Consider the following 144,179-nt stretch of genomic DNA (forward strand, 5'->3'; position numbering starts at 1 on the left):
CAATCTCTTTTTTACCATAGCATGGGAACAAGGGAGCTGTGAAATGTAATTTTACCCTAAGGCCCAACAAATGATCGCATTAAAATGATTTAAAAAAAAGACTTTACATCTATTATATCTTAGAAGTGAATGTAGCATTAGATTTTTCTAAGGCTTCCTGTGAATAATAATGTTTAATAAAATCTGTAAAAAGTCACTTTACAGACGCCCATGTTTCCCACTAGCCCATAGGCAGGGCAGCTGGGCAATCACTACAGGCAGCCCCATGTGCGGTGTTGCAGGCATTGGGTGCTGTGCCCGGGAGCAGAGCAATGCCAGGAGCTGGTTTACTCTCCTCATGCAACGCCGTAGCCGCGGGGGCTCAAGTCAGACCCTGCCGCACCACCTCCCACTGCCATGTACCTCTGCTTGAAGTAGGTCTGTACAGGATGGGGTTTCCCAAAGTGGATGTGTTTAACGTGTCCCAGTATTCCCCAAACTAGAGGAGGCTGAGCTGATTTCGTGCAAGTGACAAGCAGCTGTGGTGGATAGGAGCCTTTTTTGCCTGGTACTGACAACTGAGAGTGCAATGTTTAAGGGAAAAAAAACCCTTCCACTTATGAAGTGGAAAATGGATATAAAGGAAATGCTCTTTGGATAAAGTTTGATTTACAGAAACCTATAGCAGTCTCATTCTTCAGATAAGTGCCTTTCTCCAACTGCTATTACTCAAGAAAACAGGCTCCTCAGAAATCTCTACAGCTGACATATTGCACTGTGACCTTGCAGAACTTGGCAATGCAACTGTGCGTGTTTTTATTGTATTTAAATAGGACCATTAGTTTTATTCATATGTGGACTTGAACTTAACCTTAGCATCATTCTTGCATTGCACATGCAATGTGCCCATGTAGGCATGTGGTTTCTGCAAAGAAGAAGAGAGGAGGCATGTGTGAGGAGGGTGTGCGTTGTACATTTGTACGTTTGTGTACATACTTGCATTAATTTTTTCCACGGATGCATTCCTGTCCCTGTGATGCCTTCTGTCAAATCCTGCCAGCACGATCCCAGTGTAGCCTCTGCAGATTTAGGTTTACCTACTGACTTCCACTGCTTGTACAAAAATGCTTCCCAAATGGAAGCTGACAAATTAATAAGAAATATAAACACATCCTGCTTTAAATGAGTGCAAAGCGGAGCAGCCACTGTCTGACTGATTAAGATGATTGACTGTGGAGAGCTGTGTTGAGTTTCTTTGGTGGGGAAAGTGGTCAAAACATGACGACCAGCCCAAATAATCTCATTCTATCCCCACACCACTTTTTTTTAGGGTACAGTAACTTTCCCAAGAGATATAATGAATTGTCAGGAAAAAATAGAAAACTGGCATGATGAGTGATAGGCATCTCAAAGTTGCCATGTGATGTCTCACCAGCAAACACTTTGACCACCTTATTGTGGGAACACTCTGAGTGCCCCTGCAAGTTCCCAGAAGTATAAAAAGTTATGAGTCCCTGATGCTACATAGTTTCCTAAGTCAGCTTTAAACTAACATGCTGTTGCATTATTAAACAGGCAAAAATGAAAAGAGTAACACAAGCCAGTAAAAAAAAAAAACAACAAACCAAAAACCCCGAAAACCTTAGAAATATGCCTATTTTTTACATACATATATTTTTTATTTGTCTTAAATTATTCTTTACCCCACAACACAGGTGACTAATCTTTCATCATTTGCCTCTTATCTGCATTTTATTTTAAGGACACAGGAAGTCCCACTTGATGAATTTGGTGTCAGTAGACTCAGCAGCCTTGAGGGCTGGGAGGAAACTGGTGACCTTTTGTCTGAGAGTAGGGCAAAATGAAAAGTGAATGTCACTGCGTGGCAATGACAGAATATGTGGAGGCACCTGAAGGAGATGTCACAAGAGGTCCAGAGACGGTAAAACAAAACTGTGTGAAGATTCCTCTGTATCAAAACGTAAACTAAACTAAAACCCCATCTCACCAGGTTCTTTTGCCCATGATGAATAAATTTCCAGTTTCAAATAACAAAACTGTGTCATGGCTTTTCACAGCCCTGATTAGGAGGGATATCTTCCTACAAATATGGAGGAAGTCCTTCCTCCTTACCTTTTTCATTATCTGATTTAAGAGAATTTTAAAGTATGTATCTAGCACTTTTGTTGCAGGTAATCATATTTCTTTATGATCATTATACACTCTCATTTTTTTCTATCACCTTTTACTCTATTAAAATGAAATACTCATATGCCATGAAACTAATTGGAGGAGGGGTGAGGGTGGGTGAATTACCTAAAAGCTCTGGAATCTTACAATAGCCAGAGCCACATATGTCCACAAGGATTCCAGAATTCCTTAGAAAGGAAAGCAATTTTAAGGGACTGATTTTATTTCTTTTTCTGATAGAAAAAGAAGAAAAACTGCAAAGAGCCATTGAAAGACAATTTTCACTGTAAATCAGTACAAACAGATTCAAGAACTGCTGTACTTGGATCAAGACTGTATCTAACCCTTAGTCAACCCAACAATTTAATTTTCAAAACTTGGCTTCCAGTATTGGAAGCATGAGATCAAGCCAAGATACATTGCCAGCAAAAGGCTGGAGCTCAAAACCAGTGTTGAATTACAGAGCCCAGAAGGTTTACGGAAGTGTTTAGTGAAAATTGTTTGCAAATGGGTTTAGAAAAGTTTTCTGCCTCTTGCTGGCTGCTTCAGGATCTGGCCCTGTCAGAAGACAGTCTCTTTTCTGATCAGCCTGGCAGGGATATGGAGGATCTGCATGTGCGCAGGCAGCGTGCTCCGTGCCCAAACCGAAGTCCTCAAATTAAGCTTGAGAATCATTCTGGAAGACATGCTGTAGCCAAGGCAAGTGTCCTGCCAAAGAGGCTACTGGACCCCATCCAGGCATAGCTGGATGAAATGTAAAGCGCTCTGATAGACAAAAGTGAGGTTGCATGGTTTAATGGTCCCTTCTGGACTCAAATATTCCACCAAAACTGGCATATTTAGTGCCTTTTTCTTTTCTTCTTCCCCTCTTTATCAGATGCACTGTTAAAGTGGAATAATTCTGTAAGGAATAGAAGTAAACTATGAACACAGGATTTTGCCCTGAGCAAAGCAGATTTGTGTTTGATTTCTCAGCTTTGTTCTTGCATCTGACATCCATTTAAAGGAATTTCGTGGGGCCTGTAGGAATTGTGCTAATCAATGGGTAGTAAACTTATGCTTTTAAACAGCTTTGTTGTCCCCATACCCAGTGCAGTCTTCACTTACGTCAGGACTTGCACAGGAGTGGTTTTGGCTATACCTCTGTTTCAGGAAAGCCCTGGAAATAGGTTGACATAGTTAAACGTATTGTCCCAGTTCATTCAGAGCAGAACAGAGACCGGAGATACCCATCAGGATAAGCAGCTCCTAGAGGCCACAAGGAAACATATTTGCATGTCATTGAGATACATTTATTTCTATGCCTTCACACAGCAATACAGACAAGCGCTTTTTAGTGGAACTGATTATGTTCCTCTTGTAACAGCACCTACCAATTTGTGATTATGGCTTTCTAGGTTTTTTACTTAAAAATTTACTTATTTTTTTCACTTGGAATCTTTTTGAGATTTCTTGCTTCTTTCCGTACTCACTGAGCTTATGCATTTAGCTTAAGTCGGGGGAAACGTACTTTTCAAAACCTACTCGTCCCTTCTAATGAAAGCCCCAGTTTTGGTGCTGTGTCTAACGTTTGTAAGAGCACATTCACCATGTCGTGAAGATAGAGAGCTTATTAACTGTGGATGAAGTACCTTCTGCCAAAAGTCACTAGGGAATCTCTCAGAAGTGCTGACATTGCTCAGATCAAGGGTTTTTTATATGAATTTCTTAAAATAACTCTGGGGACAAATCATTCAGAGCTATTGTATCATCAGGTATTATTGTGGATGGCTTCTTTCTCTCCTCTGCACTTGTTCTGCTAGGCCTGTTCAGCACCCTCTTCAGCACCCATTTGTTTCCCAACATTATGTTCCTAGAATGTAAAGTAGTAGAGGGAGACCTTGCTGTACTGAGAACAATGCAATAGGATTTCTAGGGGTTTTCCTACTGAAAGACTGAACATTGCACTCATAAAAGGTGGGTGCTGGTCCCAGCCATGCAAAATGAAGTCTATTTGTATGTATCCTCGGATGTATGTAGGGAGATGTGTGCAAGCATCCTCCCAGTATGAGTTACCACAGTCTTATTCCATTTTTTTCTCATTTTTTTCCTGAAATTCTCCACATGGCACCAAACCAGCAAGGAGAGTCTAAAGTACAGGTATCTGTAAACCATGTGCAGATATTCATACCTCTTAAACTAGGCAAAATGCCACCTAGGTTGGTAGCATAGGACAAACAGCCTGGCATCTGTCCTCAGCCTGGCCTGCATTACTGTGGGGGATGTGAACCACTGAATGTGTAGTTTCATGCTCAGCTTGGTGGGCAAAACAAGTTCCGTAGAGGATACAGTTTTCACCCAGTGTGTCACCAAAGTATCTCAGGCTTTTCCCACTGACCTTAGTCTAAAGAAGCCTTCTAGGAACTTGGACAAGCATCTGTGGGGGGATGAGACATTTGCACTCCAGCTACAGACTTCTGCTACAGTACAAGAAAAAGACATTAACCACTCGACCTCTGCTTCTCTCTCAGAAAAAGCTTACCCTCCTCTGACCCTGCACGGGATGTGAAAATACAGCAGACAGGAGCTGTGCACTGTCAGCACAAGGCAAGTAGCGGGCTCTGAAAATGAAACGCCAGCTGGAGCCAGGTGCATACCGGAGATCGCTGTGTGGTGGCACTGGTCTTGCTGCATCCCTCAGCTTGCCCATGTGATGCTCAGCATTGTTTTGACAGCAGGGTCAGCCCCTGTGCTCGAGATTTTAAGGAGAAGATGCAACAAAGTCAAAACTAATTATTTCCCTGCACAGCAAATAGCTGCTCACCGAGGAGGGAAAACCCAAGGCAGGAGAACCTTTCCCTGTGAGGAATCAATATTGAGCCATGCCTGGCCATTTCTTAAAGCTGAATCCTTTTAGCCAAACAAAGAATAAATGAGACTGTCCCAGAAACACTCTGTATGTTTAAAGCCAGCTGTGCACGTAAGTGCTTTCCTAAATAACTGGTCTTAAGGAAGCTGATAGTGGTTGAAAGATCCACTCACTGATCACAAGTGTGTTCTGCTAACACAGTGTTGCTTTTGTCCTTGAAAAAAGGCATGTTTGATGTTACATGAAAGTTAGGTTTAAACTTTAGCGATGGGCTGATTGGCTGCCTGCTATTTTATATTGAAAAACACATTGCCTGCTTACCTGCAGCACTGTTCTCTCTAACTGATTCTTTCCTAAAGGTATTTCCCACTCTTCTACCTCTTTCCTTCACTCTGATTAACAATCATAGCATGATCTCATCAGGCCTCGACAAGTATTGATGTGCTACAGTATCATGAGGCTAATGAAGTGTATTATCCAGTATTTTCTGGTGACACATAAAAACTCCCTTATGAAAGACGCGGGAGACAGAATATAATATAAATGCCTTCCTGGTAACAGCAGAGCACTCTGGGCCCCGCTGTGCTGGTGTGAGTGCACTATTTAATGGAGCTCTGTGGGGCAGCGTGGTGGGGGAAGGCAAAGGACAGGGAGAGGGGGGTCTGGGTCTGGAGACCCTGCTGTGCTGTGACTGCAGAGGAGGGGACAGGGTCAGGCAGGACCTGGAGCACTTTGTGGGAGAGCAAAACCCCCAGGCACTCTCCCCGGGTGCTGCCCCAGCACCTCAGCAAAGCCCTCTGAGACCAGCAGACCTCTGTGAGACTCTGCAGGCTGGCTCCACTTGCTGCTGCAGTTTTCTTTTCCCTGTTACCTCCCCACTGCCCTGTTAATGCGAGAACGTTATTAGAGTATAATATTAAACATTCACTGCGTAAGTCCATTCCTTTAAAAAGGATGGGTGTAAACATACATCAGGTATTTTGTTCAATTAACCTTCCTCCTTATTTACAATTATTCCCTGAGCGCATGTCAAACATTAAACAATAAGGGTAAAAAGGCTGAATTACTTTCTTGTCTCTGCCATGTCATGACACAAGCGTCAAACCCAGCAAAGCCACATGCCCATGAGGACAGCAGTGCTGTTCAAGGCCATGAGCAAAGCCACGGCTCCAGCTCTGCAATTCTCTGCTAAGCCCTCTGGACCCTCAGCCGCACCAAGGCTGGTAGAGGCTGGTCTGTGCCTAGGGCAGGGTGATGGGGCAGCCCCACAAAAACTGGGTGAGCATCCAGCCACTCAGCAGGTGCCCTGCTTGCACCAAGCCTCCCTGGGGAGGCGTGCTTCAGGTGATGTGCTCAGAGCCCCAGGGTGAAGCTGCGCTGAGCTGGTTTCCCCACACCTCCACTTCAGGGGGAGCCTTGCAGCCTCCTTTTGCAGGTGACCCCGAGCCTCTCCCCAACCTTCCCCTTCATTTGCCAGTGAACTGATTGCTCCTTCATTTTAAAAAGTGCAGATCCTGAAATTCCCATTCTTGAGTGGAAGGCAGAGGAGATTCACAAGGTTAAAAACCCTCAGCCTCCCTGGGGCCACTCTTGTGAGGGAAGAAAAGAGAGAGAGAGAGAAAAAAAAAATTCAATAAGAGGTGCAGCAACAAAGAAAACCCCTTTCCTATCAAGCCCTCTTTCCCCAGCATCTGTGAACGCCTCACCTCCTGCACAGTCTCCCAGTATAAACTTTGTTCAGCACACTCAGGGTAATCTTTTCACATCATAAAACTTATAATCCTCCTAAAGTGGTTTCCTAGGGTTTGAGGTATGATGCACTTATCAAATAACTGAAACAAATAAATCAGCTTATTTAGGCTGTGATCAGTGTGTGTGTAGCTCTGTGTACGCAGGGAGGAAGCCAGCGCCATACCAGCATTTGTATACATTAGCAACAAAGCTGTCTGTGACAAGCTGTCCTCTGCACAACTAAATATTTAGTTGCATATCATAAGTAACTTCTTAAGTGATTAAAGCGAGAGGGTGCTCTCTGTCTGTGCCTGCGTGGGGAGCCAGGGTGTCGGGGCGAGCAGAAAGATGTGGAAAGGGAGGATGCCCATTGCTGTAAAGCCCCAGGACCCTGTAGTGCAGCTACTCACTTCAGGATAGGCCTGGCTCCATCCAGGGTTGAGTGGCCTGGGGCATGCTCTGCTGTCACCCGTCTCTGCCGAAGTGCTGGCTTCAAGTAGGGTCCACCTGGCTCTCGTGCATATTTGAACAGAGTTCAAGCTTTCAAATATTTGTTGCTATGTTTTATTGGTGTTATAGCAAGGTTTATTTTTAACCAGGACTGTAGTTATGGATTACCATGGTGGCATATTTTTTGCATGTGCAAAATTTAACTAATAAAGTGATTTCATATTGAAGAATTATAGAATACATGCTCCCTATTCAATATAAACACTTTGTTAATAAACTCGAAGCCTATTAGCTTGTAAAAACTGACTTTGAACAACAACAGGCTAGAAAAGCTATCTTCTAGAACTTGCTCCCTGTATGTTTTCCTGCATGTATATTAAAGACTTTCTTCAGTGTTCAAGAATCGTTACAACAGTGCTCACTTAAAATGTTGGTATTGTTGGCATATAGATACATGCTTAAGAGTATCTCTTGAATATGATATTTCAGCTAGGGAAAAAGAGAATGTATCAAGCCTGCCTTAGGAATATGGGCCCAGTTTTTTGATGTAGGGGCCTGTCATCCTCCTGCTGCCTCCTGCCCCTTCCCCCTGGCTTTTGCTCTCCAGAAGATGTTTCAGTCCCTCCGTATTCTGAGGGGGAACTCCAGAGGCAATTTAAACTGTTTTCAAGATTCCTGACGTTGTTTCTGCTTCTGATGTCGTTTCTACTTCTGCCATGTACAGGCGAAGGGCAGACCAGACCCAGGCCGTTGCCCTGCACAGATGAACCACCCCTGGAAAAGGGTTGTCGGAGTCTGATGGTGGCAGTGCTTGGGGAGCAGGGATGTGGCTCTGTCGCACTCCCAGGTGACTGACACATCATCCTGCCTCCCCACCAGCCTCAGGGGGCAGCCCCTTCCCTCCCACCCCTCGCTCAGGTGCCTCAGCTGACAGGGAAGCTCCAGCTGTGCTGGGCCTATCTGGGCATCTGGAGTATATTTTGAGGAGGCCAGTGTGGGATTTGAGCAGCAGCTTCGATGGGGACAACAAAAACCCAGCCCTCCCTATTCCTTGTAGAGGTGTTTGTTTAAACCCAGAGGCCAAACTGACAAAACGGTTTCAGCTACCAAGAAAAATGCCTACAGTTTGCTCTGGTGTCCAAGGCATGGAAAAACGTTAAAGACTTTGCGTCCATGAAATGCTTCTCACAGACTGTGTAACTTGCATCCTGGAGAGCAGCATGAGGAAGACAGTAGCACGCATCATTTTCTTTTCTAGAACGTACTGGGTTAATAATAAAACTAAAGCTAAAATAAGTATTCACTAGAAAATAATTTCAGTCTGTCATTGAAATAATCTACAACTTATCTAAAGTAAAGTGAGCTGTACTAGACTCTAGCAGCTCTGAAACCATTATGAATTATTGAATAAGTAATATTTTTTTTATTATTATTGACATAATAAATATATTTGCTTGAAAACATCCAGAGCTGCATAGGCATGGAAGTATTTATGAGCCTGGGCTCTTTATAGCACTGTTTTACAGGGTGCTGTCAGCTGTGGAGGGGAAACAGAAAGAGAGAGAAGAAGGTTTCACCTCTGATGTTCTTGTTAACAGATACAGTGCTTCAGTCAGCCCCATCTCTACAAGACCTTGTCTTCATGGCAAATAATAAAATAAAAAAATAAAATAAAAAATAAAATAAAATAAAATAAAATAAAATAAAATAAAATAAAATAGCAAAGTGGTGTGGCTGGATTTCCTATCTTTTTAACTATTAGTTCTTGAACCACCATCAAATCTGAGTTCCTGCAAACTGAAATAATACCGGTTTTGGTAAGGCAGGGCATCTCAGGCGTTAAGTTGCCACCAGATCAGCTCTGGAAATCATGAAACCTAAATATATGGTCAAAATAATGGTATACTTGTCAAGCACTGTTGAAAATCTTTGCATGCAGCAGCTATGGAGGTGCCTGCAGACACAGCAGAAGCTGCCACTGCTGAAGAGACTTTTCCAGCTTGGGTGTGATCTCCTGTTCCACAGCATGCATTTTCCCAGAGGATGATCAGCCTGAGAAACACTGAAATGCCAGGTAAAAAATACCGTGGTGGGAATTGCTGTGAGCAAGACAGTGTCCACACACAATGAAATCAGTGCTGGCTGAGCACCTTTGCAATCGGTACATCATGGCTTAACCTAGCCACAGCACCTGATGGGTGCTTGGGTGCTGCTGGGGCCAAATGCTGACTACCTTCTGCATGACTTCAGAGTCCCCTCTGGTACAGGGTGCAAAGTACCTGGGGGGAAAATTCTCCTTCTGCAGCAAAAGCTGCATCTTATTTTTTTGCCTGTCTCCTTAGGTAGCAAATATATCATCAGTGGCTCTTCAATTTCCCTAAGTAAAGAAATGAGCAATCACTACCTATGAATTCACAGGAGTGCTTGCTATAAGAAAAAAAAACAACGCAGCATATTTTAAAGAGCTCTCCTCCCAGGAATGCAAGCCCAGACAAAGATTTAACCTGTTTTTTAATTTAAGTCTGGTGGAGCAACATGTCATACCTCAGACATTGACAACAAATCAGCCTTTATTCAAGTGTGAAAATTAAGACATAAATTGTTGGCTGCTTAGCTCTCAAAACAAAGTCAAGCTACAAAAAATGTGATATTTTGAAGAGAAACAGGAAAAAATTTATCAATGTTTTTGTTATTATTGCATTAGCCTTCCTCTTGATCTTACTAGCTATAGATACTTGATGTCGGCTTAAGTGCTTTCCATTCTTCCCATAAGCAAATTCTGGTTGAATACTATATATCATTTTACTCTTGATCGCTGCTAGTCTCAGTACCTCATTACAGCAGAGCACTTTTTGAAACTGAGCTATAGCCTAGATACATGATTGTATAAAGTTTTAAATAAACATACAACATTTACGTTATGTTGTTTCACAGGGATGATTTATAGTCATTTTCTTCTTCCAGTCCTGAGCTCTGGACATAAAAGACACTGAGCTCTCTGCTGTTTATCCAAGCTAAATCCTCTGTTTGTTCTGCATAAGCGTTCTTGATTCCTTAATATATTGCAGGCTTTAGCTTCAGGTTTATTCCCTCTGGGATGGTGGAATTAGATGCATTAACTGACAAAGATAAGGTACGGACATTGCAGCTTAATAGCCATTAAAATAGATACTGTGATAACAAAAATGGAGCTAGAAAAGGGAGTTGAGGTTGTGATGTTTTAAAAATATGTATTTACAAGACTTAGATCAATAAATTAAGATTTCAGAAATCTCCATAATGAAACCTCCAAATGACATTGGGATTTTGGTTGGTTTTTACTTCGTAAGGGTAAGAGAATCAGAAATGGAAGATATTGTGAACTAGGTTACACATTGCCTCTCGTGTTTCCAAAGACAGCATTGTTTCTTCTTACCAAAATGACATTATGTAATCTGAATGCAGAACCACCAAAATACTGCTCTGTACTACAGGAGAAAATTAAGAAAGTTCTGTAAGATAATGCAAGTCTCTCAGGCTTAGGAAAACCTGGGTGGATTCTATTTACCATGATCCTTCTTTCATCAGCGTATTTAAATACATACATATATATATGTTCAAACCACATAGGGGTAGGCTGTTTACTTCATACTGCTATTCTTCATTGTAGCCCTTGTTCTTCTATTACAAAAGCAGATAACACTAAATGCCTGTTTTCTTCTGTGATCTTAAATATTACAAATTTTGAGCGAAGCCCACTTAAAGGTTTTTTTTTATTCCAACTCAGTATTCATTCTTAAATTTTTGTGTAAAAACAGTGTTAGCATTTAAAGACCTAATGTTTGACACAGAAGAAAGATTTAAAGAATTATAGTTTTTAATGTGACATGCCCTAAATCATCTCTTGCCACAGTATAAAAGTTAAGCTCAGATTTTAGAAGCCCTAAATGGACTTTTACTTTTTTTCTAAGTCAGGATTAACTGGCATATAAGTAACAGCCTAGCCACTTTCTCTGCCAAAAATTATCTAACTAAAAGTTTGAATCTGGCAGTGTAAACAGCAGCCCTGCTTGTACTCATACAAGCTTGTTATTTTGTGGTACACAAGCTGGTATGTTCTCCATGCTCTGTAATAGATTGCATTCCATAAAGCATGAAATGCATTTTTATCTGAAACTTGAGTGGTAAAATAAACAGCAAGGAAAACAAAGACATGGGCAGTCTTTTTTTTTTTTTTTTTTTTTTTTTTTAATTCCACAAGCAGTTGTTTTAACTCAGATGCTTTCCTTTTATAGTGGTGGGATATTTCCAGGAGTAATGGGCAGATGTTGTGAATTATTTATTCAGTGAGCATGAAAGGAAGGGCAAAAAAGAAAAAACTCTCAGCTCTTTGTGAACAACTGCTTGAGTATGCACAAAAGTTATCTTTTCAGAAAAACCCACAAAACTAACTTTCTGTAGATGCTGATCAAGATTGTTTTCATTATGAGGTATATAAGGTAACATATAATTTCTCTGCATATTTGTCTTTTTTTTATTATTCTTAGTTGTAAAGAAATCATCCAATTTGTTTATTTGGAAATCTTCAGTTCTCTTCATTAGGTGTACATGTGATAACAAGAAAAGTCAAAAAAAAGGGGGAAAGGAGGTAAGAGTTCACTCCGGCAAAAAACTGGGAATTTGATGGTATACAGGGAGAGGTTTAGCTTTTGTGAGTGGCAGCAAGTGTGTTTCTTCCCTGTGACGGCAAGTGCAATGGAGCAAAACCACTGCTTCCTCCTCCTTCTCCTCCCTGCTGTCCTTTGTGGCCCGCCAACCCCTGGGTTTTTTACTGAGCTCCAAACCTGGATGGAGAACTTGTGATCACCTCATGGGCACAATCACATCTGGCATGGGGGCATGGGTAATCTGCTCAGTTTCTGTCACATTTGTTAGGATAATAAAGATTTGCTTTTATAAGTATTTCAATACTAATAAGTTATGAAATGATTTTTCTATAAAAAGTTTTTGCTAAAACCCTTGCAGTTACTTATTTGCTCAATAGACAGGATATGGCAAGCAATGCTTTACTTTTTCTTTTCCAAACTGTAACAACCAAGCATTAGCTAATGTCCTGGGTTCAGGACACAGGCCTAAACCACAACAGCTAGCTATTCATCAAAACATCTGCATAATGAGGAATCACCTTTATTTTACTACCAGAGAGACAAAAGTAAACAGTACTACCCCATACCATATATTTTGCCTTTTTTCTTTTTTTTTTTCTGTTATTTAATGAATATCAACAAGATTAACCTAGCCTTTATTGGAAAATGGTATGCTTAGACTCCCTTAATTCCCATGTAAATTTGAGAGTTATACATAAGAATTGAAATATTTTCAATTTTTTCTTACAGCAATCACAGGAATTGGTAATTAGCCAGAAGAAAGAAAGAAGATACTGATTTATCTACTAAAAAAGAGCAAAATAAATAGGTTGTACTCATTTACTGAAAAGAAGAAGCTATAAATACCCCTTTTAGGGCATTAAGACGACTGCATTCAATACAGGCAGTCTGAGTTTAAAGCCATTTGTGAACCACTTGGACAGAAAAGCTTTTCCCACATTATTCCCATTTTGCTGATAGGAAGTGGAGGCCCAGATCCTTGTCTGAGATCATTCAACACCCCTATAACCAAGATGGGCAGAGAAACCACAGACTTTGTGCCCAACTCTCTGCCTACCAGCGAGAGCTTTTTCATGAGCAATTCAGGAAAGATTTTGCCATGCTGCACCACATACTGCAACACAAGTTTTTGATCAGGATGGCAAAGCATTGCTTTTCTCTTACAGTTGCAGAGAGACAATGTCTTTGAAGATGTCCTCTTGCAAAGCCTGCCTATTTCTGCTGAGGCTACTACAAGCCACCTGCATTCATCACGATGATATATGTAAATGAAATAGGAATCAGTAGCATAAAAATGTTTATTCTCAGGTAAAACTTTAAGACCATTTTAACGATTTGCTGCATATATGCAGTAAAAAGATACAGTCATGGAGTTTAAAAAAAAAGACCCCCAACCAACCATCGGTTCTGCAAGCTGTGGTGTGATGAGACAGGTAGAACTCCCTCTAGAGGCGCACAAGCGTGTTGCTGAGGTGTGCAGTTTTTCCACAAATAGCAGTGCCCTCTCATGGAGATATAACTATAGACATATATACCTACCACCTCCCTGTGGAAGTGGCGTGCTCTTGCTTTTTGACATCTTGGCTTATGTTTTCATTTATTTTGGGTTATTAGCACAACTTCTTCAGTGCAATAACTGGATTATTATTAGAAAAGTCAGGATAAATCAAAAAGCAAGACCACTTAAAACATTATGTGACTCCACATTCAGAAAAACTGTCATAAAAAAGTCATTGCTCTACAAGTATCAAAAATGTTACATGATTCAAACAGCACATCCTCTACACCACGGTTCCTGGAGAAGGCAGGATCTGGGGTTTACACCAAATATGCACTAATATTCATGAAAGCACAACCATAGCATTGGCTCAAAGTGCTGGCTCAAAGAACAAACTATTAAGCTGTCTTATTTATTTGGATAATATGCATCATGTCAACTTCATGCATGGTATGAATAGGACTCAACCTTCACAGGGTGTGTCCAATTATAAAGCTCATGGTGCCTTTCAGCCCTGATCTGGGTGAGCTATTGTACCACAGTATTAGTCTTGTTGCCAGACTGCCTTTTCAGGTGAACATTATCAATGGTCCAGTGTCCAGTACAACCACCATCTCAAAATGTGATCAATAAAATTATTTTCTGTATCTCCAGAGGTGAAAAACCAAACCAAACCAAACCAAACCAACCCAACCAAACCTCTCACTTATGCTAAGCTGTTAAGCAAATACCTCCAAAACCTAAACTCTACAAAACATTCAGCCTGGAGAAGGCCACGTAATGGTCTTGTGGCAGCCTTCCAGTTTGTGAAGGGGCCTACAAGGGTACTAGAGAGAGACTCTTCATCAGGGACTGTAACGACAGGACAAGGGGTAATGGGTTGAAACTTAAACACGGGAAGTTTAGGTTAGATATAAGAAGTTCTTTACTGTGAGGGTGATGAGGCACTGGAAGCTGGTGCTCAAGGAAGTGGTAAATGCTCCATCCCTGGCAGTGACCAGTACCAGTATGGACAGAGTCTTGGGTGACACAGTCTAGAGTGTGTGGTGTCCCTGCCCATTGTCCTCTGACAATTTTTACAGGTCTTTTCATAACACAGTTGAAGCTCTGTGCATATACAATAATTGTGGAACTTCATCTTCTCCAGTAAACCCACTCTAAATTTCGATGCCATATTATTTTGTCAATGCAGTTATGTCTTGGTAACTGCATCAAAACCCCCTGGTCAAACATTCAGTAACACTACACTTTTATAATCATCTGCTCTCTATGTATATTGTTAGAACAGAACTTTTTGTAGTAATACATAAATTGTTTAAAATGCTGTCAAACTACTACAGGTATTTCACTTGGAAAAAAAATAAAATACTGGACTACAAAGACGTGGGTGCCACTTTTCCAGAAGCATTATTAATGGTGACTATTTTAGACTTCAGTGATGGGGAATGATAGGCTGTAGCATTTCTTCAAGTTAAGAATAGAAAAGAATTGTACTTCCAAGAATTCAACTACTCTGCATTAAAGCCACCATGGGGTTACTGTACATTTATACATCAGAAAGTCAGTAAATTATTTTTCTATATATTAGTCTCTCTTTTTTTTCTTTCTGTTCTGAATGCCAAACTCCTGACTGCTTCTCTACCACAGAGACTTCATATCTGGATAGTCGACATCTGTAAAAACATTTCTAATGAAAACACTACTAATAAAACCCCCTGGAGAAACAAATGAAATGAGATCTAAGTATGCAGCCGCCTTTCTTCAGTTCTGTTTTTAACAATAGCTGGGCTAGTGCTTCGCATCCAAGCCTTGACACCGGTCACGATCATTTAGGCACAGTAGTAGCAAAATAAATAATTGTGTAAATATGTAATAACTGGTATAAATACTTCAGTAGCACTTAGAATATATGATAAAGGACTTTGGTCTTTAGTTGTGCATTAAGGTTTATCTCAGTGGCTGGAATGGAGGAGCATTCAAGCTGCATGAAGGAGACCTATGGATTGAATACTCGAAAGCTCAGTGCCAGACATAAGACTGCTTTCTTTTCCACAACAGCAGTTTTGAAAGTGTATTAGTGTTGAAAGTATTGAATACCTGCTAAAGTATTGTAGAAACAGTGATTATACCTGTTATCCCAAAAGCCAATATACTAGAAAGATCAGTAGCGTACTGAAATAAACCAGTTTCAAAGCAAACCAGTGCCAACTGCTTGCTAAAATAATTTGTCATATTTTTTCGATAATGCATTCCACTGCCTAAGAATTTAGAGAAATTTTTTCTGATAAACACACTAACAATTAACAGGCAAAAAAGGTCTATTTATTTGTAACAGTTCTGAAAATCTTAGCTAATGCTCCATATCAAGGTGTATAAACATATTGCTTTCAGATTCTCTGCCTCAATTTTCAACCTGTACTAAACAATTTGATGCAACTCTTCTGATAGTAAAGATTGGTAATAACAAATCCCCTCCCAGCGTAAGAACCATTAGGAGGGGATATGCTGCCTGAAAATTATCATAAAAAAGAACAGTGTTTCTAACTGTTCTCACTTTTATAGGGGTAACGCTTCTCCTCTTTTAAAAGACTAGATTGGAGAAATACAGGATATAACTGAAGTTTCCTTAGCCAAAGCCAACTGCCAGTTCTGGCCCTGAACTTTAAAGCAGATGGAACTGATTTCGCACAGAACACCCTTCACCCCACCCCACACCTCCCATTTAGTAATTTTTGTGGGCATTTGTTTTCACAGAAACATATTGGTAAGAGTACTTGTTTTGAAATAATTCCATCAACTTCCTTCGCGAAATCTGGGTGCACTATAATCAACAGCAGGAGTTTGCCAGAATGCCACAAGGGCTGAAATGTTGCTCCTCTTCCCGCCCGCTTTTCGAACCAGGAGTGAACCCATAACATGGGCTTCATCTCCAGCAGTCTTTTTACGCTGGGTGAGTTATGAGTTCAGTCCTGGTTCCATGCATCTGTTTTAAATGGCATTCCTTATTGCCATTAAGAGAGGTGAAGATAAAAATTCTAAGAGATTTTTTATTAAAAAATTGTATTTGTTTCTTTCACTTGAATAGCTACAACCTTTACTATTGTTTTGAAGCAATAAAAAGGCAAACAGAACCCAACATAAAAAAATATATTTTTAAAAAATAATACTATCAAGCTTATCTGTGCTATAGATATCTACTACAAATATAGATTTTGTTTCTTGAGTGCATCAAGAAGCACAGAAAAATAGTGCTGGAAAAAATTAAATATCAATCTTAAAGTATCATTCTTTTTCTTATTCTGATACAAACAAGATCACATAGTAATAACTATATTACAAATCAGAACTGCTAAATAAGTTTTTTTAATAATCACTAAATTCATGCTTCTTACCTTGTAAGTAGTGATCTTCCAAATAACAAAATGGACCCAAATAGCTTTAATTAGGCTTATAGATCAGGTTTATAAAGTGTTCTACCTTTTATTTTACTCAATACTTTGATTTACTACAAAGAAAATTCCCCCAAGTAGTCTCTTTTTAAACCCCACAGCAACATGACTGCTGTTTTCTTCGCAAGCCATGGAAGAGACTCAATTAGGAATTAAAAAGTGAAATTAACATTGAAAGTAAACTTGTAAATATCATTAATTCAAGTACTAAAGTCTGTTACATTACCAGAAACAGGAAACAAAACCTTCTGTTCAAATACAGTCACAAACCAGACACAAACTCCTTAATATTTATTAAAATTTTCAATTTTATTTAATAAAGTAACACACCTGAAAAGTCCTAGGATACCATTTCGTAAAATCACCAATTACAAAAATTCAGTCAACACAATGTGTGATCTTCAAGTCTAAGGCACCCTCCAGCGTTTGAAGAAGAAACTACACTTCCAGCAAGTGAGCAAGCATTTGAAGAAAAACAGAAAAAAAGAAGTCTCCTGTCAAAATAGAAGCTCCCCAATTAATCTGCAGTAATAGCGTATGAACATGCATCAGTGATATGACAAAGCCATGATGCTAGAAAAGTTGCAAAATTATTTTTAAGGATTTGTATTGGATTTATGGAAGTGTAATTTGCTTTGCTAGTGGAGAGGGATCTCTTTAAGCACACTAATTTGAAAAATACATGAGCATGCGAAGTATTAGAAAAGCACTTCGTACGAAATCTGGTATTGAAAAGTGATAATTCCTCGCAGAATAGGATCTCTGTGTTTATACGGCTTCTTTAAAACTTCTCTAAAGGAATAAATAGTTTATTTAACAGGAGATATGCCCATGGTAAGGAGGAGGAAAACCAATATACCTAGAGGCAAAACCAGATACAATATTAAAAAAATAATTTATAATTAATACCATACAAAACAGAAAGGTCACATGAATACAGCCACATCTATGGAAGCTCACTCATTTTTTGTAAAATATAAAGAGATTTTTTTCCATTGGTATCTTGCTTCATTCTCAAAGTAACAAATCCTAAGATGTTTTCAGTACTTGGCATTCTAATAGAGAAACATTTGTGCCTACAGAACAGGCAAAAATGCCTTTTGAAAGCACAATATTGTAAGGTAATGATATCCACACGAATTATTTTAAAATTACTGAAATAGAACAAAAGCTGGAAACCAAAATGTTTTCAATTGTGATTATGCTAACAAACTAACCTTTTTTGCAGAATTGAGCACCTTGAGACTGCTCTCTGTTCATACTTCCATAATCAAACAAAACCTTACATACAAGTTAAGTGGTAATGAAATAATATGCTTTGAAATATATGTTAAGTAAGGGCAAAGTGGTTAGATCTTGATTAAGGAAAACATCCTTACTTAGGAAAGCTCTTGTGTGTGTGTGTGTGTGTGTGTGTGTGTGTGTGTGTGTGTGTGTGTGTGTGTGTTCAGAATTTAAAGTGTATAAATTCACTGAAGTAGTGCCTCAAGTATCTTTCCTCATTAGGGATGGATGTAAGAACGCATGCATATTTTTGAACTCCTGGGTTCACTCATATAGGTCTAAGCACAAAACTGCTAGGATTTTCTACCTTGTACAAGCAACCTAGTTACTTAGTAATTGATTCTGTTTCAGTTTCATAAAGTTTCAGAGACATGCCCCCAGCCTTGTCTCTTACTTACTACAAAACTTAGTCATGTTAGTTCGTTACAGTTAGAGAAGCCAAAATTGATTATTTTGTGATTTAGTAAAAAAGTGACATTTGGCTGGTGCTGCACTTTGCTTCAGAATTAAGAGTTCTGTCATGGAAAACAGCTGATGTCACTTTCCCTAGTACAGCTGAAGAAATCTTTTCAAAAATTGAATGAAATTATGACAATATGGACCAACAATCTTAGAATGCATACTAAAAATATTATAAATAAATATAGCCATGGTGATGCAAAAAGAGGTAGAAAACATTTCAGAAGAAACCACAAAAGATATTTACATCTGTATACGTATGAGTATAAAAACATTAAAAAACAGCTGTCACCACCATAAAACTTAAAACTGTGCTTAACTTCACATTTTGCAAATATTTACATTCACTTCAGAAAGACCTAACAATAATGTGCAAAATTAAGCATTACTTTATGTACTTGTAAGGTAATACAGATTTATAAAATCACTCTGCTCAAATTTTGGTTCTTTTTATCAACTTTTTGTTTGTTTTTATTTAGTGATGTTCCTTTTCGCAATAGCTTCTCTGATTTGACGATCAAGTTCACTCACAATATGGTCTTCATGATTATATACTCCTGTTCTCAACAGGGTGTCCCTTTCTTCTATTAGACGAGAGAGATAATCATCCATGTTCTCATTTAATTTTCTAGAATTAGAAACTCTACCAGCAGAATTAGCTCTAACATCTTGCAACTGCTTTCTTTCTTCTTCTTGTTGCTTTAGCCTGATGTTGATAAAATGGAAAGAATCAAAGGATGAGCTGTATTAAAAACCTGATTATGTTCATATTAAGTCTGTAGGTTATTTATCTACTTAGTAAAATAAAGAAATCTATAAAAGGCAAAAAAATTACCCTTTCACTTGGGAAAAACAACCATAAGTAAAAGAAATCATAATATAATACTTAAATTCTAACAATATGTTTTCATACTTACATTCTGACAATACCTTTTCTATATGTATATGTAACAAATACTTGCTATCAAGGCTCCCATTCTGATAATTCAAGCAGGGTTCAATGTACAAGAATTACTGCAGACAAGTTTTTGGAGGACAACATTAGGTAGATTTACAATTTTAATGTGTTTGAAATATGAACACTTTGTTTTCTTAATGCAGCAATTATCCATAGAACTGAAGGTTTAAAACAGAAAAAAGCCTGATGCTGTACAACTATGACTGTAACATAAAAAACAGGTACAGTGTCCTTAAGCATAGATTTTCTATATTGCAGTACTGTTACATTTTATAAATGTGAAATCTTTACCTAAGGGGCATTAAACTGTGTTCTTTCACTGGACTGACAGCCAATTATTATCCTGATTTCACAGAATCATAGTATAGTTAGGGTTGGAAAGGACCTAAAGTTCATCTAGTTCCAGCACCGCGGCCATAGGCAGGAACACCACACACTAGACTACGTCACCCAAAACTCCGTCAAGCCTGGCCTCAAACACTGCCAGGGATGGAGCATTTACCGCTTCGCTGGGCAACCTGTTCCAGTGCCTCACCACCCTCACAGTAAAGAACTACCTATCCTGAACTTCCCCTGTTTCAGTTTGAACCCATTATCTCTTGTCCTACCACTACAGTCCCTAATAAAGAGTCTGTCTCCAGCACTCTTGTAGCCCCCTTCAGATACTGGAAGGCTGCTACCAGGTGTCCACACAGCCTTCTCTTCTCCAGGCTGATCTGCCCAGATTTCTTAGCTTGTCTTCACAAAGAAGGTGCTCCAGTCCCCTTATCTTCATGGTCTTCCTCTAGACTTGTTCCAACAGCTCCATGTCCTTCTTATGTTAAAGAACAGCAGAACTGTACTGTAAGTGGGGTCTCATGAGATGAGAGTAGGGGGCAGGATCGCCTCCTTCAACTTGCTAATCACACTCCTTTTGATGCAGCAGAGTTGGTTTATGGGCCGCGAGTGCACACTGAAGTTGGCTCATATTTAGTTTCTCAACAACTAACACCCCAAGTCCTTCTCCGCAGGGCTACTCTGAATCTCTTCTCTGCCCAACTTGTAGCTGTGCTGATTGCTCTGACCCAGGTATAGGACCCTGCACTTGGCTTTGTTTAACTTCATGAGGCTGGCATTGGCCAACCTCTCAAGCATGTCAAGGTCCCTCTGGATCCCACCCCTTCCTTCCAGTGTACCAGCTGAACCACACAGCTTGGTGCCATTGGCAAACTTGCTGAAGGTGCATCAATCTCATTGTCCATGTCACCAACAAAGATGTTCAAGATCAGTCCCAATGCTGACCCTGAGGGACACCACTCGTTACTGATCTCCAATTGGACATTTGAGTCGTTGACCGCAACTCTCTGCATGCAGCCATTCAGCCAATTCCTTATCCACCAAGTGGTCCATCCATCAAATTGATGTCTCTCCAGTTTAGAGACAAGAATGTTGTGGAGGGCAGTGTCGAACGCTTTGCATTAAGTCCAGGCAGATGATGTCAGCTGCTCTGCCCCTGTCCATCATTTCTGTAGCCCCATCATAGAAGGCCACCAAATTGGTCAGGCAGGATTTCCCCTTAGTGAAGCCATGCTGGCTGTCACCAACCACCTCCTTGTTTGTCATGTGCCTTAGCATGCTTTCCAGGAGAATCTACTCCAAGATTTTGCCAGGCACAGAGGTGGGACTGACTGGTCTGTAGTTCCCTGGGCCTTCCATTTTCCCCTTCTTGAAAATGGGGTTATTTTCCCCTTTTTCCAGTCATCCAGAATTGCCATTTTTCAAATATGATGGGCAGTGGCTTAGCAACCTGATCCAACATTTCCTCCAGGACCTGTGGATGGATTTCATCGGGTCCCATGGACTTGTGCACATTCAGGTTCTTAAGATGATCTTGAACCTGATCCTCTCTTACAGCGGGTCTAAGGTCTTTGTTCTCACAGTCCCTGCATCTGCCTTCCAAGACTTGGGCAGCATGGTCAGAGCATCTGACGGTGAAGACTGAGGCAAAAAAGTCATTGAGAACCTCAACCTTCTCCAAATTCAAGGTAGTTCTCCTGGTTAGCTTCCATAGAGTCCACATTATCCCTAGTCTGTCTTTTGTTTGCAACATATCTATAGAACCCTTTCCTGTTATCTTCAACATCCCTTGCCAGACTCAGTTCTAACTGGGCCCTAGCTTTCCTGACCTGATCCCTAGCTTTCCTGACCTGATCCCTAGCTTCTGAAGCATCTCCCATTTCAAGGCACATGGCAAGAAAAGAGAAGTAAGGGGTCAAAAAGATGAAACCAAAACAAACTCCAACAAATCTCAAACCTTACAAATGCTTTTATACCTGTTAAGTTCATTTCTGATATCCTCTAACTCTTGACGGTCTGGTTTCCCCAGCTCTTTTTCCTCTGCTGCCAAGTAGCGCAACCTCATGTGCTCCAACTCCTGTTGCTGTTTTTTAAGGTGAGCCATTGCATTTTCTTGTTCACGCTAACAGAGAGGGTGAAGACATAACTCAGTTGACTATGTGATAGCGTATAGAAGTGCCAATTACAGCAACACGAGCAATACTTCAGCAGTATTAAAAACACAGGAGTTAAACAGAATCTCTCGCTGCACTATAGGCATCAAAAGCTAACACAAGTGACTACCACAATTGCAGTAAACATGTCCAGTCTGGATCAGCTAAGTCCAGTCACAGACACCTTCCCATTAAGAAACCATCAAAAATGTTACAAACACTTTTACACACTCTGGCTTAAACTACTAAACAAAGTTTATACTTGTGGAACTGCTCAAGGTGCTTAGATTTATTCCTTTATTAATCCTTAGATTAATTCCTAAAATTGCAATTTTAAATTACAATTTCAGAAATAAAAACCAGACAAATGCTAAATCACTGCAGGAAACTCCCATCATCAGTCCCACCAGTGCCTAGTGTCAAACCTTCAAGCACTACTTTTTGAAATTGCAATTTGCAGTTAAAAAAATAAGCCTTGAAAACAAAACTCTGGTGAGGATTCCTTTTATGTTTGTCTAGCTCTGTGTGAAACTTCAGGTAACTTATTCTGTGGATTAAATCCAATCAATCTATTAATTCTAAAAGTTTACTTGGATCTATATTTTCAAGCTCTATACAAACACTGTAACAAAACCAGGGTTTGAGTCCACTACCACTTCGTGACATTAAAGTGTCTTAGTAAGAAGTATGGTCCCCTCTCCACTTGTTTTCCTTTCGGTCATTTTCCTTATGACCTTGTGACAGTCTTACTCTGAATGAGACAGAAGACCTGAGGTGAAATGACATTTCTTCCTGTAGTTAAAAAATAAGGCAGGAGGTTATACAAACATCCTGGATCCAGACATGTTGTGAAGTAAAAGGTTACCTTTGTAATTTTGACACTGCTTTCATCTGAAATATTTGACAATACAATCAGTTTCATATTTATTGTAGGGCTAAAAAATTTATAATTCAATTTGATGTGTGAATATATTCATTATGCAGTCAATCTAATAATATTTGGAAGAGTCTAGTCAGGCAGTTCCTTGTATCTCAGTCCCCCAGCATCTTAAGCGCTCCCTGTTGATGATCATAGTGCTAAGAGAATTTTACAAGGAATTGGTATTAGCAAAGACTCTTAATTGTTAATGTCAGCAGGAGATAAAACAGAGAAGTACTTTACAAGAAATTGCAGCATGTACGTAACTCCAAATTACTAATACCAAATACAGTATAGTATATTTCTTATACTAAATCCAACAGACTAACCAAGCAAACTGGTAGAACTGCAGTGAGACAAGACAGAAAGCCAGAAAAACAACTTGTTAAATGGATACATACTAATAATATAACTAGAGGAAATCATGCCAAAATAGTCTACAGCTGATAGATGATAGAATCATAAAATAATCACACAGGGAAGATAAGGCCATAACCCTTCCTTCCTCATCAAGAGTTCACTGCAGAAGAACATTCCCCATTTGCGAGGCATCCTTTTTTATGTAGGAGAGGTTTTGAAGAACAGTCTCAGATTGAAGTAGAACAGGTATTAGAACAGGAATCTACAAATACATATAGCAAATATTAACAAGTCACTACAGAGACCTAATATTTATCCAAGATTTTTCTGTAATTCTAGTGAAATTCAAACACAAAGTCACAAGACTGTCTGGGGGCGTAATCTATCACTACAGTTGGTGTTGACACCACAGAAATAATTATTTCCCCAATTTCTATTTTATTCTTTTTTTAAACAGAGGTCTTAGGAATACCCAGAAACTACCAGCAGGATTTACTTCCACAGTGGCCAAGTTGAAACCATAAATAAACCAAAACTAACAGGATGTATGGGTACACCAGGAAGAATGAATTCAGCTTTTGTTGAAAAGTCACTTCCATCTGAAAAAAAACCCCAAAATAAACCCCCTGAAAACACCACACCAAAGAAATCACCTACAACCAAACACAAAACTAAGGTGTCACAGAGAAAATCCTCTCAGATTACTCACAGGGTTTAGAAGACCAGATAGCACTTAATCATTTCCACAACAGCAAGAAAGCAGAAGTAGACTCCACAAGAATGTATTCTTTGATATATTCATAAATGAGGAAGTCATTCTGGAATAAACAGTTGGCTGCCAATGCAAAATTATTCAGTGGGGTAAAGTGGATGTGAGAGTGGGTTACGATGAGGACATATGAATTAGCTTGAAAAATAAAAATAAATTACGAATATATTCACTGACATCTGTTTAACATGACAGCCTGAATGCAACTGCTGGCTCATGCTGTTCTTTATAAATTGATGGAGGGCAGCTGGAGGATATTCAAAGATATCCAAGCTAGATTTCTAGGTCTTGTGCATCTACTGCTGGCCTCTGTATGGGCTAGATTGATATTTCATATCATATTGGCTAGCTTGGTTTTTTTCCCACCCAATGAAAAGCACTAGCTGAAAGTCAAAACTAGGTAAATTCCCACTAGAGACATGATTCAAGTTATTAAACCAGTGGAAATTAATCACTTAAGCAATACAGCAAACATGTTACAGTCTCATAATCCCAAAATGTTTTGAATGAAGACAGATATTTGCATTTTAAAAAAATGCCATAGATCAAGCATTACTTTAACAAAGACAGAGAATGTTTGTAGGTTCTTTTTTAAATCCCAGCAAATACCATAACATTATTCTCTGGCTTCCAAGCACCTGGATAACCAAGACTACGCAGATAGTAAAGCCAAATTTCAAGTATGCAATGCGCTATGAAGATTAATGGAATTATCTTAACTGTTTTGATAGTTGTACTTATCTTGCATTGTTTGCTTTGCTAACTGTGGATAGTAAGATAAAATGCTGAGCATGATCTAGTTTTAAATAGGTTGGTATAAAACCAGTACAAATTCAGCTACAGTACAAGTAAATACATGGACAGCAAATCTGATTAGCTCAAATTATCCACAATCTAGAAGCAAACTGCCTCACCTGTAGGAAAAAAAAACCCCAAACATCTAAGAAAATAAAGCCAACATCTTCCTCTTAGATGATGTAAAAAAAAAAAAAAAATCTAAATCTTTTGCACATTTAGCTGCAATTATCTCTTATTTCTAGCCCTTCTACTTATGCTGATTTGTAGATTTGATTAGCTTCAGTCCAATGCATTGCTGCAGATAGTAAGGAAAGGATTAATTTCAGAAAAGAAAATCTTGCTCTGCAGTTCAGGTTATTTTAAACTAGGACTACTGTCATGAGCAGCAGGGGTATTAATGTAAGTCTGTCAAATTTCTGTATTAATTCTATAAGAGAACTGTTTTTGAAGGTACATTGGGCAAACATTACCTGAAAACTGAATACAGGAAAACTAACGCAAAACAGAGTAGCACTTGCTGCACAGCAAGACTTTTAACACGCCTGCAGAAAAGGACATCCCTGCCTACTGGTAAAACATTATGAGACACATAATACACACAGATCAAATAGTTGATTACACTAAAGAGAAGTCTTCTAATCCAGTCCTTCTGTTTGTGTAGTGTATTACTCAGATCTATAAAGAAAGACTTTGAGTGTTCCTACAATTGCAGCTTCAGAGGAAAGACATAACCGTGTGCTGAGCGTAAGAAGCATGGCAGACTACAAGTTTCATGACAAGTTGATAGGTTACTATTTGATTCAGATAGGTTACTCAGTGATCCAGAGGTTTCTGCTGTTTAGCCACATGCTAACAATGGCAATTCGATCACAAAAAGAGCATTTTAAACTCAAAGAAAGAGTATACATTTAGAAGTACATATACTGCAGGTTAACAGAATAAAGTCCAAAGCTCAAACAGACCAGGAAGAAGACACAATATTCCTAACACTTTCCTATTTATGAGAAGGGTTCTCGTTTAGTACTTTGGTCCTTCATGCCCTCACTGAAGTAGTTAGTTTCAGAACCATGAAGATGTCTGATAAGGAAACATCTTTAGTGATGCCCAGTAAAACCATGAAAAGGACAAAAGAGAGGATGATGCAAAAGCCAAGGAGAGATGTAGGAAAAGCAAAGCTTTCCTGAAGAACCCTTTGTTCATTTCCTGATCCTTTTCATGTTTTTCTGTGAGGAAAATGTCTGTGGGAAAAAAAAAAAAAAAAAAATCCAAACCCAACCAAACCAAAACCCAAACAAAAATGTATCGGTGTCACTAGTAAGCATGCTCATTGCTCAGAATAATACCCCTAGATCTTCAAGGAAGCAAGTTTGAATGTAAAGTGTTAAATTCTCTTTTTCTCTATATAGAAAAACTCTTTTCAGTACATTTTGTTTCCAACTTAACTCTGGGTAGGACTTCCTTTCAGATAAACATGATTAGAAATTTAACTTGATTTACTAATACAACTCTGATGTAAACAGGACAAATATCTGGCATTTCCTTATTTGGGAGGTGTGAGGGAAGAGACAAGATTAATTTTAGTCCTGTAATAGTGCACATCAAGAATTTCTGTCGCATGCCATGCCACATGCCCCTGAACAGTGACATTTAAGCCCAATAATATTAAATTCACTAATAGAAATTAACATTTTTCTGAGGCAAGATTTCCCTAGCATTCAGCTTAAGACAGTCCCACTTGGGGATGCGGGAGAAGACATGAAAGAAAGTGAGGAGGGATTTTGCAGATTTGTTTATGATGGATCCTCCATGTAATTTCAGTTGCACACTTTGTACTCGTATTCTCAAGTGTCTTTCCCAACATTAGTCTTTGACTCCTTTAAAAGTCTGTCATAACAGTAACGTGCTCCGTGTATACCATTCATAGCAGAACAACAGAAACCCATCTCCTAATAATCCATCAATACAAGAAGATGGCAAGCATTTACAAGAGTTGTTTGATCAGAAGTGATGAATGCTGATTATGAATTAATTTGTATACGGTTTTGTTATGATACAATTGAGGGACATTAAAAAGAATGAGTTTTGTTACAATGAGAGAGAAAGAAGGATTTCTTATTCATCACAGTGATGAAACTGGTGCCACCTTATCAGAGTACATTCAGATATTAAATCAATTTTTTCTAATCACAGTTAAAGTATTCACTTGGCCACAAGCACTTTCTGGGCAGTTTTTTGTTTGGTTTTGGGGTTTTTTTTTTTAAACCAGAGAAGGAACTGAACTCTGCTGTATAGTAGAAATACAGCAGAGTTTACTATGCCATCTTCCAAAACAAAAAAACAGTATTAACAAAACTTCTGTGCATTTACAGTACTAATACAGTCCGTTTTTACACCTACCTGTAACATCTTCATGTTATTCTGTGTATACTTAAAAACTAAGTAATAAAGTATTTAAGTGTACCTCAGTGCACAAATGTTAATACGTATATACTCATACGCTTAAAATTCTCAGTCAAGACTTACTAACACACTCTACATTTCCAGACAGAATATGACTCTACATTATTTCCTAAATGACAAACATTTAAGATTTATTTTCAGCTGCTTACTGTAGCCAGTCAGGTTGTTTTAAGCCTCAGTGAGAACTATCATAATTTTAAACTTTTAGAATTTTCTATTTGTAAATTTCAGGTAAGGGAACACTCGGAATAGTCAGCTGTTGAACTAAATGCAGCTTTGTAGGGATAAGACCCATTAGAAACTTTACTCTTGCATCACCACCTAATTATCATCAGCAGCTATCCCACTTTATTAATTTGATATTTGCCACCCTCCTCTTATATACCCATAAACAAAATAATCCAGTCCAAATGAAGCCACATACTAGTTATCATTTACTTCAATGTTTTACTAATTTTCTTCATTAGTTTGCATCTCTAATGTAGTGCTTGAGATGTACAGTAATATTTTAGGAGCTTGCACACTGGGAACTTTTGATGCCTACGGTACTACAGGAATACCAGCATTAAACAAAAATTAACCAGTAATTAAAAAAAAAATAAATTCAATTATAATTAGATGATAAAAGAATTCCTGTATGCTGCCAGGTGCTCTAGTTAAGAGGCTCTTCAATCAAGGAAGCACAATCGTTATTTTGCCATAGCTGCCTATAAATCCGAAAGGGAGATGTAAACATACATACACTAGACTAAACAATGGCTAAATAGCAGCCACTATTCACTCTCCCACTCACACATACCATACAAGTCTGTGGGAAAAACTTACGACTGAAGCTAAGGGACTCAAGTAAAGTTTTCTGAAAATAACCCAGAGCTGACAAGTCAGTAGGAGGGCCTGGATGGTTTCAAGACACAGTTTTTAACCAAGACTTGGACCTCCAAGATTTTTCGCACCCTCCCCCCACCACTTTTAAAAAAAAAAAAAAAAAAAAACAACAAACCCAAAACCAAAGATTTACATCCTATCCTTGGCTAAATTACTTATAAATTAATCAAATTAATTACTGAGTGGATAAGCAAGACACTGGACAAGACAGAGTGAATGTCAGCCAGCCAATATGGTCTATGTTGTTTTAAAACAAATGCATCAGTGCTAGTTTTTCAGATGTCTAGGGCACAAACATTAAAAGGCTTAAAAACAGTGTTTCTCCTATAACAGTGCATAATGCATGCATGTATACTTTGAGATTTTGGTTTTCTGCATTATAGCAGAGATGTCAACTGCTGAAAATGACATTTCTCCCAGCTTTTATTTTTCTTTTGTTACACTGTTTCTTGCACTTAGACAGGTACTGAATTTACAACTAAGATCTCTGTAAAGAGATACTATACAATTTTGTGTAAATGGTTTCATTCCTCAGAAGTAATGCTCACATGCATAAAAATTATGGAAGTCTCATTCGTGTAGCATTGAGATCTCCCAGTCAGCAAACTCTGAAAGAGTCTGGAAATGGTTAAGTCTACCTGAGTGATTACACAGCTAACTTTTCAATATTTTTCTCTTCCTAAACCTGAACAGAGTGTAACAATACAGACTTGCAATGAGTAACAGGGAGGGAAGAAAAATAAGATGGCTGAAGTCTATTTTCAATCAGCTATACAAACTTCATTCAAATTCAACTAGCTTCTGTATTTTGTTAAGCACAGGTGTATGTGTGTTCTCATGTATTTTAGATCTTTTTCTGGTTACCACTGGCCCTGTGTTTAGCATTCAAAATCCTGATGTGAAGAAGTTTAGAGCATTTTCTGTTACTGGTCCCATACTTTCCTAAGTTATGTACTGCATATCTCATATTCTGCAAAATATAAAACCATCACAGATATGTGCTAAGACCTAGTTTCAAAGTAAAAGGAAACTTTTTAATTAAGGAAACATTGACTTTTATGGTTGCAAATCAGAAGAGCATTTCACTGAATGCTTAGCCTGTAGATTATGCTGCTTTAATTCACAAATTGACTGTACTAGGTCACCTCTGAGTAATGGAAATCTCTGTTTAAACATTTTTTTGGCAATGGGCACAAAGCATTAGATCTCATTTCCAAGACTTACCAGCTGGGTTTTGTCATTAACATTTATTAACAATCTAAGATACGGCTTTCAACGTCTAATCCTCACTACACAAATGTTTTGTATAGTTCTCTAGAGAGCTTTGGTGTGACAAATTACTGGCACAGCTTACAGCCCTGTGGCTATTCACCAGAGGCAATGCAAAATTAACATGGTACTAATCCAATTTAAACAAGAAATTGGTCAAACAATTGCACAAATCATCTGAACTAAAGCAAATCTAGAATTCATGAAGCAACAGTTTCCAAATTTATATTTAAAACACAGTAAATGGTTTTTGATCAGCTCTGCTTCAAATTTATTTGGCTCTTTAAAGTCACTTAAATCCTTTATCAATAGACTAAGTATAAGACCAAGCAAAGGAGTATAAAAACCACAAGAAACTACTTTGAAAGGGTTTGTTCTGTAGTAGAAAAGTTTTAGGTAGTGTAGTTCACTGTACATGCCAACCTATTTTATGGTTCAGACTTTCAGCTAAAGGGTCACCTGAAACGTTCTAATATATTACTAAATTCAGATTGTCAGGTCAGTGGTGATGAAATTTATAATAAATAAAAACCTGATACAAATATACACTAGTGTTACTCTGGAAAGCAACATTTTTTTCTTTTATTCTATAGGAATTTATGAATATGGCAGTAAAAAACATAGTCTGGGCATTTCATGGGTGCAGAAAATAAAAAAAAATCTTAATCAGGACATAAGATTTATATTTTTCCTTCTATCATCTTGTCAAGCATGGATGTTTCAGAAATTGGAGATGAGAATTCATGACTTTTTATGACTACACAAAAAAGGACCAACTTGAAGACAGCAAATAAAGATGAGGTTTTAATTAGTAATTATACAACACATTCACTCTCTTCAAAGAGAAATACAGATTATAAAAGGTAATTACCAAATAGGAGAGTATGAGCTCAGAGTCTTACTATTCAAAAACTAAACAGCAGTAGGAATAATCCTTAAAAAAAGAAAAGAAAAAACAAAACCCAAACAACAAAACCAACCACCAAATAAAACCAAAACCCCCACTCAAAATCAACAACAACAAAAAACCCAAACAAAAAAACCCCGACAAAACCCCCAAAACCCTAGCTCAGAACAACCAACATTTCCTAAAGCAGAAGGTAGGTGTGAATAGAGGTTACAAAGACCTTTTTCTAAAACTTGATTTCTGAAGCTTTATGTCTGTGTCAAAGTTTGGTCATCAACTGGGATTAATGATTTACTAATTTGTTTGTCAAGGCCAAGTGTGCTTTGGCATGCTTGCCATTCTTACACATACTGTTTAGCTAATGTTTACTGCAATTTATGAAAGACAGGCAATGACAAAAAAAACTAGAGGTACATGGATTCAGTGAGGATGAAGTTGCTGTTCCTGGTTTGAACTGAGTATTTCAAGACATATGTATACACATACCCAAGCTCTGTTAAAACACAGCAGCAAAAACCATGCCACGTTTGTATGAGATTAGAATTTCCAAAAGCAGGAGGAAATTTCACTTCCAGTTTCATTTTACAGTATTCAGTAAGCCTTGAACCACTGTTTCTAAAAGTTCTGTTTCTCATCTTTACTCTTTATTCATTTTACAATTAAAACACAGAATAGTTAGAACTGTAACTGACCAAGATGGCTGGGACATGCTTGCTTCTTAGCTATGACAACCTTCTTTGCAGGTCTGAGGCTTGATCTTTCCTGAGTTCAACGTCAAACTAGAATCAATTTTTCTGTTCTCATTTTTGTAGAAAAGTGTAGCTCAGAGCTTCGATTTTGTAAAGACAAACACTAATAAAATGAAAACTGCCAGGAGTTAAGAGTAATTATAAGTTGCTTCAAATACTACATTTTGTGGTTGTCACACATTACAACCTTGGTAATTAACTTGGTTGTCCTGTATGACAAAAGAAAACCTGCATACCTGTTTTAACCTTGCAAGTTCTTTCAAAGCCCTTGTCCACTGTTGTTTGTAGTGGAGCTTTGACTTCGTAGCTGACTCTAACTTTCTTTCAAGTTCAACCTAAAAGCAATTAAAATCATATCAGCTGAAGCAATAACAGCAGTAACAATCACTGAAAGATGTATATATACAAAGGGTCTGGTTTAAGAAAAGTGTTTATGTAGTGCAACATACAACATCTTCTAAAGCTGTTATACAATATAACATAAATATTATGGCACACGAACATTTTCTTGTTTAAAATATAGCCTTATTTTTATTGGATAGCTGTCTATACAAAAAGAAAAAATTAGTTTTTAGCACTAAATCCGCTGATGTAAATTTTAAGTCTCTCAATTTAGCAAACCCCCCTCTTTTTTTTTTAAGGTAAGATTATGAACACTAATTTAGCAGAAACATTGATCGATAAATCTTGCCTTTAAAAGGTAGGTAGTTGTTTTTTTGTTTCCTGCAGCTGATGGAAGATATTTACTACATTCTTTCCTTTGAAACAGATATCTGTGTAAACTGTTCTTTAAAATCTACGCATCTGGTGTGAATCTTTGATCTTACTATCTAAATAAATCTTAAAAAAAATTTAAACACTAAAAAAAAAAGGGGAAAAAAAAAATCGATGCATTCCATGGAAAAAAAAAAACCCCGCATATTAAAGCAAACAAAACCAGTTATGAAGCACACAAAACAGTAACTCGAAGAATGAACCATTTTTAATTAACTCTGAGGCAGTGATATTTTCTTTTAATCAGAAAAAAATTATTCACCATTAAATTTGCGAAGAACTTAAAGCTTAACCTTTTTGAAAAGCTAACAAAAGTAGGGAATCTAAAAATATTTAAGCTAAGAGTTTAAAAGGTCTATGGAGACAAATACATTCTGAATCATTTGCCTGCATTATTAGAAGTTATTCAAGCATACAGTAACACACAAACTGTCCATATAACAAAGTGCATTTCGTGCGAAGAAGTCTGGTGCAACTTTTTCCAGCTTAATCAGTCAACAATTTTGCTCAAACTTTACAATAATTCTGAGCATAAAAACCCTGTGGTTCTAATTAAGCAAATATCATCTATTGAAGGCTTATGACAGTGACTCCATTCCACTGGTAGCTACAACCTTTTAAAAAATACTCAAAAAAACAATGCACATAATGGAATACCAGTCTAAATTAAGTCTCACAAGAAAATCTTCATTTTTATTTAGTTTTACAAACAGAATACTCAGAGTCCCCAGCATAAATCACGATAGCAGCAATTTAAATATTTAGGTTAGGTTTTTTTCTGCCTTAACCTCTCTCTCTACTGCTTCCTGTATAGAAATAAGGTCACTGTTGGCCTTATTTGTGTCTGAATATTTAAAGTCTGAAGAAATCGTTTGGAAAAATAAACCAAAATTAACAAATTAACCAGTGTATCATGCAAGATTTTTTTACGCGACCCATTGTGATAGTTTTAAAGACTAGAAAAATCAAAAATACCTTTTCTAAAGTGAGAAGATTTATTTCCGATTGTAGCTTAATTTCTGGTTTGCTACTTTGCTGTTCTTTGTATTGTTGGAACTCCTTCTCCAGAATTCTATGCTTATTTTCTGCTTCATTGAGCTACATTAAAGATATCAAGATATAAAGCAAGTTAGCAGAAAAACCCACTCACAAAGTATTAGGTTACAGAACTTAGTTACTTGTTAGTCCCTCAAACAAACATCTTGTTGTCAACTATCTGATATAAAACAGACAGGGAAAGCTACACATTCACAATTAATGCTTTCTTGATGAAGGCATGCAGCAACAGGAAGAATTTTAAAAGACGATCTTTGCTCAGTACTGGAAAGAAAAAACAAGTTGTCCTCATATACAGAAGATCAAAATTTATAAATGTGACTGTTCACATTTCTATAACATCTTGCCAAAGAAATACAGAAAACCTAACTACTCAGATTTACACACATCTCTTAAAGAAAGCTAGCAGTTAAGTTATCCACTATATGAAGTTTTATTACTCATTCAGTTTCACCAGCATAACTTTAGGAATGTCTGGAAGAGGAAATAAATAATACTTTATACAGCCAAATGATTTAGAAGAAAGGATGAAGCAGAAAGACTTCAGTGACTAATTACTTAATGCTATGTACCTCTGCCCTCACTGTGTACTTCCACAGTTTCATGAAGATTTTATAAAGAGAGTGGTTTGCTTTTCATCTTAAAATGGTTAACTTGATAAATAATGCCAAAACACAATTATTTTGCTAAAAAGAAATAAAGCAAATCAAATGTTTAACAGCTTTTTCCATTATACCATATTAAAACATGGTATAAATCTTTTATAAGATGTTTTGTAAGAGTAGCTTACACTCTTCTTCTGTTAAATCTTATTCAACTATGAATACCTTAAAACAGCTGATGGAAGTGGTGCACTACATCACAGAATATGGTCCCATATGCTGCCTTTGTATTTATGTTCAACTAAGTTAATTCAAGTATTTTTATGAACTGTATCCAAGAACTTCAAATACTGAGCAAAAATGTTTCAGAGAATTCATTTCTGTTGCAAAGCCTACTTCCATTAGCACACAAATATTTTGATTCTTTGGATCTCCTTACTGGGGTACTTCTTTTTTTTCTTCCAAAGTTTCACCCTTTGGATTTCTTATTCTTACAGAATTGATGTAAGAAAGATGCCTCCTAAGGAGAAATATAAAAACGTATGCCACAGCAGTTACTTTACACATATAACCAAAATAGCCAGCTTCAAAAGTATATTGTTCTTTGCCACCTTTCCATTTTTACCTACTGCTTTTTAAAGCAAACATACAGACATGATGCCCATCACAAAGACAATAACTAATTTTTTTAGCAATGAAAAATGCTGGCTTTCCCTAGAGCTTCTACCATAATGTTTAATTTCTTGTTTGGTTTTGAAAATACCCAAAAATTGTATTTCTTATGAGATCTCAGGACCCTTCCCACTAGGGAACTGCACAAATCACACAAAGAACAACTTCCTTATTCAGGAAGTAAGAGTGATGTTCAAGGTGGATGCCTCAAGGATCTCCTCCTGCATAGTAGAGTACTATGTGTATTACTTCCAAATAAATTAGACACTTAGGAAACTACAATTCAATCGTGAAAACTGTGTACTGACACATCTCCTTATACTGAAGCACGAAAGATATTCAAAATAACAGGAACAGCACAGAGGAAGACAAACATGATGATCAGCTGGAAGGAATGATCTCCATAAAAAAGCACAACACAGTGGGATCTCTGTTTGGAAGAGAGACAGCATGACAGGCACCTAAGCAATCAGGAACAGTATGTAGCACAAGCACTAAATGATTCTTAAGCAATGAGCTTAAAATGAACAAAAATAAGTTTAAATATACAACACATAATTAAATTTTAAAATTTTCTGGACAGGATGTTGCAATGCTAAAAATAGAAATACTTTTTAAAAGGGACTGCATGAGTTCATGAAGAATGCTTTCACTGACGGCTAGCAAATATGAAATGCTGCCACTGGCTGAAGGCACATGTAACTCTTGATGGTATTGCTGATATACCAAAACTCTATTTTCTCATTGTCCAATTTCTTATTTTCTTGCCCTCTAAATGTCATCATTGCTGCAACAGAGTGTTGAGCTAACTGCATCTTTGGTCTGATACAGTATGTCTGTTTTGAACAGCAAAATATAAAGTGATTGTGACTGTACTGCAACCTAGCTAAAACAAATAGAAGTCAAAAGAATGAATTTGAAAGATGACTCATAGGTGGTGGTATTTGGCCACTTCAGCCTGAAGAACTATTGACAATATAACTTGCCTGGACTGATACAGCATTGATGGCTGCCAACAAAACATCTATGATGCAGAAGTGATCCACTAATTACTTTGAAGAGGACTGCATTTTGCAGTTTGAAACTGCTCATCTCAGTTCAATGATTGTTCAGTAGCACAGCCAAGACTAGCAGCTTATATATCAGCAGCATTTTTGTATTAGCTGTATTTAAATAGTTCACTGTACTGTGGTTAACATATGCTGACATGAATAGTAGCAAGTTAGTATTCATGTTTAATAAACAGAACAAAACAAAACATCCCCCCAAAAAAACCCAAACAAAAACCACCAAAAAACCCAAAACCAAAACCAAAAAGCCAAACCCAATGAAAAGCCCCACAAAACCCCAGCACAACTCTTCTTAATACAAAAATACGCCTTCAGCTGATACAGTTCTTCAATTACTCAAAGTTGTTGGTGGGGTTATCACACTCATGTATCAGAAATGAAAAATCACCTAAGCAAGTAATTAATTTACATAAACTAAGTACTTTGAAAAATGTTTGTGCATTACTAAAACTTAATTTGCTTAACAACATTATTTAATTTCTAATATTAAAATCACTCAAAAAAAGCCTATACTGACTTTTAGAATTTTACAGTATGCTTTAACAGGCAAGAAAATCAGCTAGACTAGCCTCATAGTTAGTGTAAAAGCTAGTTTACAGGACAAAAGAATGTGGTCTGAAGTTCCCCAGTTTCATTAAACTACTAGTTTCAGAACAGAAGATCATAACAACAATGTAATTCCCACACACACCCCATCCCAATAAGTATAATAGAAATATTCCTTTGCAATGGAACAATAAAACTCCAAAGTCAAGCTACCTAGATGTTTTGCTATATGCTAATTGCTAACAATTTACTAAGTTACTGAAATGTAGAACCTGAACAGCAGTATACATGTAATGTATGCTTGTAATTCCTGTTTGATTTTCAGTTTTATAAAAAAATTATAACCACTGCATTGCAAACTGAGTAAGACTGACAAATATGGATCCCAGTACACAGCTCACCAAACAGACAAAATATTTATGTCAAAGTTGCCAGAAAACACTTGTCCCAAACCTACTGCTCAACTTTGTATGCTTATTTTAAAAAATGCTTATTTAAATAAGTAAATATTGAGGCAGAAATTCAAGCGTACTTACCTGCTGCTGTAAGCGAAGCTTGTCTTCTTCCAGCTGTTTGATTTTCAACCTTTCTAGCTCAACCTGGTGTGCACATTCTTCTCTGGCTCGCCGCACAGAATCCTGTAGCTCCTGTAGCTTTCGTTCATGCTCTGCTTGCAAGTCTTTCTTTACTGTTTGAAGCTTAAAATATTTTTATTAACCCATACCTGCATGAGCTTTATTTTAAGAGCCTTTCTTACAACTGTTACTACTATTCATGACAAAAAACTCCTGTCCCTTTTAGAAATTAAGCAACAGAAATTCCATTGTTATCTATATTTATCTATATCTATTGTTTGCTCTATATTCTTTTATTAGCTTTTGGTTTAACTAATGACCTGCAAATTACAATATAATTGCTTGACTATTGTAAAATGGAGCTATCTATATCTCTATCTACTTCCTACACAGGATTGCTAAAGGCAAGTTATACATCCACCTTTCTACAACAAACTAAAAAGCTAAATACACACCTTCATTGCAGAAGTGATAAAGTCACAACTACAACCAAGGTAACTTTAGGTCAGTAAGACTGCACTATTCAAACTGAGCGTATTGAGAGAATTCCTCACTGAGCTGAAATGGAAAACAGCCCTTGACATGTTCGAACTTTCTAGAACAATGTTACTGTACCAGATAACTGCTAGCTGATTAGAAACCTCTCCAAAAGACCCATTTTTCAAACTGTATAATTGCTGAATGAACCCTACATCATGCTGTCTAGATATTTTTTGGAATCCACTGATTTTTATTATCTCTAAACCCTCAGGTCAGAATTTCACTAAATTTAAAGCAAGTTTTGAGACAAACACATATGAGACTCAAAATAAATACTTTTACTCAGACTGAACTGCATTCAGCCAAACCTAATCACCAGATTTTTTGCATAGATGTTAAAAGAAATTAAGACACCATTTTACAGCAAAACTGTATCTTGAGGGGTACAGGAAACCTGAGTACTGAACACGACAAAGCTCAACAAGCCAGACCATGTGTTGAGAGCTTTCTTAACTTTGCTCACAAGCACAAGAAGGATGATCAAAAGATTAATCTGGGCTAAAGGAGGAGAGGGTTTGTTAGACTGCTAAATCACAGCAGTTTACTACTAGAACTGTGAGTTTGTTATGAAGTACAAAACCAGACAGGTTTATTTTCTTTCTTTCTCTTTTCATACAACTAGTTTCCCTGGGTACTTGCACCCCATTCCCACATTTTGGGGAAGTTCAGTGAGATCTAGAAACAATGGTGGCTATTGGTTTCTCCCACATCTTCTCTGGCCCTTCACTACAAAAAAAAGTAGTATAAAATAGGAACTCTATCAAACTGCTGGGTAATAAAACCTGGGCAATGTCAGTTTCTCCCAGGTCTCCTTGTCACCTTCTATTTCAATGGTTAATCTTAGCAAAAACTGTTTGAAGTAAAAAACTCTTGTACACATGTACAATGTTCACCTGACAGTACTAAACTTAAAATTGAGATATAGTAACATTATGTGTCTCCACTGACACTCTAGACCTGTTAAGAGGAGAAAATTTACAGTTCTGTAATTCTAGCAACCCATTTAAGTTCACTGAATTTCCATTTCAGTAAAAAAGTACAGTTGAAATAAAACTTGGCTTAAATTGTTAGTGCTGCTATGTGTATTGGCATGAATGTGTCTATTTCAGTTCTTATATACGGGTCACAACTGTCAATATGAAAATTCAACAAAACTTTCAGAAATAGCTCATGCGAATGCATTTTTAAAATGACAAAACACTTTTTACCTCTGATTCAGCACTAAAAAGCTTTCGTTCTCGCTTATCTAGATCTCTCAAGGTTTTCTGCAGTTGTTCTTCCAAACCAGTATATTCTGCTACCTAAAGGAAAACAGAAAAAAAAAAAAAGTGTTTTTTTCCTTGTGATATAAATAATGGTTTAGGCAGGCAAATATTTACTCTTGCTACAGTATAAAACACTGACAATTTGTTTACAAATTCACATGGCTTTTAATGAAGAAATCACAATGGAGAGCCTTTATACAATAAAGGTTAACCAGTTTCCATGCACAGCTAGGTTTAGAAGTGCTTTTTGACCACTCAAGTGAAAGACAAAGCTAAAAAGCCCCCAGTGAAAGCAGGCTAACTTAAAGGACTAAAAGGACAAGTACGATTAAGAGCTATTTGCAATTTTTTGCACTGTTGTGGACTAGATGCAAGCATACCAGCAGGTGTGAAGAGTAATCACAGACCCTTTGTTCTATGTTATAGTTAAGGAGCATCTTGTTAAATTTTATAGCAATGAGATATTTATAATGAGACATTCAGCAAGTATGAGTTTCCTTACCTTCTTCTTCACTAACGCTTCTCTCTCTCTCTCTCTTTTCTTCCATTCTTCTGCAAGTACTTGCATATGGACCATTTCCTTCTTTTTAAGCTTAACAAAAAAAAAAAAAAAAAAAAAAAAAGAGAGGGAGAACAAAGCCCCAAAACCAGAAAACCAAATCAGAACTGTTGGGTTTGCAACTTTAAAGGAAAGAGTACTAGCAGAAATAAGCCTTGAAGCAAAACAAATAAAAACAAAGTTTTGTATGCTTACTTACGTAACAAGGTAAGCTTTTGATACTGAAAGATGTATCTTACCTTTAAGTAAAAAGCCCAAGTTCAAGAAAAATACCCTACAAAATAGACACTAGATTCTCAATATCTTGTAAAAAAAGCATGTGGCTCTAAAAACACCTAGAGTGACTTCAAGAGGAGAAACGCAGCAATGGATTTAGACTGAGAATAAAGAAATGCAGCGTTAATATTTAACACCAATAATTTGAATCTGGAGCATCTACTGTAATTCATAAGGAGTAAGGGGAAATTGCAAAGGCTGTTCTGCATTTTAGTGCCTAGTACCTACTTCAATCACTTATACAGAAGAGAATTAACCTTCTGCATTAAACGTATGGAACATATTTGTGTACATCTGGAGTTTCAACATTCTGTATGAACAAAAGTTATTTCTTATTTGAAACAGTGGCAAAGTTTAAGAAATATTCCTCTCATCAATTCTGTTAAAGCTTCTGTGCAATCATGCAGTTTAGGAAATAAAGAATAAAAACCTCATTTTCAAAAATGTCCTCTTGCATTTCCTTCCACATTTCCAACTCTAGTGCAGCTTTGTATTCAAGAGTTTCTCGAGGTCCTGGAGGATTTTCTTGGGCATGAGGCTGAATGTGAGGGACATGCCATTGCTGACCAGCACCTACACACTGATACAGTAACACTGGATCTTTAACTGGAAACCCAATTTCTCAAACAAGCATTCAAGGGGGGGAAAAAAAATTTATGTAAAATTTACTTGAGAAGAATCCGATACCAGAACTTCTTGCATTTTCACAAGCCCGTGGTCTTCCAAAGTGATAGCATATGAAAGGTCTGCTATTCTGCTGCCTGACCTATAAATAGCGTTAGAGTGTTAATAAAAAATGCCTTAAAAATTCAGAAAATGACTTACAAGACAACACACAAACCCAAAAAGCTGAAGTGCTAAAAGGTTCCATGTAAGCTGAGAGACTCTAAATGTTTGCCTAAGTGACAGCACGAACATGCTCTCCCACGTATATTGTTTTAACTCAGGGACTGATTTATACATCTTCAGTAAGCGTTCTGACTTCAACAGATAACTTCTCATTGGAAACCTATTTAACTAACAGTTTACTATAATTGTGGATTATGTTGATGTCGATTACGTTGATTACATCCCTGTAACAGGTGAATGATCCTAAACTGTACCTGTAGTCTTAAGTCTAACAAATATAACCGCTGAATACAGGTATTGAGCTGACTTTGTTCAAGACACTCAGTGAATTCTTAAAATGTTATCAGTAACTTTCTACTATCCATAGTATAGTGAGTCATTTAGCATATGTGGTAAGCCATCCTCAGATTTACTAAAAAGCTCATTTCTGAAAGCTTCAGCACACAGAATGGACAATTTTGAATACACTTATAGTTTAAGTACTACCTGCTCCTGTACAGTGCAAAAATGTCTAGATAACAGGTATTTTTAATAAACTGATTTCAAATTAGTCACAGTTTCTGCTTAAGTAGAATAGTTTGTCTCTGGTTGTCTCATCTCTAATCACTGACAAAATGTAGTAACCAAAGGTATTTTTCCACACAGAATTATATTAAGAAAAGAAATACGCACAAATCATGTAACTGAAAGTTATCACTAGTCTAACATGAAAGTACACTGCAGTGCAGACCTCTACTTGGTCAGAAACAAAACTATCATTTCAGTTATAACTATGCAATGATGCAAAGGCAATTACACAGCCACCTAAATCGCAGAAGCTGCAGCATTACTTATGGAGCAATTTGCAACATGGTTGCAGGAATTAACCATAGCTGTAGTTTTCACATAAATTCTCTTCCAGCAAATACAGAAAAACAATACTAAAATATTTTTACAAAAAGTGCAGTCCTCTACATAGCTATTTGCAAGGAAAAAACCCACCAGAAACATTTGTATTTCACGTAATTTAACAAAAATTACTGCATGAGATTCTTACAACTTTCTGTCACTGTTTAAAAAAAAAAAAATAACATTCAACTTAGTGGACCTCAGAAATCTGAGTAATAGAGTCAGTTTAACATATCAGTATAAAAAGAACAATACATCAACAAGAGCAAAGCTGGCAGTGTATCAGCACACCAAAATGCAGACACCTAATGACATTCTGAGAATGCCATCTAGTGGTCATTAAGTTTTGTGCAAAACCAGATTTCATTTTAGCAAATTTTTTCGTGAAAGTGTAAGCCTTCATGTACAGTGAGATCATAAAGTAACTCTTCACAGAATCAGGTCATGCTGGCTTTCACACAGAAAAGTTAAAACAAAATCAGATATCAATTTTTTACCAATTGGGAGGGAGATGGTATATCAGTCTCTGTGTCAGTAACCTGAAGTTTCCTACGCATCAAATATGTTTAATTATCTGGAGGATAAGGGGTTTAAACCCGACCTCAGTCTTAACAGCAATTACATTTATTTCTAAAGGCATAATCAAGTTCCATTATTACACAGAAAAAGATTAGGTTTAGACTCTGAGTACTAGCACACTTCACATCTCCAATAAGGACACGGGGCAGAAGTAACTATCAATACGTTTCTTCAGACACATAAAAAGGATCAACACTCCTCTAGGTAAATGAACACTTATCTTCAGATAAGATATTAACAAATAGCACTGCTCCTTCTGATGTACACAGGCTCAAGCCCCTGCTACTATCACAGAGTATAACCCTGAAACAGAAAACCTCTTCTAATCTATGAATATACCTGTTCTTCTAACTTTCACTGAAGTCAGTAGCATCAGTAGCATCTAAAAGCAAACTATGGATAATTAGTCAACTATTTTCTGGGATATCAGCAGCGTTTTGCAATTGTTAAGTATTTAATTTCCTCAGCAGGGTGACTCAATAACATTTTTTCCAACTATTTTTTTTTGATCTGTAAATCTGACAGAAGATCATGATTATATAAAGGTCTTTTATGATGACTGTGGTAGTGGTTTGGGGTAGCACAATATGCCTGTGGCAATTTAACTTTTAATCACTTGGACGCCTGTTCCCACCCTGCACCCTATATTGCAGTTTACCCATATTCAAGTAAACACTAAGCAAACAATTCTTCAAGACTTGCTACAGAGTAAGAAGGGTTTCTTAAATAGTTATACCCTTGTGCTGCTGTGACACTGACTGTTTCATTGTAAGTCTGACGCCAGCACTGTTCACCATTACCACCCAAGAACCGGGTTTTTTCCGAAGCCAAAACATTTGAAAGCTGAAGTCTCGCCATCCCTAGAAGTAAGTCTTTAGCTGTTTTATCCTTGTGCCACAACTCGACCAACAGAGGTAATCTGAAAAACAGAAATCATTCTTAGTGTCAGGCATCAATGCAAAAGAGGAAACATTCCTATTAACTTGGAAAAGGACCTCATGTTCTAAAAGTAACTTACCAAATCAGTGATGGTCCAGTTAAGTTATACAAAAAAAAAAAAAAAAGGATGGATTTACTGTCCCTCATTCAGAGGAAAAAATGAGTGACTTTACCTTTTCTATCACTTACTTTCATCAGCTTATTATTTCTTTTTGCAATTATCAGACGAGACAATGATACAGTGAAAGTGATTGGCTCAATAATCTTCACAGATCTAGATCATCTTCATTTATAAATATATATTAGTCACTGTCACTCAGAATACATCTCCTCCACCTCTTCTTTTAAAATACCACTAATTCACTGATTCTTTATTCTGCATCTTAATCAGTTATCAAAAGTTGGCAGGACTACTGGGAAAATGGTACCACAGCCCTCAACACTGTACTCAGCTTCCTGGGTACCTGCTGCATTTTCAGGAACATTGGATAGTCATCATGTATTAAAAACAAAAATTAAAAAACCTTACCTATTCTATTTGAAGCAACACTTTGTTAAAACTACACTATCAGCATTTAATTTAACAATTACAGCACCTGTTTCTGTAAGCAATGATCCCTGCATAAGTACTCAAGAGATAAATGCAAGAATTTTAGTCCCTGACTTTAAGTGTAAGTAATTGAGAAACTGGAAGAGCAACATATTAAAATATTCATCTGCATTAGCACTTGGATTCCTTACTAAATTCTCAAATTTATGATCGGAAGTAAAACACTTGAACACGAATGTATTTACAACAAAAAATAGGATAAGCGTGATTAAGATAAAAAGAAACTAAGTTATCACCTCAAGAACGTATCTTGAAGCTGATGAGGTATAGTTGCAAAATCAAAAGCACAGTAGGATTGTGGAAGAAAGACTTCCATGTTTTTTCTAACTTCTACAGGTGGGCTTGTCATAATAGGCGCTGCACTGCCAAAAAATGGATATGAGTACCTAATAAAAACAATAACAAAAATAATAATAATTTACAATTTTTTTAATACCTTCCACAACAAGAAAACCAGTTTAGACATTTTACTAAAGCTCAATTTTTACAAAAGTTAGCAAAATTTACACAAACTTGTAACAACAAAATTTGGTTTTCAAATATTCACCTTTTCATTTACTTCAGCACTGATCCAGCTTCATCTATATTCATTGTTATTTTGACAAAAAAAGAGCTTTAATAACCTGTATGTTCACAACCATGTGAATTAATCTACTAAAATTCTGAAATTATTATATAAAGTGAGCAGAGAAAAATAAGAAAGGAATATTATTTTCATGTGTAGATTGCTACTTAAAATATCTGCAACTGTATTTACAGCTAAGACTGGTTTAACATGCAATAACTGATAACTGAATATGCACACACAGTTTCAGAACCATTTGAAAATGTCAGTAACATTTGAGGAATTAAGGTTTTAATTCTCAGTTTAAATCACTGAGGAAAGTCAAATCATTTTACGAATATTATTTACAATGTGGCCTGAAACTATTCTACAGGCACTATTTAGTCTATGATAAACTATTATGATAAAGGGGAGGCCAGGAACCTCTCAAACTTCACTTTGCTCAAATTGATCATGCCAGCTGTCAGCCAAGTTGCTAAAAAAATAAATGCTGCCACCTATAAAATTCCACACTTCAACCGTTTGTGCAGAACTGTTTAAAGAGCTAGTTTAGACCTGAATGAAATAATGCTCCCAATCTCCTGCAAAAATGTGGCTATTTACCCTGCAACTTTTCTTAGCATTTACATGTTTGAATGTTTCTCCTCCTTAGTTTCCTGCCACGTTCACCGCTGACTGTAAAAATTAAAGTACATGAAACAGCAGAATTTATTTGCTGTCACTCTTCAGAAACAAATTATTTTTTTTAATGTTACGTGACAAAATTCCCTCCATTGTACGTAGTTTTACACATACTATTTAATAATATAGCCTATACATAAAACCATTAATGTTTTTAGCCATTAAGATAAGTTGTTTTAAAATAGTACAACCCAACCTCACCATTTCACCCCAATTCAAACAAAACTTCAAGAATCATAAATATGAACAGATTTCCCGATAAACAGTTAAAACTGTATTGAACCAAACTCTTGCCAGAACAATAAATGCAAAGCAAATATAGATGCATAGCCAGAAATCCAACAATGTCGAACCAAATCACCACTTATAGATATGCTTCATGTACACCAAAAGGGTCCAAATGGAAACTGGAAGGCAAACTGTAAAAACTGCTGTGAGTCACTGAATTCACAAATGGTATCAATAAACTAATATTCCATGAATAGGAAATTTTTTTTTTTTAAGCTGCAAAACCACACCTATATCTACAAATTCCTTATCTTAAACTCTAAGAACAACCTAAACTAAGAATTAGGGTGTCCTTAGAGTTGGTAAAAGAAAGTTTCTATCTTTTCTAGCAATGTTAATAAACCAACCAAACCCCACCTGCATATAGATACTGGGTTCAATACTCTTGCTTTTAATTGGTTCTTCACCTTTTTAGTTCTTATTCATCCAACTTTGCATCCACCTCCCAGCTAACGTCTGCTTATTCTCTGAAAGTGCTCCCATACTTTTATCATGTTGACATCAGTAACAAATTAGTCTCTCTAAGCAGTTGTTCAAAACTAGCACTGGTAGTTTTCTGCTTTTGCTTCAGTCACAAAACTCATGTATCCCAAAAGCTTGTCTTTTTTGTAACTCCACAAATGAATGCAACAAAGATGCTACTTCTTGCTACTAAGATTTACTTCTACACAAAGACTATCAAAACTCCCCAATATTACATCTCAGAATGCTAATGCATTTATTTCACTGGTTCTTCACTTTAAGATTAGAATGTTCTTCCTTTAGATTCACTGTCACACACAAACCAGGTGATCTGTCTTTTACTACAATGAGTTCTTGGTGGAGCTATGGAAAGCTACTGAAATTAGTCCTTCAGCCACCTAGAAAGGCAGCCAGAAGGTGAAGACACAACTAATTATTATTTTTTTCCTCTAAGGACTGACTGATGATCTGTACTGTCTGAGCTCAGATATTCAAGTGAGATTTAATGCAAACTACACTGCAGGTGAAGTGTTACATACTATCTTTAATGCTGTAGAATTTAGTGATGAGTCAGATGACCATTCCAAGGAATCTGATACTGAAAATCAGCTACCTAAAGGTGAAAGGCATCAGGCAGCATACTCCAGCAATCATTCAGATTATGAAGGCTTTGTACTGAAAAATAAAGATACCGTTATTAAAAAGAATAAGATCAACAAAAATAAATCATACCTTAAAATGCAATTTATTGGAAAATCAACTTCCAGACCACGTATACTTCGCAGATCTATTGAAAAGCAAAAATGGTGAGACGCTGCTGGAATAACAATTTTCTGTGCTGAAGGCTCAGAAGAACTGGATGCACCCACAGGGATAGGCTGAGACGCAGCTACTGGACCATTATCAGCTGAAAACAAAGAGGAGAATTTGTGTGCATTTTTAATTATTTCTTCTGGCCAAAATAACAAGATATATTAAAGCTAGGTCTCACATTTTAAATGCAAGTACAGATAGGTTGCTTTTCCATCAGATTTCAATTCTTTGCAATATAAGCTAATACTATGAAAAATAGCCACTCTATTTGTAAGTTACTGCTTCCAAAGGAAAAAAAAAAAAAAAAAAAAACAACAAAACCCCAAAATCCCAATATATTTTAAGTCTTCTGAAAAGATTCCATAGTATTTTTTCTTGTTTTAATTTAACTTTTAAAGCTATGTAAGTCTACCACACTGAAGTTTAGCGTAATATCCAAGACATTAAATTCTTCAGGATGCCACAAGACTGGTTTTCAACATTTTACATAATTGCTCCTGGCCAACTTGAGGGCATGCAGAAGAAATTAGCTTATAAAAAAATCATTTGTTTTAACTTAGTTTGCTTTGGATTAATTAACCTCTTCAGTTTAGGACTGAAAAAGACAGAATTAGGTCAATTAGCAGTGCTCATGTAAGGCAGAATCAACTGTGGCTCTCAAGCTGAGGTTTAACTACTGAAATAAACTAAAATGTTCTAGCTTGGTCTGTAAAGCATATCTGCTTATGCCCTTTGATAAGAACCCACCCTCAGTGACATCTGTTTTCTAATTTAGGAAGTAGAAGCTATGGTTAGTGACTGTCCAATTGCATCCAGGCTTCTCAAGTCCGTACAGTGGCACCTGATACTGCTTTCAAAGGGTAAAAGACCAAACTACAAGTTTTACAAAGAGTCACCAAAGGTATCCTCCAAAGTTTTACAAAGAGTCGCCAAAGGTATCCTCCAAAAATGTTTCAATTAGTAAAGCAGAGAAAGAAAGGAAAAACATGTTAGAGCTCAGTTGGCATTTGTTAAGTGCTATTTGCTCCAAGAGTCTTTCTTCATAATTATTTAAAATGTTTCTATTTTTGCCATTTTAAAAGAAATACATTATCCCTAGCATTGACTTTATTTTTTCCCTGTGTGTTTACTTGCATTAGCAGTAACAACACAAAAAAGGAAAATGCAATAACACTTCAACATCAGCTAGGTAGCACAACAGAGGAATAAAATAATTTTCAGTGATTCAGGTAGTGCCACTAAACTGCTTGGCATAATGATATGGCTGAACAGGAGTTCAAGGCTGCCATATGACAACATACATAGGCTGCATACAAAAATTCATTTAAGTTGCTACTATATTAAAATTTCCTTCTATGTACTAAATGCAATAGATTTTGCATTACTGGGATTTTGCAGATCTGACAATAGAGGTGACTTTGGTCTGTTCAGTGATTTGAAAAATGGAAGCTCTTCAGTACACCATTTGTTAACCACTTGACAGGACTCAGCCACCAGCCCTGAAAGATAAATGTGAAATTACATGTTTTACACCTTACCAAAACAGACAGTTATAAAACGATTGCTATTCATAAAAAAGCACAATCCTGGATTTCTTAACTGCAAATTCAAACTAGCTGCTGGGTTCACAATACTTTTTCTTGATACATTCATGTAAAGGACTTGATTTTTGCCTAGGTAAGTTAGGATTAAAAGAAAATTTGGCTTAATCAGCAGACAAATCCTGAGAGCATGCTCTGGGACACAGATTTTCCTCTACAGAATTCGGTGTCTTTAGGATCAATCTCAAAAAAACCCCAGTAATGCAAGTATGATTAGAAAAATAGTAATTTGGCTTTATTCATAAACCATCTCTTAAGATGCACATTCAGTAACGTTTAGCAAACTAACATTCTTTCTCATGAGCTTTACTCTATCATGATAGTATTCTTTCTTCTGATTCTTTCTGACACCTCCTCAGACCAGTCCTCAAATCAAAAACAAAACAAGGGAAGTCTCAGAATGCTATGTGGGATACCAAGTCTCTACAAAAGGATAATGTAAAAACACACAAAAACCTCAGTTGCTTGGTTGTGTCCAAGAATCTGTGCAGTACGAATGCTTGTTTTCACAATTATCCACATAGTAAATTCCTCAGAAATCTTAAAAATAACACATTCCCCCTTCCTTTCTACTTATTAAATGTGAACATTAGGCTATTTCATCTCCCCATGCAAGTCAGTTTCTTCATGAGTATTGTACTGAACCTTCCCATTCTCAAATTCAGGGAATTCCAAGCATTTATGTTATTTTTTATGCTCATCACCTACATACCATCCAATCTCCAATCTGGCTCTTCCAAATGTTTTCAATTTCAATTTTCAAAACTGCCATATTCAAATTACAACGTTTATTTCCCTCCTGTTTGGGGGGGTGGGGGTGTGGGGTTGTGGTTTTTTTTGGTTTTGTTTTTTTTTTGGGGGGGGGGGATGTTGTTTGGGTTTGTTTTTTTTTTAATGCAAGTGGTTCTTATATGCCTGAAACTTATCACCACAAATGCATAGTACACGATCCAAGACCACACTTGACAACTGGGTAAAAAAAAAAGAAGTTGTATACTACATACCTTTTTTCTTTAATTTCATGCCTTTTTCACACTTTAGACTTTCCACTTCACTTTCTGTTGCTTCATCTTGTGTTGAAGAAGAGTGGCTAACCTGAGATGGGGCATTCTGGGATCTCTGTTGCAGGCCACCTGTTTTCCCTTTAACAGCTGCAAGTACTTTCTCCTGGGGCTGATTAGGTCCAGTTGGAGCATTTAAGGGAATCACAAGCTGAATGAAGTAATATAGTTTTCTTATTGATCATGGGTTCCACTGAAAAATTCCATCTACAACATTTTTACAGTTTGAGATTATTTTCCTGACACAGGAAAATGAAATAATGGAAGGAATATTCATATAAAGCAACTTACTCTTTCAGGTTCTTTTACATTCTTAACTGTCAAATATGACTTTAAATGCCAATTATTTTTTCTTAAACACGAAACTGTACAACACTGTCTAATCATAAAAAAAATGCTTAAGCTATACCTGGGCACTCAAGCTCTCCCTTTGCAGAATTACAGATACTCCAACAGTAGGAGCCATATCCAAAGGCAACTGTGGCAGTTTCTGTTTAGCTCTATTTGGTGGAACAAGGACAAATGCTCCTTCTATTGTCACAGGATGTTGATCGATCTCCGCATTTCCCTTCTTCAGTAATCCAGACAAGGGTATTTCAGTGTTTCCAAGAGACTGATCCCCGCAGCAAAGATGGATCTGCATACATACAAGGGTGTTTGAATGTAACTGCATGTCCCTTTCCACTTGAACTGTCTGCTCACCCTCTACTAAAGGTAGCAAAAGTGCAACACATTAAAATGAGTATCCCTAGTCCAGTCCCTGTATGCTGAAAACAAGTGTTTTGAGAAGTGCAGGAACAGCTATGGAAATTTCAGTATTGAGAAGGTAGGAACTGCCCAGTGCTAGCACAGTAGCAGATCACAGCATTGCCCTTCTAAGGCCCTGTCATACCATCTTTTTCGAAAAAGGAATTAAGTAGTCTGTGGCTTCTAAACACAGCACAGATTCTTGTCCCTGAAACAGTGACATTCAAAATGCATGACTGCAAAGCTCAGCCTTTGTGTATATATTTAGACACCACCTAAAGACCAAGGATTTTGAATAACTGTATTCTTAATCCCTAGTAAGAAGCATTACTCCTCTTTCAAAACTTGAGTCAACTTTTTTTTCCTTCCATGACTTAATATTTATACACATAAGTAGATGATCCTAAAAAACCCCCACAATCTAAGGTAATGTATTTTCCTCAGTGAAAGTTACTCTTTGACACTTACATATCAGTCCTGTTTTAGCAGATGAGAACACTGTAGTCTCATCCTTATATTACACTTAATGAAACTTTAATGCTAAAAGGTGTCAGCTGCCAATATACATACCTAGGTGGGTATACACACATACACATGTAGTATATACACCCACCCACCCTCCCTCACCCCGGCCAAGTCTGGCAGCCAGAACCTTTTACAAATAAGGTCTTCATTTTTGGAAAAAATATATTAAATATTAAGGATCAGAATACCGTGCTCTGTTCCTATATCCTAAATTTTAAAAAGCTGGGTGAGAAGTTGGGGAAAAAAAACCTGTAAATCAAAATGTGGATGTGACCTCATGACAACTTGTTTAAAAAGTCATTCTTTAATATGATGAAAACACACAGTTCTCTGTATGTGTACATTATGTGTATGTTACATTAAATGTTTTCTTTCAAGACCATAGACTAAGTTAAAATTCCAAACACATCAGTCCATGTTACTTCCAAAAACAGTAATTAGAAAAATATTTAAAGTTGAGGTAAAAAAAACCCCAACAACCTGAAACAAGATTTAAACACAAATATTCTTAAACTTGGATAATAAACTAGAATAGTCTGTACAAGTTTAAAGAAAAATAATTTTAAAAGGGTCCAGATCCAAGACTTACTTTGTATAACTAACACTGTCTTACTTCCCAGCTATGTTGTTAGAAACTATATTACCCTCAATCAAATAATATCATTTTGTAATGAGTTAAGTATGAGCCAGACACAAACTGCCATAAACACTCTCTATACTATCTAATATTATGCACCAGAATAATTTAGACTGTAAAATACTCGTAAGATCAATGAGTACAACTGTAAACCTTATACTGCCAACTCCACCACTAAACCATGTCCCCCATTTAAAGGCATAACTAAAGATAAGCAATATCCTGTAACAGCCCAAATATGGCTGTCGTGTATTTAAAAATAGTATTTGGCTAACGAGTGGGGAAAAAAAGCCCGATCTCCCTTGTTATTCACAAAGGGTGCTGAAGACACAGTGATTTTAGAGCTTAAAAAGAGTGACCTGAGCAACTGGTATGGGAGAGGTTATCACAGGCAGCACAAAGCAGGACTGCGGGCTGCAGGTGGTCTGACTGCAGAACAAGTCCCAGAGCTACGTGTTCTTGAGAACGCCACATTAACACTTTGGGAATATCATGTTTCAGCAATACCTTTCATCATATTGTATAACCCAGCTTAGTATGGCAACTGTACTGAAGAGACAGCACTCTGTCTAGGTGCTGCTAGGGTTTCCTTCATATCAGCAAGGGAATCAACTTACATTTGAGCAAAAATACTGTAATATCATCTAGTTCTGGAAAGAGAAATGTTTTCTGGTTCTAGCCTGAGCCATATTCTATTTTTATTATTTTCATTCCCGTTTGAGAAGAAACAGCTTACCTGCAATTTTGACTGTGCACAAAGATAAACTTGAAGGACATCAACAGTACTACGTATTCGAACTGAGGCTCTTTCTGGCTCAAAGTTTGGATTAATTAAATCAGTGAAAGGTTCATTTGTGACATCATTTCCCAGTAATGAATAGTAGAAAAAAAACTCAGGCTGTCGTTCTGGAAGCTTCATAGTAGTAGGAACTAACTAAAAAAAGATGCAGAAAAGTAGATACCACCTTCATTAGAATACAGTTACAGTAATCCTTAAGTATTAGCTTGGAAATTAAAGAGCTGAAAGTGATCTCAGCCTACCAAGTAGCTGAACTAAATCCTAGCTTGCACTACACACTCAAAATGAAAACATTAATAATCAAACTGAAGAGAAAAATATCTTACTGTAGAAGCATACCAGTAACTTGCAAAATGCCCCATTTTGAACTACCTTTAAGATTTATCAGCACCAAGGGCTGTAACTGACATATATTCAAATACTGTCAAGTACTGCACAAATATTCAGAAATCAGCAGTGCCTCCACAATATCTTTATAGTATAAATAAACAATGCACATTAGATACTGAGTTATGTAATAGCTTATGTGATTAAATAAAAGACTGGAAGAGCCAGAAATAGCTACTTCATCCTGTATCCACTGCACTTGTGAATTCAGTGCCTAGAAAGGAACAAGCTACCCCAGATTGATCACAGTAAGTTTACTTCACAAGGCCCTATAATTCTGCCATGGAAAAATATTTTCTATGTAAAAGTATGACAAGACTGAGGAGAGTTTTTCATATACTGTAAGTTACAGATCAATTAAAATCACAACGGCTTGGAGTCATGTCTTTCACAGTAATCTGGGCATACCTGTATTTAAATCAGACAATGTGTATCAGTGTGGTACAGTCCAGCATGAACACAGCAGCTGAAGCCTAAAGCTGAAATAATCACATCAGCATGGCCTTTAATTCTACCTAGTAAGTCCTTTCTTAGGCAACATATAAGCTCTACTGTTTCATATATTTTATGGATCTGAAAGGTACTTTGTCTTCATTGAACTTCAGCATGTGTGGGCACCACACTGAAGACCGATATTATCCATAAGAATACTTTAAATACTATATTGTAATATAAATGTATGCATTTCATCGAAGTTCATAATTTAAAGAAAATGCCATTTTAGTGCTCCAAAAGCATTCTGATCTTTTACCTGTAATTTCACATGCACTACATTAAAGTTTAAAAATCTAAACTCATGTATATTAATTCAATGTGGGACAAAGCTACTTAGTACAGGAAACTTAAAATATAAAAATTCTAACTAGAAATAAAGCATGTCAGGGCAAAAATACCAGCATGAGAGAGTGCTTCTTAAAAACTATGAAGCAAACTTAAAAGCAATGAAACAAACCTGTTCCAACTGTGTGGCAAACACAATGGTCACAGACAAGACAAAGTAGTCTCTGCAATATTCCGCTGGTCCAATTTGATGATAGCCCTCTTCTTCGTTCAAGACTGGTACAATACTTTTAGGGTCTAGTCCAGAAAGAAGGGCAGATGCTAAGAGAGAAGAAACAAATTAAGTAACTTGCTGCAGGAATCTTACCTATCATTTTATTTTTAGATATTGTACGTGTGAAAAGAAAAAATACAAATAGGTCTTCTTGATGCTTCCAAGGCATTTCAGCGCAAAGAAGTCCCTAAGTATACATAAGTATAGCTACAAAAAAAAAAAAAAAAAAAAATTCTATTCGGTGAGCACAGATGTTATTTCAAACACAGAATGTCCCTGCATATTTTCACTTACTGTTCCAGTGAATAACATTACAGTGACTACTTCACCGCGTTAGAGTCTACCATGCTGTTTCTTTATTTTACTCATGAAAGGGAATGAAGTAACTGCATATTGAACAACCCGTTCAATTGTTGAAAGTATGTCTCATTCCACACACCTGTAGAATGTTTAATTTAAAGATTTTTCAACTGAAGACTTCAGTGCATAAAATACTGATTGTATGCTTGTAAACTAGTTTATAGTGCTAGTAATTCAATACATTCAAGGCATTTCAGATTACACCAAACAGTAATAATCACACAGCACTTTTGATAGTTAACCTAAAGGCTCCATTTCAAACACTAGAAATTTCAGACTACTTAGGTCAGTGAAGCAAAAAAATAAAAGAAAATAATAAAAAAAAAAATAAAGGAAAACATCTCCTTAACTATCTGAGTACACTAGGACTGGGTAGTCTAGCTTTGCCACACCCAATGCTTGTAACATGTTTAAGCCTGTGAAAAATCTGCACATCAGTTTTCCTTCAATACCTAAATATGGCATTAAATAACCTTGAGATAGCAAAAGAAACAGAAAAGCTGGCAAACTTCCTTGAATCAATTATTCCACAGAAAGCATGAAGTAGAAGACAGTGGTGGATTTCTTGTATTTTCTGCCAGTGTCATAAGGAGAGATTGTGGGCAGGAAGATCACAAGGGAAGTGCGGATTAACACATAATTTATAATAGTTCCTTGCTCTTTTACAACCTTTACAGAATGCAAAATTCCCAGTGCTTTGATGTGAATCTGAAAGGAGGAAGTATGCTAAGTAAGGAAGTAAGGCCACTTTGTTTTTTTACAAAACCAGAGATCATGATAAGCAGATAATGAATTTAGCACTAGGAAAAACTTACCCTCAAGGCAAAAACACAAAGTAAGTAGTAGAAAACCCACTAGTTGCATCAGAGGCTCAAGCCTTTGGAAGCTGTATAGATAGGCTTTTGGACAGGGGATAAGGGGGAGATAAATCTGGTTTTAGTTGGTGCGGGTTTTTTTATCTTTTCTGCAGGTTTGGTTTTGGTTTTTTAAACTATTAACTTGCATGCAAAAAATCCCAGTTAAAAAATGGACTGAAAAGCACAGCACACCCTAAGGACACCTACTAGCATTAGTATCTGAGTTCTAATATATTTTTGACACATTTCACTAATTACCCAAGACGCATGTACAAGGGAATCCAGAAGCGAGGACATTTTTAATTCAAAGTGAGTGATACTCTTATTATGTTACTTACCTTTCCCTTCTCTAGGAGGTGCCTCCTTTGCTTTAAAACCATCAACCAGTGCTTTTGAATCAGTCTCCAACACAACACCTACTTGTATTTCAGATTTAAATTTAGTGTACTTGTTACTAAGCAGAGGATACCATTTGGGTGCCTACATGATTAAAAACAAAAAGTATTTTAAAAACATTAAAATAATATAGTACCGTTACAGGAAAAATTGCTCTAGTTTTTCTACCACTACATCACTACTTTATTTGCTGCAAACAGCACGGTGCATCAGCCTAGGCATGGTGTGACAGTCTGCACAGGAAGGTGTGCAGGGAGGACAACCTCTTTGGAGAAGGGACATTCAACCTGCCAACTGCAGAGACTTCAAGTCCACATAACCCAGCAACTAGGCACCAGTTGGTGACCATCTGCACAGCTCAAGGGCACTCATTTTACCTGCCCCTCAAGGCAGTAACGGTGGGCATCCATCACAGAGTGCACAGAACTGCAGCACCAGTTCAGGGGTCTGCACCATTTACTCTGGCAGTGGCTGATGCTTCCACCCAGCCAGAGGCTGCAGTGCAGACCCGGGGCTGCAGGAAGTTCCCTGCCCTTTCTTCTGGGGCAGGGACAGGCAGTAAACCTGCCTTCAGACAGTGTGCTGAGGTGGAGGACCTCCTCCAGCAGGTGGAGGCTGTGTAACATCAGGGAAGGGCAAGAAGGAACTGGATAGCTGATTCCAAGCACAGGCTGCAGTGGACCTACAGCGAAAAACTGCCCACCAGCACACACAGAAGGGAGAGGGGGGCAATAATGCAGAAGAACGGAAGCTTGCAATGGCAAGGACCTACAGGAGGACAAGACTTCTCCCAGTGCTTGAGGTGCCCTTGCAGAACCACTTTGTCATTCTGCAGACTGAAGATGTAAGACCCATCACATCATGAGATATGCTGGAGCTGAGTATGGCAGCTCGATCTGCTCCCTGTGTAACAGCCAGCACAACTAACGACAGGCAGTGCCTGACAGTAGTAGGTAACTTTCTCCTGAGAGATTCAGAGGCACCCACCTGCTGACCTGACATGCTCCTTAGAGAGATGTGCTGCTTACCAGGGGCTCATATCAGGGATGTAACCCACACTGCCAAGCCTCACATAGTAGACTGACCACTATCATAGAATTGTAGAATAGTTAGGGTTGGAAAGGACCTTATGATCATCTAGTTCCAACCCCACACCAAACCATGCCACCCAAGGCCTCATCCAACCTGGCCTTGAACAACACCAAGGATGGAGCATTCACAACTTCCCTGGGCAACCCATTCCAGTGCCTCACCAACCTCACAGTAAAGAATTTCTTCCTTAGATCCAAGCTAAACTTCTCCTATTTAAGTCTAAACCCGTTATCCCTTGTCCTCTCACTACAGTCCCTGATGAATAGTCCACCCCCAGCATTCCGGTAGGCCCCCTTCAGATACTGAAAGGCTGCTATGAGGTCTCCAAGCAGCCTTCCTTCTCCAGGCTGAACAGCCCCAACTTTCCCAGCCTATCTTCATACGGGAGGTGCTCCAGTCCCCTGATCATTCTCGTGGCCCTCCTCTGGACTTGCTCCATATCCTTTTTACATTGAGGGCACCAGAACTGTACACAATACTCCAAGTGAGGTCTCACGAGAGCAGAGTAGAGGGGCAGGATCACCTCCTTTGACCTGCTGGTCACGCTCCTCTTGATGCAGCCCAGGATACAGTTGGCTTTCTGGGCTGCGAGCACACACTGCCAGCTCATGTTCATTTTCTCATCGACCAGCACCCCCAAGTCCTTCTCTGCAGGGCTGCTCTGAATCTCTTCTCTGCCCAACCTGTTGCCGTGCCTGGGATTGCTCCGACCCGGGCGTAGAACCTTGCACTTGGCATGGTTAAATTTCATAAGGTTGGCATCACAAGCCTGTTGAGGTCTCTCTGGATGGCATCCCTTCCCTCCGGCATATCAACCGAACCACACAGCTTGGTGTCATTGGCAAACTTGCTGAGGGCGCACTCAATCCCACTGTCCATGTCACCAACAAAGATGTTGAACAAGACCGGTCCCAACACCGATCCCTGAGGGACACCACTCGTTACCGGTCTCCAGCTGGACATCGAGTCATTGACCACAACCCTTTGCCTGCAGCCATCCAGCCAGTTCTTTTATCCACTGAGGGGTCCACCCATCAAATTGATGTCTCTCCAATTTAGAGACAAGGATGTCATGTGGGACAGTGTCGAACGCTTTGCACAAATCCAGGTAGATGACATCAGCTGCTCTGCCCCTGTCCATCAGTTTCGTAGCCCCATCATAGAAGGCCACCAAATTGGTCAGGCAGGATTTCCCCTTAGTGAAGCCATGCTGGCTGTCACCAACCACCTCCTTGTTTTTCATGTGCCTTGGCATGCCTTCCAGGAGAATCTGCTCCAAGATCTTGCCAGGCACAGAGGTGAGACTGACTGGTCTGTAATTCCCTGGGTCATCCATTTTCCCTTTCTTGAAAATGGGGGTTATATTTCCCTTCTTCCAGTTCTCGGAAACTTCACCTGACTGCCATGATTTTTCAAATATGATGGCCAGTGGCTTAGCAACTTCATTCGCCAGCTCCTTCAGGACCCGCGGATGGATTTCGTCAGCTCCCATGGACTTGTGTATGTTTAGGTTCTTAAGATGGTCTCGAACCACATCCTTTCCTACAGTGGGCCTAGGGTCTTCATTCTCACAGTCCCTGCATCTGCCTTCCAAGACTTGGGTGGTGTGGTCAGAGACTTTGCCAGTGAAGACCAACACAAAGAAGTCATTAAGAACTTCAGCCTTCTCCAAATCCTGGGTAGCCAGTTCTCCTGATAGCTTCTGGAGGGGGCCTGCGTTGTCCCTAGTCTCTCTCTTAATCGCTACGTACCTATAGAATCCCTTCCTGTTATCCTTAACATCCCTAGCCAAGTTCAGTTCTAACTGGGCCTTAGCTTTCCTAACCTGGTCCCTAGCTTCCCGGACAACATCCCCAAATTCTTCCCAGGCTGCCTGTTCCTGCTTCCACCTTTTATAAGCCTCTTTTTTCCTTTGAATTTTCCTGAGCAGCTCCTTATCCATCCAAGGAGGTCTCCTGGCCCTCCTGCTGCACTTCCTTCTAGTTGGGATGCAACACTCCTGAGCTTGGAGCAGGTGATCCTTGAATATCAACCATGAGTCTTGGGCCCCCCTGCCCTTTAGGGCTGTATCCCATGGAACCTTACTAAGCAGGCTCCTGAAGAGGCCAAAGTCTGCTCTCTTGAAGTCCAGGACAGTGAGCTTGCTGCATGCTCTTCTCACTGTCCCGAGGATCTCGAGTTCAACCATCTCGTGGTCGCTGCAACCAAGGCTGCCCTGGAGCATCACATTTCCAACCAGCCCTTCCCTGTTGGTGAGCACGAGGTCAAGCATGGCACCTCTCCTTGTCCGCTCCTCTATTACTTGCAGAAGGAAGTTGTCTTCCACACAATCGAGGAACCTTCTGGGTTGCTTGTGCTGGGCCGTACCTTCACTCCAAAAGATGTCAGGGTGGTTGAAGTCTCCCATGAGAACAAGGGCCTGTGAGCGTGATTATCTGCTGCTGTTGTTTCATATGGACACCAGTGATATAACTAAGAGCAGTCTGAGGAGTATCAAGAAAGATTACAGCCCTGGGAACAGCGGTAAGGGACTCTGGAGCACAGGTAGTTCTTTCATCAATCCTCAGGTCAAAGGGAAAGGATTGGAAAGGGCCAGTCACAGCTGGCCAATCAACAAATTGTTACAGGACTGGGCTTAGCCATGGGCTTAGTTACTTAAGACCATGGATCCCTAGGAGTGGCTGGTGGGGCATGTGAAGCTCAAGGGCAGCCTCGGCTGCAGTGATCACGAAGCAGTGGAATTCAAGATCTTTACAGCAAGGAGGGTGTGCTTGCTAACCTGGACTTCAGGAGAACTGACTGTAGTCTCTTGAGGGATCTGCTTGGTGGAGTACCAGGGGATAAAACCCTGGTGGGAAAAGGGGCCCAAGAAAGCTGGTCAATATTCAAAGATCACCTTCTCCAAACTCAAGGAGAACTTTATTCAATATTCTAGAATCACCTTTCCAAGCTCAGGAGCAATGCATACTGACAAAGACGAAGCAAAGAGGCCTCTGTGGATGAACAAGAAAATCCTGTACAAACTCCAACACAAAAGGGAAGCCTACAGAGTACAGGTAAGCTAGAAGGAATAGAGAGAAATAGTCAGAGCAGCGAGGGATCAGGTTAGGAAAGTTAATGCCCTGACAGGATTAAATCTGGCTGGGAACATTAAGGACAACAGGAAAAGCTTCTATAGGTATCTTGGTGATTAAAAAAAAAACAACACCAAAAAAATAATACAACAACAACAACAAAACTAACAAGCAAAAAACCCCACACAAAAAAACCTCACCACAAAAAAAAACCCAAAAAAACCCAAACCAACAACAACCAAAAGAAAACACAAAAAAACCCCACCCCTCCAAAAAACCAAAACCAAAAAACTAGGGAAAATGTGGGCCTAGTGGGGGAAGACAGGCTGGGAGAGCTGGGCTTACTCAGCCTGGAGAGAAGGCTCAGGGGAGACCTTAGAACAGCCTTTCAGTACCTAAAGGGGCCTAAAAGAATTCTGGAAGAGAACTTTACGCAAGCGCATGTAGTGACAGGACAATGGGGAAAAGCTTAGATGGTAGATTTATATTAGATATTAGGAAGCTCTTCTCTGTGATGGCGGTGAGGCCCCGGCACAGATTACCCAGAGAAGCTGTGGGTATCCGAATCCCTGGCAGTGTTCAAGGCCAGGCTGGACAGAGCCTTGGGTGACATGGTCTAGTGGAAAGTGTCCCTGCCCATCGCAGGGGGGTTGGAACTAGATGATCTTTAAGGTCCCTCTCAAACCGTTCTATGATCTACAGAAATATGCCTTAGTTTTTATTTCCAAAAGTTTGGTCTATTTTGAGTACATTATTATACTAAAAGATTCTATAGAGCGATGCCTGGAAGACTAGATGACATACTTTTTGCACCAATTTGTACAGTAAACAAGCTAGCAAGAAAAGTATGCTATAAATTTTCAGGTTCTCAACTGAAAGTGCACAGTAATTCGTATGGATCACAAAGCCTTAAGGACACCAGGAACCTTACGAAGGACAAAATAAGACACTGCTATGACCTGTATCACAGTAATGTTTTGATCAAGCACAACAGAATTTTGATTGAACTTATATATATAACTACATTACGTTTATACTATGCTGTGCTAAGGGACTAGAACTTCTGATTGCTTAACACATCTTCCACTGAGGCCTATTGAAAAAAAAAAAACAAACCAAGAAGAGAAGTACATGATCACTTAGGAGTCATACTCCAAAATACAACTCAATTTTTGCCTGTGCCTTAATTGAAATGCTACTATCTGTAACAGTACCAGTGTCAAAACATAAGTTTTTAAAGCTTTAGACCCCATAACATACCTGTTTCTTTTCCTGTGCAGCCCTTAAATCAAGTACAACATAGCCTATGTTATCCTTAGATGAAGATACAGGATCCAACACACAACATTGGAGTTTGATAGGTGTACGCTGCAGCCTGAAACAACTCAGTTGAAATTCAAAATGTAAAAGTTACCCGTTCACAAATTTAAGTTTCAAGCATAGCAATGATACAAAATTTGTTAAATAGCTAGTTTCTGTAGGCCAGAAACTGAATTTATACCAAAGGTCTAAAATTCGTCATTAAGTGACAAAATGAAGTGGACTGATTTTGTAAGATGAGTGTAGTGGAGTCTCACCAAGCCCCAAGTGCTATTAAAGTCATTAGTGACAAATAAATGCAAGATCGTCCACATACAAAAAATAAGCACTGCACCTCACATGAAAGTGGGATTTTACTTGTACAGGTATCTTAAAAACAGGACTTACGCAAAAGATCTTTGTGACAGCACTAAACAATACTTAGAGACATAGATAAGGTATCTAGCACAAGGTACATTAGGCATATTTTTCTCAAAGATCACATGCCCTTTTTAAATTCTTTGAAAATACAAAGGTAATACTAAAATCTGTCAGTCTAAATAAGAGTTATAGAAACCTCATTCAATTTTTCACATTTTCAGAAGCATTTAACATAGGCATTTCAGGCTTGAAGTTAATCCTTTGTAACCATATACATAAGAAAGCTTGAACTATAGAATTATTAATTTGCTATAAGCTCTTGGCTTTTTTTTTTTCAGTAGTGTAAAAACATACCCTTATATCACTCATTTTGCTACATACTACTTTTGTTTCTTGTGGCAACATTATGGTAGGTCAGTGCACAGAAAAAAAAAAAAAAGAATTCAGATGACAGTAACAGAAAAACTGTATTTCAATAGCTGTAAAGAAAAGAAAATTAAATTTCATTTCCGAATTCGACTGAAGTTTCTAATATTACCTGTGCTGATGAAGCGCTTTCCTGTCAAGTTCCCAAGCCAGTTCTGTAGCAAATTCTGGCTGATCCGTGTGCTCTACAGGATCAGTAGCCAACTGTTCACCATCAAACTTTGCCTCAACTATAAGCAGGTGTTTGGGTCGTTTCGGAAAATAGCGGCCTGTAAGAGAGTAACTGCCATGTGCCATCACCAAAAAGGAAGTGAGAGCTGAGATTTATGCCATAAACCAATTACATAAAAACACATTTCCTTTATCATCTTCCCTGCCTTTACTCTAAAGCTCTGTTCTTTATATTAAAAAAATTAAAAAATAATAAAAAAAAAAATCTTCCTACTATGCAGGCACAAAAAAACAAAACAAAACAAACAAACAAAAGAAAAAAAAAAACCCAAACACACAAAAACCCACAAACCCGACACACTAGCACATGAAACATAATATTTGTGAAGCTTACAGAAACAGCAAGACCAGACATTAACAAAGTCAACTGGTATGACTTAATTTTGAGAAATTGTGACTGGATTTAGGCCAAGTGAACAGGTGAGAGACAGACCAAATGTTTTGCCTCTACTGCAGATTTTATCCCTGCCCCACGCTAACACAGCAAAATACAATCTAATGAAAGCAGTGAGAGGTGGTTTTCCAACTGTTGTGAAAAAGAATCACTACTAGATTAAGAAAGTGCCTGAAGTTGTGCAGGATTTGCCCTGTGCTTAGTATCCTCTCACATTCTGATTAATAATTTAAATGACAAAATGAATACTTAAAATTTACACATATCAGTGTGGCCTATGTATGTGTTTGAGAACAGTATCTTATTTTAAACCTGCCTTGGCAAACTATCTAAATGAACAGAGAGGATTTACTTGAAAAGGAAAAAGCACTCAGCCCCTAAAAAAACAAACAACCCAAAACATAGAGGGAAAAAATAAACTCCTCCAAAAAACCCACCAAACCCCACAGACTAGCACACTAATTACATGTTAGTAGTTAGAAATACAAGATGAAGCATGACTAGCTAGGCACTAAAAAAACTTACAGTAGACTGCTAATAGGAGATTAGAGACACCAGAGTACTACTCAGAAATAAATAAAAGGAGGACATGAACTGATTGGAATTACCACAACACATGGGCTGGACTCCATCGTTTTGACCCCGATGCTAAGCTGTCCTGACATGTGCTGCCTGACTGCATTGGCTTCCAGCCAGCCAGGGAGCACCAAGGCTGTGGTGCTGCTGCTGGCAGTTGGGGCAGGAGGACTGGCACAGCACAGGTGTCTCTCCCTGCACTTGGGCTCCATCCCAAAGGAATGGTGGGAGCAAATGCCCTCATCCACCAGGTCAAACGGCAACACGGGCCAGGTGAGTTTGGTAGTGGTGAGTTTAGTAGTACAGAAAAGGGAGGAGGCTTTCATAGAATCATAGAATCAGCTAGGTTGGAAAAGACCTTTCAGATCAAGCCCAACCATTACCCCAGCACTACCAAGATCACCACTAAACCATGTCACTATGGGCCTCATCTACACGGTTGTGAACACTTCCAGGGACAGTGACTCCACCCTAGGCAGCCTGTTCCAATACTGGATTACCCTTTCAGTGAAGAAATTTTTCCTAATACCCAGTCCAAGCCTCTCCTGGTGCAGCTTGAGGCCATTACCTCTTGTCCTGTCGCTTGTTACTCGGGAGAGGAGACCAACACCCACCTCACTACTACCTCCTTTCAAGGCAGTTGTAGAGAGCGATAAGGTCCTCCTAAGCCTTCTCTTCTCCAGACTAAATCCCATCAGTTCCTTCAGCTAATCCTCACCAGATTTTGCCCCAGACCCTGCACCAGCTCCGTTGCCCTTCTCTGGACCCTCTCCAGCACTTCAATGTCTCTCTTGTAGTGAGAGGCCCCCAGCTGAACACAGGACTCGAGGTGCGGACTCACGAGTGCAGTACAGGGGGATGATCACTGCCCCGGTCCTGCTGGCCACGTCGCTTATTTTAAATATTATTTTACATATGATTTTAAATAATGTTTTGGGTAAGTACCCCAGAAACAGACTGGGGGTAGTCTATCCTGCTTCAAGACATGCACATCCACAACGTTATTAATTGAGCAGTTCACTAAATCCAGCGAGGCTCAGCCCGCTCATTCCATAACATAAAACGCATCCTCGGGCACTGAGCCCCCCCCCCAATTCTCCGTCCAGGACGGAAGCACCGACAAGCAGCTCGGAGCCAGCGAACTCCCCCGGTTACCTCCCAGCACGGAGACGACAATCAGCAGCCGATCCATGGCCCTGGAAACCATCTCCCCGTTCCGCCCGGGGGCCGAGAAGCGCAGCCGCTCGCGAGGCGGAGACGAGACCCCAACGGGAGCTACACCAGCCCTGCCGCCACTCGTCTCCCGTTTACCGCCTCGGAACCTTTAAACGCCAACTGCCACTGGCCGCTACACTTCCGCTTTGCAACTGCGACACCGCCTGCCTCACAGCACGGCGCTTCCGGCGAGGCGCTACAAACCCCCGCCCCACCGCTCGCGGTTGTTCGTCTCATCAGCTGGTTTCTTTCGCGCTTCTGCCGTCGGCTGCTTCTTTTTGCATTGACCCGTCGGTCTGTTTTCTGGGTTAACAATGGGACGACTTGGGCAAGGCATCCTGTGTATTAAAACAGCGAAGTTTCCTTATGTTTGTCTCACTGTGATGCGTGGCAGGGGAGGATACTGCATCTGGCTGCTGTGAAATGCAGCTTTGTAGTGCTTAGATCATTTCTTAAGATATTCTATCTTCCGTTGAGGTAACATCCAGTTAAGCAATAATACCAGGTATCAGTGTCCCCTGGCATCTAGATTACATGTATGCCGTGACTGTGAGGCAAAAGAAACCATTTTTATGTTTACAATCTTCTGTTTCATAGAATCACAGAATGGTTAGAGTTGGAAAGGACCTTAATGTCATCCAGCTCCAACCCCTTGCCACAGGCAGAGACACCTTCCACTAGACCAGGTTGCTGCAAGCCCAGTCCAACCTGGACTTGAACACTACCAGGGATGGGGCAGGCACAGCTTTTCAGGGCAACCTGTGCCAGTGTAATATGACTCTTACAGTAAGGAGTATCTTCCCAATATCCAGTCTAAATCTACCCTCTGTCAGTGTAAAGCCATTCCCCCTTTCCTATCACTACAGGCCCTTGTAAAAAGTCCCTGTCCAGATTTCGTATAGACCCCTTTAGGTATTGGAAGGCTGCCGTGTAGTTCCAAGTCCAAGTCCTAATTTCTAGTTTATTAGATAGCCTGGCAAAAACTTTGCACTGACATAAACTTCTTCTCTGTTAGTAATGCACATTTTCCAGGAAGATACTGAGTTGTGATTTGCAAACATCGGGAGAGGTAGAGCCTCTTTCCTTTTGGAGGATTTCATTCTGATTCCAATACACTGTTAAATGAATTTCCTCATTTCTGAGTTGAATCTGCCCAAGTTCAGTCCTAGCTGCTGCTTTCTGCTGTGGCATCTTCTACTGTGTAACACTGCATTTGGCATGGTAACTCTGCATGTTTACTGTTGAGTTCTTAAATTTCTGTACCTGTCAACTTCTACAAACCCGGCTGTAGTTACTTTTAAAAGAAGACTTGGAGACAGACCTCTGAAAAATGGGTCATTTTGGGCAGGACGGGAACATGATCACAGATGACAAAAATGTACAATTTACCTGGAAACTTTTTTTTCTTTGAAAATTTATTTCTCTTGGTGGGATTCCTCAAAATAATGTTTTGTGGTGACTTACATGAGTTCATTCCATATCAGAGTGCTGCAGTTTGTAACCAGAATAAACTACTGTATCAGTAAATAAAGATATAAACAATTAAATTGCTTATTTCAGAAATAAAAGCCAATAGTGATTTCCAGCTGAAAAAATAGTTAAAAAATATCTCTCAGTGGGCCTCTCCTTTTCCTCACAACAGTCAGCTATATTTCATTACTTCTTGTTCCCTTCTATTCTTCGTTTTTCTTCACTTCTTGTTTTCCCATGTTTTGTCTTGCTAACCTTCCAAATCCTATTAAATATTTTTTCCACTTTCATTCTTACCTACTCTGCAGACCAATGACCCAGAATGTAATCTTCTTCTAGGGAGAGTCTTCACAGTCAGCTTCTTTCCTTTTTAAATCTTTAGGTAGTGCTTACCTGAATAAAGACTTGCTATTTTTATCATCAGTCTTTTTTGAAATAAATAATCTCAGGTATCACAGTATCACAGTATGTTAGAGATTGGAAGGGACCTCAAAAGATCATCTAGTCCAATCCCCCTGCCGGAGCAGGAACACCTAGATAAGGTTACACAGGAATGTGTCCAGGCGGGTTTTGAATATCTCCAGAGAAGGAGACTCCACAACCCCCCTGGGCAGCCTGTTCCAGTGTTCTGTCACCCTCACTGAGAAGAAGTTCCTTCTCAGGTCCCAGAGTTCTTTCAATTAGTCATGTTTTCTATGATTTTATTTCCTGTTGCCCTTCTCTTGGCTCTTAATTAGCCCTCACCTTTCTTCATAGACAGTGCCTGTAGGTGGTGGATAGATTACATCGGGCAAGGTCACCTTAGTGTTCTCTACAACAGAATCACTGCATGTTTTCCTCCATGTTCTCCACTTTCTTCCTGTGATCTACGGATGGAAAACCAATTGGTTCTTGTAACTGCTCCCGGGTCTGGTTTTTGTCCCACTTAGCAAGGTGAACTGGTTCAGCACAGGTTCAGACAAATGCCAGGGCCAGCACAAAAGGAAGAGAGCAGATGGCTGACCACACTGGTTGATGGCTGTTCATGTCTGCAGATGGCATATAGGATCAACCCCTTTAGCTTCAGCAAGTCATTAAATGAGGCCACCTAACTCATGAATCTTTATTCTCAAGACATTCTCTCCTAGCCTTAGCCTGACTTTCACTTTCATGTTACAGGTATTAACTGTGCCAAGAATCAAATCACCATTCACCTTTTCCAGTAAAGACTTTTTTAAATCTTCCTGTCACCACCAAAGACTGGTTTTTTACTATGCTTTCATAGTCTTGCCTAGTTGTTTTTCATCTTGTGCACTTGCCTACCTGGGTGCCATGCTGCAGGCTGTGCCCTGTTCTTGTGCCAGGACCGATGGCAGCAGTGAGCACACGTGTGAGGTGAGCCCCGGATAAAGGACCTCCTCCGCTTAGTACAGAGCTCCACAAGGGAGAAAGGGATAAAACCTGGTTCGCTAGAGATAGGTCTATGGGCAACGCACTGGTGTTGGAGGGAGGGTATGCTAGTGAAGTCCTTTGGTCTCCTCCATGATGTGCTGAGGAAACAGAGCCCCTGTACTAACCATGTCAGTGGAACAGAGGATGGAAATTCATGCAGCTGCAAAGATGCCAAGGGTTGTTGAAGTGTTAGGAACCACAGAAGCGCCTGAAAACAGTCACATAGTATTTAGCGCTTCTCCCCCTGCAAAAGATGGCACCTTATCCATTGCATAGTCCATTTATCAAAAACGTATCTCGCCAAATTAGTGATAAAGATGTTTTGTAGCACTGTGTCAAAGGCCTCACAGAAGTCAAGGCAGATGGCATCAGTTGCTCTTCTGTTATCCACCAGTGCAATCACTCCATCATAAAAGGCCACTAGATTATTAGGCATGATTTGCTCTTGGTGAAGCTATCCTAGCTCTCTGTCATCACCTCCCTGTCATCCATATGCGTTGACAAAGGGATGCAGGAGGATCTGTTACATTTTCCCTAAGTCAAGTCTGGTTTTGCCATGATGGTAATTGATAAATGATTGACCTGTCTTTATCTCAACTTATGAGCTTTTCTGTCTTACTTTTTCTCCCTGGCCTGGTGAGGAGAAGGAGTGAGAGAGAAGCTCGGTGGGCATCTGGCAGCCAACCAAGTTTAACCCACCACAGCACCATATTACAGAAGAATAAGTATTTTCTTACCATTTGAGAAGTAATGGAGAAATGGCTGTTTATTTTTATAACATTTTAGAATATTGAAAGCATAGAAAAATAGCCCACAAGAAATTTACATGGTACCATAGTTTCATAGTAATTCAGTGTCTGTGAGATAAAACTGCAGGAACCCAGTACTTATTTCTATTAATGCTATCAGTACAGACTGTAGTGTATTAAGTTGAAACTGGTTTTTAGCTGCAGCTTTAAGGCTAAATCTTTTGGAGCACAGCTTGTATTATATATGGACACTTCTTTTGGAAATAGCATATTTAGTGCATTTTGCTCTCTGGATATCTAATTTAAAATAAATTATTCATGATTTTCAGTAGTATTGAAAGCTTACAGCTATCACCGATTTCAGTTGATATTGTTCAACTACCCACAACCCAAAAACTTTTGAATATACATGCCTGAATTGACTCACCTTTAAAAAGGAAACAAAGTTAGGTAATTATTCACATTGTACAGGCAATTGTGCATAAATTGACAAGGAGATACCATTTTTCACTTGTTTGGTATTGCAGTTGTTCCTAATGCCTTCTTGGATTTCTCATTTTCATATTTTGTATTATGCTGTCTTACACTACATCTGTGATATGGCTGGAAGGATTTCTTCCCAGTAGTCTTAAGAGAAGGTTTCTAAAATTATGGTCCAACTTTAGCTAAATTTGTAGGAATTGTTCCTACTATCACCCATGTATGGTGGTGCATTACAGCACTAGTTGTAACTGATTCAGAGGGTAAAGAATACTACATAATGAATAATCATTGATATATCATTTTATATTTGCATTTTTTTCTGACATGTTTAAACAAATCTGGCAATATGATCCTTCCTGAGGCTTAAAACAGTTCTATGTGGGACATCCTTCCTCACCAGTAAGGCAGAGTCAAAGGCCTTCACTCTACTGAGGGACACGGAAGGAAGGAAGCAGGGAGGGAGGGAAGGGAGGGAAGCAGGAAGAAAGGAGGGAGGGAGGGAAGAAAGGGAGGGAGGGAAGGAAGGGAGGGAGGGAGGAAGAAGAGAGGGAGGGAGGAAGGGAGGGAGGGAGGGAAGGAAGGGAGGGAGGGAGGAAGAAGAGAGGGAGGGAGGAAGGGAGAGAGGGAGGAAGAAGGGAGGGAGGGAGGAAGGGAAGGAGGGAGGAAGGGAGGGAGGGAGGAAGAAGGGAGGGAGGGAGGGAAGGAGGAAGGAAGGAAAGCAGGAAGTAAGGAAGGAAGGAGGGAAGGGAGGAAGGGAAGAAGGGAGAAAGTGAGGAAGAAGGGAGGAAGTGAGGAAGGGAGGAAGGGAGGAAGTGAGGAAAGGAGGAAGGGAGGGAGAGAGGAAAGGAGGGAGGAAGGAAGGGAGGGAGGGAGAATGAAGGGAGGGAGGGAGAATGAAGGGAGGGAGGGAGAATGAAGGGAGGGAGGGAGGGAGGAGGACGGAAGGAAAATTGATTTTTTTCCTGGCCTTGCCCTTGGAGTTCGACATATTTGTGCTCAAAGAAACCAGTCTGTAAGGACAGAGAAACCAGAAGCTTGACTCAGTTGCTTACTTTTACATCTCTCAAAGGCTCCTTACGATATTGGTGTGGATTGGAAGAAGAGTCAAAATGCAACAATATACAGCAGTGAAACAACTGTCTTCAAGAAGCTGAATCGCTTTTGAGTCTTTGTGCAGTGTGTAAAAATGAAATGCAGAAAAGGCCAAATTATCTGCTGCATTGCATGATCAGCTTTTTATCAAGTACCCAAAGCTGACTGAAAATTAGCTTGTACGTTGGATGCAAGCATATATTCCTTTTATGCTGGAAAGTTTACCAGCCTGACAATGCCAGAGGTGCTACCCATATTTAAAATGGTTATCAAAAAGAACTGCAGACAGGACAAGATGTGGACATAATTACTGATTTTGTTTCCTAGTCTTGTTAAAAAAAAAAAAAACGATCCCAGTTGATTTCTAGATGATCTTGAGGTCCTTTCCAACCCTAACCATTCTGTGATTCTATGATTTTTCACAAGGGTGAAAAAAAAGTTGAAAAAAAATCATAGCTGTCCCTCATGAGCTATAAATTTGGCTTAGACAACTGTTCTACCTGTTTTGATGCTTCTGGAGTTATGCTCAGTAGTGTTCTCTATGGAAAGCTTTTCAGCTGTCCCTAGGATTTCTGACAATGGATTACAGTACTTCTCAGAGCTAAACAAAGGAGCGTATATTTACTTTTTTACCTTATTTTTAGTATTATTTCTGGCATTAGTTATTAGAATCTCATAATCCATTAACTTTTCAAGAAGTATCACAGGAAACTGAAACAAAATCATGTAAACACATAGCTTTTTATTTTCAGTGTTCTTCATGCAGGTATAAAATATGGCCATTTTAATTATTTTTCATGATAAAATGGCCATGGATATTGAATATTTAAATATTTACAGTGTTGAACAGCATGGGAATGCACAGACTCAGAGCTATTACAGAGCTATTGTAAATCAAACATAGCTGGGTTTTTTTTTTGGCATTTCTTCCTAGATGCTCCAAATACGGATCAAGGTTTCTTTGTACAAAATGCTGACGTGTATTAAAGGGAAAAAAAAAAAGTCTTTTGTTCGCTTCCTCACTACCAAAGTAAATCAAGTATCAATTTTCTTGCAGGCATAGCACACTTCTGACAAGAATCTTCACTTAACTGTAAGCCTAGGATAAGTGCTGGAGACTACTTAATACAAATGACAGTGCCTAATTTTGTGTTATAGAATATGATATTACTGAATGTCCTGTATGTTGCATATTTTTCCCACTTCAAGGAATTTATACTTGAAAACTTGTCTTGCTTGTGCCTTCTAATGGTTTTAAAGTGATCAAACCTAGATTCTTCCATTCTAAACTTGTTTGCATAGCAGTGTCAGAGAAACATTAAATAATAAAGTCTTAAATAATTTCTTAAACTGGGCAGTATCCAAAGACTAAACAAGATATAATTTATTCTGGGATATTTTACCTTTTTTCCTAACTGTTTAGTACACTACTGACATAAGAAATCTTAGTTTTGCCACTGCCTTCAGTCTAAATGCTATTAAACTTTAAAAGTGATGTGCAAAGATCAGTAATATTCTCTTACAGTGCCAGTTAAGCAAAATCTAGCAGTGCCTGTATTTTTAATTTTGCATTGTCTGAATAACCCTGAAAAAAATAGAAAGAGTCAGTTATACTGGAATACAATCAGAATAACTAGATTGCAAAGGACACTGCTCTCAAGACATACATTTTTAGTAAAATGCAAAGTGGTAAGAAGATGACTTCCATATCATTCCACTTCTGAGGTGAATGAATATACTGTATGAATTTGCAAGTCTTCTGCTGTATGTTAATATTTCCAACCTCTAAAATTTTCTCTGCAATAAATCAATAAGACCTCAGTGTCTGGAAAAAAAAAAAAAAGTATTTATCTAAGAATTTAATATATTTATTTTGAATTCTAGGAGCTTCTATTCATTGCTAATTCAGAAAGAATTTCTGGGATATTCTGGTACTTGTCATTTTCTTGGATAAGATTTTAATGGTAAAATGTTAAGTGAATGATACAGCAGTGTAAATTAAAATAATATCTAAAAGCATGTTCTAAAGGGACTGAAAATGCTGAAATGAGAGAGTGTTAAATCATAGAAGCAGATATTTTTCCAGGGGTTCTTTAATTTTATTTTTTTTTCTTCCCAATTTGCAGTTTTAGAGTTACAGCAATCCACTGAAAATATTGAAACGGTACTAGAAATATATTTTTAAATGTAGGAATTTTACAGATTGATCTGTTTTTTCCAAGTTTATTCATCCAAAGAATGTGATAAAAACTGTCTTACTGGTGCTGCGTATTATCAGAAAAAGCAAGCATCTTTATAGAGTATGAGCACCATGCACTGTTGCTTTATCTGTTTTAAAATGTGAAATCATGTCACATTAAGAATGGATGTCTAGAATAGAATGATTTGCCTATTATGTGCATGTAACCAGGGTCCAAATAGGAATTTCTGGGGCTGAAATCAAGGGCGCAATTCTCATTGGCACTGATGGGTGGTGGACTCCACCTGAGGTGTTATGCAAGATGACATGAAGGATGAAGATGACATGAAGATGACATGAAGTCCTCAGACTGAAGGATGTTAGTAAGAATCATACAACAAAAGATACACCGGATAATGTTGACTTATCCTGTCAAGCTAAAGCTGAAAAAGCAGCCACTTAAAATGTCTCATTTTACAGGATACCTGCATATTTATATCTGCTTTATCTGCAGTGAGTTTTTGTGGCGTTTCACGACACGGACTCAAGTTGATGCAGAGACTCAAATCCTCGTTTATTAGCCCTTTTTATCCCCTTGTTCGGTACTTTCCCAACCTGCACATACATACAATGTTCAATCTCACTGGCCACTGTGAGTGAAACTCTCCAGGTAAATAGTCCAATCACAATGCTGCAGACCCTCTTACAACCCCCACATCCTCTGGCTTCCAACTGAGATTCCTGCCAGAACTAAATCCTGGCCCATCCTCCCGAGGCTTGCTTCGTTTACTTTCCCTGTCCTTTAACATTCCAATTCATCGCCCCAGGGCTTGTCAAGCACCAAGGCCTCAGAGCTCACTCGCAAACTCTTTTTCATGCAAATCTTCTCACCTTCACTCCCCACAAGTTTTCACTTTATTGTATTCTAGAGATAATTTAACAAGTTTCTGTATTTTTAAACACTAAGGAATTTCTGTCTTGGTTTTATCTTATCAAGTGATTCTTTAACCGATGAAGCCAATAATCCTCATCTTGCTGAGCCTGAAAAGTGTAAGCAGTCCTAGTGAAGTGAACAGGATAATTGATGTGGAAGAAAAGCTATTCATATGTTTGGGAGTCTTTAGGTCTTAAATTTTTTGCATGACTTCTTCTCAATAGTGAGAGTGCATATAATCGTAAAATTGAATGCTTGCAGTCATTCTACTCAGTAGAGAAGCATATGTTCTCCAGATCTCAAAACCTGCCATACTGAGGGAGGAAATTATACCTGATGACTACTTCACATTTTTATTCCATGACCAAAAAAAAAAAAAAAAAAAAAAATTCACAAAAAAGTATTCCCAGAGAAAAATAATTTTACATGAATGAAAAAACATTTCAAGTAAAACATGGTTTAAATTATTAGAGAAGTGAGTGAACATAATTGTGTTTTCATAATATCCCTGGAGGTTAAACCTGTACACACCATTTATTTTTTTAATGTAATACTTTACTACTGTGTAACACATACATTCTTATTTTTTTAATGTAATGCTGTGCAGAAGTTAAAAGAAGTTGATTCGCAGCAGTTTGTCTTGTTTATTCCTTTTTTTCCTGGATTGCTCAGTTTACGCTTACCTGTGTGGTTCTGCTACTTACTGGTTTGGAATATTTTTGATTGTATGTGTATTTGTAATTAGGCCTTCACAACCATGTATTTTGGGTGCTTACATCTAAATATAAAATTACTCTTATAAGTTAAGTTTCCCTGCACTCCAGTGCTTGATAACATTTCAACTTTCAACAGTTTTTCCATTGCCTTTAAAAGGGTTTTAGATTGGGACACTGAATAATTTCTTTCAGATGAGGCTACTTAAGTGTTAACTTACTCAGTTTCATTTTCCTGTTTTTCTTAATGTAGAAGTTCAGCTGCAACTATTGAATATATATTTTTGCTTAACTTAACTTATAGGCCTATCCTTTTCTGACAGAGTTGGGAAGCAACATCATAATATAATTATCATCACCATAAAGAAAATGAGGCTTTATCTTCAGGGTCCCTAATTTTTCAGTAGTATAGAACTTATACACTGTGTTGTGGTTTAAGTGCAGTCAGCAACCCACGCAGCCCGCTTGCTCATTCTCCACCTTTCTCCCCCTGCCTCTGGCTCCCAAAGGGATGGGGAGGAGAATCGAAACTCCCACAGGTTGAGATAAGAACAGTCCAGTAACTAGGGTATAACACAAAACCACTACTGCTACCACCAATAATAATAATGATAAGGGAAATTACAAGGGGAGAGAATACAACCACTCACCACCTGCTGACCAATACCCAGCTTGAGCCGAGCAGTAATCTAGCCCTTACGGGTAATTGCCTCCAGTTTCTATACTGGGCATGATGTGCTGTGGTATGGAATACCTCTTTGGCTAGTTTGGGTCAGGTGTCCTATCTCTGCTTCCTCCCAGCTTCCCCTCCTCCCTGACAGAGCACGGGACTCAGAAAGTCCTTGGTCAGAGTAAACATTACTTAGCAACAACTAAAAACATTGGTGTTATCAGCATTGTTCCCAGGCTTAAAGTCAAAACCACAGCACTGCACTAGCTACTAATAAGCAGAAAAATGACTGCTGTAGCTGAACACAGGACACATACTTCCAGTACCTAAAGAGTGTCTGCATGAAAGCTGCAGTGGGACTTTTTACAAGGGTATGTGGTAGTCAGACAAAAGGGAATGGACAGGGGTAGATTTAGATGAGATCTTATGAAGAAATTCATTACTATGAGGGTGGTGAGACACTGAAACGTGTTGTCCAGAGAAGTCATGGATGCCCCATCCATGCAAGTGTTCAAGGACAGGTTGGATGGAGCTTTGAGCTACCTGGTCAAATGGCAGGGGGGTTGGAACTAGATGATCTTTAAGGTCTCTTCCAACCAAAACCATTCTATGACTCTATGATTCTATGACTTGTAATGGTTTCATTATACAAGTTAACGGGTTATTTCCCCAGCTGTACTAAAATAGATTTTGATGCAGTTCAGACAAGGCACCAGTGAAGATCTACGTGTCCTCTTTCTGCTTTTTTTGTGCAACTGATTTCCACCAGACTTTAAAAACTCCTTATTGTCCATTAGCGTAGAAGAGATCAGCCTGAGCATAGCACTTTTTCACATCTCTTGCTGACTTAACAGTATTCCTCTCAGGTTATAAGCAGTTCCGAGGACTGACTGCTGAGAAGTCAGCTCAACTGACAACTTGGGAAACAAAGTAGTATATTTGTATGCGGGTCAGATCACATAAACAGCCAAAGCCCGTGTTTGCTTTTTTATTTAAAGTAATGACATTCTGCCAACTTCCTAAAGTTTTATGATGTATGAGGATGATGTACTACAGGGATTCTCAGACTTGGCAGGGTTTTTGCTATCACCATAGAAATGACAGTACTACACATGCAATCACACAAGTTCCTGATTCTTTGCTGGGCCCCAGTCAAGCACAGCAGAAGACAATCCCCACCTTTCTCTCTCACGGTCTTAACAAGTCCAGGTTCCTTGCTGCACTCTCTACATTCAGAAAAGAACTATAAGAGGCTTCTTGTGGTCCTGAAATTTTGGAACCTACAAGCGTACCTCAACCCCAATCTGCAATCTGCGAAGTGCAGCCAAGTAAGGCTTTCTCCTTCATAAACAGTATGTGTTGCCAAGCTGCATGAACTTTAGAACAAATGAAAAATAACCAGTGTTGTTTGTTTTCTCTGTTTGTAGGCACACATTTAAGGCAGCCAGGAATAGACTCTCTCCCTCTCCCCACTGCCTCTCCACACAGGGCTACAAGTTTGCTAAGTGCTGGCTTATGATTCTGTAGTTTAGTATTGTGCAGTAATTTTTGTATCATACACTGGGAACTCTTAGTCTAGAACAAAAATATTAAGGTAGTCAAAATTAATTTGGGTGATCCAGAAGAAAGAATTTACTGCAGCAGCTTATATTACTGCCTGTTTAGTCCTATTTTTAGGTGTTGAGATCTTCTTAGGTATGTGGATTAAGTTACAGGATCCTGAATGGCAGAAATCTGAAAGGACTGTGCTCAAGATACCACAGTGAGAGCAATCATTATAAATGAGCTTGACTGGCTTAAGTCTTATGACAGTGGAAAAAAGACCAATATCTAGAACTGAATATGAGTTTAAAACATGGGATGTTAGGAGGAATTTTATGATTATTTCTTCCACATGTGCAAAAAGAACAAAGATCTTAACAAACTGGAAGACATCTTTAAGGGAAATCTGAACTGTAATACATAAAAAGCAGAAATTATGCCTGTGGGGGTTTTTAGCGCAAGTTCTTAATTTACTAGGATCTAGGAATTAAATATTTTAATATGGCATGGAGGAATAAGTTCATTGGGAAACACTGCATAAATGAAAATGTGTAGGCTTCTGTAAACGGCTGTTGAAATCTCAGTGCAAAATGATGAATATTAAAATGAAAGTTGTAATTTTACAGGGAATGAAATATCTTGTCAACTTTATGAGAAAGTGCTTCCTAAAATTAAAGAGCTTTGAAAAGTTAAGAGGCATGGTATCTAGCAAGCTGTTATTTTGCTGCGTTTGCAGGAATTTTCAAAGGAGTCCATGAAGGCAATAATGCTCAGTCTAGGATTAAACATTTGAAGTACTTTTTCCTCCATCTGGAACAGCATTCATGCATGTACACTGCAGGGTACATCACATTTGTGCTGGTTTTGGCTGGGGTAGAGTTAAATTTCTTCATAGTAGCTATGTTTCAGATTTCTGCTGAAAACGATGTTGATAACACAGGTGTGTTTTTGTTATTGCTAAGTAGTGCTTGCTTACTGTACTTCAGCTTCTTACACCCCCTACCAGCAAGCAGGCTGGAGGTGCACAAGAAGCTGGGGGGGACACAGCCAGGACAGCTGACCTCACACCATATGGTGTCCTGCTCAGCACATAAAGCAGGGGGAGGAAGAAGGAAGGGAGATGTTCAAAGTGATGTTGTTTGTCTACCCAAGTCACCATTACCCATGATGGAGCGCCGCTTTCCTGGAGATGGCTGAACACCTGCCTGCCCATGGCATGATGGAGCACCGCTTTCCTGGAGATGGCTAAACACCTGCCTGCCCATGGGAAGTGGTGAATGAATTCCTGGTTTTGCTTTGATTGTGTGCATGGCTTTTGCTTCACTTACTGACCCACAAGTTTTCTCACTTTTACTCTTCTGATTCTCTCTCCCATCCCACTAGGAGGTGGGCTAGGCGAGCAGCTCTGTGCGGCTTAGTTGCCAGCTGGGGTTAAACCACAACAACATCATAAAATCAAAGCCACCACACTGATTTCTTGTTTTATGTACCAGACATACCGCATGGCTTATCTGTGTTGTTCGTAATGATTAAGAGTAGAAACACATTTCACATGTAGCAGTCACCCACTTTCTTCACCACTGCAGCCTTCTCAGCACCCCAGAGATGCAGTTTTTGTTTAAAATTCTGAGATGTGGAAGACATCTTTCAATTGTGCCTTATGTTCTTCACCTAAATCCTAGAATTACCGGTTATTAAGTAATCTGTTGAGCTGAACTAAAGACCAAGGAATTGAATTTTTTAAAAAAAATCAGAAACCATAACTTAACTGGAAAAATACCCTCCAACTTTTATATAAAAATAAGTCTCCACTTGTTACTATAACGACTGCCTGGTTAGAAAAGGTTGAGAAAAGCATATGAGTATTATTGAGGAGTCTATTTCTGATTAAACTTGACAGAAAATTTGTCAACAGATTCTACAAATCTGGAATTGTAGTAATGCAAGACTTGTTTTTCTCTCTGCTTAATTGCTTGTAAAAGTGGATTGCTTACGTGTCTCACAGGATACTGCAATACTAATTGGAATTAAGTATATGGTTACTCTTTGATGAAACCATCTGTTACAGAGGGAAAATTTTAATGCAAAACAACACAAACCTGTCTGCATTGTTCCTACAAGTTCTCACAAGGTCCTGCAAGGTCCTACAAGGTCCTGTTGGGTCGGGGCAATCCCAAGCACAGCTACAGGTTGGGCAAAGAAGTGCTTCAGAGCAGCTCTGGTTCTCCCAGGACGTGGGGGTGTTGGTTGATGAGAAACATAACATGACCAGGTTTCAGTGTGTGCTCACAGCTCAGATATCAAACATGTGCAGGGCTGCATCAAAAGGAGTGTGACCAGCAGATCAAAGAAGGTGATCCTGCCCCTCTATTTTGCTTTCATGAGACCCCACTTGCAGTGCTGTGTACAGTTCTGGTGTCTTCAATATAAGGAGGACATGGAGCTGTTGGAGCCAGTCCAGAGAAGGGCCATGAAGATTATCAGGAAGTGGAGCACCTCCTGTATGAAGACAGGATGAGAAAGCTGGGGCTGTTCAGCCTGGAGAAGAGAAGGCTGTGTGGAAAACTCAGAGCAGAGTTCCAGTATGTGAAGGAGCCTACAGGGATGTCAGAGAGGGACCCTTCATCAGGAACTGTAGCAATAAGACAAGAGGTAATGAGTTAAAATTTAAAAAAGGGAGTCTTAGGTTAGATATAGGGAAAAAGTTCTTTACTTTGAGGGTGGTGAGGCAATGGAACAGGTTGCCCAGGGAACATGTGGCTACCCCATCCCTGGAACTGTACAAGGCCAGGCTGGATAGGGCTTTCAGCAACCTGGTCTAGTGGGAGGTGTCCCTGCTTTGGTGGCCATGCCCTAGGCACAGCCTGCGGGGCTCCGTCCTGTGATGCTGTGCAACAGGCTGCCGGTGGCACCTCAGCAGGGCCAAGAGTCCGGTCGCTGCCTGGCCCTGGCAGGGCCTTCTCCTTCTGCACCATGAGCAGCCAGGGGCTGGTCAGCTGAGGGCAGCGCTACCTGTGTGCTCTCAGCCTGGAGGAGTCCAGCAGAGCCCTTTCCCCCTACAGCCGAGGGGAGGCCCTTGCAGCCAGGGCTCAGGCACTCCTGCAAGCCATGCTCCCTCCCAAGGACTCCTGTAGGCAGAGGACGTCAGCCAAAGCCTTGGCAGTGTACAGCGCCAGGCTCAACAGGGCCTCCAGCAACCTGGTCTAGTGGGAGATGTACCTGCCCACGATCTTAAGGTCCTTTCCAACCCTAACCATTCTACAATTCTATGAAGTCCTTGCAGTCATCCCTGCTCTGCTCGTCCTGTTCACAGAACCACAGAATCATTTAGATTGGAAAAGACCCTTACGATTGCCTCAAGGCAATTATCAGTAGGTTTAAGTAACAAGATTACCTTTAAACATAAGCATATCTTTTTTAATGGGAGTATCATGGCACAAGTTGTCCATGGAGATTTTATGGCAAAAGTAATTAAATTTCAACTGAGACTAGGAAATACATGTAGGAAACGAAGACTGAGTGAATGACTTCTGTAAAGTCTCTTGTGGCTATATTAATTCTTTGTCGTGGAAAGATTTCTAGAAAGCTCTGGAAAGATGGAAACTTTCCTTAAAAAAATTATTTGGACAATCAGTACTTAAATCTGTCAGAAGCTCCATGTTATTCTTTTTATCCTCTATTTATAATCACTGTAGAAAAAAAGAGAAAAAAGCTGTTAATAAACTTTTAAAACTACTTTTAAGTTTTCGAATGGAAAAAAAACCAAACCACCCTTAAACCTTAGATCCTCAGTACATTAAATGCTACTCTTCCCTGCCCAAAGAACTACAAGATGTGTAGTAGCATTGCTGAGAAACTACCAAACGTGAGCATTCCGGTACGGAAGGGTACTGGCGTTGTGGAGACTAGTGGAGAGGATATCAGAGGATTGAGCACAGCAGTGTTTCCAGACGCGCCCGCATTTTCTTTACAAGGGACTCAGCCGCGCCCGGGCACAGGGCAGACTCTATACGCCGTCCCCACTTTAACCAGCTACCTTTGCCCCTGCTGAGGAGAGCGGCAAAGTGCAGCAGCTCACCGAGGCTTAAGGAAAGGGAGACGAGCAGCTGCGGCGTGAAGACCCACCGCGCGCCTCCTCTGAAAATGGACCTCGGAGTTGTGGGAGAACCTGCGAATCGACCGGCTGCGACGAGCAGCCTAAACCACTCCACCGCCCAAAGAGCACCCACAACTACGTCCCCACTGCGAACCACTTCGAGATCGGCGCTACCGCTATCCGTCCTGCCGCGCTAAGGCGGAACCCACCAGCCACACCGCCACACCCGGCCCCTCCTTCATTGGTTACCTCCTCTGCCCACCAGCAAGCTCTGCCCTCTCCCGAGGCCTGGCGTGCGCTTCTTGCCTTCCAATTGGCCAGAGCGCCCTGTCAATCTCTAGCGCGGAGGGCGGGAGCCGCCGGTGGTTGTCGGCCTCATGCTCCCTGTCCTCTCTCAGGAAGACCCTGCCCACGCGCTCCCCTCAGCATCCGGGCTGCAGCCTCGGTTGCCCCGTGCCTCGGCTCAGCGTTCCCGAGAGCGCCTTCTCCGGCTGGACCCATCTCTGAGCTCCGACGTTAGGGCAGGGAGCGGTGCCCACTCTGCTGGCCGGACACCGAGGCCGCCGAACCTCTTCCGCGCCGCACGGTGCAGCCGGCTCCCCACGCTCCGCCACAGCAGTTCCCGGTAGGTAGCTGTCCTGGGCCGCCTTTCGGAGCGGCGTTGATCGCGGCAGCCGCAGCCCCCTTTTCAGCTGAGGCCTTTTAACTGGATCCCTTCCCTCTCCCTCCGGTAGCCGGGGGGCAGAGCCCTGTGTGTGAGGGCTCGCAGGTGGCGGTCGGAAGGACTGGTGGGGCGAGGGGAGCGGCGCCGGCTGTCCCGAAGCCAGCGCGAGTCCTCGCTGCGCCCACTCCTCTAGGCGGGAGGGCACCGAGTGAGCCGGGCGGGGGCATCTCTTCAGCGTGAGCCGTGACTCTGGCGGCGCGAAGCAGGGTGACAGCTCGCTGCGGGCGATGTAACGGCTCCCCGCGTTCCTGTCGCTTCTCTCCTGGGTGGCAAAAGCTGTCGCCGGGAGGCTTCGGCTGCCCACCCCTGAGGGAGCGTTGATCGCGGCGGGTTCGGTTTCTTGGCTAAACGCCGATTTCGTCGCTGCTGGAGGTGGTTAGTTCCACCGAGCAGTTAGTGGTGGTGTAGGAGCAAAGTAAGTTCGTTTCACCGTTCTACAGAAGCAGGTTGCTGGAGTGCATTGTACTGGCTTGGTTAGCAGATTAGAGACAAACTAAGCTGCCAGTACTTATTTATCTAAGTGTTGTTTACAAACGCACTCTGAATATATGTTGGTTTTAAGTTTGATTCATTAAAAATCTCAAGATTCTTGTTTCAGGTGATTTGCAATGAAACTTTCACAAAGCTTATTTTCAGGCTTCCCTGTTGACTTTGCTGGCAAACCCTTAATGGGTCTTAAAGTGATGTGCTGTTTGTAAATGGAGCTGAAATATAATCGAAGTGTTTTTTCTTATACACATTTTGCATGTAAGATCTTTTGTAAATACATATTTGGTTAGAAATGTACACTGTGCAAAATTATCATTAATTTTGCATGTTCTTAAGCGTGATCAGAAGTGAGGCACACTGTTAAGTGTATTAGGTGTTGCTACCTGCATTATGACTACTTGCAGGGATAAACAGTGTGTCTGGCCCATACACTCACACCTTTTCTGAGCACTAATAAATATGCCTGGCAGGCATATTTCATCCTGAACAGTGCTGAGATGTGATTTTTTTCCTTTCAGAGGGAAAAGATTTGTTAACTATATGTCAGGAGATGCCTTCTGCTGACCTAAACATCCTTTTGTCAGTTTCTTTTGAATGGAGAAGTTTCAACAAGTGAAACAGTATTTGCAGTGGAAGTAGGAGGTATTTTATTGTGCTGGCCTGAAATAAAGGAATTATTTGGCCAACAGCAGACAAATTCATCAGCTGAGAATGACTTTCAGCTAATGAAATGAATCTTTTTGTCTTGTACTGTACTATTATAAGCAGATGCTCATAAAATGTAATTTAATCCAGAATCTAGAATGCCAGATACATCATGTATCCTGTAGCGCTTTTTCCTGTGTGATCAAGTTAAAGGTATTCAAGGTTTGTTAAAAGATTCAACCTGTTTGGAAGACCTGTAGGCCCTGTCTTAATATTTTTTTTGAAGATGTTATTATCGTAAAAATCACTGAACCTGCAAGCGTTTCCTCATCCAGCCTACTCATGTACAACTAACAAGACTGAATTTACTTCTTGTGGTAATTTTTCGCTTTTTAATAGTCTTGTAACTAGATTAAATACATTTTCAAAGCTGATGCAGTGTATCAAAATTTAGTGTCTCAGTTGCATCTGCAAAGTGTCCCCTATGATAATAGGATTGTTTATGCTTCAGTTGTGACTATACTAAGTTGTTTCTGTGATTAGAAGTATCAAAGTTACATGTATTTGTAACATCTTTACTTTTGTCTTAAAATTGTGTTTTGATAAAATTTTAGGGAGTCTCCTGGTGTCATATCAAAGTCATAACTAAACAATATATTAAATATGAAGAATAGTTCCCTATTCTTCAGTAGTGGCAGTAGTTCTGAACTACAGTGGCAGTAGTTCCTTTTTTCCAGTATCTTGTAATTACATAAAAATTGACTACCTGACGAGCAAGGTACTGATAGCTGTATTAACTAAGTTGTTTCGGTTTCTGTTTTTTCTTTTTAATAAGTCATATCAGCTAATCAGTTTTTTTCAGTCTGTTGCAGACAAAACATATAGCTACTTCTTGTTTGTTAGGTTATTCTTTTTGCTTTTAACTGATTGCTTTGGAATGGCATACACAAAAATAACAATGCAGTTAAAAGCACACAGAAAACACAAGAAGAATGGAGTTGTAAATGAGTTTGGGTTGCTGCTGTTTACAGTTTCACTGGTTCAACTGGAAACTAATAGCAAGAGTTTTCAGTCAGTCCTGTGTACCCACCCACGGCTATTTGAGTAAAAGAGCTGTCACAGTGCTTAGGAGGAGAGTGGGATAATGCTTTTCACGAGGAGACTGTGGTTAGGTGATCTTAAACTGAATGTGATATCCAGAGGTTATTTATCAATGAAAATGGGATAATATACTCCCAGGGAGCAACTAATGTACCCTGTAAGAGTTGGCGAAAGTGTAAGAATTACATGTTTTCTTTGCTTCTGGACCTTTAACATTCTTTCAGAAACGTTTTGAGACTTCTGTATAATTATTTTATCTGCTCTATTGAAAGGTAAAAAAAGTAACTTATCTAATTGTCAATCTGGCAATTCTTAATCTGTCAATCTTTAATTTGATGATTTTTTTTTTTTTTTTTTTAAGGCAGACATTTTAATGCTTCCTCAATGGTGCTGCAGAACCAATGCAGTGAAATTAAGCCTGCTGTTGTTGAGCTTCTTTTCTGGGTGTAGTTCTGTGAGGCATCCTAGACATTGTCCGTGGGGCTCTAGGGTTTTATGGGGCCACAGCTGAAATAGTGCAGTGGAGAAAAATGTGTGTATTTAAGCTAAGCATTTACAAACGAAGGCACATTAGGAAGAAAGTAGTTACAAGCGAGGCTGATGATCACAGATAAGACAGTGACTGGAACATCTGTCCCTCCGTGTGACCTTAGGTAAGCCACTTATAATTTCATGTCTCCTCTTCTGCACGTGGAGAATGTAGAAGAGGAAACATTACACACCAGTCTGTGCTGTAGAATTGGTTTGCACTTGGTTACTTAGAGAGCTTTTCAAAGCAGTACTTTCAAAGGAAATTCTGAAACTCTTAGTAAGTAATACTCAGCTTTTTTAAGAAAATATAGGTTAGTTTATTTTGATCACTTGTGTATTTAGTTGTAGGGTTCAATAGATATGTTCATTACCTTAAATGAATGAGTAGGTGGATTCTTTCTAAGAAGAGGTGCAGAGAATATTTGTGAATATTATATATGCAGCACTTTCAGAATATTACAGGTCTGTGTTTATTTGTGGATTCTCCTAATGTACTTACTGAACTGCATTATCCTTTATCTGTTGCACAAAGTGACACATTTGACCACATTTCATGGTACTCAGTTCCCATTTCACATTTACCTTTCATCCACTCTTGTCTCCCTTGTTTATTCCTTTAGCTGTTTTTGAGTATATCTACATGTAAAAAAAAAGCTCAGCATGCAATTTAGGAAACCTTCTTAATACAAGATAGATAATATCCACTTTTTGCTTTTTGGCTGTTCAGAGAGGGATATTTTATTCAAAATTTGTGTACCCTGTAAGTATGGAAAGATGACAATTTTTCCTTTCTTTTTTTTTTTTCTATTTGTGTGCCTAATATCTTATTGCTGCCTTGTGCAGTGTAGTTAGGAATGGGAGAAGACATATTGATCAGTTAGAACTGTCTTTGCAAAAAGCATTTACTCAGATAACTGTAGATCTTAGAAGACCATAACAGACAGACAAATAAGATTTACATATTTCAGGTAGGTTTGAAGCATGGAATCAGACTCTACAACTCAAAGAGAGTTATAAAGCAGGTATGTTTATTACACCACCGGGTGCAAGGGGGATCTCTCCTCCTAACTTGCACACCAAGGGGTTAAGCCAGCAGATATCTATTACACACAAACATGCATATTCATTAGGTTCCCGAGAATTCTGTGGGGATATTACAATTAGTTTAGGTACTCATTATCATAAGTCTCCTCCCTTTTGCCGCTTGCGCACTGCCCTGTGATGGTCATGGGCAGGGGTCTTCAAGATGAAGTAAGTAGTCTTCCCACAAATGAGCTGAAACCAACCATATCTGCAAGTTTCTGATAGCTGGCAAAGATTTAGAACAGTGTGACCTTCGTACAAAATTTATTGCAAGCAGAACAGGATGGGCAGACAAGGAGTATCCTAAGCTAGGAGATGTTTGGGAGTCACTGTCTCCAAACTAACTGATAATTAGAAGGATGGTAAGAAATAATTCACTCATTAGAAGGATGGAAAGAAGTAATTCACTCTTGTTAGTAAGACTACTAAACTCTGTTATCACACCAGAGGCTTACAACACAAACATTGTTCTCTATCTTAGACCTAAGTTAAAAGTATTTTAACTCTGTTTTCCAGGTACTTGCTTTCCTTATATCAGGTTTATTACTTAATCTCACTTCATGTAAAACATCACTAATGTAGTTACAACAGTGCTTTATGATCTTCCATGTAAGCTTACTGGCCTGTTTAACTTTTAACATACCAAGACTTCTAAAAAAACTATTCTACTTAGCTAAAATCTGTTAGTAATTTAATGTAATTTTTCTAGAAAGGATTTTTTTTTTTTTTTCACATTGAATGGATGTAATTGCCTGTGTGGGAACTTATACTTTTCGTCAATCACATGCTGAATTATTTTTGATTAAGACAGGATGTGGACTAGAACAGTGAGGTTAGAAGTATGAAAATACGGAGATGTTTTGTGACAAGCAGGGCCTGGGTTCCAATTTAAAGTGTGTGGTTTGTCACACTTTCTTATAGTCTCTGTATTTATTCACTGAGGTGCCATGCTTCATTCAGTAAACCATGTACAATAAGAGAAAGTAAATGGAGCAGTTTCAAACAGAGGCGTAGTTAATGGTGATGTTGGTGGCAGTTAGGCTATGGAGGTCATTGTGAACACGTGCTGTCTTCAGAGATGCACTAAACCTACTGTGAAACAGCAGTCATTGGAATGACATTGCAGGCTGCTGGGAAGGTTGTCCTCACTACTAACAGGTATTTCTACCCCTACCTTATTCCTGGCTGTTCAGTTTTGTGCCTCCATTCCTGCTCTGCATGTGTCTTGTGTATCTTCCACTGAGCTGAGTCAGCTTCTGTTCAGAAGCAAGTTACTGTTGAGCATGTGAATGTTCTACTAGGTTAGTGAGTCTCATTTCCCTATAGAGGTGTTTGAGCACTGAGGCTGGTCTGAAATAGAGCAGCAGGTACCTGTGGCCAGATGCAGCAGCGGAAAGCTATAATGCTGACCCCATTATATTGTCTGGTTGCAGGGGGATTGGAACTAGATGATCTTAAGGTCCTTTCCAACCCTAAACATTTTATGATTTTTCAAAACAAAATTTCAGACTTAGATCATATTGTAGCCTTAAAACTGTTCCTTTGGTTCAGTTTATCTTTGGGTTTGAGGTGCTAATTGCCCAGTAATTGTTCATCCCTTATATTTGGAGGGCTGAATGGGCTGTGTTTTTGTAGAAAAATACTGTTGTATTTCATACTGTTGTATGCTTCAGAAGTATGGGATTCTTGGCAAGGCACTTTTGTGACGCTGCAACTTGTGATTTTATTCCAGGGTAGGACGCACCCTTGCAGCCCAGAAGTACCTTTTACAATTTTTACAATTTTAAAATTGTATTGTTACATATAGAAAAATCTTGAGTACCTGTCTGTATTTAAGGAACTAAACATTTTTCAATTTAGATTGTTACATTTGAATGTGAAAGACTTTCCATGTTTGAACAAATTTTTTTTTTCTTTTTTTTTTAATGTAATGATATGGAACAATCTTAAAAGGGTAATCAGTGTTGCTTTAGAGGAGTTCCACTATCTTAAAATTAAGTAACAATTAATTTCATGCATTGTTGATGTAACATTAAATTTAGATAATGTCCATTAAAACACAAATACCTTAAATTCTGGAGTAATCTTGGAAAGAAGTAATATTATAGAGGCTTCAGTCAGGGACAGGGTTGCTTTAAGGGCATGGGAGATATTTTTCACTCTAAATTCGACCATTGGTATTATCTTACTTGTGTATTACTAACACTGGCTTTTGAAAACAAAGAAGTTCAGTGTAAGTGTTCTTCTGTTCTCTTTCTGTGGAAAATTGCCTCAAACAATTGCTACTCATTAATTTCTTGAAGCATTCCAGGAGCAGGTTGCTTAATGCATCAGGTTATGAAAATTTTTACTTCTGTTTAACATTTGCTGCCAGTAGGCTGAGGCATCTCTAAATCATGGAGTGATGAAACTAGAATCTACAGGTAAACAGGCAGAGAAGAATTTTACCAGCAGGAAAATAGAATGGCCAAAGGACTGAGAAGTAACTGTCTTTGCCTTCCAGAAATGCTTTTTTAATGTTTGCTTTTGCTTTTCTGATTTTAAGCTCTGTGTAAAATCTGTTCATCATGCATGGAATTTTCTCTGGAGGAAAAGAAGAAAAAAGGTATTTTTTAGGGAAATAGGTTTTTTATCTGCAGTTCTGTCGTCTGCTGCCTATACAAATATGTATTTGTATAGGGAAGTTTTAACTTAATGTTGGGTAGTTTTAACCAAGCTTAGATTTTTATGCTTCTGAAGATATGTACCTATAAGCTTCATAAAACCAAATTTAGGTAGTAGTAGATACTTGTCAACTATCCACAGTGAAGGATGGATGTTACCTGTTCTGTGGGTTAGTAGCTTAAGAGCTGTTCAGCTTCCAACTTGTGATACTGGGCAAACTGTAGAACATCTCTCTTCTTTGCTGAAAGTGTAAGTAAGAATTTTATTGTGGGAAAAAAGAGGGGTTTTGCAAAAAAAAGAAAGGTCAAGATGTAACACAGAGAGGCCTGGGAATTCTGTAGAAACATGGAAGATACCCAACAGGCTGAAGTTACTGCAGTGAAGCTCTGTGGGTGTTGAACACTAATCTATGGAGAGCTAAGCTGTGCTAACATTGTTGCTTTTGAGGCACGATTTTCTTACTCTTCTATTTCAGTCCGCCTAAGTAGTAAATTAAGAGTTTAACTACACAGTGCCCTCATGAAGACACAGACATTTTCTCATTTTAGTGCATGGAAATTTTGTTTTAAATTAAAATTGGTGTAACTAGCTAATTTCCATCAGACCCTGGCAAAACTGGTATCAGTAGGATACAGGTTGTTTTGTTATTGGAACTTCTAATTTACACCAGATATTTTCATGTTCAGTATTGTTTGGTTTTTGTAGAAAGCTTTGCTAGACTTTTTTTTCCTCCCTCCCTGCCTCCCTCCTCCCCAGTTTCATAGGAAGTGATTCAGGAACAGTTGAGAGGGCAAGTAGGATTTGATAAGATCAGGATGAGGAAAAGCAGAGGTACAAAATCATATTTTCAGTAGTTCTGTGTTGTGAAAGCCTGTGAAATTTAAGATTGTGCCTCTGGAGGTCTGGCCTCATAAAAAGGATTAATATTCAATACTGCTGGTATTACCATGACACTTTCATAGAATCATAGAATAGTTAGGGTTGGAAAGGACCTTAAGATCATCTAGTTCCAGCCCCCCTGCCATCGGCAGGGACACCTCACACTAAACGATGTCACCCCAGGCTCTGTCTAACCTAGCCTTGAACACTGCTGGGGCTGGAGCATTCACAACTTCCCTGGGCAGCCCATTCAAGTGCCTCACCAACCTCACAGTAAAGAACTTCCTCCTTATATCCAATCTAAACTACCGCTGTTGAAGTTTTAACCCGTCACCCCTTGTCCTATCACTACAGTCCCTAATGAATCGTCCCTCCCCAGCATCCTTGTAGGCCCCCTTCAGATACTGGAAGGCTGCTATGAGGTCTCCACGCAGCCTTCTCTTCTCCAGGCTGAACAGCCCCAACTTCCTCAGCCTGTTTTCATACGGGAGGTGCTCCAGTCCCCTTGTCATCTTCACGGTCTTCCTTTGGACTTGTTCCAACAGCTCCATGTCCTCCTTATATTGAAGACACCAGAACTGTACACAGCACTGCAAGTGGGGTCTCATGAAAGCAGAGTAGAGGGGCAGGATCACCTCATTTGACCTTTTGATGCAGCCCAGGATACGGTTGGTTTTCTGGGCTGCGAGCGCACACTGCTGGCTCATGTTAAGTTTCTCATTGACTAACACCCTCAGGTCCTTCTCTGCAGGGCTGCTGTGAATCTCTTCTCTGCCCAACCTGTAGCGGTGCCTGGAATTGCTCCGACCCTGGTGTAGGACCTTGCACTTGGCATAGTTAAACTTCATATGGTTGGCCAGCTTATCAACCAAACCACACAGCTTGGTGTCATTGGCAAACTTGCTGAGGCTGCATCAATCCCACTGTCCATGTCACTGACCACGATGTTGAACAAGATTGATCCCAACACCGATCCCTGAGGGACACCACTCGTTACTGATCTCCAGCTGGACATTGAGCCATTGACCACAGCTCTTTGCGCGCAGCCATCCAGCCAGTTCATGGGATCACATCACGATCTTTCAGGCATGAGTATGTGATGTCTTGTTTTCTAGCCTTGTTTTTCAGGAGTGTAGCAGCATGGTAGTTAATGTGTGATGTGATTGAAGTTGCAAGTTGAAAGATTCTAGAGTTAAAATAACTTAACTTGAATTTGTCACTTCTCTAAATTCTTCCAGTAGGATGTGACCATGTATTTAAAGATAAAGGTGAGAAGGAATTGGTCTCAGTGAATTAAATATACTTTTATTTTGAAAACTGCTGTTTACAATCACTGTGGAATGCTGGAGCACACAATATACCTTATCCTGTCTAAATTCTAACCTGAAAACAGAATTAGTGTCTTTTGCACTTTTAGATTTTTTTTTTTTAATTTTTCTGCCATATAGCACTGGAATGCTTCACTATTGTGCTTAATTTCATCATCAGATGTAGTTATGGTGTTAGATGGAATGTCATGCCATCCTTGCTTTGTTTTCTAACTTTCAGATGTGTTCAACTTCACAGTTTCTTTGGCCTAGCTTTAAGCTGATCTATACCTTTCAGTTGTTCTGCTATAACAGTTGAGTGCTGATGGTACAATGCTTAATGTAGAAAATTGAAGCATCCATTATGTAGTATTAGCTAGCTCAGCATTAGCTTTCTGTCAGCTGTGGACAGCATAGCCCGTTTCAGTGTGTGAGGGGTGGTGTTGGAGAAGCGAAAAAAATTACTGGAATGCTGCTTAATCATCAGTAACGTCCTTTCTCTGCTCTATAGTAATTAAGCTTTAATGCTGTCATTATTAGATTTGTAAAAAAATTATTCCTTGTGTTGTACCATGCCTTTCTGAAAACTAACATGCAGCTGTACTCTGAAGTGATGATTATGTGATCCTGTGAGAAGAATGTGTGCACAAAAACTTGAACCAAGTAAGTGCATTCGCTTGCGTGGAATCCTAAATTCTAGGTCTATGAGAAAATATGAATATTTATGTACTGAACAGAAAATAGCAGTCTTCAGTTGTTGATACTTAATGTTTATAGAGATGAAGAGATTGCTCAGAGATCTTAGTTGTTACTTTGTTAGTCTGGTCTGTCATTTGCAGAAGAATTGTATTGAGGTAGGGTGACCTGAGTGCTGTACATGTCTTAATGATGTGACAGTATTTTCACCAGAACTAGCAGCTGGGTTATGGATAAGGCTGCGTTACTGTTGGTTAGGTAGTAGTCTTTTGAGTGACAAAATTAAATGTACAGATCAGATGCTAAAGTTTGGATATTGATAGCCCTCAAATTTCTTCATGTGACTTTAAACTTGGTACAAGGAAAAATTACAGTACCTTGACTAGAATGGACTTTTAAAACAAGTTTCAATAAAGATAAGATGTATCTTGGTTAGTTTTTATATTGAGGGGGAGTTTTTTAAGTGTGTCAATAAAGGTGTTCTGTTTGATATTTGATGACCAATTTGTTGGCCTTCTATTACGGGGCTACAAAACTGATGGACAGGGGCAGAGCAGTTGACGTCATCTAAGGGAGTGGAGCATCTCCCTTATGAGGAAAGGCTGAGGGAGCTGGGTCTCTATAGTTTGGAGAAGAGGAGACTGAGGGGTGACCTTATTAGTGTATATAAATATATAAAGGGGGAGTATCACAAGGATGGAGCCAGGCTCTTCTCAGTGGCAAACAATGATAGGACAAGGGGTAATGGGTGCAAACTGGAACACAAGAGGTTCCACTTAAACTTGAGAAGAAACTTCTTCTCAGTGAGGGTTATGGAACACTGGAACAGGCTGCCCAGGGGGGTTGTGGAGTCTCCTTCTCTGAAGACATTCAAAACCCGCCTGGACACATTCCTGTGTAACCTTATCTAGGTATTCCTGCTCCGGCAGGGGGATTGGACTAGATGATCTTTTGAGGTCTCTTCCAATCTCTAACATACTGTGATACTGTGATACCTGGACTTGTGCAAAGCGTTCGACACTGTCCCACACGACATCCTTATCTCGAAATTGGAGAAACATCAATTTGATGGGTGGACCCCTCGGTGGATAAAGAACTGGCTGGATGGCCGCACGCAAAGAGTTGTGGTCAATGGTTCAATGTCCTGCTGGAGACTGGTAACGAGTGGTGTCCCTTAGGGATCAGTGTTGGGACTGGTCTTGTTCAACATCTCTGTCGGTGACATGGACAGTGGAATTGAGTGCGCTCTCAGCAAGTTTGCCAATGACACCAAGCTGTTGATACACCGGAGGGAAGGGATGCCATCCAGAGGGACCTCAACAGGCTTGTGAGGTGGGCTGATGCCAACCTTATGAAGTTTAACTATGCCAAGTGCAAGGTTCTACGCCCGGGTCGGAGCAATTGCAGGCATGGCTACAGGTTGGGCAGAGAAGAGATTCAGAGCAGCCCTGCAGAGAAGGACTTGGGGGTGTTGGTCGATGAGAAAATGAACATGACCCGGCAGTTTGCGCTCGCAGCCCAGAAAGTCAACTGTATCCTGGGCTGCATCAAGAGGAGCGTGACCATCAGGTCGAAGGAGGTGATCCTGCCCCTCTACTCTGCTCTTGTGAGACCTCACTTGGAGTATTGTGCACAGTTCTGGTGACCTCAACATAAAAAGGACATGGAAGTGTTGGAGCAAGTCCAGAGGAGGGCCACGAGAATGATCAGGGGACTGGAGCACATTCCGTATGAAGACAGGCTGAGGAAGTTGGGGCTGTTCAGCCTGGAGAAGAGAAGGCTGTGTGGAGACCTCATAGCAGCCTTCCAGTATCTGAAGGGGGCCTACAAGGATGCTGGGGATGGACTGTTTATCAGGGACTGTAGTGATAGGGCAAGGGGTGATGGGTTCAAACTTAAACAGGAGAAGTTTAGATTGGATATAAGGAAGAAATTCTTTACTGTGAGGTTGGTGAGGCACTTGAATGGGTTGCCCAGGGAAGTTGTGAATGCTCCATCCTTGGTGGTGTTCAAGGCCAGGTTGGATGAGGCCTTGGGTGGCATGGTTTAGTGTGAGGTGTCCCTGCCGATGGCAGGGGGGCTGGAACTAGATGGTCTTAAGGTCCTTTTTAACCCTAACTATTCTATGATTCTGTGTTGTGTAGTAAAGAAGGATTATATGTGGTCATATCATTGCTGGTGAACTTTCTCTAGGGAAATAGCTATATATGTGCAAATTTAAAAGTTTATTCTAGAATCTTGAACTAATTATTGACATTGAAAATAATTATGGCAGTTGATACTCTAAAAGAGAAATGTAATTTTTGATTTTTTAATATATACACAACTTGATAGGAAAACCTGTCTTTTTAGAAGGCTTACTTGTGTAGGTTTTCATTCATAAATAAATCATTTGGACTTACCTTTTCAATTATGCTGCTTCTTTGTGTGAACTCTCATTTATGTGTGTGTGTGGACTGAGGCTGTGTGTATGTAGAATTGCATTCAATGCATGAAACTTAATGTTATATGGGGAGAATTTTTCAAATCTGTAAAAGTCAAATAGAATTCTTAAAAAATTGATCATTTTCAAGAATGCTGATAATCTTATTTGCATGCCAGAATTAATTCTGTTCTTTTGCTTTTCAAAACTGTTCTGTTAATCTAAAATGGGTTAATATTATAGAAGGCTTGAGGGGTGAGAAAATCCTGGCTATGTATGAAAGTGGTAGGAGCTTGGGTGATTTTTTTTTTTAAATGCTTTGTGCTTAAAGCAGAGGTGTTTCTTTACTGTCTTTCCTTTTGTTTCATGAATCTTTTCTTTTCCTCACTTTTCTTGTGCTACTGTATGCTTTTTCTAAAACTAGAGAAAAAGGTTAGTATACTGATACTAGCAGTGGTATGGGATCTTGTAGTTAATGTGACTGATGCTTAAGGGGGCAGTTACAGTTGCATGTTTCATTTAACTTTGTCACTTCCGGACAGTGGAATATTTTATTTAGCACCGTTAATGTTGTCTTGATAGTTTTAAATAGAACTAAATCTGGAACATGAAAGAGGAATGAAGTAGCTACTACTTTTTTATTTTAAACGTGACTTGCACATTGGAATGTTAATGTCAGAATATATAAACTTGCACATAATTACAGTGGTGGTGCTGCTACAGGCTCAATCCTTTCAAAGTTGTATTAATAAGGTGAGTTAAATGAGTTAGTATTTTATCCTTATTTATATTGGATTCTAGAAAATCTTCATCACACATCAGCAGAGTGCGGTTCTTATGTGGCTTATGATCTGGTAGTGTTAATTGGAACATTTTCAGCTGATATCCAGACAGAAGTGTAGATAGATATCTTTGTATTCTAGGGATGTTTAAAATGTTACCTAGGTGTTGCTGCTTCCTGTGTGCCAATATTAGAGTTTGAATTTTAGCAGCCTGCCATTTTCTGGCAACAATCTGACTTTGACTGTAAAGGAAACTTCGAAAGGAATGTTTTTACATGAGTGTGGCTATGCAAGAAATATGAGATACTTGTGTGATGATAAAAGTAAACAGTGCTTTAAAATTGCCAGCCCAAATGGAGCTTTTTTTTTTTTTTTTTTTTTTTTTTTCATCAGCAAGTGTGAAAGTTTTGTGTTTGAGTGGATGAGTATGATCTTTGGTAGCGATGCAACCTGAAGAGCTGGCAGTTGTTATCAGGGCACTTGAGAAAGGAGAACTTTAATACAAATATGATTACAAAATTTGATAGAACTTTTGGGACTTTTTGTAATTACCCTATTTTCTTATAGTTGGTGTTGCACTGCTCTGTTAGGTTTTGAATACTGAATCAAGGAGGAAAAGATTAAGAAGATTTAAAGGAAAATTTCTCCAGTGTCAGTTTAGGTAAAGATAGTTTTGCTTCATGGATTTTCTGTAGCAGCATATTTTTTCTAAATATATAATTTTTTCTTTTGGGTGATGTATGAATTTAGAGCAATAGCAGCAAAGCTGTTGAATGTATGGACTGTATAATAGAACAGAAAACAGAATAGAACCTGAATATGTTTTTCTCACCCATTTATTTGCCATGTATATAATATTACATTGTTTTTGTTAGTTCCTTCAGGCAGTTTTCCTTAGTTGTTTAAGTAAATATTCTTTAAGTTTAAATCATTCAGAGATCATAATCTATTTGCTAGAGGAAAAAAACCCTTAATTTTTCTACAGGGAATTCATTTGGAAGAGAGATATTTGCTTAATTTTATTTTCTGGTTGTTTAGTTCTGTACGTATTCTTACAGAGTTTTCAGAGTTCTGAGATCTTCAGAATTATACAACTGTGTAACATCAGTTTACACAAAAAATAGAGTATGGTGATGAATTAAAAGATTGTTTTTGTTTACATACCTGTATAGTTCCATTAAAGCTCATTTGTTGTGTAGAATTTTATGCAGTAGAGTGCAAAACAAGCATTTCAAACAGGCTGGATTTTCCAAGTTGGAATCTCCTCATCTATTAAGAAGGCAAGCTTTATGTGCAAATCATCGATATGTAAAACCTATTCTATAGAGTGAAAATGTCCCTTCAAAGAAGTAGCTGTCCGTCTGTCTTCAAATATCACTAAACTGCTTATCAAACTATTATATAGTCTTAAGGGAATGGTCCCTTTAGTCCTTGCCTTTGCTTTGTTGAAGAAGTATTTAATCACCTATTGCAGTGCAGAATGAACGTTAATGAAGTTGTGAGGTCAAGTGTACAAAAGTTTGAAAGGGTTAATGCTTGTTGGTTAATTATACCATGTTCATTTAATGGAGCAGAGAACTGAGCAAATCCTGCTGAGCTAGGAGTAACTGCTGTATTTCCAGAGTTAGCAGTTCAGTTGCACCAATGTGTTGGTGAATCCAAGCTGTAAGTTTTGCCTTTGACTTCTTACATCAAATGTGGTATAGCCAGTACTGGCAGAAATAGTTAATTCTATACGGACCCAACAAATGCAGTTGTCCTCACATACTTCTTCATTGCAAATTGGGAATTTGTTTTGGGATGGTATTACTATAGTCATGTGGATAAGATTATATTTGTTTGGTTAATTTGACTATATGTTCTGTATTTAAGTCATGTGTTGACGTGAAACAGTAGCCTGGCTGTTTTTTGCCATTGAGTTGCATTTATATGTCTAAAACTGAGCAGGTGTTAGGTGTGTAACTGCTGTAAGTCAACTGAAACGTGTGTCTAGCTAATGGCTTCGCCTTTGCTTGTCTTCACCAGTCCTCCCCTTGCTTTTCAGGTAGTCTCTCTACAGTGGTTAGGAAAGTTATTAAATTCCATCGAATAGATATAACACCTCTATTAGCTGATGTTGATTTTTGCATCTCAGTTACTCTCACTGCTTCCTTGTGGCTCTTCTAGTCTGTTTCATCTTTTATCCTCAACCTATACGGGTTGTTAATCTAATTTCTAATTAAGATCTAATTACTTTTCTGGCTATGTAATCCAATAGTCTGCTTTTCCTCTAGAATGTGACCATTATGATGAAGAAAAGATACTGCCATCAACAGTATAACTCTGTCATAGGTAAGTGCAGTGTAAATAAATAAAACCACAAATGCCTTTGGTATTTCTAAGGTAAATACTTCATAAAATGTTGTACAGGAGCTGTACAGGGATATGAAGACAGTCTTATGTGCTCTTGTGAGCTAAAATGCTAAGTTGTAAATGAAAACCTCTCTGTTAATTGTAAGCTAAGATGTTAGGTTGTAAATTGGGACCGCTCTGTTGATGAGAGCAAGGTGTTAGGTTGTAAACTGGGACTGCTCTATTGAGAGCAAGATGAGCTGGTGCAGCCTTGGGGTACGTATAAAACAAGGGTAGCCTTTGAAGATAAGGAAGGGGTAACCAAGACAAATGGGTCCAGTTCACCCCTCTGTAGTGAAGATACGAAAGGAATGACTAAAGACTGGTGGGGCCAGTTCTTTAAGATAAAGAAATAAGGAACAAATTGGAACAAACTGACCTAAAACACAGACACAGATGTTAAGTAATTCACAAGAGTCTTGCACATGCACAAGCACAGAGGTCAGTCAGTGGACACAATGAGGAAGACTATCAGCAACCACCAGAGATCCCTCAAGACCACCACTCAGCAAGAAAGCGCGTGTGTAGTTAAAATGCACATGCACATTAAAATTAGTTCCAGGAAATCTAGTGAATATATGAAGCATTTCCCAGAAAGGTTGTAAATATGCATAAGCTTATTGGATATATGGATGCTGCTTGTAGACTCCAGGCATGCTCACCTTTACAAAATGACTTGTGTGAGTGCCCAGCGCTGCAATAAAGAATGCCTGCTTTCTAGAACTCCAAATTGAGTCTTAGAAAGTATCTTCGACCGTCGAGCAGTAGCACTCTATTTATTTCAGGTAGCTGCAGGTTATTTTCTTAGGAAGCATTGTAAAAGAACATCTGTGTCTTGGAGAAACTTGTGACAGCAATACTTTTGTGTCTTCTGACATGTAGCATATGAAAAATGCACTGTGCTTATAATATTTGTTTAGCAGGAATGTGATAAAAGGTGCTAAGTTCAGTCCATATAAGAAAGCGTACCTGTCATGTAATTGATATATCTGTTGATTCAGCAGCAAAAATGGGGAGGCGTAGGTTGCCATAAGCAGATTTGTGCATGTAATAGGTGCATTTTTGGAAACTGAAATGTACGTTTTTAATGTATTTGGTTTCATGTAGTGTTGTCTTAAATTTAAGTGAAGCAGTCAATAAAGTGTTACTTAAACATTATGAGATATTTTTTTTTTTAGAAAAGAGTTCAGTAATCAGTTTATTGACTACTTTAAAGTATTTTATTGGGTTTTATTAGGGTGTTTTTTCTGCTTCGTGATTTGCTCTGAAAATGATAGTATTATTTGCAAAACTAAGCTACTTAGTGAATACTGAAGCTGATGCTTATGTTTATCCCTTGAATGCATTGTAACTCATCTTTTCTATTACTGCATTCTCAGTTTTTTAAGTGCCACTTGGCAAGCAGCTTGTGATGAGTCTGAGTGCAGACACAAAAGTTCTGGAAGCAGTGGATACTTAAATTGAAAAGGTGTGGTAGACTGTTTCTTCTAAGGAAAGCACTTGTGGCTTTCAAAAAGCAGTTGCAGGTTTCAAAACTTTACAAATTTGAAAGATGCAAGTTGTGAGTTTGTAAATGCATCGTGTGTCTGCACCCAGGTGCTGGTTAGGGGGGGCTGCAGTAGCATCTATGAGGAAAGGGCAGGGCTGTCCTATGCTGGACATGCTGCAGGGCACAGCTGAGCCCAGCAGTGAAGATGGTGGTATCTGCAGAAAAACATTTAAGAAAAGGGTAAAAAAGGCTGCACAGCAGCTGTGAGAGACACAGTCCTGCAGACGCCAAGGCCAATGCAGGAGAGGAAGAGATGCTCCAGGCACCAGAGAAGAGATTCCCCTGCAGCCCATGGTGCAGACTGTTGTGAGGCGGGCTGTGTCCCTGCAGCCCATGGTGTTCTACAATGGAGCAGATAGTCACACTGCAGCTCATGGAGGACCCCACACCAGAACAGGTGGATAGATCCTGAAGAAAGCTGCAGCCCATGGAGAGTCCATGCCAGAGCAGTCTCCTGGCAAGAGCTATGGCTTGTGGAGCCCACACTGAGCAGGTTTTCTCGCAGGAATTGTGCTGTGTGGTGAGGACCCATGCTGGAGCAGTTCTCGAAGGACTGTCTGCTGTGGAGGGATGCCAAGCTGGTGCAGGGGAACAGCATGAGGAGGAAGGAGCAGCAGAGAGGTGCTGTTATGGACTGACCGTAACCCCCCATTCCCTGTCGCCTCTGCTACTTATAGAAGGGGATGGGGTGTAGAGGAGTGGGAAGTGAAGGAGTGACGTTGAGCCAGGGAAGAAGGGGTGTGAGGGAAAGGTGCTTTCAAACCTTTGTTTTGTTTCTTACTATCTTACCTGATTTTAATTGGCATTAAATCTTATCCAAGTCTAATCTGTTTTGCCTGTGACTGTAATTGGTGGGTGATCTCCCTGCCTTGATCTTGACCGTGAGCTCTTTCATCTTATTTTCCTCTCTTTTTGAAGAAGGGGAGTATCTTACTGGTTCTCCAGTGAGAAGGGATGTAAGAGAGTGTCTGTGTTGGCACCTCACTAAAGATAAACAAAAGGGGAGGAAGTGCAAAAAGAGATTTGTCATAACTGAGCTCAGTTTTTGAAACTAAAACTTCCTGGCTGTAACTTCTGTTTCAAACTGAAGACTGGAATTAAAAAATACTGGCAGTAGTTTCTTAGACAGGATTCTGTTGCAAATTGGCTGCTTCAATTAATGCATTATCTTACAAATTGTTGTATTGTGGAAAAAGATATTTGGGTGTGCACGTAGGATATTTTTAAAATGAAGATTCTAAATGTATTGCAAGTCGTCATCTCTGGCAACTTAATACTATTAAGGGGGGGCTTGGTTATGGTTCATACTTTAAAAGTTAAAGCTCTTTCTATGATTATAGATAGGTAAAAAACCCTTGTATTGTGCGAATTAATATCTTACTGGCAAAGCTTCAGTGTCTTCTTGACTGCTAGAGTTCTTCTGGACAAGCATGAACACAGAGCAGCTAATAATGCTTTGGATAAATACTAAATAATCTGGCCTTGAATTTCCAGCTTGGCTACATCAGCTGAAATAGTGTGAGAATGGAAGCTTTTCCAGGGATAATAGACTTCCTTTGGTTTGCAACTGCTTTAAGAGATCACTACTGCCTTAGTGCTGCTATTGGATTTCTCATGCCCTTTATCCTCATACTGCCTGTTTGCTAGTCCATGTTGCTGATGACTTACTTCTCAGCACCCTCAAAACCCAGCCTGTTATAGCAAAGTTTTCTGCTCAGTGAACTACATGCTATGCTTAGGTGATAAATACAAAGACCAAAAGGGGAAATCTGAAATAAATGAGAAAACGAGGACTGAGTTATGCTTCTATGATGAAGTTGTTATGTGTTAGAAGAATACAGTTTTAAATGCATTTGACATGTGATATTGTGTATGTGCTTTCAGGTAAGCTAAGGAAAACTTAAAAGCTAAGAATCCTACTAGCTCTGAAATCAGATTTGGATTTCTTCTGGCTTGCCTGCACACCCAGTTCCCTCTGTAGTCCTTGTGTTCTGTTGTGGAGCCCATTGGAATGAACTCTTAGAGCCTTTCACTGTTCCAATGTGTCTTTCATTGTTTGGTGTTACGAAGATTTTGGTATGTGGACAATAGTGACAGTTTGGCCTTCGACTGCTCCTGAGGTTACCAAAGCATTGTGTTAGTAACTCTATGCTTTTTTTACTCTTTGATGATGATGCTAATATGCTGTGCTTAGCTGCATTGCTTCTATTTGCCATGAAGCCTGTGTATTGGCACTAAAAATTCTAGGGTTGTGTACCTTGTTATTTCTCACTGGAGAGCCAGTAAGATACGGAACATAAGTCTATTTTCTTTATGCATTCTGATGCATCAAATGTGCTGGCCTTTTTTCTAAGTACTAAATGGTGCTCTTGAAGTCCTACCTTAACACACTCCATTTCTAGTTTTCCTATTTCTTCCTTAGATTTTGTAGCATAGTGAATGAGAAAAATTTGCCTATTACTTCCCCCCTGAGTATATTCCTTTAAGATCAGTGGTTTGGAAAGGGATTTTAGGGTATCTAGTGGTGGGTGCTTGAACTGTCAAGATTATGTTGTAGCCAAACATGCTTGTGTTTTTATCTTAAATGCCTCTGTCTATACCATACCACACCACTGCATTCATGACTTGCTGCTGAAATCCTTTCCTTTGGATTAAGTCTGCTTGGACTGGAATCTGTAATTATGTTTTTTGATTGTTCTCAAACCAAGTTTTAATTTTACAGGTTATATGTTGGTCAGCTGTTGATTTAGTGGTTTTAAAATATTGCCTAGTTATGACCCTGGTGTGAATATTCATGATTCAGAAGATGCAGTTATTTTTATGGTTGCTCATATTCGTTGGTATCTTTACTGGCTCTTTGATTTTTTTAAAATGTTGTAATAAGCTATGATGGGAGTAATGACTTTATGAGAAATGGATTTAAGAAATGAAGGGGTCTTAAGGTTTAAAATGTGCTGCTGATGACTATCTTTAAAATAGGCAGCACACAAGTTACATTCTTTTTAGAGGATTTTTTTTTTACTGCAGTGTATTCTTGACATTGAAGCAAATGCAGCAAAATAGTTATGAACAGATATTTAACTTCCCCTGAAATTTTGCCTATCTAGTAGCCAACTATCTTCTTAATTTTGGGGTTTTAAACCACTGTTGACAAATAGAAAACAATATCTGCTGTTGTTATGGATAACACAAAAATAAAAGCTTTCTTGGGATTTCTCGGCATTCTTTATTGAAGTAGTAAGCTGATACTATGCTTTTGCTGAAATCTGTATAGGAATTAGTGTCTAGGCAATGATGCCAAATGGTGGACAAGGGGAGTGGGGAAGCAAACGGAACTAGATGATCTTAAGGTCCTTTCCAACCCTAACTATTCTATGATTCTAAGTGGGGCAAGGGACTGGAGGAGTTACTGAAAGAACTGAAATGTCCTTGTCATGGGTTCAGAAATTGTGAATCTCCAAAATTATAATCCAGAAAAGATAGTGGAATTGTTTGAAGTTAGAATATCTTTCTGTATCTTCAATAACTGTGCAGCTTGAGCATTTATTTAGATCAACAGATGCTACTTGGGTGGGGGGGAGGAACAAGAGATAAAATGTTTTCTTTTGCAGAGCTGGCATAAGATGTGATGAGTGCCTAAATGTCAATTTTAAGTGTGTTTACCTACTCAGGAAGTAGTCTTGTAGGGTTTGTGTTTTATTGTGGGGTTTTTCTTTGTTTGTTTGTGTGTTGTTTTTTTTTTAATTGTTTCATTAAGACTTGAGAATTTTTAGCTCTCTTCAGTTATGCTGGTATGTCTTGCTAGAGAGATGGATGCTACAATCAGGGACTTTAACCTTACAATAGTGCTTTTCATAAAGGATCTGTAAGATTAGTTGAAGGGAGGTGTAATTTGTACAAGATTCTTACTGTACTGAACAACTGTGTTTTTCTTTTAACAGAATTCCTCTAAAAACTAGTAAATATTGCTGGTGGTGTGCATTCTGTAGATACGTTTTTACTACAGATACTACCAAAGTTTTGTGAATGGGATGAACACACTGCTGTTGACTGCTTACTGCCAGTAATCAGCTGGGCACTTCACTAGTGATGTTTTCATCCTCACATTGTCCAACTGGAGTTTGCTTATACTGATTTTTAAAAGGAAGAAGAAATCAAGGTGGAGTACCGTAAACTTGGCATGGACAATAAAAAGAAAGACAAGGACAAACCAGATGAAAGAATGGCACGGCCTAGTGGGAGGTCAGGCCATAATCCACGTGGAACTGGTTCTTCGAATTCTGGAGTGTTAATGGTTGGCCCAAACTTCAGAGTTGGTAAAAAAATTGGATGTGGTAATTTTGGAGAACTGCGGTTAGGTAAGATTCGTTTTTCTTTATTTCAGTTTACATTATTTGAGACCATTTTATGCAGTCCAGGCATGCAAATGTCTACATGAACACACCATATAGCTGTTCAAACTACTTTCAGGCTTCAGATAGGTTAAATTTGCCTTGCAGATCTTTTCTGGCTTGACCTTGGCAAGGACAAGTTCTATCACATAAGAATCTCTGTAGCAGTAGAATTTCTGGGACTAAAAATCTTCTGTAAATATGTGCTATGCTATTCTAAATTCAGTCAGTTGTCTTTTTCAAGATGCTGGAAATTATTTCATGGGTAGTGTATTTTGCTACCTTTCCTGGCTTCCTGAAGCAGTTTGTTTAGGTGTAGTTGGAGCTAGGTGTATGTGAAACACATCCTCCTACTGTAGGTCTCGCTTATAGACCTGTGGTTTGGAGGTCTCGTGTAGGAGCTGCTGCAGTGTTTTTAATAGCAGCAGGCACATGGATTTCTTGATTTCCTTTCCATCAGCAGCACTGTAGTGAGGCTGCAGAGTGAGCTGCTGTTACACAGGGGTTCTGAGAATCCGTTTGTAGAGAGAGTCTGGGAGATAGGTAATGTGAGCATTTAGTTCCCCATTGATTGATAAAATAGAGACTACATGGTGGGTGTGTGCTTTTGGAAGAGTGTATATTTAGTTTGGGGGGCTTAAATCTACATATAGTAGTATGATTAGCCAGGGTTTTCAAGATTGGGATTCAGGATGTCTTAGCAATGTAACTTGACATTTAATGGCATAAATTTATTCCAGTATTCCTGGAAGTCTTGAGTTAGTGCACCACTTCAAGCTTTAAAGAGAGATCAATTAGAAAGTAGGGTGGTGGGCTATGTAGCTGTTGTGTTTCTGTTGATTTTCTGCCTCTGGTAGAACTGCTACTCATTGTCCTTCAGACAATGTTTTTAGTATAGTGCTTGCATAAAATGTAACGTGTTTTTAGTATAGTGCTTTGTGAGTGCCTTATCACATCTGACTCAGAATGTAAACAAGTTTAGCTTATTAATACTGTAGAGAAATGAAAGATAACATTGCTGGAGCTCTGACTGAGGATAGTGAATTTATCACAATCTCAATAAGAGGTACTCTTGTTATTCCTATTAATAGTTAAACAAGATCGATATATTTTGACCTTTACAGTGTTATGTGCCACTGTGAGTCACAAGTAAGCTGAAACTGCCTTCAGCTTTTCCTAAACTTTTTTAAACTGGCTTTGAATGATAGTTTTTCTTTTAAACCACTCCATGGACTGAATCAACCAGTTATGTCACATTTACTACTGAAGGCAACTGTAAACTAATGAAGTTAAATTTTTTAATGTCTGTTATCTTGATCAGAATGTACAGAGTTGATTAGCTATTTCGGATCAATATCAGATTAACTCATTTGCTTGCAGCGGATACAGTGAAATCATCTATTTCATGCTAAATACAATATTGAAGTAGTTAAGACTTAAAGTCTGATAGTACTGAAATAAAATATGACAAGTAAAGTAAATAGCAGGAAACTAATAGCGTAGTGTACTGTCCTGCATCAGCCACCAGGACAAGTGCAGCCTTTCATTTTTTAATGTCTGCTTTATTTGCATATATAGTAGATATTTCAAATATGTACTGTTACTTGTGGGGCAAAATGTTTTAAATGTAAGTTTATGAAAGCAGGAGTTAAAATTGGTATTACAGATTCTGATTTAAATTTATTTTTGCATTTATATTACAGTAGCAAGTAACTTAAAGTGGGCATCCTTCCTACAGAGATGTACACAAGCACTTTGTTTTATGTACTGCAAACAGGAATATGTTTTGAGCATGTATCTTAGGGTTGAATCTTAAGGAATAAAATTATTAAAGCAGTGAAGTTGTGCTTCAAACAAAGCACACTTTTTGTCAAAAACATAACTCAAATGACCATAAGAAATAGCTAAAGATGTCTGGATTTCCACTTGAGTCCCTGGGTAGGTCTTGGAATTATCCATGCTTTCAGTGGTCAGATTAGGGCATGCTGCTTATGCTGATACTATGTTTATTATTGTAGAGCCCTCAGGTAGCTTTGTGCTTGTAAAGTTGATTCGTTAACAGTCATTTGATTTTAATGGTTTTTTTTTTCAGCTTTGTGAAGGTATTTCACAAGTGTTAGAGCTGAGATCATAGTCTTTGACTATAAATGTGACTGCCTTCACAGGGAACCATTTTGCCTTCGTCTGGATCATTTCCCTGTTTTCTTTAACAAAACTGAGCTAAACGTGGGGTATTCAGATCTGAATAACAATACAGAGAAAAGAGAAAGGGTTCTCATTAAAAATAATGCGCACAAAACTCATTTGAAGACTGTAGATAATTGAAAAGTGTTAGAAGTGACAACTTATTTTTTTCATTGTCTGCTGTTTGTTAATTCTGCACCTGTAAAGCTTGTGTGATACTTAGTCATTGCATACAATTTGAAGTAATGCTTGTTGAAATATGCTTATCCAGTTACAGAGTTACTTTAAAAGCAGAAGATGCATTTTCCAGATGGTATAAGCATTTAACTCGTTAATATCCTTGTTCTGTTTGTCGTAACTTTAAGCTTAATAAATAACAGAATGGAAGGAAAAAAAGAATCCTAGTTAATTCTCACTTTAATCAGTGTCTGGTGTTCCAAAACCATATGATAATTTAAAAATAAATATTAAACAGTTTTCAGCAATAAATATGGAAATGTAGAATATCACATTCTACTTATAGTAGTTTACTAGTTTTCAACTCTTCTAGTGTATAAAAATTTTGCAAACTTTATGAAATAGCTGAAACTGCCACTTTTTACACTATTGAAGAATGAAGTTCTCTCAAAAGTATGGTATCTGGCTAATAAAGCCACATTTTTTTTTAATCACTAGCAGGACACCTAGCACCTTCAATCAAGAATATTTCAAGGGCTTTCTCAAGGTTTAAGTGGCATTTTACTTGAAGAGGAAAGCCAGTGTCTCACATTTTTGTTTTTTGTTCTTTTTTTCAAGGAAAAAATTTATACACAAATGAATATGTGGCAATTAAGATGGTAAGTAAATTTTTTTTAAAAAGTATTTGTGATAAGAAACTAATCATAATTTTCCTTTCGTATATAGTGGTTTGGTTTCCTTAATTGAAATCCTTAATAGTCTTGTATGTTTTCCATTGACTAGATGAAAGCAGTTAATGATAGAAATCATATTCTTGGTCTACATTGAATAAAACCAGTGTTAATTGTCACTGTTCTCGCAGCTATATCTGTATTTGTGAAGTTGATGATTAACTGCTGCATTAAGGATAAGCTCAGCAGGCGTCGTAGTAGATTTCTTTTCTATGGAACAAGTAGAGGAAAACCAAATTTAACGTGAATCTGACTGACTTCAGGTGACTATAGAGAAGCTCTGGAAATTCTGCAAACTGCCTATTACTTAACACCCTTATTCCTGCCCCAAAATATTTTTAATTTGTAATCATTGGAATTGTACATCTGTTTTGGTAGACATGTTTTATTTGCAGTGATGTGTAAAATGCCTCCTTCACTTATAAGCATGGTAAATGTGGATACTTTGTTAATACGTCATTGTTCTTTTTCTGATGCTTTCATCCAGGCTACTCAGTTTGCTTCATATTTTGCTCCTGGATGCTTTTTAGCATCTTGGTAAATGACTTTTTTTTGTAACCAATGTATTTCAAGGCAAAATTCAGTTGTTTACTTTTTGTGATTGAATGAATTTTAGGACTCCCATTAATTTCCTTTTGCTGCAATAGAAAAGAAAATTTTGCATAGAATAGTGTGGTGGTTTTCTGGTTCCATAAAGTGAAAGGTAAACCATGGAAACAGAAATACATGGCTTTAGATGGGGAATCTGAAAAGTGTTACAAATACATACCACAAGCTCCTGAAAAATATTTGTAAGTATTTTTCTAAGCAAGTATAGCAATACCAGTTTTTATTTCAAAAGTAGTTAACAGATTTCAAAGCGTTCAAGCTTACAGTTTGAAGGAGAAACAGCGGATGCAGTTTTGAGGATGTGTATGTGTGTGTTACACCGGCTTTAAATTAATTTTGTTTTAAAATATCTTGAACTTATTCTGTATGTTTAGTAAAACTTGAAAATGGTCTGAGAATTCTTCTAGTTAAAGGCTGCTTACTATAAAGCACATTCAGGCATAGTTTGCAAGGTAGTGATTTTTATTTAATCACTAATTACCTCATGATGTGGAGCAAGAGAACTTTTTAATCTGATTGGTGGGTTTTGGCGAAACCATTTCATTATATATGTAACTATTAATAAACTTGGCTACTATTTCAACGCCTTTAAACTTTCAAAGATGCTCTTCCACTTTTGCTTTGTTTCCAAACTACTCAATCTTAGAACTTAGAAAAAGTTTGATGCATCATTATCGAATAACTTACTTCAAAGTCACTAAAGAACCAGTGTAGTAAAGTATGTCTGTGATTTATTACTAGTGCTTGAACTCTGAATATATAGTTAATTTTTTGAGTTATCCTCTTACATTAGTGGTATGAAAAGCTGTAGCATCTTTGCAATAAACAACAGATGGAAGGGATCACAGTGAAAATCAACACTGGAGCTTGCATCATCATTGTAAGGTAAAAATATATTTGTTAGCAGGTAGAACTAGCGGGTTCTTTTAATATGGTTCTTCCTCTTTTCTTTTTCCTTCTCTTATATCTTTCATCTCTACAAGGTTCAGTCTGTTAAAGGCACCTGCATCAAATTTTAGGATTTAGTTGAATTGTGCTTATTTTGCTGTTTTTTTTTTTTTGTTTGTTTGTTTGTTTGTTTTTGTTTTTCTTTTTTTTCTCCTTTCTCCTATTGGAGGCAGTGCCAAGACTTTTTACTAACAGCTAGGTAGGTTGCACTTGCTTGTGGTGTACAGTCCTCTCCTTTTTAAAATGTAATCCTAACAGGTTTTTTTCCCTATCTCTGGGCTTATTCCTTTTGTGCTTTGAGAGCAATTATTAGGCCCATGTTCAGTATTTGTTATTCTAAATGAGTCACTCTTAATTTCCTCTGTTTTGTACCTCTATAGTTCAGGTTTAGCCCTCTTGAATGGGGTTACTTGAATTATGTATGTATTCTAGCTTGAGCAGTTACCCTTGGCACGAATGGCTGTGGTAATATCTGTCCTGCAGCATCCTAAAATAATACTCATCATGGTAGCATTCCCTTGCTGTCTTACTGTTTTGTTGTGAGCAGCAAGGCATTTCCTATGTCAGATGGTTTGTGTATAAATGGTAACAGTGTACTCTAGTGCAGGAGGATTGTATAGGTTTCTCTCAAGAGCATGAGTTATAATGACTGCATTTATACAGCAGCTTGCAGGAGTGCTTCTGATGTTAAATATAAATGGATTTTATAACTACTCTTTTGACTTAAGGTTTTCATTGTGTTAATATTTCCCCTATGGACAAAATTATACCTGTGTGTTCCTGTTTATGATGCTTATGGCAACTTCACGACTTACTGGTTTAAGGAAATTGTTGAAACATTTTTTTGTGTGAGGCCTGAGGGTCACACAATGTATTCATTTTAATATATAAAGTTTCTATGTAAAGGTATATATTTATTCTGATAAAATGGGTACAGTTCCAGGATCTTACTCCTAATCTGGCTTCTTTCATTATGGTCTAGGCAGATACTCAGCTTTGAAAGGTTTGAACAGACTTTTTAAAGAACTGGAATGAGACCCTTAAGACCTGGACTTTATCAGTTGTGCACTCTCTAGTGGTGTTTGTATGTTTCTGGTGGTCTATTAATATACAGATTGGTTTGTTGTGATTGGGTAGTTCTTCAGCAGTAAGGATTTGATATACGTGAATTATACCTTTCCTCCACTCCATTTGTTGTTAAATTTGCTTCCTCTATTATATGACCCTCTACTTCATTTAAACCTCTTATTCCGTATTCAGCTCTTCCCTCTCCTTCATTCTTTTTCCCTTTCCCTTTGACAAATTTCTCCATAGCCCAGACTTATCTCCTCTGCAGGATGCTTAGCCACTATTCAAATACTAAATAAAGAAATTTTGCTTGATCTGCTTCTGGAAATAGGTCTATTTTTCTTTCTGTCTAAATGTGAAAGATAGCAAGTGTGAGGTACTGCTCATTAATCTGTAATCTTTAACTCATTGATTCATTAATTATGTAACTGTTAAAATTTTAGTCCTTAAAATTCTAAGTGGGGGTGTGGAAAGAAGATAGTGGTTGGTTCCAAATGCTTTCGTGGTGTTTGGTTGTTGGTGTTTTTTGGTGGTTTTTTTTTTTTTTTTTTTTTTTTATCCTTTTTGTTTTAACAAAATCAGCACAGTCTTGAATGATGGCATTTCAGAACATCTCTTGCAGGCTTTAGTAAATCTAAATCAAGAGTAACTCTGTTTATTAAACTGATCTTTTCCTGTAACGAGAGCCCTGTCTCTTAAAGATATTTTTGCTGGAAATAGCTTTTGTTTCCTGTTGCTTAAGAAAGTGGGAAGTAGAGAGAGAAGATATACTGAGTTCTCACTGGATTACTAATAACACAAAAAAGTAAGTAATAACTGTGTTTATGTTGTGCTTTGGGTTAATGCCAGGGCTCTTGAAAATTTCTAACCTTAAGGTCAGAGAAAGTAAACTGCTTCTTTTCTCAGAGCCCTTCAGCAGGAAAGTGGCATCTCTTGAAAACTGTATAGTAGTTTGTTCCTTGTATTGGGCACAAAAATGACTGCAGAAAACTGCCACACATTATGAACTTGAAACAGATTTCACATTTCAGGTGTCTTTACTGTTTTGTTTGAATGCATCCTACAAAAGAAAAAAGCATAGAAAACAGTGGGTTCAAAAGAACCTTTCTGAGGAGCTGAGGAGCTCTTGTTTCTGCTGCTCAAGTAGCTGGTGCTTAGTAAATTATGTATCAGTTCTTTGAAGGCAGCAGAACCCTCAGTCCCTCATTAAGAGAGAGAAATGCTGTTTTGCTGGGACAAAAGAAGCTATATTTTTAAAATAGAAACTTTGAAATTATTAGACTTGAATATAAAAGTAGTGTAGTGGAGGTCGTGTACAGAACATTACAGAAATCCTGGAACAGTTCTTTCTGGTTATTTCAGTAAGAAGACTTGAAGGGTTTTTTTAAGTAAACAAAATACATTAATTTATTTTGGTATGAGGAAGAGTCGGCTTCTAAATCCTCTGGAATTAACATGATGTTTGAGTAGTTGCGTGTTCCCAAACTTATTTTTAGATGCTAAAATACTAATAAAAAGGAAAGATCTATTATTTGCCATTGTTCTAATTCTTCAGTAGCTTTTTAGAATTATTCATAAAAGTTTAGTTATGGTGGTGTATTCTTCACTCTTATGGTAGAAGATTACATTTAACTTACCTTTGTCTTGATTTATTGTTATCCATCTGTCTTTTCTCATTTATAAGTAGTTCACTGCATACTGAAAAGTCAGATGTACAGGAACAAAACACATTTTATGTGAAGAACTTACAGTGCTTGCCCTCTCACAAGTTGTGTTGAGCATAATGTTGTATTTCCTTAGTATGTTTGGAGTTACTCAACAGTAAGGAAGATACCTAAGCCTCCTTACAAAAATAAGGTAATTCCAGAAGACTTTTAGCCAATAAGTGGACTACAAGTACATATTACCACATTTTTTTCACCATTACTGGATGGAGTAGAAGTATTGTCTCTCTGCTAGATAGGTTTAACTTCGGTCTTTGGCTGGTGTGCACTTGTCAAGTAGAGTTTAACTATTTTAGAACATTTGCCTTCTGGAGCCTTATCAGAACTGTTTCCTGCTGATGACTGGAGCAGGTAGCATTGATTTGAAAATGTGTAGATGTGTATGTCAAAAATTGGAAGCTGCTTCCTTTTGCTAGGATGTTTTGTTTTGTTTTTTTTTTTTAATTTAAATAGGTTTAATATCTACAAGCTATTTTTCACCCTTATAGCGGGACCATCTTGTAACATTGAGTGGCGATTAAGTTATTAATGTACTATCAGTTGAAGGCAAAACTGTACAATTGAACAAAATCAAACTGCTGGTAAGCCAGTGTCTTGTCTTAGTATATTCAGCAGACATGCAGCAGACAGTTTTATGGACTAAAATATTTTCTTCTTAACAGGCAGAATTACAGGCTTTATTTAGAGACTGTGTAGAGGGTGGTATACAGACTTGTGTAATACTACTCAAGGCAAACTTGTCATTATGCTTTTGTGGTTTTGCATTAGGTTAAAATGTTTCGGTAGCATGCTTCATAGTGGATTTGCTTACACCTCTGAAAGCTGAGTACTAAAGGTTGATATTTACGCTGATTTGATTAGGCCCATGTTTACAGTGAAGCATTTTGTTAAGGGGTATCTGTCTTTAATACCTGACAGTAAATTTCATGTGTTCTTATAAACGTCAAGCTTTTGGTGGCTCAGTTAGTCTTGCGTTAGTAATTCAGTTTGTGAAGAATCAGCACTTCTTTGTTTTAAAAAGTTCTTGCTCCTTTTTTGTGAAGAATTCCAGTGTTCAGCTAGAATGAACGCACTGGAGCACAAAAAGCATATGTTACATTTTATTTACTTATTTATTTACTCTGTCTTTCTGTCTATCTATCTATATATCTTAGAAACTGTTACATTGATGCCTCTTTACTTCTAGGCCACAACCTTTGGCATCCTGGCAAAATCAAATGCATAAATATACAGTAGCAGGGACTACTCGTACTACTTGTACTGCTTGGCTGTAATAGTAGTGCAGTTTGAAACACCTGCATGTTGGAAGGAGATGGGTTGAGGAGGAGGAGTAAGTTTCTCATAATTGCACATTGTCTTATGGTTTCTATGGCCTGGATGTGCCACTGGGAAACAACACCGGCTAATGAGCTGTTGATTTCTAGAGAAGATGGTATAACGAAAAAGATGAGCACCTTACCCAAACTTAATAATATGCTGTTAATGTCCAGATTATCACTGATGCATTGGAAGATGTTACATATTGCAAGAAACCGGGCATATATTCTAAAAGATGATGTAGGAAACTGTTTCAAGAATCTTGTGATAAGTATCTTTACTTTGCTATCGAGAAGTGAGCGCGTTCATTTAGACTGCTTGTGTGTTCCTGTGCTTGATCTCAGTCACTTTATTCTGTGAGACTGTTACATCTGTGCATGTAGAACACAGAACTAAGATTTCATTAACTTACCAAAATTATGTGGGGAGAAGAAACTTTAAACTAAAAACTTACTCTGGCGCATTTTTTGTTGGTTTGGATTTACAGCATACAATAATGCTACTTGATTTCTGCTAAACTGTTACTCTTTGGTGAAAGATTTGTTTCTCCCCCCCCCCCCCCCGCCCCCCCAAATCCTAGGAGAAAACTTTTTATTGGGATTTAGCTATTATGTATAGTAGGTTTATGGAGAGTATTTTTGATCTGTTAAGGTGCATATCAGTGTCACCTTTTGAGAGCTGAATAACACATCACCCACATGATTTGGAGAGATAGATTATTGTTTAACTATTCCACTGTGGGCCTGTGATTGGGTTTGCATGTTGGACCCCAGTCCTGTGGAGCAATACAAGATGTAAGTGTTCCTGTGTGCTCTAGTCTCACCTGCCTGAGGTTTAGGTTTTTTACTTGCTTAATTTCCAGTCGTTTTGGAAGAAACGTTTAACCTTTCCATATGACTTAGAAGCCGTAGGGTTAGTTTGCCTGGTAGTAGGTAACTGTATTAGTTTTTAGGCTTTGGCAGAGAGGCTTTGTTTTAAATGTTGTTTTTGTTTTTAAATCAGGAGCCAATGAAGTCGAGAGCACCACAGCTACATTTGGAATACAGATTCTACAAGCAGCTAGGATCTGGAGGTAAAAAGCAGTATCATGCGTTTTACTGTGACGTAATCCAGGATCAGTTTTTGACAGTTTTCTGATTTAGAGGGATAAGTCTGTTTAATAATATCACAGAACAGTTTGGGTTGGAAGGAACCTTAAATCTCATCTAGTTCCAACCGCTCTGCCACAGGCAGGGACACTTTCCACTAGACTAGATTGCTGCAAGCCCCATCCAGCCTGGCCTTGAACAATGCCAGGGATGGGGCAGCCACAGCTTCTCTGGGCAACATGTTCCACTTAAAGCAGAAGAAAGCCCCATGAGTCAGTGGATAATGTATATATTTTTCTAATATTGTAAGAATCTTTGTTCTACTCTTTAAAGAGTGTCTGTGAAATTCTAAGGCTTATTAAGTAAGTCTTAAATATCACAGGATGTGTGTGCATACGGGTATACCTAAAACTAAGCAGTCTTAGACTATTCCCAGTGTGGTCTCCTTGAATAAGCACTATAAATGATCAAACTGCTAATCTACTAATCACATTTTTGGTTAAAGTGCTATGATATTTGAACACTTTCAGTCCCAGTTTTATTTACTTCCAGTATTTACATACAGTATATGTTGCTGATTACTAATTTTAAGCATCTTAATACTTTTCTAAAAAGTTTAAATGCAGTGTAAGTTTTTAATTTCTCATTTCGCTTCCCTTGGTGCCTTTACACCCAGAAATATTCTTATAATGGTTGCCTCAATCCTTTTATCACCTTTTGCTTTTACATGTGAGCTATATCTAAAACTTCCCACATATTTTTGTACCCCTCACAAAATTGTATGTGGTCAGTTAGCAGGATATGAAGCTTCTTAAACTATGAAAGTGAGTACAAATCTTCCCTAGAACAGTTACATCCTAGGAAAAAAAAAAAATCTTGCATACTTTCCTTGAAAGTGTTCCTTTGATTCCTGGAATAGTTTTTCATAGTTCATGTAGTTAGTTACTTTTTCCATTTTTTAATAATGTAGAAATTGATTATATAAAATGGAGTACTAATAGTTGATTTCTCTATCCACACTTCTTTTTTTTTTTTTTTTTTTTATTATCAATGGCAACGTGGATTTTTTAACAGTGATTTTAAAGTTATGTCTAAACTTACAATAAAATATTGTTTAAGCTGAAAAGTCATCTCTGAAAGCCGGGAAATACAAAATGAGCGTGTCTGTACCACTTTCATTTTGTTGCCTTAAAAGTGACTGTTAGAATGAATTTTAATACTTTAAAATACTACCTTCACTTGTTTTACTTAAAATTCAGGATCATATATTAATTGATGACAGACTGGATAGTGTTTCCCTTATTAGGTAGCTTTCAAAATTTTGTACTCTTCTCTTTAGGGAAACATACTTTCCAATACTCTTGATTCGTATAGAATTTTTTTTTTTTTGGATGATTTAGAAGGAATGCTCTGCAACCAGGAGTCTTTAGAGATAACTCTTTGCAAGACATAACGTTGTTTATTCCTGTTCATGGATGTGAAATCAAGTTGCAGAATGACTGTTGAGTCTTACGTGCTTGCTAATTGGAGAAGATCATCAGGGTATATATCATCTGGTTTTTCTAAGTAGCTGTACGAAGTCAGAATACTCTAGACTAGCATTCTGAAATAACAAGTAAGTGTAAAGCAGAGATCTTAACTGCTTAACCAATGAGAGATAGCAACCCACAAGTTAGGGACATTACCCAACTTTGAAAACCAAGTATAGCTACAAAACATAGCAAAAGACATAGTAGGGGAAAGTGATAAATTCAGGAAGCAGCTAATACTTCCTATATAGAACAGGAGATTCTATGTGCAGATCTGCCCATATAGATAGTGTTGCTTTATAGGCAGTGGTTGTACTTTTGTAAGAGAGTAAACTGAAGTAAGTTTTATATAAAAGAAACATCTTCCTGACAAGTAAGTAAAGAAAATTTATTGAGCAGCAGATTATCTTACCTTCTAAATGTTTACCTGCACATTGTGCAGGTGGCAGAAGAGTCCATTGTAGGAGGTGTAAAACAGCTATTGATGGTGGGAGAAATTTGAAGTATGTTATTGTGAGCAGATAGGTTTCACTGGTAAATAATTACTCGCTGTACTAGCAGTTCCAGTTGTCTGGAGCCTTCTGGCTTCTAGGCTTATAGAAATCTACATTTGTAGGCTTTCTTAATCAAGGTGAAGTAGTCTTTTCCTTAGCTGCTTTTGTTTATTCACACAAGATTTACTGTAGTTTGACTGATAGCTTTATAGTTGTGTGGACTTAATTATATTAAATAGCCTTCCCACTTAGTCTTCTCATGTATATACGCATACCTGTGTATTAGTAGCAAGTAACTATTAAAAAATGGTTTCAGAAGCAACTTGTGAAAAGGAAATAGTACTCCCTTTTATTTCACTATTTTCTAAGCAGAGCCATTATTTCATAGAAGCAAAACTGAATTTTTCACGAATAAGAACTGTTAATTCCACAGTTTATGCTACTATTCATGCTTAGTGTGACATAACCTGAAGCCTAAGGAATGAAATACCTCTAGCCCCTATGAAATACCATTTTATTTGGGGGTGGCATGGGGAGGAGGCAGAGACATTAACATGTGAATGAATAGTTCTAGAAGAAAATAAGCTTATTTTTCCAAAATATCTTCCTGACAGCAAGTGAAGAAAATTTATTGAGCAGCAGATTATCTTACCTTCTAAAGGTTTTTAACAGAGCATCTTAGTTCTTACTCTGATCTTTTGAGTGCCCTTGGTGGAACAAGTAGGCATTTGTCTAATACAATGTATTTGCCTACTACAAGTTTACTTACTTATTCTTCCAATGTCTGTTTTTCTTGTTTTCTAATCATACTGTGACTTAGATTTTTTTCCTCTTTTTTTTTTTTTTTTTTTTTTTTTATTTTAAATTAATTTCTGTCATAAGAGTCTTGCTGTTCTGCATCTTGAATGACAGGAAGATGGAAGACATTCTTGAGTGAAAAAAATTAGGGGATCTTTTAATAGTTGTGCTGCCTGAAAGAAAAAGGGAAAAATACATAAAATACGATACATGTGCAGTTTCTGTACACAGGACTTTTGAGCTAAGAGTATTAATTCTTTGTATTTAATAAAAAGTACTTTTTGACTTGTATGGGAGAACATTAACATTTCAAAACTGTTCCTTTGGGGAGAATCTACTCTTAGAGCAGGTTTATGATCTGTAACTTTACTCTCCAGTATGCTTTTTAGTGAACATGCCTGTGAATGTGCAGTAACATGTAGGTGTTAGGAAAAAAAGAAGTGAGGAATCTTAAACAAGGAAACATTTAATGTACTTCTGAGGCTTTTTTGAAACATTTTAAATTATTCAGGGGAATGAATCTAAAACCTGTTAATAAGGGTTCTTAAATTAGTTTAAATATGTGGCCTAGTTTAGTCATGTCACTATTTAGCTTTTGTTTAAGTTTTCATTTAATATATCAATAGAGATTTTTATTCATATTGCTGTCTTTTCTGCCATAATTTTGCTATTCAGTAACTGTGAGCATGCTCTCCTCGTGAAATTTGAGATCATTTAGTCAGTATGCAGCAATTTCTACTCAGCTGAATGAGAAACCTACAAATAGATTTTAAAATGTCTGTAGTTCTAATAAAAATTTAGTTGAAAGTGTATTTTCTTAACATCCAAATATGAATTATAAGAAAAACTGATACGTTATCGTAAGTGCAGTATTTCAAATTAAACTGTGTCTAAATTCTTACCAGAAATTGCACTAAGACTTCTGAAATTAATAGAAACCAGTTTTATGTTTTTTATTGATTTTTTTTTATTTATCTTTTATGCTATCAGTCTTTCTCCTCATGGTAAGAAGATGAGCTGTGAATGTATTTGATGCAAAGTTATGCAGAACTGCACCTATGTTCTGCATGCTTTCCTACTTAGGTACTAAGGAAGGACTAGGGGGGTGGGGAATCAATAACTGCTGACTTGAGCATTGAACAGTAAAGCTCAGTAATTTTTTTTTACTTTTTCAAATTTAAAAACCTTACTAGTGAAACCTTCTAAAATACTTTATTTCTTTGACAGGCAGGTATTTACAGTATGGTTCAATTGCCTTTTGCAATAAGGTCTCTGTGTAGACATTAAAGAGGTTATGTATTGTTCTTGTTGAAGACTAAGAACTATTTAGCTTTTATGGTCTGATTTTTCTAACATCTCTCAGTAACTCTGTAGGTCATTAATCATAATGGCTGGAAGTCTTTACAAGTGAATGAGGACTCTTGTACTTGCCCATCTGAAAAGCAGAACAAAAGAATGGCAGGCAGTTCTTGCTGCTTAACCCGCCTTAGTACAGCTTGTGTCTGAAATGCTGCTGTTTTACTAAGAACAGGCTGTTACTATAGTACTTGTCTATAGCAACAAGGGGTATATATTGTCAGATTTTATTTTTTCATTTGAGGTAATTTTTTGAAAGAGACAAAAGATCTGTTGAGCTGTGGATTATCTGACTTCTGAAAATGCTGCATTAACGTTTCAAAGAAGGCAGATGTTCAGTATTGTTAATGTTATCTAATTTCTTTTGTACCTCTGTTTTTTTAGCTGAAGTCTAGTTAATACTTCCAGTCTTAAAACTGAAAGCCAAACAGTTTTCTTACAGGGTAGCTATTAGCCAGTGCATATATAAGTTATTAGTACACTATGGAGAAAGGTGTTGATTTTAAAAGGTTATGGCTAGTGTGAAGTGAATACGAAGTATTACATTCTGTACATGAGAATCTCCTTCATGAGTTGGTACTATCAGTTGCATGGTAAATGTACTCTGCATTGCTATCTAAAAGAAGTTGTTGCATTTTGTGGTCATGAGGGACTGCCTTAGGCACAACAGAATTATACTGGTTAGACAGTGGTAACGAAGTAGTTACTGTTGGGTTAGAAGATAGAAAAATTGTTACCAGATTCTTGGGTCATATCAGTAGTAAAAGCTGTTGGTATAAGAACAAGTCTGTATGTAATCTTGAGAAACTGCAGGCATGGAAATACTAAACATTTGTGCATGGTGGTGAAGTGCTGTTGTAGAGAGTGGAGTCAGGTCACTATTTTGGTAATTAAGCATTTTGAGCATGTTCACATTCTCCAGATTGGTGGGTTTTGTTGGGAATCTAGTCAAGTCAATTTGAAATATTTTGAATTTCTGATTTGTTATGTGATGTATTATACACAGTTTTGTGTTGACTGTGCATAAAAGTAACATAGTTCATGGTTTTTTTTTCCTTGTTTTCTGTGTTGAAGAAGGTTTCTCATGTGTTTAAGGTAGTGGTAGGTGATTTTATTTATTTATTTAATTTTTAAATCTTTCACAGTGAACCACTAAAAATGCTACTTTTGTGTGGGAAAGCCAGTGGGATTTCAGATTGCTATTGAGATCATCTCTAGCTCATCCTCTGCCTTCCACTTCAGCCTCTGGAAAAAAATGCAGCACAGTATAGTTTCATTGCATTGTATCAGCATCTGTTCTGATATAACTCTTCCCAAGATAAAATTATCATCACTTTATTATGATTTTTTAATTCTTTTTTCAGTTGGTAGATTGTAATTTATTTACTGGATTGATTTTTACAATATCATGAGGAAGCACATTAATAACAATTCTGCTTGATTGTAGTGCAAGAAGTAAGTTATAGCTAGTTTAATGTAACAACTGATCATTTTTGTTCATGGGTCTTATAGAAACAATGTAAAATAACGTCATTTTACATTTTTTGAAATATTTTGGGATTGGCATCTTGTACTTGCTGTTGTTGTAGGATTAAAATTAGGGAAGTTGCCATTGTTTGAAGTGAGTTTGAAAAGAAGATTGTGATACATGTGTGAACATATTAATTAATTGAGTGCTCCCAGTACATAATTAAATATGGTAATAATTCAGTAGAATTTCAGATTTTAGAATATAATTTCTTTTCTAAATCAGTTGCATTATGTGTCTAATGGTCAGTAATAATGAAAGTTGAAGACAAAATGCTGTTAACTGCAGATTTAGCAAGTATCTCAGTTCAGGGTAATCTTAGTTTTCCATACGTAAATAATGTTTTATGAGTTCTTATTTGTGTGTCTGAGTTCTCTCACCTCATAAGCTGTCCGTATATCTTGTTAACAGTCAGTCAGTATAAATGCAGAGTGAATTTCTTTTTTTTTTTTCATAATTTCACATGAATGTTGTTTTAAGCTGTACTCTTTCATAGGTAACTGAGAATTTGCTTTTAAATGGAAAAATGCTTTTTTAATTTTATTTTTTTAGTAATGCTCTACTACTATTTTTTTTTTTGTTCTACTTTGACTGGAGTTATGTCGGAGAATAAGCAATAAGCAGTTAGTTGAAGTATTTTTTAATCTCAAATAAGTTGAATCTCTTGACTGAAGAGGTATCTGTTCACATGCATTGTTACTCTGAACTGATGTCTGCTGTGGTTTTATGGTGAGTTGTTTGGGGAAAAAACTGAGTCAGCTACTGACACACTTTTAACAGGAAAGTTAAGCTGCTCAATTATTAATATGAAAGTGATTATTTCTAAGTGAATGATGATGATAACACGATTTTATTTTTTTTTTTTAAGTGTATTCCAACAAAAGCTAGAGGAAATGCTGCTGGCAGTCTCTCTTTTTTTATGCCAGTGCTTTCTAGCATTTGGCTTAAGGAAATATAAAGATTTTTCTCAATTTATATTTAAAGTGCTTTTTTTTTCCCTACGATAAGTGAAAGGGATCTGGTAAGAATGGTAGCTGCTTAAATTCAGATGTAGCTTATGTAGGTGCATGTTAATGTTTCTGAGAAACAATAATCATTGGCCATAAGTCTGGCAGAATGGGAAAATTTGTATTAATTTTTGAATGTGATATCACATACAGATTTCAGAGTTCAATCATTGTTTTTTGTATAAGATATAATAGGTAGTTGTAATTTTGAAGGAGGCTCTATTGTATGTTCATGAGCCACAATGTTAGATGGGTATTTGATTTAATAAAACTTACAATAAAAATGTATGACTAATTCTGTTTTAGTAATTTAAATAATTGGTTATATTAGATGTATTGTACTAGAAAAATCTTACTCTTACATTGCTGTTTTCTATTTTTTGCAAACTTATTCGTATATTTGTAAATAAGAAATATAGTGTAAGTATTGTGTACATGCCTCGAGCATGGCATTTTAGCAGCGCTGAAATTGTACTTCTTACATTGCATCTTACTCCATTGCCATTAATCATTATGGTTTCAGTAGCCATAAAGTGCTAAATTTCTGGAGATTGTATGGCCTTCTGTGTATGCTGCTTTGTTTTTTTGTAAGTTTGTTTTTGTGTATGCTTTTTCAGTTCAAGTCAAAAACCATACATGGCACTATGCTGGATTTTGCAATCAGTTACTTTCAGAGGATTCATGCCAGATTCTGCAGGCTTAGTAGGAATACTTGTGTTTGTGGCAAGTTGTTGAACTGTGCCCTTGCAGAGTACTGGTACAAATGTGCCATAAAAGATGACTGTTACTGCAAATCTTCAATCTGTTCAGTTCAGGGTTTTTTTGTTGTGTCCAATGAATTGCTATATCTGAAAATTAAAGCTAAAAATAAGTCAGTGAATACAAAACAGCTTGTTCTGCAGGTGGAGTCTTGTGTATTTTACTGGCAATTATGGATCTGATTTAACTGACTATCTGAGCAATAAGAACACAAATCACACCAATAGATGTGTTTCTTGACTGGTTTAGAGGAAACTCTAAAAGGAAATTAGTATTACAAGAAAGCATTGAAAGGCTGCTTACTTGCTTAATAGCTTTACAAATTCAGGTTTTGTTTTGTAGAGATATTTTGCCAATATGGTTCGGAAGTAAGTCAGTGGTAGATTGGGAACACAAGGTTAAGTACAAGTGGTATTGCCATTGACCTGTGTGTTTATGTATTTCTTCGACAGTCTCTGGTGCTTGTTTAGCAAGGGTTTTTTTTTTGGGGGGTGGGGTGGGTGGTTTTCTTTTTTTCCTTTTTTTTTTTTTTTTTTTTTTTTTTTTTTTCTGTGTGTTTTGTGGTTTGTTTTTTTTTTCCCCTCCCTAAGTGAATACACAAACATGGAATAATTGTGGCTGTAAATCTAATACCTGTGTTAAAGCAAAAAGCTTTAACACGGGTCTACGTGCATGCTAGTCATCGTGTATATTGCATTAGATATTTGCAGTGAGCAGCATATTCAGCCTTAGGGTTAAATCAGGCTTGATGCTGAAGCTCTTGAAAAAGGTGGCAGCCATGGTAGATAACAGTCACGAACTAGAAATAACTTCTATTTGGATTTCTTTAAAGATGTTTGGCAGATACAGTTGTAATCTACTAATAATATTTTCTTTATTCTAATGTTTATATCTTGTCATCATTTATAGAGGAAGTCAGCCCTGTCAGCTTTAAAAACTTTCTGGACATCATGTACGTAAACATGGTGGACTAAAGCGTTTGAGTGATAAACCCGTCTTGACAGATGACAGAGGTGGTTCCATTCAGTTGCTCATTATTCCCTGCTAAGCTGAAAACAGGAGAAAAGAGAACAACACTTGTTTTCTGTTTCTGCTTTCTGAATGTAAAGCAGAACTCTGACTTACTAATAGCAAAATACCAGAGAGACTGCAAAGGATAGAGTTATGGACAAAATTTCTAACTGGAGGCCCTTATTTTGTATCTTTATCATGATTTTCTATTTTGATAATATTTTTTAATTTGATGTGCAGGGTTTTTTTATCTTAACATGATAATTTATACACAGTCACATAAAGCATTGTAAATGGCTTTAGTAAATTGAGTCCATTAAAATTAAAATGTTTTACTTGTGAGCTAGTGTTAAGTATCTTGAGATAAGCAGATGTGACTCAAATCTGCAAATAAGGACACTGTATTGAGTTGTAAACATAGAAAGGAATTAGGTGTTTCAGTAATGAAGTGAGAGTATGTGACACTATTTTTTGGCCACAGGTAATTTTCTTCATTGGTGAAAGAACAGGAAGTTACTTGTAACTTTGTAGTGACATCGATATGACAAGTACTGAATTCTGCACATAATTTAGGTACCTCTTTTTAAAAAAACCCTGGTTTTGAGCAAGGTACGTAAGAACAATGACTTCTGTAATTTCATAGAAGGAAGGCTGGAATGTATGTTACAAGTTCCCAGTATTTCCTTCTTATATTCTTACATCAGAGGGCTTCAGTGTTGAAGCCAGACTAATTAAAAATGGAAATAAAATACATGCTTTTAATTGGTGATAAGTATTGCAATATCCTGTCAGTAAAAGAGTTCTTCATTTCCTTGTTTTTCTTATTTAACCCATTTTTCTTAAAAGACTTGTATAAAAGAGCTTACATTTGCATACCTGTTGTGGGGAAAAAAAATACCTTAGATACGCTTTTCCTAACGTTACTTTCTGACTTCTGGCAATCTAGGGACAGGAAGAAATAATGCAAATAACAGAAGGATCTTAGGTTATTGTTTTTAAGCAAAAGCAATAAGACTATTTTGATTAAAAAATAACATTACAAATCTCTAGTACTTTGAACTCTTAATATGAAATTATTTTATAAACATGGGGAACTTTGGACATAGTACTCTGTAGCTGCCTTGTGGAAGCTGGTAACAACAGTCTTCTGGCTTTTGTATTTTTGAAGTGTGTTTAGTATTTTAAAATGTTACAAAGAGGCACAGAGCAGGTGCAGTTGTCATACAGAAAACTGATGTCTCTTGAGAATGATTTGGAGTTAATGTCTTCAAACGTGCAGATACAGGAACAGAGATTCTCAGAATATGTCTCAGGGCATTACACCTCCTTCCAAATTCCCAGTGTTTTATTTCTCTTTATATGCTTAGGTGGTTTGTGGTGGTTTTTATTTGTTTGGGTTTTTTTTTTAGTTTTTTGACAGAGGTTTCTGTACATCTGTTGGATAACTTAATTTGCTGCTGCACATACATCCACATTTCCATGTGTCGTTACACCATGACAGAAAGTAAAAGCAGAAAATTTGAATTCTAGAGTTATGATATCCTCGTATGTGTACAAATATATTTTCTGATCCATTATCATTATGGATAACTATAATTAGGGATGGTATTTCTAAAATTAAGAACACTACCTTGTACCGTGTTCTGATGTGCAATGTGGTCTGTGCTCTTTTGTTAGTAGTAATAGGCTACTCTTGGGCAGTCTTTCTGAAATGGTTATGATTGTATGTGTTAAGTATATTAGTATAGATATGGGCATGATTATACATATTTTAAAAATAAATAATAAATAAATAAAAATAAATGGAAGCTCTACTCTGCAGAACACTTAAACTGGATTTTTAGGGGTTATGTTTTCATTATTCTCAATTCTAGGAAAAGAGATTAGTGAAAATGCTCTCAAAAATGCTGTGTTAATTTGCTTTTAGTTTGCTAAAACAGTAGGGGTTTGAGTTTGTCTGTGGTGGTTTTTTTTGTTTGTTTGTTGTTTTGTTTTTTTTGGGTTTGGTTTTTTTTTTGGTTTTTTTTTTTTTATTTTTTTTTTATTTTTCTTTGTTTAACCCAGAGCTATTGTGGACACAATTATAAATCTGTGTCCTGAGTGTAAGTAGTGCTGTAATAAGGTATGAAAAACTTGGGACTTTTGGTGTACCTCAGAAACCACCCAGAGTTAGGGATGGTTTCATTTTTCAACTTGCATCTGATCTACAGAGAAGGAAAGTGAAATCCAGTGTTTCATTAGGGGGTATTCTCAAAATAGATTTTGTAGTTCTGTGTAGTACAGTATTGTAACAATGAACACCAAAAAAACCTCACATTGAAGGAAAAATGCGTTTCAGAGAATTGGATATTTAGAGAAAAGGAGACACAAAGGATGTATACTGAAGAGCAAAAGAAAAATAAAAATAATCTCAACTAACCAGCTTTAAGTGAAGAAAATTTATTCTGCTGAATGAGGAAGAGGTCCTGTGCGTATGAGGAAGTGCAAGATCAATAGAGACAATGATATCAAGTTATTTTGAATACATAGTCACACAATCCATATGTACAAAAAGGCTAAAGTGAAACTGGATGATATGTCTTTGAATATTGATACTTTTGAACTTAAGAGATTGCCTGGTTTCTAAAGGTAGGTGATAATATAAAGCTATAAGTCCAGACTTAATGTCTCGTTAAACTTGAGGATTAAGTAATTTTTTTTTTATCTTTAAATTATTTCTATAGATATGGTAGTTTTCTTCCTGAATGTACATCTGTTGTAGCCTTAATTTAAAAAGTTTAAATGCTTTTTTTTTTTTAGGGAGGAGCTTATTTAGACCTCTCTTCATACCTTTATAAAATCCTGCTTCAATTTTACAGTTAACCTGAAACCTTCTGATTTTAATTCTTTAAGTCTTTCACAAGTCAAACATGTAATACTCATAAAATATTTAATAAGACTGGTACTACTTTCGTTACTCCTGTTTTATCTTTTACCTGTAATTTTTATGAGGTTTTATTGCTTTTGTGTGAAAAATGTATTTTTAGCTTCAGACCAACTTGAAATCAGGTAGGAATTTTATTGGTATGTTCACTGATCTTATTTGATCCCTTATAATTACTTCATATCTTCATTTTACAGATGGAATACCTCAGTTTTACTACTTTGGCCCATGTGGCAAATATAATGCTATGGTACTAGAACTTCTCGGACCTAGTCTGGAAGATTTATTTGACTTGTGTGGTAGGACATTTTCTCTTAAAACTGTTCTTATGATAGCCATACAGTTGGTAAGTAGAATAGATCTTAATTTGAGTTTTCGTTAGAATAACTAAGTCTTCAATGGATTAAATGCTTATTTCATTTAAGAGACTTGCACTGCCCATGTTTAAAATTGGTGTTGGTGGCTTTTAAAGAGCCACCATACAGTTTTAGTAGGAAGACTGTCTTATGTCACTTTCAGTTACTTTATTCTTGTGTCGAGTTCTCATAATCACAATCTGAAATAATGAATTTTAGCTTAATGTACTCAATTAGAAAAAAAAAAAAAAATCCCAAATCTTCCTGAAATAAAAATAGTTTTAATTCACAAAAGCAGTTGGATGATGGGACTCCTAAAGTAGCATAAATATTTTTCCTGGTCATTCTCAGAAAGAAACCAAGCAAACAAAAAATCAAATCCCCAAACCCATCCAGAAATACTAAAATATGATAGGATTATTAAGCAAAGAATTTTTTTTTTTTTTTTTTTTTCTGATTGGGTTTCCATCTAATGATAGGTGGATGTGGAAAGGGAGAAAAAGGGAAATAAAGCTTGCATTGTTTACTTTGATAGAATGTGTTTTAAATAAGTTCTTATGAAAAATTAATGATACTGAACCTTCACTTCCCTAAATAGGTAGTGATATTTTTACCCAGGCAGGGTAAAAATAGCTTTTTAAAACATGACTGTAATTGTATAACAGGCCTGCAACTATAGACACATTTGGCTTATTTACAGCCAGAATGGCATAGCTCATTTTTTAAAATGCTCAGATTATCACAGATCATCTTTATTCAATACTTGCTATTCTTCCTGAATATATACATTTTGATAGAAAATGATCTGGCTAGAATTGAGGTTATATGCATACTGGTGAGCTCCCATTGCTTCTCTTGTTTATACCTTTAATATGTAATAGATCCAAGTGGAACTTTGCTGCTCACTACTTGATGGCATAATTTTTGGTTTTAGTTTTAATGTGCACAAAATAGGCTTGGTACCAGCTGTTCTTAAAGAAGATAACTTCTATTATGTACTTGATTTGTGTCTAATGTCCAGTGTGAAGTTTCCAGTATATTTTGTGCTGTATCTTCTTAAAGGATGTGCACAATTTTCATTGACTTTAAATGGGAGATACCTTGTTAAGAGCAATAGCTCTTAGGTTTTCAGGTGATGTGAAGGGTGATTTCCTCTAAATATAAAGTCTATGTAAGTTATTTAGCTTCTACCACAACTTAATGTGGCAGCCAGAAGCTTAAACTAAACTGTCGTTTCTTTCTTTCATTAAAGATTTCTCGCATGGAATATGTCCATTCAAAGAACTTGATATACAGAGATGTAAAACCTGAGAACTTCTTAATAGGACGACCTGGAAACAAAACACAGCAAATCATTCATATTATAGATTTTGGTTTGGCAAAGGAGTATATAGATCCAGAAACAAAGAAGCACATACCATATCGGGAACACAAGAGCCTTACAGGAACAGCTAGATATATGAGTATAAATACGCATTTAGGAAAAGGTATGTGTGCTTTTTAAGTGCAGAAAGAATGCAACAGCTGTCATTTGTCAGAAATCATCATGTTTTCAAGTTGTAATTTTTCTCAGTGTATAGTCATAATAACTACAAGTTTTGTGTACTGTGCAGAATTACAGTTTGTCCTTGCAGAAATACTGTTTATGGGAACATGGTGTTCTGAGTTGCTAATCGTCATAGTTACGTCTCAGCAAACAATAGATATTTTTGTCAGATATCCATAAAAGGAAGATGATGTGTATCTTTCTGTATCATAACATCTTCACATTAGAAACATACCATCGCAGGTTGAGTGGGTGGCAGGTAGATATGCTTATTAAAGATACTAAAGTGAAAAAATTGCAAGAACATGTTTTCAGTTCTGCTCTGCCTGTTTTTTTAGTCCTTTGAAATGCACCAGGTAGTGGAATAAAAGTAGTTTATATTTTATGCTGATTTCTTGATTTTCTTGGTGGTTTTTAATGTTTATACTGTTAATGTGGTTTTGTCAGACTAGTTAAAAATTATGCTAGTGTTGTAAATATGATGCACGAAAGAAATGGCAGGAGATATGTATAGGGAAGTTGTTATTATTGAATAATGTGTGAGCACTCAAAGCAGTCTTTTTTAGATTTGTTTATTCCAGTTATATAGAGGTTTTCTAGTGAAAACAGGTTTGACACCTCTGAATTTGTGTAAACAAGTTGCTTAGCATTGCATGGTAACCACTAATTAGGTTGCTCTCACAGTTACTTTGTATTAATATGGCAAATGAGGAACCATTCACATTTTCTAAATAGTAATAAGGTGCTTTATCAATAAAGTCAGACTGTGGTAGTTTGTGGTTAGCAGCTGTAGCTGGTGAATTAATGTTAACATGTAGAAACATAGAATCGTTTATGTTGGAAAATACCAAACTGCTAACTGCCCACCCTTTACGCTAGCACTGCCAAATCCACCATTAAACCTTGTCTCTCAGTGCCATATCTACACGTCTTTCAAATATCTTCAGGGATGGTGACTCCACCACTTCCCTGGGCAGCCTGTTCCAGTGCTTGACAACCCTTTTGGTGAAGAATATTTTCCTTATAGCCAGTCTAAATCTCCCTTGGTCCAACTTGAGGCCATTTTGTCTTGTCCTGTATCTTGTTACTTGAGGAGGAGACCAACACCCACCTCGCTCCATCTCCTTTCAGGTAGCTGTAGAGAGCGATAAGGTCTCCTCTGAGCCTTCTTTTCTCCAGAGTAAACAATCCTTCCACACACCACCCACCCCCCCAGTATTTTAGAGTTACTTCTGTGGAAAGTGTAGAATTAATTAAAGTAATGGGTATTTGAGAGAGCTTCTGATAAGTATATGAAGCACTGGTGTATTATACATGAGGAATACTAAAATTTCAACAATTTTTTTTGTCAAATAAACACATTTAATATCTAGTATTTAACCAGGTCTTGTGGAAAGCAACAGAGCTTTCTGGAATGCAGCTTGCTTGGCTAAGCATAGTAAGTGGATTCATAGCCATGGAACAGCTGAGAACCAATTACCCAATTTGCTCTTCTGCTGCAATTTCAGGAAGGCCAAACTCAGGATCAAAACACCTGATACTCGTCTTCCACAATCAGCAACCAGTAGCCTCCAAAAGTTGATTTTGTTAGATACTAGCTACTTCAGAGCTGACAGCTATCTTTGCTTTCAGCTGTATACCCACAAAAAAGACTCGGGGTGTTGGTTGATGAGAAACAAAACATGAGCTGGCAGTGTGTGCTCGCAGCTCTGAAAACAACCGTGTTCTGGGCTGCATCAAAAGAAGCATGGCCAGCAGGTCAAGGGAGATGATCCTGCCCCTCTTCTCCACTCTCATGGCATCCTGCATTCAGCTTTGGGGCCCCCAACAGAAGAGGGATGTGGACCTGTCAGAGGGAGTCCAGAGTAGGGCGATGTAGATGATTGAGAGGGCTGGAGCACCTCTCCTGTGAAGACAGGCTGCGAGAGCTGTGCTTCTCCAGCCTGGAGAAGAGAAGGCTCAGGGGATACCTTACTGTGGTCTTTCAGTAGCTAAAGTCTGCATGAAAGCTGGAGAGGGACTTTTTACAAGGGCGTGTAGTGATAGGACGAGGGGAAATGGCTTTAAGGTGGCAGAGGGGAAATTTAGATTAGAACTTAGAAGTTCTTTACTGTGAGGGTGGTGAGGTTGCCCTGAGAAGCTGCGACTGCCCCATCCCTGCAGGTGTTCAAGACTAGGTTAGACGTGGCTTTGGGAAACCCTGCCCATTGCAGAGGGGTTGGAACTAGATGATCTTTTAAGGTCCATTCTTACCCAAACCATTCTATGATTCTATGAAGTGTGGAGAAATTTTGTCCCTGAGAGAAATTTCCTTATAGAAGCAAGGACACCAGTCACATGCTAAGGGCTGCAGAATATTTGTATTTCCTTCAAATAGCAATCTGAATAAAGCCACATTATTTTTCATCTGAACAAAATTATTTCAGGTACAGTTTCCCAGCTTGGCACAAAACAACCAGAAACACTTGATTAGAAGTTAGTTTCTGGAACAAAAGATTATTGAATCTATTGTCTACACAAAGTTCAGTAACTCTGTGTCACCTTCTGTATACTCCTCAGAAGAGTGGACCTTGGCAGTTTGTGCAAGTTTTGATGGCATTCTATACGTCCTACTTCACAAATTAAAGAAATACTACAGTTTTAGAGGGGAGTCACAAACATACAGCAAAAACAAACTCCACATGAAGGAGAGGCTACGAAAGTTAAGAGCTCCCATTCAGAGTCTTCAGTGTTTGTTAGATCTCAGAGATCTTGATGATGAGTTGTCACCCAAGAAATGCCTGCAGAATAATCAGGTCAGGAACCACTGATCTGAGCCTGAACTGAAGCAGAGTCATTACATGAGGTCATGCTTCTCTGCATGGTTTACCAACATCACTGTAAAGATTTCAGAAAGGCACAGCACTGGTCTGAGCACTGACCCCTGAGGAGCTTGAACAGCGAGCTTTTGACTGCAGCTTCTTGAGTCAAGCAAATTCCTTATCTACCAGGTGTTCCATCTATCAAATCCATACTTCTCCAATTTAGAGACAAGGTTGTCATGTGGGACAGTGTTGAATGCTTTGCACAAGTACAGGTAGATGACATCAGTCACTCTTCCCATATCCACCAACACTGTTGCTGTATCATAGAAGGCCACCACATTTGTCAGGCATGATTTGCACTTAGTGAAGCCATGTTGGCTGTCATCAGTGACCCCCTTATTGTCCAAGTGCCTTAGCATGGTTTCCAAGAGGATCTGCTCCATGACCTTGCCAGGCACTGAGGTGAGACTGATTGGCCTGTTGTACCCTTAATCTTCCTTTTTTTCCCTTTTTAAAAATGGTGTTAAAGTTAACCTTTTCCAGTCAGCAGAAACTTTTCTGGTCCCATGGCCTTGTGCACCTTCACGTTCCTTACATGATCTTGAACCTGATCTTCTCCTACAGCAGGTAGTTTTTCATTTTCCCAGTCACTGCTTTTGCCTTCTGTGTGTTGGGCAGCATGACTGGAGCTCTTCTTTTGGAGACCAAGGCAAAAAAGTCATTGAGCATCTTTGCCTTCTCCATGTCCTAGGTGACTGTGTCACACATTTCCTTCTGGAGAGGGCCTACATTTTCTCTAGCCTTCCTTTTATCACCAATATACCTACAGAAGCTCTTCTTTTTGCCCTTGATGTCCCTGGCCAGATTTAACTCTGTCAGGGCTTTAACTCCTGGCTGCTCTATTTCTCTGCATTCCTTCCAGCCTACCTGTCCGTAATTCTACCGTCTGTAGGCCTCCTTTTTTATGCTGAAGTTTGTCCAGGAGCAACTTGTTCATCCACATAGGCCTCTTGATGTTCCTGCCTGACTTGCCTGTGTCAGCATCCATCACTCTTGAGTTTGGAGAAGATGATCTTTGAATATTGACAAGCCTTCTTGGGCCCCTTTTCTCTCCAGGGCTTTATCCAATGGTACTCTACCAAGCAGATCCTTCAAGAGGCCAAAGTCAGTTCTCCTGAACTCAAGGGTAGCAAGGATACCGCACAGCACCTCTCACAATTGGATTCTCACTTGAAGAAGGACGTTATCATCAAGGCATTCCAGGAACCTCCTGAATTGCTTGTGCCCTGTTGCGTTGTCCCTTCAACAGATACAGGAGTGGTTGAATTTCCCCATGAAGGCAGGGCTTGTGAATGTGAGGGTGCTCCTGTCTGCCTGTAGAGGGCCTCATCTGCTCAGTCATCCTGATTGAGTGGCCTGTAGCAGACCTCCACTGTAATGTCCCCTGTCCCTGCCCTCCCTTTAATCCTGACCCATAAGCTCTCAACTGGCTCCTCATCCATCCCCAGCCAGAGCTCTGTGCACTCCAGCTGGTCATTGACACAGAGGGTGACATCCCCTCCTTGTCTCCCCAGCTTGTCCTTCCTTATAGAGCCTGTGGCCTTCTGTTCCAGCACTCCAGTCATAGGAGCCATCTCACCACATGTCTGTGATGCCAGTAAGATTGTAGCCCTGCAGGCCTGTGCACATCCCTTAACTCTTTTTAGTTTCCCATACTGTATGTGTTTAAGTTGGGCCTCTTCATTTTCAGGAAGGGAGGGATCCCAGAGAATGTAGGTTCTGACTGAAAGTGTAAGGAAGACAAAAATGTGCATCTGTAAAAGTCCTACAGTTTTCTGTATTTACTGGAAATCTAAGTTGTTGATAGTTTGGGGAGTTATGGCTGGGCTTAAACCACGACAGCAAGGAGTGCTATTCTTTCTCTCAAATTATATTATTGTATGTTATCATATTATTTTTAGTAAAACTACAAATTCTGGATGATAACTTTCAAATTTATTTTTGCTAAATTTTATAGACAGTTCAGGATGTGTAGACTTGCTGTTTACTTTGTGATTACAGTAATGAGTCTGTGTATCAAGCTGTGTAATCATCAGGTAGCTAATAATGTATTTTCTGATCCAGATAGTATGTTTCTATGCTTTCATCATTCCTATAGGAAGTATTAGAACTTTATTTAGAGGGGAATGCAGTGTTTATAATGAATGACCAAATGTCTGTTGACCTGTGTTATGGTTACTTTACTGTGTATACTTAAAAAAGGATAATTTCTGGAAATAGCCTGCTAAATGAGGTTCTAGTTTTTACTAAAATCAACCCATTGAGATGATTAATTTTTCTGTAGCTTTTCAACTAAATATAAAGATATTAATTTATTACTTATTTAGCTAGGTTCAGGTGACCTCCTTGAAAGAAAAAAGACTGTGTACAATAAAGTTTTATTGTGTGTTTGTCATCTTGTGATTGTATTACCTTTTGTAGAATCACAGAGTGATTTGGGTTGGAAAGGATCTTAAGGTCACCTAGTTCCAACTCCCCTGCCATCAGCAGGGGTGCCACGCACTAGATTATGTCACCCAAAACTCCATCCAACCTGGCCTTGAACACTGCCAGGGATGGACATTTACCACTTTTTAGGCAACCTCACCAGTGCCTCACAAACTTCACAGTAAGAACTTCTTTATATCTAACCTAAACTTCCCCTATTTAAGTTTGAGCCCGTTACCCCTTGTCCTGTCACTACAGTCCCTAATGAAGAGTCCCTCTCTGGCATCCTTGTTAGTTCCCCTTCACATACTGAAGGGCTACTGTGAGTTCCCCATGCAGCGTTCTCTTCTTCAAGCTGAACAGCTGGAATTTTTTCAGCCTGTCTTCATATGGGAGCTGCTCCAGACCGCTGATCATCCTCATGGCCCTCCTCTAGACTTGCTCCCAACAGCTCCATGTCTTTCTTATGTTGAGGACACTAGAACCGCACACAGTACTGCAAGTGGGGTCTCACGAGAGCAGGGCAGAGAGGCAGGATCACCTCCTTCAACCTGCTCGTCACGCTCCTTTTAATGCAGCCCAGGATATGGTTGACTTTCTGGGCTGTGAGTGCACACTGAAGCTGGCTCGTGTTCAATTTCTCATCAACCAACACCCCCAAGTCCTCTGCAGGACTGCTCTGAATCTCTGACCAACCTGTGGCTATGCCTGGGATTGCCCTGACCCAGGTGAAGAACCTCTCACTTGGCTTGGTTGAACTTCATGAGGTTGGCACTGAGCCGCCTCTTAAGCCTGTCAAAGTCCCTCTGGATCCTATCCCTTCCCTCCAGCGTATCAACCGAACCACACAGCTTGGTGTCATCAGCAAACTTGCCGAGGCTGCATCAATCCCACTGTCCATGTCACCGACAAAGGTGTTGAACAAGATCGGTCCCAACACTGACTGCTGATGAGCACCACTCCTCTCCGGTTGGACACTGAGCCATTGACCACAACTCTTTGCATGCTGCCATCCAGCCAGTTCTTTATCCACCAAGTGGTTCATCTATCAAATTGATGTCTCTCCAGTTCAGAGAGAAGGATGTCGTGTGGGACAGTGTCAAATGCTTTGCACAAGTCCAGGTAGATGATGTCAACTGCTCTGCCCCATCCATCATTTCTCTAGCCGCATCATAGTAAGGCCACCAAATTGGTCAGACAGGATTTACCCTTTGTGAAGCCATGTTGGCTATTATCAGCCACCTCATTGTTCTTCATGTGCCTTACTTAGCATGCTTTCCAGGAGATTTGGATCCAAGATTTTGCCAAGTACAGAGGTAAGACTGACTGGTTTGTAATTTCTTGGGTCTTCCATTTTCTCCTTGAAAATGGGGTTATTTTTCCTTTTTTCTAGTCATCGGGAACTTCACTGACTGCCATGATTTTGCAAATATGACGGACAGTGGCTTAGCAACTTCATTCGCCAGCTCCTTCAGAACCTGTGGATGGATTTCATCAGGTCCCATGGACTTGTGCACATTCAGGTTGCAAAGATGATCTCGAACCTGATTCTCTCCTACAACATGTTCTTAAGTCTTCATTGCCCCAGTCCCTGCATCTGCCTTCCAAGACTTGAGCGTTGCGATCAGAGCATCTGCCAGTGAAGACTGAGGCAAAGAAGTTATTGAGAAGCTCAGCCTTCTCCAGATGCAGGGTAGCTTCCGGAGAGAGCCCACATTATCCCTAATCTGTCTTTTGTTTGCTACATATTTATAGAAGCCTTTCCTGTTATCTTTGACATCCCTTGCCAGACTCAATTTTAACTGGGCCTTAGCTTTCCTCACCTGGTCCCTATGTTCCTGGACAATGTATGTCCCTGTATTCTTCCCAGGCTGACTGTCCTCCCTTCCACCTTTCATCAACTTCTTTTTCCTTCTAAGTTTTCTCAGCAGCTCCTTATCCATCCATGGAGGCCTCCTGCCCCATTTCTTTCTAGTCGGGATGCAACACTCCTGAGCTTGTAGCAGGTGATCCTTGAATATCAACCAGCATTCTTGGGCCCCGTGCCCTCTAGGACTTTATCCCATGGAACCTTACTGAGCAGGTTCCTGAAGAGGCCAAAGTCTGCTCTCTTTAAGTCCATGGTGGTGAGCTTGCTGCATCCCCTTCTGACTGTCCTGAGGATCAGGAACTCGACCATGTCATGATCACTGCAGCCAAGGCTGCCCTGGAGCATCACATTCCAACCAGCCCTTTCCTGTCGGTGAGTACAAGGTCAAGCATGGCACCTGTCCTTTTCGACAAATCTGTTACTAGGTAGATGTTGTCTTCCACACTATTGAGGAACTTCATGGATTGCTTGTGCAACAGAACCTCTCAATCTCATTAAATTGTGATGCACTAGGTTCAGCGTACATCAGCAGCCCTTTCTCCAGCTGATGCTTGAAATCCTTTTCTGTTTCACCAAGTCCACTGCTGCGGGTTTTTTTGGTGGTTTTTTGGGTTTTTTGTTGTTTTGTTTTTGTTTTTTTTTTTTTTTTTCCCTCAGTTTTCAGAGGCCCTTCTTCCCACAATGGCAATATAATCTTTGGATTTATTGTTTCTTAGGTTTATCTTAAAGAAATCCATAATTCCATCCGTAGGAAAGGATATTTGATTCCTGTTTTTTAACTGCTCCAAATTGATCAGTGAAGAACTCAAGTGGATTTGAATAACAATACCCTTTCCCCCAAATTAAAACAAACAACAAAATTCTTTCATATAGAGGAGTCTTGAGGGCATTGTGAATTCAGTGATGTATCCTAGAAGTATTTCCCACAGAACTAGCCTACAGAAGTATCTTGAATGGTTCAAAGCTTATTAAAAAAAAAATTAAAAAAATCTCCTTAATTAGAAATTATTTCAGGGTAAAGATTGAGAATTTCTCATTTTGTAGAAAGGACTCCCAGTGAAGCAGCAATTGCCCGAATAAGGGGTGGTTTATTTGGTGGTGGGTTTTTTTTTTTTGAAGAAGAGGTTAATGTTTTTATCAGCATGACCTGTAGAAGTTAATGCAAAAGAGAAGAATTATTACTCCTTAGGAAAGACCAAATAGAACTTTGCAATACCATTTTTGTGTTGTGTCCAATACCTTAGTGTTGCCCATAGATGGGCCATGTTACACGCTAGTTACATTTTTGTATGTTTGATTTTTTTTTTTTACATAAAGCACACTGCATTGCATAAAACATTTATCGTGAGCAGCGTTTATGAAGTACTCGCTTCCTGTACAGCCTATCCCATAAAGAGTACAGGATTTGTACAGTCTACTAGAATCAATGTTTCCTTGACCCCAGTTCATGATAGGCACGGAACTCTACTACTTGTTCCTGCATTCTTCTTAATCTATGTGGTTGCATCAGGATAGCATATTGACTAATGCTTCTCTACTATAGATGAAGAATTGTAACCATGCCAGATGTTGTCTTGTGTAACTTAGCTTTTAACTCAGCTGGAGTGAGAGCAGGCTGTATGTACATGCGTCTCTCTGTGTTGCTTTCTGATCAAATAATAAGACTTCTGAGCCTTCTTCAGTCCACCTTTAGCTTACTCAGAAATTCCAGAAGTGTCCCTGAGGAACAGACCATCTTTTTATATGATTTTTATGATTTTATAGAGGAAAAATTTTATAGAGGAAAAATGAGTTCATTTAAAGCTGTCTTACATTGTTTCAACTTCACAACTAATGGGTAAAAAAATACATGAATTAAAACCCAATTGTGTATGTAAAGGTTCAAAATACATTTTAAAATAATTTATTTCAGCAAGATAATCCATTTCAAGTGCTGTTGAGATTAATATATCTGCAGTCTGCATCTGCTTTTTTTGTTTTAGCTATGTTCTTAAGGGAGTCCACAGTACACAAGAAGCCCCCCATACTCTCAGTTTGACTTCAAGTACTTCACACTCCCAGTTATTTTTGCATAATGTGGAAGCTAATTTTTTAAATATAATGTAAAACTATGCAGATTGAACATTCTAATAAGATTTGAATTCTGTTTCAGAGCAAAGTAGAAGAGATGATTTGGAAGCCTTAGGTCATATGTTTATGTATTTCCTCAGAGGAAGTCTTCCATGGCAAGGTTTAAAGGTAGTGGTTTTTGATATCTTCCTCTGTCCTGTTTTCAGATCATCAGCTTTTCTTAACTATGATCTTTTTCTTTTTGAAAGTTTGCCTGCAAACTGTATAACTTCAGAAGCTTCTTTTGTTCTTGTGTCATAGGCCGATACATTAAAAGAACGCTACCGGAAAATTGGGGACACAAAACGAGCAACCCCTATAGAAGTATTGTGTGAAAACTTCCCAGGTAATGTATACAGTTAATGAAACTTAATGTCATGACATTGATTTAGAAAACAAAACTGGCATAGATAGTTTTTTAATATATGATTTTAAAAATAAGTATAATAATGCTTCCAAGTATGTGTATTATGTACTATGGTAATAGATACAGGAATAATTCTTTGAAGTGGCAGTAAGCTAAAGCTGGTGTTCTTCAAAGATAGTTTCTTCTAAAAGAAACATTAAAAAAATATACATACACTTACGATGATCAACTTGACTACACTTGGATCTTCACAAGTAAAATTTTGCATCTCAAATATGATAGCATACCCCTTTTTAAAACAAGCTACATTAGGAACAGCTTGAAATAATATCTAAAGTAAATTGCAAGTAGTTTTAGGTGTCACTTCACGGAGAATTGATGAGGTATTGGAAAATTGGAGAGAAACAAATTTGACATTTTTAAAAAGTTGGGCTAATCAGCTTGGCATGGGGGGACACGCACATGACACTGATGTGATTTTTCCAAAATAAGCACTCTGAAAAGTAATCGCAATATCATTGGATTTGCTGAGAATACCTCTTGAGTGGTTTGATTTCATTTTGTTGAAGGAATTCCTTTTCACAGTGGGCCCTGTGGACAGGAGGCAGATGTTTAATGTCATGACATTAAACATTTGTTTTTGATGCTCTTTTTAAATATCCTCAGAAGTAATCAAGATGAATCTACTATAGGAAGAAGAGTGTAAATCAATTTGAAATGAAGTACGTTGTTGCTGAATTTCGAACATTAAATGGTATTGCAGAGACATCTATGTTGTATCTGTTCAGTATTTGAGAGCCTTGTATAATTGAGAATGTTTGTTAAGCTTGCATATGGTAAGTTTGAAATGTGTAGGCTTGACAGTGGGGATAGAATTGAAGGATCCTGACAGATTACAAATACAGCCTTAAAAATATAAGTACAATTCAGTAAATCATATTCAAGGTACTATATGAAGGCAAGATTGAATCCAAATTAAGAATTATTGGGTATGGAATGATTACTTAGGTAATGATGTAAAATCAGTTCCAAAGTATGTGCTAGTGAACAGTATCATGCTTCTGTATGAAAAAAAAAAAAAAAAAAAAAAACAAAGACAAAAAAAACCAACCTGTATAATAAATCAGATTATATGAACAGGGTATAGCCTGATAGACACATGAGTTGCCATTTCCACTCTGCTTGATTCCACAAAGCATCAGCTAAAGAAGTGTGTTCAGTTCCGGGGACTCTACTTGAAGAAAATATGTCTTATTTTAAGGATATCTCATAGAGAAGTGGGAATTCTTATGTGCAGTATTTGTTAGACTTATCAACAAAGACTTGAAGAAATAAAGATTGTTTTAGTCAAGATTGTGAGGGAAAGAAGTTCTTCTTGAGCTTTTGGCTGCTACAGACCTGAAAGGGATCACTTTGCTACGTCCACAGCAGCTCAACAATGTAATGGATGTAATTCAAAACAGTTTAGATTTGAACTCCTCCTGTGTTTCAGGTATAGTGTGAACACGAAGGGATTGCCATTGCAAGGAAGACTGTGGAGCTTCTCTCACTAGGCTGTGTGAAAACAAACCAGACAGACAAGGCTGTGGGATAGGGTGGTGTAGTTGATGACCTTTTGAGATTCTTTTCAACCCTGTGGTAAAAATGAGTCCACTATCAATTTTTCTTATGTTTTTCATTTCACTTTCTTCTGTGTATTAAAAAAAAAATGAAGTGAAATTGACTTTGGTTATAGAAATTAGAAGTGTCTGAACATATGTTTGGCGAATTGGTGGAAGTTTAAATGCAGAGGAAAAAGCCTGTTCTATAGTGTAAGTCATCTGCATCCAGGAACGCATGCATGTCTTGCATGTTGATTTTTACCTAGTTGCTAGAATCCTTTAAATATATAATTTAAGGTGTATATGGTGCAATTCCTGGAAATAATAATGCATGAGTAGCTCCATATATCTAGTGACTGTTTCCACCAAATGTAATCAAGTATATGCTTGTTGACAGGATTGAAAATGAAACAGGGAAACAGTATTTGACCTTAGAGAACACAAAAGATATACTTCTTTGATAGCACATACGTACATTTTTATAATAAATATATTCTTGTATGTGGAAGTTTTTGCATGTTAGATATCTGAGGATTTTCCATATTTTCCTATCCTTCTTGTCACTCAGAACATAAAATAATTTAAATTCTTTTCAGTCAGCCTGCGGATTGAGATAGCTAATTGATGTCCATAAAGCAAGAGAACCCTAGCATCAGTGAAAGATATTTCGGTCTCTCTCACATGTAAAACACCTACCATTTTCATCCTCTGTTCTGTGGAATTGTACTGTCTTTGAGTGTGCAACACTGCTGCTGTTTAAAGCTTCATATAAAATACGAGCAAGGATTTAAACTCCAGAGTTTCTGCATCCATTGCGTGATAAGGGTGGTATTTGGTTTTTGGAGTCAGCCAGCTGTGACACATTCAGCTGAATTAAATGTCTCTGATACAACCTTCATTCCTCTGAAGACATGCCTTGCATGCTTTGGTTTGCACTTTACATTGAGAAGGTATAGTTAAAGAGGTCCCTAGTGTTAGCATCAGGACAAACACATAACCATTGGAATGGTTATATGAGGTGCTTTATTAAGGCGCCGAGAACCAGGGGTACGCACCCAAATCTGATTCTAACCCCGTCACATCGCGTTCGCAATTTATACGCTAAGAGTTTCGCAATATGTATCAGGGATTGGTTCATCAGTCCATTACAACATCAGCCTCTTCTGCGCTTGCCTGGCGCCCTCTGGTGGTCCTCTGGTGATCGTCCTGATGAAGTAAGGAGTCTTCCTCAGATGAAGTAAGAAGTCTTCCTCACTCTGTGCTTTTCACTTTTCTGTTCTTTGGACAAATCCCAACCATTATGTGGACACAGCATTCTCATATCTTCACTTGGTTGCCCTTGGTATGTGGTTCTGGCTTACTTAATCTTTGGTTCTGCTAAGTTGGGAGTTTCACAGTACATTCTTTTCTACACTCCCTTTACTATACAAGGTTATATTTGTTTCTATTCCTAAAGTTACCATTGTAGCATTTAGTAACTAAGATACAGACCAACACAATTGCAGCATTCAATGTATGAAACTTTTCTATTGATTTATGATTTCTAAACACAATCACCTACTGGAACAGTTAGTAACTAAAATACAGAACAACAAAGTTACAAAATTTGAACATATGTATAAAGGCTTTCTATTGATTTACAAACTTTTCAAATATAATCACTGCTAGAATGGTTACAGAAAATTTCACCCTCCTCTAACACTAGCAATGTCTCAAATATTTCTCTTTGCGTTCTTGAAATGCTGACCTCCTTGGCTAGAATTTCTGACGAGATTTGCTTGTATGCTGAGGTAGCCCTCAGATGCCATGGAATTCCTCCTATCCAGTGCTCCATCTGCTAAAAAAATAGCACTTTATACTCTGTTTTTGTCAGAAATAATTAATTTGGGTTTTCTTGGCACCCTGGTCCTGAGGTGCGTTCTTGACAGCACCAACGTGATGTTGCCTCACAACTTTTTATTATCAAGCTGGCCTCAAACCTTCACTTGGCCCTCTTTCAACCCCACTCTCTCTGAAGAACTTCAATTTAGAATAGCTCCATCTTAGCGCTGCCTCTGCACTTCTCAGCCATCTTCTGTCAGAAGATGGGTTTCTTACAGTACCTTGTTTGTACCATAAAATGTAAGGTTCTCCAAATTTACTAGAATGTGATGTGGGTGAGTGTACAGTGATACTACTGTGCTGCTTCTGACATACATAACCTCTTTCATAGGATCAGTGAGTGCATGTGCATCTACTTTTGACCTCATTCATCTTGTGACTTTCTTGTCATGTACAGGTGCCTTCTCATGTACTTTGGGACCATGTGAAAGCCTGTTTGACTTGAGAATGAGTTGTCATTTCTTTTCTCAGAATTGCTTGCCAGTGGGTGGTTTCCCACTCTTTTATGAGCTACAAAGCTTCCTAAACAAGTTAGATTTTAAGAGATTTGTCCACCTGGAAATAATGTCTCAGGGCTCAGGTCAAGTACTTCACCTGACCCATATGAGATTGTGAGAAGCTTTTGCAGTCCTGTATTCCAAACCGCTGCAGTGTGAATACCTCCTGCAGTGGAAGGACCTGTAGAACTTGGTCTTTTGTGAAAATTTATTAACATTTATCTCTTATTACCATCTGCTGTTTTCTCAGACTTGTATTTATTTCCACATGTTCCTAATTTCACTGACTCCTGAAGGAGTTACTGAAAATGTACATGTGTCATATCGTATTGTACATAGTCACATATCTGAGCAGTTTCTGCATGGGATTTGAAGCTTGTGCTTCGGATATTCATGAGTCCTCCCTTTCAGGCCTTGGATTCTTCTATTATTCTGCCCATTAGGATGCTTGTTCCTTACAGCTGTTTTCTCAGAAGCCTTTCATGGCTTAAACCCATTCTCAAGAATGGAACTTCTGTATGCTTTACTAACCTGCCAAGAAGTTTGCGCTGGAACTTCTGTTTTAGCTAGCTTAGTTAGGTTCTGGCAGGTAGTGTGCAGTCTGTACTTCATACACTTTAACGACTAGGAAAGTTCTTTCCTGTTACCTTTACAGGTCCAGGCCCTTTCAGAATCTCCCTGGTTATCTCCACTACTGGGAGAATCTTATAATATCCATGTAACATCTATCCAAAGGCATCTCCATTTGTATGCTGACATGGTATTTAAACAGTGATATTAAACTGACAGGTACTTATTCTGCAAAAGCTCAGATAACCTTAGTATTTCTCTGCAGTGTTTCTGTATAGGATAGTTGCTATTTCTGCTCAACACCTTCACGTAGCATGATGCCTGCAGCATTCAGCACTGTTTCAGCCTTCCATCATCATACTACAGTTACAACTCAACAGAGCCTATACTGAATTATTTGTGAGGAAAGTTGGCATTGCCCACTTGTGATATGTGTGGATCTTCTTAAGAAAGAATGGTTAGATTCCAGTTGCAGATGTTCTTTGAGACACAAGACTACCTTGTAGATTCGTATACCCCCTCTTTCCTTTTCTTAGGCTTGTCTTTGTAAAATTAATTGGAAAAAAAAAAAAATTGGAAAGTAGAGGTATTTCTCCAATTTTTTGGCACACTGTGTATCAGGACTGGAAGGTTGGATGGAAGACCTTGACAGGTAAATTAGTGTGGGGGTTGCTTGGTAAGATATGTTTAGAATATGGCAATTTATTTTGAAGAATATTATTACTATTAAGTGACGTTTCTTTCTGATAAGTCACAGATTCATGGTGAACAACTGTTCAGATGTTATGGTGAGAGATAGAAGTTACTTTAAAATGTAGTAGTAAGTGCTGATTTTTGATTGCCTTTTAAACAGATATGGCAATTATGTACATTTCTTATTTATGTAGAGGAAATGGCTACATACCTACGTTATGTAAGAAGGCTAGATTTTTTTGAAAAGCCAGACTATGACTACTTAAGGAAGCTCTTCACAGACTTACTTGATCGGAAAGGCTATGTGTTTGATTATGAATATGACTGGATTGGCAAACATTTGGTGAGTACAGTATAAGGTACTAGTAATATACGATTTTTTTTTGTGTGTGTGTGTGTGTGTGTGTTCAGTTTTGAGCCATTGTTAGTCTTGAGTTTCAGAATACACGTGCATCTCATGGCTGCTGTTATAGTTGTGAACAGCTGCTATGACAAACCTGTTTTCAGATGCATTTTCAAACATAGTTATTCTGCTTGAGCTGTTTCGTATTGAGTCTCTTTTCAAACATATACTCTTTAACATCAAAGTAAATCTTCAATCTGAAATGAGGTTATAGGAATTCAGACTGTTTTTTGTGTTGAAGGAGTTTAAAGCAGAGTAGGTGATTGTCATTATTGCATGCATTTTCCTGCTTTGGGGACTTCCTTGCTCCCAGTATTCCCAACACGTAGAGCAACCACTTCTCTGCACCTGGGTATATACACTCCGGATATTTATCAGTTTGTTATGAAGAAACAGTCTATATGCATTGTTTTATTGAAATATGATGTAGAATATCGGTCTCCATTGGAGTGCATCTAAAGTTACAGAAAATGCTGTGTTTATGGGTAAAAGATTAATTTTACAGCACCTCAAATTCTTCCTTATTTCTTTTTAATAAAGAGGGAAGGGAGTTCTGTGTGTAAGTTGGACAATTTCAGATTATACATTTTACCCTGAAGTTTCTTGTGTAATTCTCTGAAAGCATCATACTATTTTATTGCTATTTTTTTTTTTTTCAGTGTTTAGCATTAAAAATCACTTCAAGCCTTTCTTTCAGGCTTTTACCAGAATGTCGTAAGGGTTACTTGCAGAAAATAATCAGCCTAGAGTCTTTCAGAAAATTAATGTCTGATGTAGTCAGAATTGCTAACTCTAAAATTATGTAAGTCTTGGTTTGCCTTCTTTTTCTGACTCGTGTTGGCAAATACCTAGTAAAGATTTTGCTTTAATTTGATAATTTTCATTAGTTTCTATTACAAACTGGTAACTTTTGGTAAGACTTAGAATAACCTTTTGCTATGTATTATTTATATTTGTAGCCTACTCCACTGGGTTCAGTACATTCAGACCCTGCACTGTCTTCGAACAGAGAAGCGTATCAACACAGAGATAAAATGCAACAATCTAAAAATCAGGTAAAGTACTCCTATAAGATTATCAGCATTGCTTTGTCTTTTGCCTAACGATTTGTGGTATATTGTTGCTTTTGTTAAAACTCCAAAATAAAATTGACTCTTTGTCTTTTCTTTCATTTAAGTAGATCCTTATTAGCGTATTTCTACATCTCTAGACCTTAAAATGTCCTAAAAGGTTGCTTGTTTGGTGCTATGGTACAACATACTGATTTCAGTTTTAATCACTGTCTCTTCCCCATATGCTGTATCGTCTCGTGGGGTTCTAACATGCATATAAAATGTTTTCACTTTTTTTTTTTTTTTTTTTTTTTTAGCCAGAGTAATGACCAAGGTGGTAAAAGCATTAGGAATTTAGATCTGTATCCATTTATGTAAGCTAAGTAACAGGGTTGTGTTGGACTTCCTTTCTTAGTTTCAGCTACTTTACTGCTGTGTGAAAATGCATATGTAGGCATGCATAAGTATGCATAAAATCTTGATGTACAGTGTATAGAGGAATTATAGTGCTTCTGTGCTTTTTAAAAATAATACATGTGTAATTATTAATTTTTGGAATTTTTATTTCTTTTTTTTTGCATATATTCCTCATGCATTGAAAAATGATAGTCAACAGACCATAGGGCAGCTTGGGACTCACAGCAAGCCAATCCACATCATTTGAGGGCTTATCTAGGAGCTGACAGACATGGTGGCTCAGTACAGGTATTTTTCTTCTTCTTTTCATGACTTAATCAGTCATCTTACATTATGTAATACTAGTTTCCTGTAGTGCATGACATGGTTACTATTTTCATATTAAGCTCTCTTTTCAGTAATGTTCAGAATGTTCCTATTATTCCCTACTCCACAATTGCCTAGCTGAAATTAAATCAGCTGCAGAAAACTGTGTATCTTTATGTATGTGGAATTTCTGCTATGTGTTTCTTAGTGACAGCTAAACCAATGGAACTATCTCTTTTTGAAGGAATATAGATTTAGATCAGTGCAAGCAACTGAAGTTTAGACTTTTGATGTGTTGTTTGGTTGTATTAACAACTAAACCACTGTTGACTGAATCCAATGTTGTCCAACCTTCCCCCACCCCTACCATTGCAGGGTGTTGGAACTCCACGATCTTCCAACACAAACCATTTATGGTTATGATTTTTGTTCTTTAAGCAAACCTCAAATTAAAGTGTTAATTAGTGATTTTTGCTTAAACTCTGCTACTTTTGTTCAAACAACAGTTGACTAGAAGAGTGTTTCACAGGGCAATACTTAACACTTATCAGGGGAAAATGAATAGAAACCAACAATTTTTCCTTTATTATTAGTGTTTTTCATCATTAAAGAGCTTTTTTTTCCTGGTTTGCTCTTAATTTTATTATTTGGTGTCTTGTTCTTTGAATATATTTAGTGGTAAGATGATTGGAATAATATTTCAAGAAAGTTTTTTATAGAAGGATTCAAAATGCCAGCTGTGAAGTCTATATGAAGTTTTGGGCTTTCACTCCAAAACTAAAACAATTTAGCTTTGTAAAGTGTTATCTGGGGAAATGTCATGGTTTAACCACAGCTGGCAGCCAAATACCGTGCAGCCACTCTCTCACACCGCCTTCCTCCCTTCTTGGGCAGGATGGGGAGGAGAATCCAAACAGTGTAAAACCCATGGTTGAGGTAAGAACAGCTTAATAATTGAAATAAAGTGCAATATAATACTAATAATGATAGGGGAAGTAACAAGGAGAGGAATATAAAACTAAAACAGAAAAGGGAAAAAAACCCCAATAAACAGGAGTGATGCACAATGCAATTGCTCATTACCCACCGATCAATACCCAGCCTGACCTGGGCAGTGATCTGGGCCTTCTGGGTAACTCCTCCCATGACGTGCTGTGGTATGGAATACCCCTTTGGCTAGTTTGGGTCAGGTGCCCCGTCTCTGCTTCCTCCCGGCTTCTTGTGCCCCTCCTCACTGACAGAGCATGAGAGACTGAAAAGTCCTTGATCAGAGTAGGTGCTACTGAGCAGCAACTAAAACTTCAGTGTGTTATTGGCACTGCTCTCAGACTGAAACCAAAACACAGAACTGTGCCAGTTACTAGGAACAGAATTAACTCTATCGCAGAGGAAGCCAGGACAGGAAAAAAATACTTTGTCTGCTGCATTGTTGATTCTGACAATCCTAAGTTACATGTGTTTCTTATGAAGTTTTACTTTGGATAAAAATTGACAATGCTTGAAGAAAGAACGAGAAATCCAGGGGTAAAGAAAACAGTTCTGTAGTCTCATCAGTGTGATAATTCCATATCTTTTAAATTCTTTGAAACCCAATTCAAACTTTACAGTTTCTAAACTTTGCTGCTTTAGAAACTGCTGTCATACAAGAAAATTATCAGATAATAATTAATCGCAGTGTATCAGGAAAAATTTAAAAATTGTTCTATGCTTGCCTTAAGAAGTATTTTTTAAACTTTACCTGGATATTTAACTTGAAGTGCATTAGTTTCCTCAATAACATTAGTTTTAAAGGTAGTAATTTATCTTTTGAGAAGTGTAGTAATTTGGAATCAAAACTAGATTTGAAATTATATCTTCCAAAATTATTTAATTTCTTATTTTTTTAATTTTTACATTAGAAAAATACATGTTTAACTTGTTAAATTCCAGTTACCGGAACTTCCAAATTTTATGACATATTGCTCTTTTGGCAGTCGGAGCAGTTAAGAAACCTTTTATTTTTTCTCAAGTAGAATGTAACAATTGCAGGAGAATTTATTCCATTGTAATAATGTTAAACACTCTTTGGGAGTGGAAGAATATTTTCTAGGAAATACCAGTAGTATTCCTTTATGTTAATATAATGTTCCTCCTTTCATTTTCAAAGAATGTGGGCATTCTGAGATCAGATCCCTTAGATCACCTAAGACTAAGCAGTTGCCATGTAAAGAGTAGTTTTCTGAACTGCAGCCACTTGGTCTGTGTCTTTGAAGATTAAGTGTATTTTCAAGACATCTTAATTGTGGAGCTGTCATACTTCCTCATTAAAGGCACTTACAAAACCACATAATACTTCAGTTTTGTTTTGAAGTTTGAGCCCTTGACTGTTGTCAAATACCCCTTTGTTGTAGTGATACTAACTGAATCATGCTGTTAAGGCGGACAATTAGCTGGATAGTTTAGCTGAATTCCTAATTGCCCCCAGGAAGACAAGTTCTAAAAGTGCCACAGATAATTGTTCAAAGGAAAGTTGAGTCTAAAGTATGAAATTAAAGTGTATTGATTTTTTTTCTTTCTATAACATTAGTGAGTCAGTGCTCATCTTTGAGATCTATTGAATTATCCATTTCTCTGCAAGAAGAAAAAAATTCCTGGCAGGTAATTTGGAAGTGACAGAATGTTTTTCATGTCTCTGCTACTAGTCATTTGCAATACTACTGTTGGTGTTGTCTCTAAGATCCTTTTTTAGAAGATTGTTAAAATATGTTAGTGATATGAACCTGTTGGAGTGAGTCCAGAGTGGGGCCAAAAACATAGTCAGCAGGCTGAAGCACCTCTGCTATGAAGGTGGGCTGAGAGAGCTGGGAGAGCTGAGAAGCTGGGCTTGTTCAGCCTGGAGAAGAGAAAGTTCAAGGGAGATCTTACAGTACCAAAACAGCGTCCGCAAGAAACCTGGAGAGGGACTTTTTACAAGGAAGGGCATGTAGGGAAAGGACAAGGGGGAATGATTTTAAACTGAAAGAGGGGAGATTTAGATAAGATATAAGGAAGAAATTCTTCAGAACTATAAGGGTAGTGAGTCATTGCAACAGGTTGCCCAAGGAAGCTGTGCTGTCCCATCCCTGACAGTGTTCAAGGCCAGGTTGGACAGGGCTTGAAGCAACCTAGTCTAGTGGAAGGTGTCCCTGCCTTTAGCAGCAGGATGTGAACTAGATGATTTTTAAAGTCCCTTCTAACTCAAACCATTCTATGATTCTTCACTGTGATATTTTAAATTAAACTGAATGTTGGTATGAGTGTAGTATAGCAGCCAGTTTTTCTGATTGGTGTAGCCTTATTAATGAAAGCAACTTGTACCTACCAGCAGTTCATTCAGCTACTTCCTGTGTCTGTCTTCTTGTAAACCTGCCTCAGTTCCCAAAATGTCAGTTGCACAACACCAAATTGTTTCCTTCTCTGCATGAACTGCAAACTGCTTACGCACTCATAAAGACTCTACTAATCTGTTCATTACTTCTTTTTTTTTTTTTTTTTTTTTTTTCATGACATGCTAGCTGGTCTCCTTTCTCTTATTCTTTCTGTTTTCCCATTTGGAAATTCTTAAAACGGAGGTTAAATTAAAAGATCAGGTTAAAGAGTTCCCTGCGCAATGCCACAGGGCTTGAAAGGTTCTTAGGAGCTGCTTGAAAGGTTAGATATTTGATATAAATTGCAAGACATCTCTCCTTAAAGAAGTCAAGATAGCAGTGAATTAGATGAAACAAATCAATTTCCCTAAGCTTTTGTGAATTAAAAAAAGTTAATTCTAGTGTGACTATTTTTTTATTTTTTAGTATTCTTTTTGTCTTAACTGGAAGCTTTTTGAAGGTAAAATACAGCATTCTGTAGTATCACGAAGGAATTGCTTGGGCTTGAAGGCTGGCTTTGTTATGTGAAGAGTCTTATCAGGCTTCTGAAGGACCATATGTTTAAGAAACTAATCTTTCCCACAATTAATATGTCTCCTTATTAGGTAGCAGGGCTAGTATTTTGTTTGTCATATGCCTAGAGGATAGCAAGAAACATGATGCATATGCTTCTTCATGTATGTGCTTTTCAAATTAAAGTTTTAAAGAACTGATTAAATTTGGAGAAACTAAATTTAAACCATGATAAGATC

The 144,179-nt window shown here is 38.2% G+C and overlaps 2 protein-coding genes across 9 annotated transcripts in view; one reads left to right on the forward strand and one right to left on the reverse strand.

Moving 5' to 3' along the window:
* Positions 1 to 17,094: 17,094 nt before the first annotated feature.
* Positions 17,095 to 62,914, reverse strand: CEP120 (centrosomal protein 120). 5 transcript variants are annotated; one of them, XM_080637296.1, is made up of 21 exons: positions 62,759 to 62,914; positions 60,515 to 60,671; positions 59,557 to 59,671; positions 54,073 to 54,214; positions 52,416 to 52,564; positions 51,014 to 51,211; positions 48,778 to 49,005; positions 48,312 to 48,519; positions 47,092 to 47,205; positions 45,626 to 45,800; positions 43,134 to 43,283; positions 42,085 to 42,267; positions 39,702 to 39,798; positions 39,463 to 39,612; positions 38,700 to 38,789; positions 38,141 to 38,233; positions 36,354 to 36,515; positions 32,847 to 32,969; positions 31,334 to 31,432; positions 21,805 to 21,950; positions 17,095 to 19,240 (listed from the first exon to the last, which is right to left on the reverse strand). In XM_080637296.1, exons 1-21 carry the CDS (start codon positions 62,808 to 62,810, stop codon positions 19,006 to 19,008), a joined length of 3,066 nt encoding a protein of 1,021 aa, XP_080493422.1. In that variant the 5' UTR covers positions 62,811 to 62,914; the 3' UTR covers positions 17,095 to 19,005. The 5 variants fall into 5 exon arrangements, with proteins under 5 accessions (XP_080493422.1, XP_080493424.1, XP_080493423.1 ...); XM_080637298.1 differs by lacking the exon at positions 48,778 to 49,005; XM_080637297.1 differs by lacking the exon at positions 47,092 to 47,205.
* A 35,839-nt stretch (positions 62,915 to 98,753) lies between these two features.
* Positions 98,754 to 144,179, forward strand: part of CSNK1G3 (casein kinase 1 gamma 3) — a gene marked incomplete at its 3' end in the record, with an annotated part of 57,204 nt that continues 11,778 nt past the window's right edge. For 2 of the 4 annotated variants that reach the window (XM_080637532.1, XM_080637533.1), the window contains exons 1-10: positions 98,754 to 99,798; positions 102,811 to 102,851; positions 109,592 to 109,661; positions 121,280 to 121,428; positions 122,691 to 122,925; positions 132,298 to 132,383; positions 132,516 to 132,600; positions 138,058 to 138,206; positions 139,226 to 139,321; positions 139,928 to 140,023. In XM_080637532.1, the coding sequence (XP_080493658.1) occupies positions 99,621 to 99,798; positions 102,811 to 102,851; positions 109,592 to 109,661; positions 121,280 to 121,428; positions 122,691 to 122,925; positions 132,298 to 132,383; positions 132,516 to 132,600; positions 138,058 to 138,206; positions 139,226 to 139,321; positions 139,928 to 140,023 (1,185 nt within the window). In that variant the 5' untranslated portion in view covers positions 98,754 to 99,620. The remainder of the gene's footprint in view (positions 99,799 to 102,810; positions 102,852 to 109,591; positions 109,662 to 121,279; positions 121,429 to 122,690; positions 122,926 to 132,297; positions 132,384 to 132,515; positions 132,601 to 138,057; positions 138,207 to 139,225; positions 139,322 to 139,927; positions 140,024 to 144,179) is intronic. The other 2 variants (XM_080637534.1, XM_080637535.1) reach the window with 1 other exon arrangement.

Source organism: Psittacula echo (assembly GCF_963264785.1).
Source record: "Psittacula echo genome assembly, chromosome: Z".
Taxonomy (NCBI): Eukaryota; Metazoa; Chordata; class Aves; order Psittaciformes; family Psittacidae; genus Psittacula; species Psittacula echo.

Bases quoted from the DNA above. Each gene is read 5' to 3' on its own strand.
- CEP120 (XM_080637296.1), bottom strand. From the start codon at position 62,810: ATGGTTTCCAGGGCCATGGATCGGCTGCTGATTGTCGTCTCCGTGCTG. The intron at 43,284-45,625 runs GTATGATTTATT...TGTTTTTATTAG, and splicing joins CCAATAAATTGCATTTTAAG to GTACTCATATCCATTTTTTG. The intron at 31,433-32,846 runs GTATTTTTGATT...AATTGCTTTTAG, and splicing joins ATCTTCTCACTTTAGAAAAG to GTTGAACTTGAAAGAAAGTT.